Source organism: Chanodichthys erythropterus, chromosome 22, assembly GCF_024489055.1.
Source record: "Chanodichthys erythropterus isolate Z2021 chromosome 22, ASM2448905v1, whole genome shotgun sequence".
Classification (NCBI taxonomy): Eukaryota; Metazoa; Chordata; class Actinopteri; order Cypriniformes; family Xenocyprididae; genus Chanodichthys; species Chanodichthys erythropterus.
The window spans coordinates 21,747,189-21,891,367 of record NC_090242.1 but is presented as its reverse complement, the minus strand read 5'-3'; the positions used below and the strand labels follow the sequence as shown (position 1 = coordinate 21,891,367).

Below are 144,179 nucleotides of genomic sequence, written 5' to 3'. Positions count from 1 at the left end.
AGTTTTGACAAAGTTATTTTTTGTAAAATTAGGATTTTTTTTTTAAAGTGCACTTCACAACCGGTCAGACTACAAAAAGCAAGTCTCGCTGATTTGTCTAAAATGCATGAGCCATAATGACATGCAGAAGAAGAAACCTTTTTTATTGTTGTTTGTCAGCACAAACACAGGTAGTGAGCACATTTAGTTAACATTTATAATTAATATAAATAAATCTTAATAGATATATAAAGATATATAAAAGAACAATGTGTTTAAACAGCATAAAAATAATAATAATAAAAAAGATACGAGTCCTGCCTGTTGTTGATTAATGTTCTACAACGAGGGAATGCAGAACTCTTATACATAGTCTTGTCACCGGAAATTGATCAATTGTTCAATCAGTGTCCTAATGTGTAGTGAGCCAAGGTCTTTGCAAGTGCCTGAATTCATGTACACGATATACTGATTTGTGAGCTATAGGGAGATGATTGAGACACACCCGTACTTTACTAATGGTATCATCTTTGGTGACTATAGGGGGCTGCCAAAAAATAAAAGTAACCTCCGATTACTGCTTTTTTTATGACATCTGGTATCAGGCTCAAGTCCTCATGATAGACTTTTAGTGAAAAGTTTTATGCTCCCCTTTTTACAAACAAAACAAACCTATATTAAATCTGAGATATTTGGGGTTAAATTATCAATACTTCATGTCACCTCTCAATACTACTGATGATGTATTGAGAGGTGACATGATATTTAACAGATTTGTGTGCTGTAGCCTAAGTAAAATTTTAAAAAGGTGAAATTAATAATACCTTAATAATTAGTACCTTTCTGGATCTTGAGAGATGAAATGTTATTGCTCCCTATGAAGGCCTCATGGAGCCATCGGATATCAACTAAAATATCTTAATTTGTGTTCCGAAGATTAACAAAGGTCTTACGGGTGTGAAACAGCATGAGGGTGAGTAATAAATGACAGAATTTTCATTTTTGTGTGAATTAAGCCTTTAAGTCCACCTGTGCATATAAGTCATGTCAATCAGTATGTTTGTATATAATATAGCAAACAGGACAATGTATAATTCTTTATTTAATGATATTTATACATGATTTTACACTTCTTTTACGAACTTCTTTGAGTTTTAAGACATAGATTAAAGGATTGAATAGAGGTGGCACAATAATCATCAGTAAGCCAAAAACAACATACATGTTCTCTGGGGCATCGCTTGAGCCATATCTGCTAAACATAGCATCAAAAAAGACAGTAAAACTACAATTTATCAATGAAAATATATGTGGAACACATGTCTGCCAAAATTTCCTTCTGTTTTCTAATGATGATTTACATGCTACAATAAGTTTAATATAAGACACAATAATTAAAGCAGTAAGAAAAATATAAAATAATAAGACAACCAGTGCCATTGTGTTATTAATAAAAACTGATTCACATGAGAGCTTTACCATTGACCAGCTGTCGCAGTATAATTTGTCAATATGATATTTACACACTGCCAACCTGTTTAACAACATGACTCCGATGAACATAGAAATAAATGGTACAGTCCAACAGAATAAGAGTAACATGCCACATGTATTTTTGTTCATCTTTGAGTGATAGTCTAAAGGTCGACATATGGCCACATGTCTGTCATATGCCATCACTGCTAATGTAGTACACTCACACATAGCTGAACTGTAGATCACGAAAGCTTGGAGCATGCACATAAAAGAAGGAATCACATATGAATCCAGTATTAAGTCATGCAGGAATTTAGGATAAAATCCTGTTGCTCCATACAAATAATTTACACATAGATTGCACAGAAAAATGTACATTGGTTCATGAAGGGCTCTCTCCAAAATAATGACCACACTGAGCCAAATGTTCAAAAACAGTATCAAAGAATAAATAACCAAAAAGCATGTGAAATATATATGCCGATATGATTTGGAGCCTTTTGGTTCCATCAGGGTGTAGACTGTGGTCTTGTTGTCCATTTATGTTAATCCAAAAATTTGTCCCTATACAAAAATCATGGTGATTTGATGTGACCACAAGTCACTGAACAACACTAACAGCAATGATCTAGTTAAAAATATGACATCAAAAATGACATACATTCTCTTTGAACACAATTAGTCCTAACACTAATTATTTGCTCATTGCTGTTGAGTTGTTACCTTGCATGTTGAAAATCATGAAATGGAGGCGTTAAAGATCATTGATGTGCATATAAATAACTTTTGTGATTTGGAAAAATTCTCTGAGGCTCTTGGAAAGAAACCCCATGGGTTCAGTATACATTGGTAGTCTTTGTGCTCTGTGCTTTTCATAAAATATTCTTTCAATAAAAATGTATTTATATATGTACAATATAAAGTATATAAAGTTGAGATATAAAGTTTTAATGGCTTCACTTTTTGCAGTGAAGCCATTAAAAAAAAAAAAAAAAAAAAAAAAAATGGTTCCCCAAGGAACCATTTTTGCCTTAGTGTGAAGAACATTTTAAAAATCTAAAGGCCCTTTTCCACTATAAAAAAGTGTGTAGAGTGTAGTGCTTTGTTCAGCTGTTTAAGGGGCCGTTCACATATCACGTCTAAAAACGTGTGGAAAGCATGGCCACGCCGGTTTTTTCCTACTTTCCACAAGCGATTGCACTCAAATGGCATCTGTCGTTGCTATGCAACCATGAACTGAGCTCTCCACGATGACGATTAAGTATCAGCAAAGGATTAATTGATTTCTAGCCCTTATGTTAGCTTTACTACTACATATATTTATGGAGATGAGATATAAAAACCACCCTGTACAGCTATGATCAGCTGTTTGGCTGAGCTTTCGATGTTGTTACAGAAAGGTCGAAGCTGATCGGTTGATTCTTGTCACATGCTCTGTGGTGCGCTTGCGGCATTCTGAAAAGTTGAGATGTTTTCATCTCACCGTGGCATAGGCCTGCCTAAAAAAAATGAGCGCGCAGCACCACATGCGTGTCGCGGCCATGTCACTTCTACATTTGAAATAACAAACTTGCGTGCGTAAAAGACACGATATGTGTACAGCCCCTTAGAGGCAATTTCACTTTTGTCTCATTCGACAGCGAAACCCAGTGTAATAGGCACTTGTGAAATCTCGCCAATCTTTGGCCACAGTACGATGATGACACAAGGTGTGAACGAACGTATATGAAAAAACATGTCATCAAATTTGTATTGTCTAAAGCAGGTGTGCCCAAACACATTACTGGAGCCTCCCCAGCACTCCTTTCTCTGACATACCCATTTCAGGGCTGTGAACCACTCCAAATTTTTATACACTTCACTCGCTAACTTCCCTCTATCTCGTGGACTCAGATGTGCATCATTGCTTACGTTGCATGAGTGCCCCCTACTGGCAGAAGTCGTGCATAAGGTTTAAATGAAATGCACTAACTGTTGTGTTCACACCGCCACGTCAAAGTGACAGGAAGTCATTCATTTTCAATGTGAGTCGGCAGCGAGCTCCGGCGAGAGCAGCGCAGCACATCTTGGACGGTATGGCTGTCGAAGAGAGTTGAAGTGATCGCACCGGCGCCTCCATGTCATGCAGTGAGTAGCCTACTCTCTCCACACAAGCATGGATACGCGCCTAATAATAGCGCACTTTTATCTATCCCTGCGTCTCAATCAGCTCCTTAGGTCGTGAATCAGTATAGAATAATAGCCTTATCTAACCGCAGCCCAAGAATAGACTAGTCATCAAATATAAAGCTAATGATTGACTACATATATACATGTTATAGACAACAAAATAATGTCTAAAGGATACTTTTCACTTAACAGGTTCTCATAAATGACAATCCATTCATGAATGGCTTGGGTATGCAGAGCATTCGCAGCTTATATGGACCACACACCACTGATTACGCCACTGTTTATTTCTTTTAATTTTGATGATTATAACTGACAACTAAGGAAAATCCCAAATTCAGTATCTCAGAAAATTAGAATATTGTGAAAAGGTTCAATATTGAAGACACCTGGTGCCACACTCTAATCAGCTAATTAACTCAAAATACCTGCAAAGGCCTTTAAATGGTCTCTCAGTCTAGTTCTGTAGGCTACACAATCATGGGGAAGATTGCTGACTTGACAGTTGTCCAAAAGACGACCATTGACACCTTGCCCAAGGAGGGCAAGACACAAAAGGTCATTGCAAAAGAGGATGGCTGTTCACAGAGCTCTGTGTCCAAGCGCATTAATAGAGTGGCGAAGGGAAGGAAAATATGTGGTAGAAAAAAGTGTACAAGCAATAGGGATAACCGCACCCTGGAGAGGATTGTGAAACAAAACCCATTCAAAAATTCAACTGAACAATACACTTTTCACTCATACACATGCACACACATTAATTTATTTTTTATATTTAGGATTTTGTTGTATTGGCAGCTCAGCTGTATGTGGACACCTTTTGAGTAGAAATGCATATTGCAATTTTTTTGTTGCAAATAAAACTCCCATAGTCCATAACTACTGTAGTTTTAACTTATTTTAATATAAATTCAGTCAAATCATCAAACATTTGTATGACTTGCCAGTGACTTGTTTGACCCAGGCTATGACTTGACTTGAATTGCTTGACATAAAGCAGCGACTTGACTTGACTTGACTTGATTCTCACAAAAGTTGACTTGGACTTGCTTGAGACTTGAAGGCTATGACTTGAGACTTACTTGCGACTTGCACATGTGTGACTTACTCCCACCTCTGGGGTATTGTGAAGAGGAAGATGCGATATGCCAGACCCAACAATGCAGAAGAGCTGAAGGCCACTATCAGAGCAACCTGGGCTCTCACAACACCTGAGCAGTGCCACAGACTGATCGAATCCATGCCACGCCGCAATGCTGCAATGATTCAGGGAAAAGGAGCCCCAACTAAGTATTGAGTGCTGTACATGCTCATACTTTTCATGTTCATTCTTTTCAGTTGGCCAAGATTTCTAAAAATCCTTTCTTTGTATTGGTCTTAAGTAATATTCTAATTTTCTGAAATACTGAATTTGGGATTTTCCTTAGTTGTAAGTTATAATCATCAAAATTAAAAGAAATAAACATTTTAAATATATCAGTCTGTGTGTAATGAATGAATATAATATACAAGTTTCACTTTTTGAATGGAATTAGTGAAATAAATCAACTTTTTGATGATATTCTTTTATTATTTGACCAGCACCTGTGTGTGTGTGTGTGTGTGTGTGTGTGTGTGTGTGTATATATATATATATATATATGTGTGTATATATATATATATATATATGTGTGTATATATATATATATAATGTATATATATATATATATATATATGTGTGTATATATATATATATATATATGTGTGTATATATATATATATAATGTATATATATATGACAAAGAAAAAAAAGTTAAATAAAAAAGGTTAACAATGTTTTTTGGTTTGTTTTATTTCCATAGCATTCTTTAACTCAAAATGCATGAGAAAAGCATTGTTGATATCAGGGAGTCATTTTCCATTGTTTGGATGCACCCTAGGGCTGGACAGTATAGTTTTTAGGAATATATGGATATATTTTTCAAAGCAATATAGATTGATAGCCTATATCATTTAATATAGCCTGATGTCACATTAAAATAATTTATTGAACCAGTTCTTAAAAAAAGATAAACATTGTGTATCACCATTCAGCCTAAAAACAGAGATAAGTTGACTGGTCAATGTTTGCACGCACACACATACCTCTAATGACCGAAAACAATGCAGCGTTCTCAAAAGCCTCCTTCTGCAGCAGACCACCCCCCTTCATATTGCATTTTGACATGAAGGAATTTTTTGAAACCCTAAAATATAATACAATTTAAGGTGGTTAACAGTTGCAGACAAAGACTGACATTTAAAAAAAAATCACTGGTAAAGGAATTTTTTTTTAAAATTTCTGATTTGCGTTGGTATATTTCTGATCTTTTGCTACGTTATGAACCATCCAGACCTCTCAGGTCATCTGGGGCAGGTCTGCTTTCTATCCCTAGAGTCAAAACTATGGTGAAGCAGCATTCAGTCTGTATGTACCATATATCTGGAACAAACTCCCAGAAATCTGCAGGTCTGTTGCAACTAGGGCTGTAGTCAAGTCCACCTTTGTTGAGTTCAAGACAAGTCCAAGTCCAGGACTAGTCGAGACAGAGTCAAGTCCAAGTCCAAAGAGGTTCAAGTCCAAATGAGACAGTCAAGACAGAGACAGAAAAAAAAGAATCCTCTTTAAGACCACGTATATAACTATTGATAATTCATGTGATGCGAGAGACAGCATATCTTCAAAGATAATCATTTTACATTATTATTTGTAATGATCAAAAAGCATGTTCAGAGTAGCAACACTGTAAGATCAAAGTCAATTAAGTCACATAAAGCTGAAGTGCAACTTCACATTTTCAGTCTTTTTTTATTATAGGGTAACAATTATATTTAGGGCTATATGGAAAATGTAAAAAAAAAAAAAAACAAGCAACACAGGTGTCACTAAAAAAAAAAAAAAAATTACATGTTCCCATTCTTTTCCTAAAGAATCCATAGGCCTACAAAGTAACTAAAACAATAAACCAGTGGGGTTTTTTGCAATGACGACGACTTGCGATAAATAAACTAATAATTAAGTGTGCATATTACCTGCCTGCTTGTTTTTAAATGCACTTCAGCTGTGGTTCCCAAACATTTTACAGTCGCGTACCCCCTGAGGTATTTAACATTCTTCTGCATACCCCCTCTCTTCCACTTAGACTGCTGCAGTCACACTTTTTCCATAAATGGACAATATTTTCCCCCTTAAACTGACTGTGCATTAAAGTGCTTTTTATTTACTTTTATATATACCTTTATAAAATAAATAATATAAATTAAATAAGAATTAAATATATTTAAATAATAATATTTTAAATTAAAAATGTCCAAAAGAGAAATAAGCAATGATGTGATAAACGAGTGATACTTTTAAATATTAAACTAAAACCACCAGTAGGTGGCGGTAAGTCACTGTCTTAATGAGTGAGTCATCGAGTAATTCAGTAATTCGAGTCATTCAGTAATGAAGCAAGTGGCGGTATTTTTGAAAGGGTAATTGAATAATTGACTCTCATGTTTTTTTTCACAGCCACAAATTCGTTCACAAAACATTGATATGAGTCGCAGCTCCGATTTTTTGATAGTGTGATCTGCCGATACCTATTTTTACTGATTCCGATTTTCTTTCTTAGAACTATAATTGACAGCATATACAAACAAAAATCTACTTTTCTTCAACGCAAAGGTTTTATTTTCATACAAAAAAAAAGTAAAACTCAGTAATAAAATAAGAACAAATAAAAAAAATGCAGACAGCACAAATGCAATAGAATAGAGAGCTATGAAACTAAGTTTTTCAGGTTAAGTAGGTTTTTATTCAGGTAAGAAATCCAGTGTTATTTTACACTGGTTACCTTAATTTCTGTATTCTTTATTGTAAATATTAAATACAGATTTATTCTTACCATAAAGTAATAAAATGTGTTCAGTCAAGAGCAGGAATTTTCTTTGTCTTTTGTTCTTTAAATAACATGACAGACAGCAGCAGGAATATTAGACAGAGTTTTTGAGTTTTTGAATGGACCCAATGCTGTTACACAACATGCATTCTCTTTCTTAGCTATTTAATGATCCAAAACTGACTGTGTTTATCTGAATAATTGCCAAGACAGGCATTTTGACATAATTTTGTATGTATTTGACCTTTTAAACACAGTAAGTCACTCTTTTTGGTACTTGTGTGACTCTGTTTGACTTCTGTCTCTGTTTGAGACTGAGTGTGGCTTGTTCGCTCCACTAATTTAGGCCATGTTCACGCAGCTGCAGAATATGGTTGTCAGTTCTGTATTTGAGTCCTTAAGGGATTCTCCACCATTTTTTCATATTAAACTATGTTATTCTCTTAAAGGGATAGTTCACCCAAAAATGAAAATTTTATGTTTATCTGCTTACCCCCAGGGCATCCAAGATGTAGATGACTTTTTTTCTTCAGTGGAACGCAAATTATGATTTTTAACTGCAACCGCTGCCGTCTGTCAGTCAAATAATAGCAGTGATTGGGAACTTGAACAATAAGAGTCGAAAAAACTTCCATAGACAAATCAAAATTAAACCCTGCGGCTCGTTACGGCACATTGATGTCCTAAGACACGAAACGATCGGTTTGTGCGAGAAACCGAACAGTATTTATATCATTTTTTACCTCTAATACACCATTATGTCCAACTCCGTTCAGCTTCCGGCTATCAACTGATATTCTTTCATCCTCCAAAATAACAACACAAAAGCAATGTAATGAAAGAAAAATACAAAGTTCTGTCATGAAACTCTAAATGGGCAGTCTAATTGGTACTCAACTGCTCATAATCACATCATTATCTATAGGACACAGATGATTGGTCCCTGCTGTATTAGTAGCCAATGAGCTTACATGCTCAGTCTTCAAATACATGAGTAGCATTTGCCTTAGCAGTGTAGTATGCTTTCATAAATATTTTGACATCAAATTGAGTCAGTTTTTTGACATCAATTTGACGTCCACACACTGGTCCAATTGATGTCGAAAGGAAAAAAAAAGTCAAATTGACGTGAAAAACTTGACATCCATTTGACGTCCACACACTGATGTCCAATTGATATTGAAAAAAATATCAAATTGACATAAAAAAACAGGTCAAATATGCAAATCAAACTGATATGCAAATCCCGTACCCTGCTCTGCAGCAGCAGCAATAATCAACAGCAGCAGCAGCAGCAATAAAAGCAGCAGCAGCATAGCAGATGTATTCCGCCAAGGCCAAACATATCAACATTGTCATACCCATTATCATGCTGAACACTCAGAGAGTTGTCATGACAGAACTTTTATTCAGCAAACTTCAAATTAATAATACAAATGTAAATTAAAAACAAAACTGCGCCTATCCTGATTGAGAACAAAGAGTCGCGTGCTGATCGGAGATAGTTCTTTATGTATTTGATGATGTCAGATTATGATGTCATATCATGTAAAGATTATTTTGGCTAAAAGTGGGTTACTCATAGCCTGACTATATCGGGTCTATAGTTAACTGAGACGGTGAAATGACGGCTATTGCTTGCTGGGAGGGTGTTACGGTGCTGTATGCAATAGAGATGAGGCAGATACGGAAATCCACAATGATGGGTATTTTAATGATCCAACACGGAGCCGAAGCATAAACACACATTACAACATTAAGAACAGACAAGGAGTGAAGGGAGTGAGTGCCATATAAAGGGAGTGCTAACAATAGAGTCCAGGTGCAGGTGATCCGTGATGATGGGGAGATGACGAGGGAAGTGAGTGCAGGTGTGGAGAACAGGAGGATTTTGGGATATGGAGTCCAGGGGAACAAGGGATCCGTAACAGAGGGAGCTGATTGAAACGCACCCTAGGACTAGGCTAACATTAGTGGACTTGTAAAGTTGCTATTACTTAACGTACATGTTTCAAGTGATAATCCATATTTAAGGTTGATTAATGATAGGCGAATGTTTGGATTTCCTTCCGTTAACGATCTCTCCTTCACGAAATGCGTGACTTGTATCCAATGGTTTGAAGTATCAAGCCAATTTGGGATTTTTTTTCATTATATCTTGTTCACGTTGTTCTTTTAACCTTCTTTTAACCACTATCGTAATTTCTTTCAGACATTTGCCTCAATGCCGTCTAGCAATAGCAGTGACGTAAATTAAAATTATTGACATGATTTGATCAGCAGCTGATTGGACAGATTTGACCCAAATGTCACATCTGATCTAACCAATCACCTGCTTATTTTCTTGTGGGCCAATGAGATTTTTTTGTTCACACTGAAGTAAATTTAAAATAATAAAAAAAAATAGGCCAATCTGGGCCCCTGCAAACGTGGCGCCCCTAGGCTGCAGCCTAGGCAAGCCTGTACGTTAATCCACGCCTGAACATAAGGTAGCTACAAGTATTATGCAATTGAATCTCAATATAATTAATATATTATAGATTATTATGTGATTAATTCTCAAAATAATTGATATATAATACACTTCAGTTACATGCGATCTGCTGTGATGTCACATTAAAGTTGAATTGTGGGATGTAGAGCTGCTTGAAATGTACATCAGAGTCACAGCCCCTTCACATTTGAATAACTCAAAGTTGAATGAATCACACAAGCAGAGTACCTATGTCTCCGGAAAAACCTGACACCACAGTGTGTAGGTCCGAGTAAGGAAGGTTTGGTAACACTTTAGTTTAGGGTCCAGTTCTCACTATAACCCTTAAATGCATACCTCGGGTCTTTATCGACCCGGGACATCATTCACTACCTTCCTCCTCATTCATTTTTTTAAAGTTGGACATCAACCTTTTTAGTATTCCCGAATCAATTCATTACAAACAATATAACAAGAAAAACATAAAAGTAAATAAAATTATGACTACTTAAAAGAATGCCGTTTTCCGATTCATTTTTTGTAAAAAAAAAAAAAAAACAAATTGTACAGGGTCGCTAATGACCTGAGGTGTGTATCAATGTACTCTACCAATCTTTGATGGTGGAATAAGTGCTATTCACATTTATTCCACAAGGTGGCAATGTCTGAATTCACAAGTGGCATTTCATTCTGACAGAAAACAAAAGAATAGGAAGTATTCATCAGCAAACCTTTAAATGGCTCAGCAATTTACTGCAGAGCAAGAAGCTACTGAACGCAATCAAATGTGAGTGTCACTGTCAATTGATGAGGGATCTGGTGAAGCTGTCATCAATCAAAATACTGATTTTGAAGATGCTGAAAATTATAGTTTTTAGCTTTAAGAATTTGTTTGAGATTGCGAATGGGCTCATATTCACAATCTCAAACATAGGCCTATTCTCAAAACTATCATTTGCTGAATGTATGTTACTAGGAAAGTGATGATGGCATAAAACATCTGCTCAAAATAGTACTTAAAGGGACTTTGCTATTAACTAGTTGCTTATTAGCATGCATATACTATAATATTGGCTGCTTATTAGTAGTTATAAAGCATTGTCCATATCCCTTAATCCCACCCAATTCCTGCCCAATACCAACAACTACCTTATTAATTATTAATAAGCAGTAATTATGAGTTTATTGAGGCAAAAGTCATAGTTAATAGTGAGAAATGAACCCTAATCTAAAGTGTGACCTAATTTTCCATTAGCTGACATGCATACATACATACTTTGTAAAGAGGGATTTTACAAACATTACAAGTTGTTTGTATCACAGCATTAGACACTGTTTACCAGGTATTGAACTGGCCTGAGAGGAGAATACAGAGATCCAGAGGTCATTAACTATAATGGTTTGGATAATTGTCCCCCTTGAGCCATTATTTTTCCAACTAGTCCCAGATGTGAAAGCCATGTCACAGGACATACCATAGTCCTCTTCATAGTGATGACAGCAAGTCACAATCTCTGGCCATCCTTATAATTTTGCTAGTATTTTGCTAATTTTGGATTTAAGGGCAATATGGTATTTTTCTTCAATTTTTCTTCACATTTGCTTTCAGAAACCGCACTTCTCTTAATTTCTCTCAAAAACCAATATACTGCAGAATCTGACATTAAAGGATTTGTTCACTTTCAAATGAAAATTACCCCAAGCTTTACTCACCCTCAAGCCATTCTAGGTGTATACCTTCTTGTTTCTGACAAAGACAATCAGAGAAATATTAATAAATATCCTAACCCATCCAAGCTTTACAATGGCAGTTCCATGCGGCTTCCGCCAGACTGCTTTCCGTATTCTTCAAAAAGCTTACGCTGTACATCCTACACCTTCCATATTCAACTTACAGAATTGATGCGATGCCAGTTCCATTCCGTAATTTGAATTCGGAAGGCAGTCTGGCGGAAGCTATACATAATATGTAGCTTCATAACTTGTTAAATGTGGATATTTTTTAAAACAAACGCATCACTTTGCTTCAGAAGGCCTTTATTAACTGCCCGGAGCATCCGTGTGGATTACGTTTATGATGGATGGATGTGGATGGAGACACTTTCTTCAGCTCATACTCATTTGGTAGCGCATTACTGCTATTATAAAGCTCGGATGCGTCAGGTATTAATATTTCTCAGATTGTCTTCATCAGAAACGAGAAAGTCGTATATATACATAGGATGGCTTGAGGGTGAGTAAAACTTGGAGTAATTTTCATCTTTAAGAGTTCTTTAAAACCATATGCAGCATTCATAACTTCATAATTTGATGAAGTAGCTATATGAAATGGAGAGCATATGGAGACTTTTGCTGCTGTGCAGATTTTTATCCTGAGAAAAAAGTCCACGGTAATCTTGTGTCTCATTCTGTAATCAAACTAAAATAGAAAAAAATCAACATTTCTAATTAAATTTTCTTTAAGACCAAATTTTCTGAGCTGTTATCCACATTCATTTCATAGTTTTACATAATGTCAATAGTTGTCACGAATACGGCTCCTGAAGTCTTGATTTGCCGAGGTCATCATTTCTAAGCGTTCTTTGTGGATTGTTAGTTTGTTACCGACTGGACTGTTTATTCTCCTGTGATTCTCCGCAGCCTACCCTGACCCTAGCCTGTTTCCTGGACTCTGCTCTCTGCTTGCTGCCAGCCTCAATCACTGCCTGTTGTAAGACCCTGTCTCATTGCCACCTGCCTCGACCATTGCCTGTCCCTGTTTATGATTCTGCCTTATCCTTGTCTGTACGTTGCTCGTTTTAATAAAAGCTGCAAATGGATCCTCACTCTGTTGACCCATCATTACAATAGTCAAGTCAAGTCACCTTTATTTATGTGACACTTTACACAATACACAATGTTTCAGCAGCTTCAGTGATAAACAGGAAAATAATAATCACTGATGAAAACTTCATCAAATGAGACAAATTCAAACAAAGCAGCTCTATAGAAGACTATGTCATCATTCAACTTGTCAGTTCGGTGTTGATTCAGTTCAGTTTGTGTCACTGTTGAAAATTAAGTCAATTATGAAATAAAGTTGAATCAGCTTTAAAGCAGTTCTGCAGAAAACAGTGGTGTCATCATCCAGCTTAATTCAGTTCAAGTTTTTGTTCTCATCCAATAGTGTCAGCGCAGTCAAATTGATAATATTACTTAATATTAAGTGTCTTTAAAACTCAAATGATATTTCAATTAAGCCTCCCAAGCAATGAAGCAACATATTTGCAAAACTTACTTTTTCTCATGTCTTTTTTTATTTCTTTTTATGACTGTCCTCATAGTTTAATGAGAACTCAGCAAAATTGTAAATCACTGTACATTGGCAAAAGTACTGAACTTATCAGATCACATAAATTTCATCACACATTTGCACTCACAGGCCTTGATGGCAAGAAGTGAGGTCAGGAAACCAGCTGAATGAGAACTGATGCTCTTCTGTCAGAGGCAGACTCAGTCAGGCAGTGCATGCAGCAGCATATTACGGCTCACTGGGTATAATTACAGTATAAAAAGATCATTGCTGTGATATATTCTCTGACTAGGTTTTTAATAAACTTTTGTGAACAGAAGAAGCCACTAATTCACACAATAAACAAAGCTTCAAATTTGATGTAGTTGGGGAGTTCCTTTTGTCCAGTCAAGTTCTGATTAAGAGTCAATCATTTAAGATTGGGATTGGGATAATAATTTGATAAGCAGGACATATGATTTTCTATGAATATTCTTGGAATAGCTGAAAAAAAAATGCAATATTACTAAATATTATTAAAGACATACAGCTGATATTACAAGGCTAAAGAGGATTCCAGTATGTGTTATACATAAGGGAATGTATGAATGTATGTTATACAGTAGAAAATGTTTTGATGACTGATTAAAGACTTAAAATGGCCAGCAACAGTTGCTCACAAACATCTGTGGTCACGTTTAATGCCTTTGAGAAAACAAAGATGATTTTGAAACTAGATAAACATGTTAATTAGGGGTCATTATTTCTCAAAACACATAAATTCCCAGGGAGGCAATTTAAAGAAACCACTGATGAGTCTGAAGTACAAGGTCAACAAACTGAGCCCAATGGACAGTGCAAGCGACAAAAACCACACTGTAAGACCATAATGACCTCCCTAAAGAGGGTCGGTTACTGTAATACTATATGCAAATAATGCATGCAAACACTGATGCAATCAAAACAACATTATTTTTAACATTTTGAATTGTTCACAATAAGATCTACAGCATGCATTCAGAAAATAGGTGAATTTTCATTTCATGTTGACATTAAAATGCACTTGCAAGGTTACCAGAATATTATACATCCACCATGATGTGATAAGTGGACAAACAAATATGAATGTATAAAATGATGTGTGTATATATATATATATGAATGTCTATATTATCTATTATCTATACATCATTTTTTTTAAAGAAAAATTGTGTTAAAATGTGAGTATATACATATATGCGTGCGTGTGTGTGTGTGTGTGTGTGTGTGTGTGTGTGTGTGTGTGTGTGTGTGTGTGTGTGTGTGTGTGTGTGTTGTGCATTTTACGTAACTAGAAATGTACTGTTATAAAGATCTCACTGATTTACATTAGAAGATATCAGAATTTCATCTTACTTTTTGGCCATATAAATATCAGCAACTGCAGCAATTTGCACATTTTTGATCAGTTTGAGCCTCTGAATAAAATGCAGGTGTTTTTTCCTCTTTGAGTATGAGCTCTATATTCTCCAGTATATTTCTGACTATTATTTCTTATGTCGTGCAGGCTTTACATGATTAATAGGCATTCTTTTCAAAATCAGAAAAAAATTCTGGTTCACATATTGTATTTAAAACGCATATAACTTTGTTTTAAGTCAAAAAAGACCTGTCATATTGCACTTAATCAATAAAGATTGATGAAATTTCTATTATTTGTAAGTATTGTATGAAATCTTTTTAAGAAAATGATGAACATATGAACATATCTAATGCAACACGGGTTGCTTTCTGTAATGCAGCACCATACAGTATCTTACTTAGATAACAGACATGCTGTTTACAGGCCTCCATGACCTAAAAAAAAAAAAAACATTTGAACAATTCAGACCCCAGTTCAGAACACACATACCCCCGGTTTAAGTCTTGTCCCAGACTAAAATGGATGTTACAGTGTTACAGCTACATTACAATGTTAATTATAACCATTTGAGAAAACTAACAAGATGCCATTTCTGTTATTAGATATCCATCACAAATGCATTGATGTGCATTATGTATTCTCTGCAGTAGCCTATTTTTCAGACTAAAAATGATGGCTATTTCAAAATATATAAATGATATTATAAGGTAAACACATCAGTTTTTAATTAATTAAATCAAGTTTAATTCAACAAATAATTATTACAATGATTATTTATGCTAAATAATATTTATTTATTTATTGTTAATATTCATTTACCTTCAAAATGTATTCAGTGTATACAGTATCTTGTGTTTTAAAGGGGGAACATTTTTCAATGTGTTTTCAAGTTGTGTTGACTAGATAAGAATGCAGTGAACAGCATAATATATAGGGATTTCAGGGTCCAGTTTTATGGTGGGGTGACTGCAACAGTTAGGAAAGGTTTACTACATTTTGACTGGATTTTGGTGGAATAACAAGCAAATGTACAATGCAATATAAGACTGCTAGACAACCAAACTATATCAAATCAACAACTACACAATATACAATATCTAAAATTTGCTTTGTGAGGTGGCACTTACAAAGAGCAATTTCAACAAAGAACTGAGTATAACTACAAAACTGTATAATGACTACAGAAATTGATGTTCTATTACAACAACACTCCTACTCCTTGTAAAAAAATGACTCTATATAATTAAAATAATTATGCAGCCTTTTTATATATTTCATAAATGACCAGCACTTTGCAATATGGATTATTCTGCTACTGGTAGAAATTACAATTGACCCTATGGTAGGTCGGTGGAAGGGACAGTGTAAAGTTTAGACGACAAGCACATCATTAAGGTTTCCATTATAAGTGCTCTAATGCGACACTAGCTGCGACGCAAGTGTTTTCTCCTAGTTTCAGCCCGACGCAGTTATCATTTTCATGTCCAGCGCCCACATAGTTTAAATAGCAAATGCACTTGCACCCATGGGCATGCTGGTCTAAAAAATGTGGTGTGTACAGGTGCATTGTTGGCGTGTTGCTATTTTGAGGCAACTGAAAACAGCTGTGCCACTGACTAACTAAAACCTAGTTTAAAGTCAATGTGTAATCTAAAATCAATAGTGCACTATTTTTGTTGTTGTTGTTGTTGTTGTTGTTATTTAAAGTGCGCGTTAGTAATATGCGCCTATAGGCAGGTACACAACGCGCGTGCACTCTGCTTGTTAAGAACCGTTCAGTCTTTCTGCTTGAAATTCTACCATGTAAATTGCTAATCCACCATGGTGTAAGCGCAACTGTCTTTTAAAGGGAATGGGACTTGACACTCTGATTGTTTTAATCATCTAAAACACACCCATGACTCATTAAGAGACTAGGTACAACCCTTTTGGACCATGCACGTGGAGCGACGACCATTTTTTCCGTCGTTAAACTAGCAAAAGTGGATTCGGACAAGCCCTAAGTGCACCTTCAGACCATGCTCTCAAATCATTAAAATGGGGCCCCTCAAGTCTGTTTGCTCAATCACTATAGCAAATTACACATAAAACAGAGAACATAAAACAGAGCCCTGCCCATTCATGGTTTTCCTTGTGTAACCTGATGGATTTGTTGTCCATGCCCGGTTTCACAGACAGGGCTTAAGCTAGTCCCAGACTAAAATGAATGTTTGAGCTGCTTTAACTGAAATCAACTTACACTGACATATCTTAAAATATGTCAGTGCCATTGTTTTGTCCCAAGATGCACACCAGTAATGTTCTTTCTAAGGCATGTTTATAACTATAATAAGCTACTTAAATGTCCTAATTGAACTAATGCCTAATCCTGGCTTAATCTAAGCCCTGTCTGTGAAACCAGGCCCCAGTATTTCAAAACTTTAAAATAAATCTCTCTCCTTGTCCATGTCCTTGTCCATGTTTGATATGAGTGGTACGAGTGCCAGATGTGGGCAGGGCTGCGACCAGTCTCAGATGGTTAGAATAAAAATTAATGTACCTACTAAAGAGTAGGCTAGTTTTTATTGTTTCATTGCTATTGTCAGATTTTTAATAATGCTGCTGTGGTAGCCTATATAACTGTACAACTGTCTAACTAATTTCCCCGTAATATATTAATAAAACAAATTCATTAGGCTGCATTGTTTACACTTTGCATTAGCATACAATCACCATGATCCGATCAAATGAGAGGATCATCAGCCAATCAGTACAGGATCAAGTGGATTCTGTATAGCCTCTGGATGTCTGATAGGCCTACAGGTCACATCTAACAAATCTGCATAGCCTATTTGTAGTAATGGCATCCAGGAAGGAAACAATTTTCTAATCAACATTTTATACTGCAATATATGTAATTTTACTTTATTATTCTAACATATTTAAACTGTTGATTTATCTATGGTGCTTTCCCTGATGAAATAATCAAGCAAGCTATTTGAATTTTAATGCCATTTAGCAGTTATACCAACAAATTCTAATCTGTATACACACATAATAGTTTTACCATTGATTTATACATTTAGTATTAATTCAAACATCCATAAGATTAGGCTATTTACATAATCACAATGAAAAGATCATGTGATCTGAATACACTGGGCAATTTTTCCGGTTACACGTACAGTACCCTTAATATAAACAGAGAAGGAGAGGAGGAGAGTCAGTCCTTCATTCACCTGTTATCCAGCTAACCTGAAAAATCTGGGATATTTGTTTTGAAATGAATTATGAATATTTTTCCTCTGATATTTACAGTAGCCACATACAAGGAGGGCCTGTTCATCTGCTTAAAACTTGTTTCTAATTTATACAACTGATTTAAACTACTTGGCAAGAATGTAATTTACCTTTTTTTTTTACTACAGTGTGCTGAACAATTTAAAGAAGATGACAAACTCATCGATTGTGTCATCAGTCATGCTGGAGGTCCTTTACAGAATGGATGATCATAAATACCTTTACTTCTTGATCTTTTTTGTCTTGTACATGTTTGTACTCTTTGCTAACACTACTCTGATTTTTATCATAATTACTGACAAGGCTCTTCATAAACCTATGTATGTCTTTCTATGTAACTTGGCTGTAAATGGCATCTATGGTGGCACAGCTTTGCTTCCATCCTTGATGGTTACTTTAATGTCTCCTTCTCATGAGGTATCTTTGGCATGTTGTAAGGCTCAAACATATTTCCTGCACACATATGCTACCATAGAATTCACCATTCTGTCAGTGATGAGCTATGATCGCTATGTGGCCATCTGCTACCCGCTACAGTATCACAGTATTATGACAATCACAAGGGTGTATAAACTAATTGCTTTCTCGTGGGGTTATCCTTTAGTGGCATTCGCTTTGTTTTTTATTCTGACTCTGCGCTTGACAATCTGTAGAAACATAATTAGGCGAGTGTACTGTTCCAACTATTCTCTTGTCAAACTGTCCTGTGATGACACACATGTTGTGAGTGCTATTGGATTGTTTTCTGTTGTTATAAACTCTTTTCCTCAGCTTGCGATGACCCTCTACTCATATGGACATATTCTAAAAATATGCTTTACTGCCACTAAAAAGTCTAAAATAAAAGCACTGAAGACCTGCACACCACACTTATTTGCAATATTGAACTACAGTGTGGGCTGTTTTTATGAAATTGTACAAAGTCGCTTTGACACAAGTTATCTTCCCTTTGAAACACAAATAGCTATGTCACTTTATTTCTTGATATTTCCTCCTATTCTGAATCCAGCCATTTATGGGCTGAGTGTTCAGGCTCTGAGAGCCAATATTTTTAGACTTTTTAGCTCTAAGAACAAGTTATTGCCTTTGAAATAGGATCTTTGTTATTTTCTAGATGAAAAATGTGCATGTTTTCAAATATTACATTATGTCAATAAACAGCTGACGTTCCCAACATTTGTGAACAATATCTGACTATAAGTCATAAATGCAAGATGATGTGTTGCCCTCTGAAATGCAGTAGTCAGTTACTGTCACCATTCATCATAACAAGCAAATAGTTTTACTTTGTGTTCTGTTACTCACTTTACTGAGAAATGTGGGGAAAACAGGGGGAAGTTGGATATGAATTGATAGATTTTAATATTAAAACCAAAGCATCAACACACATTAGGTCTTAAACTTCTTTTTCTCAGGCACAAATTCCAAAAGAATTATTTTAAAGAATATATTTCAAATGTAAGCCTGTATCATATTTGATTTCTGGTCTTTAAATGATCAAAATATGTTGTACACAATCTACGTTTCCTGTTCCTGATTGATAGTTTATATATTTTTTTTTTTTTAGTAAGTAAAAGGCTTTTTAGTATAATTTGAAAAATTTCAACCTTCAGTTTGTGCCTTTGAACAAAAATGAGGTGTTTTTTTTACTGTGAAAAATTAACATTCTTTATATTCTCGTATATCATACTATATGAGCCATAAAATCCTGATGTAGCCTATCAAATATGATATTCAACAAAAACACATACGCAAATGTTTATTTATTTATTTAGCTTATTTAGGTGTGTTTTGTCTAAAGGTTCAAGCTGTTCCATAAAAAACTTTCTTTTTTTTCTGACTAAAATTTCATGTGTCAGGCCTCATATAGGGTTAAAATAACAACTGTGGATTACTGGGCTGGCTGATGAATTGTGTTTCATTGCATCATCCTGTAACTTATTACTTGTTACAGCCTGATTTTATAGTATTTCTTGATAAGCTAAAAGTTGATAGAATCTTGCGCCTATAGGCAGGTACACAACGCGCCTGCAATCTGCTTGTTACAACACAGTTCCTCTCTGGAGAAATGTTCAGCCTTTCCGCTTCCCATATGGAAAAGTTTTGTTAAAAACATATGTGATTCTTATATGTTCTAACAGAATATTATAAGGGACATATATGCTGCAAAAAACACATATACAAATTGCATAATATTTATGTATTTTCAATATCAAATGTCATATATGTCCAAGATATAACTAAAGTCTTACAGATTTTCATGATGTAAATAATACAAATTTAATAGGCCTATGAATGTCCAGCATATCTCGTAAGATGTGTATAAAACATAGTGCATCAGTATAAGGCTGTACTTCACTTCCCTCACTCTTATCTTGTCCTAAGTGGAGTCCTACGCCTGTCAATCACAGTCATATAATGTATAATCATAGACTTTCAATCTCAGATGAAACACATATAAACTACATGCAAGCACATATATTAATTACAAAATTATAATTTTAATTACAAGACTTAATTAAATTAACATTTTAATGTGAGATGACACTTGGTGACTTTAGTCGCATTAGCTAGCCTATGTGAACACAAAAATCATGGACATGATTCAGATATGTTAAAGGGTCAGGGGAAAAAGTCACACTTGGCTCCTTTGTGGTTAAAAATGACCACCATAGGAAATTAATGGAAATACGAAAACACACAAAAACTCTGAGAATCTTTTGGTGGTACAAACTACAAATCAACCATTGTGCAGAAAAAGTGCACAGCAATGAAGGGGTCACGCTCAAAAATATCAAGAGTGCAAAACAAACACATTACACTAGTGTGACTATAAAACAGAGCAAGTTTTTGCAAATGTGAAATATCAAGAAAATCAAGAATTCAGCCACTATGCAGAAAAAACAGCAAGGAAGAAGTTTACAAGCACAAATGAACTACACTCTAAAAAATGCTGGGTTAAAAACAACCCAAGTTGAGTTGAAAATGGACAAACCCAGCAATTGGGTTGTTTTAACCCAGCGGTAGGGTTAAATGTTTGCCCAGCCTGCTGGGTAGTTTTATTTAACTCAACTATGGTTTAAAAATTACTGTATTGCTTAATTAAAATTAACCTAAAGTATGTTGGAAATGAACATTTATTAATGATCAATTAATAATTATTAAACAATAAACATTTAAACATTAAATTGCTTATTAATACATTTATATTAATAAACTATTAAACTATTACATTTATATTAATAAAATATTAAAGCTTATTAATAAACATTCACCTTTTGTCTATTATTGTTGTCTCTAATTGCATCTGGTTTTTAATTTCCCAACTATTTTGGGCTCATTTTAAGCTAAAGTTAGCCATATAGCAATTTTTAAATAATAGTTGGTTAATTGATGTAACCCGGGTAACCTATGCTACCAGTAAAGAGAAAAAAGTTAAGAAAAGGAGAAAAAAAAAAAGAGATTCATCCAATCACTGATCGTGCTGCAGTGAGAGACACCCCTAAGAGCCAATAGTAGCGGCGCATTCATAAGTTCCGCCCACTGGTCGCGCCGGCGCTGCTTTCAGCGTGAGCAGATGAGAGCGACTCAGAGCAGATCAGCGTAGACGGACCAGACAGACCAGACAGTTTCTCCAGAACATCCATTGATCTAACTGGAAATGTGAATGAGTGCACTGAAAGTGAAGCTTTTGAAGTCGACGCGTCAGCCTGAAGTGTTGTCGCCGGAGACAGAGAAGAGAGACGGAGCGGATCCAGCGTGTTGAAGCACTGTGAGTAACTTAATCTTCCTTGTGTGAATAAATATATGATTCTGTTCTGCTTTAGGGAGTTGAATTCCAGATATTAATCCGAATATAATGTAAATAACATGTCGAAATTTCTAAAATGATTAATTCTGAGCCATTTTGAGTACGGTAAGCCGCGTGCACACAGCGCGAGCTGAACTGATTAGCACATGGGCTAAAGCTAACACGAGTAAACATGATAATTGTGTCGTGATGAAATGAGATAAAGAGTGATATACGAGTGTCGGTGTGTTTAATAACTGCCTATTCATGTTTAATTTGATTGTGTCAATTTGAGATATTCATATGATTTATGGTAATGTCTTAATCAAAAATAATATATGGTTTGTACATCCAGTTAATCATTAATTACTAGCTTATTTTTGTTTGTTTTTGCATGAAGGTGGATCCTTCAAATGTTTATTAAATCTTAAATAATGGCTAATATGCCCTTACTAGCCTGTATGTTAAGTTAATCATTACTAGTGTGTATGTGCATAACACATGCATAATTGTGGACCCTTAAAAAAATCTCCTTTGAGATCTGCCTCCCTCCCCTTCAGGTACAGACATTTTATATATTCATCTGTTTACATTTATTGAGGTAAGAAGACAAATATCTAAGAAAATTAATGCGTATAATTTCCATTTCTTGTTTCTTGACAGACTCAGAAGAGGCTGAAATAATGGAGGAAACGAAAAAATTGAGAAATGACAACAAAAAAGTAAGAAAAATGCACGTATTAGTTATTTTACTGTTTGGTGAATCAGCAGCCAGCTATCAAACTGTTTGGTGGTTTATTTTAGTAGTTTTTTTTCTGTCTTTATACTTAAAACTTTTAAATTATTGTAGAACTGCTATTGTTTCAATATTATTATTCAACTTGCTATGTTAAGTTAAGACAAAGAACTTAATAATTATTGGTAATTAATTACATTATCAAATATATGACAAGAAATCTGAAAGTTATCCAACCTCTAACATCTGGCATGATGGCTTTGCAAAATGCATCATTAACATTAAATTCATCAGCTTAGATGACCATATGTACACATAGGAGGCAGTCGAGTTGGTAAATAGGTTTAAGAGATTGCTTTATCATTTATTTTGCTATATTTTTGTTGCTAGAGCTACCAAATCTGATGAATGAAGTGAAGATGGCCCTGAAGTCTCAGTGTTCATCAGCATCAGTCAGCTCTGACTTGGAAAATGAGGCAGGATTTGCCACAGAGTAATTACAGAGCCCTTCCAACAGAACAGGTAGTGTACTAGTTTATCTAGTCAATGAAGTGCTGAAACCCTGTTGTTAATACTATATTCAAAGTGATCCAGTTGGAGTTAAGTTTAGGTTAAAGGATTAGTTGTTTGAAATGAAAATTAGCCCAAGCTTTACTCACCCTCAAGCTGTCCTAGGTGTATATGACTTTCTTCCTTCTGATGAACACAATCAGAGAAATATTAATAAATATCCTGACGCATCGAAGCTTTATAATGGCAGTGAATGGGATCAATGAGTATAAGGCTGAAGAAAGTGTCTCCATCCATCATAAACGTACTCCACACGGCTCCAGGGAGCTTAATAAAGGCCTTCTGAATCGAAGCGATGCATTTGTGTAAGAAAAATATATTTAACAAGTTATGAAGTAAAATATTTAGCTTCCGCCAGACCACAATTCATATTCAAGTTATGAAGAAAGTGTAAATTGTAATCATGTCAGTTACAATTTTTCCGTAAGTTTAATAGGGAAGGTGTAGGATGTAGCGTAAGCTTTGTGAGCTGCAAGAGTTTTACACTTTCTTTGTACGTTGAATATGGAAGGGGGAAGCTAGATATTTTACTTCATAACTTGTTAAATATGGATATTTCTTTTACACAAATGCAGACACTCTCTTCAGCTCATACTCATTGATGACTATCACAACTTTCTGGCTCCATTTGGAAGTCCAGTAGCCTACAACATTTTTTGGACGGGAAGTTCGGTCTGGACTCGATCCATTGTGGAGTAATTATGCTCGGCTCCCAGACGGCCAAGCCAATCAAATTGCCAGGGCGGGCTTTAATCGATGATGGACAGGCTATCTGCTGTTACGTAACCACCTACATCATCAAAGAGCGCTTGGGTTGAATCGGTTTTCACCAACGATGACTGCAGCTGGAGAAGCAAAATGTTTAGATTCCGCTATCACGTCTGTAATAAAAGAAATTGACAGCACATTAATTTTAAAAGACGAACAAAGAACCACAATCAAGGCATTTGTCGATGGGAAAGATGTGTTTGCCGTCCTTCCAACGGGATTCGGTTCAACATACACTTACTGCGTTGCTCTGATTGGTTGTAGGTCTATCCAATTGAGTGCAGTTTTTTTTTACTAGTTCGGTTAAGACACGCCCCATAATTCAAGTGCAATGGAGCAGTATCAGACTCACATTCTGCCTAGAATATGAGTATGACGAAGTCAGGCTAGAAGTCCTGGGGCCGTATTCACAAAACATCTTAAGGCTAAAAGTAGCTCCTAACTTGCCGATTTAGGAGAAACTCTTAAAAATAATGGGCGTGTCAGTCCTAATTTTAGGACTCCTAAATTTTTGCTCTAAGAGTATTTCACAAAGCATTTTAGTGCTAAAACTAGCTCCTAAATCTGTGAAACGTTAGGAGTAGTCAAGAGGACTCCTAAGTCACTACCCCGCTAGAAATTGTACGTTCCCAGAACATTCTCAGAACGTCCCCACTGGTGTTGAGTAATGTTCCCATTATGTTCACAGACGGTCACGATGTGGAGTTCTTTTAAGGTTTGGGGGACGTTATTTGGTGGACCTTCAGGGAACATTCAGGACGTTCTCTGAACGTTTAGGGAACCATACTTTATTTGGAAATGTTCTCAGAACGTCCCCGCTGCCCTTGTCAAAAACTTGACTAATAAAAGTGGCTGTTCAAACAAAAACTATTTTCACTTAAAGCTCTCTACAGATATTTCCTGGATTAATATTATGAAACCTTTTCTTTAAATTGCAAATCTCTTGCATTAAATCATTAGCTGACAAAAACACACACATGAACTAATGTAACTGCTGTATCACTGCATCAGTAACTACACAGTTACTGTCTTTAAATAAAGCAATATGCAGCAGAACATCAGTGTTTCTGGATCATCACTGACTGAAGCACAGGAGCTACCCTTCAGCACAATGGTGACACATAAAACTCAGATAACACAAACAACATTAAACAATAACAGGGGCCGTATTCACAAAACATTTTATCTTACCACTAAGAGTTCTCCTAAAAGTTCTTAGCTAAGAGTTTTCTCTTAAAACCTATTCACAAAGCTGCTGAGACAAACTTTTACTAAGGAATAGACTGAAATCTTAAGCTAAGAGTAAGGGTGGGGTTGACCTCGTTGCTATGGACTAAACACACAGTGATTGGCTGATGGGGGAGGAGTCAGCGATTTAATCATAGAAATATTGTAGAATGAGGTGTTATGTTTCAATATTAAAATAAAGGTTTTAAAATATCAAATGTTGCCCTATTCAAAAGTGTTCAAATGTTCCACAGTCAAAATAAAATGTTGACATATTTTTGCCATAAAGGTTTTAAAATGTAGGCTAAGTGTCACTAATTAAACTATAGAGTTAATTGTCCACTTCTTGGATGTTTTTATCTCAAGAGAATGCAGAATTGAACCGACAAATTATGTTTTATAAACAAAGTTTGGGAGAAACACATTCAAACGGTCTTTCTAATCAGCACGAGGAGAGGAATAAATACACAGGATATATATATACATATATACATTTTTTTTTTACTCTATTAAATTATTTGTAAGTGTGAACCCATGAAAACCATTGCCACAGGTAATCAGACAATATTTATTTATTTGTTAAAGATTAATTTTTGGCATCTCATCATAGATTCAAATCTATAAATCAATTTTTTTTTTTTTTTTTGCATTTATGAAGAAAAGGTTCAGCACCTAAGGCTCTATCGCTATTCCCTCAATGGTATTCAGTGTCTTTGGGTGGATTAGGACTGTTTGTGATTTGGTCTTAGTGACTTAGGAGTCCTCTTGACGACTACTAATGTTTCACAGATTTAGGAGCTAGTTTTAGCGCTAAAATGCTTTGTGAAATACTCTTAGAGCAAAAATGTAGGAGTCCTAAAATTGGGACTGACACGCCCATTATTTTTAAGAGTTTCTCCTAAATCGGCAAGTTAGGAGCTACTTTTAGCCTTAAGATGTTTTGTGAATACGGCCCCTGATCTCTCTAGATCTCTGCATCTTCACTTATTACAAACCACTCTGGCTTTGTTTCTTTCATACACATCTTCTTAATGAGGTGTTGATGTTTTATCAAAATTTATAGATATCATTGTTACAGAGGTAAGCGCTTGCTTTAGTTGGGCTCCTGACCCTTGACAATTTGACTTTTATTTTTTCTCCAATTGTTGTAACTGTTTTTCTAAAGCATTTGTTACTAAAAAAAATTGTGAGAAAATAAATGTGATCAATTGGGTTTGGATGCTTAGTCATTGTTGTTGATTTGATCATCAAACAGTGACCTTATTCACTGATCTTTAAATATTGTGTAAATATTGTGTTTTCTCATATCGGGAACATTATTAAATGACCAACAGAAGACCATGTAGCAACGTTCAGTTTGATGTCCTAAATATCCTCATTGTAACGTTCTTGTGTGAGCATAAAATTAACCAAATTGGAATGTCCCCCTAAAATCATATAAGGAACCTTAAACTGCAGCACTTTCATTACCAAAAGAGGATGTTTTATGTCCCAAATGTTCTGTAAAGTTTTAGAATTTTTGTCACTTTTAGAGAACTTTTAGACAAAGTTGCACAAGGTCACGAGAATGTCGCCTCCTGTGTGGGTATTTTATAGAAAATAATAAAGTTTGAAGTCACCGTTATAGAGGTGAGCGTTTGCTTTAGATGGGCTCTTGATTCTTGCCTTTTTTAACATTTGATTTTCTCTGGCTGCTTTAACTATGTTTTCAAAACACATTAGTTATAGCAAAAAAAGCAGGAGATAGTCTGATCAGATGAATTTGGTTGTTTTGTGCTGGTGATTCAATCATCATGGAGTGTCCTGATACATTGATCATCACCAAAATCTAAACTGAGTGTGTTAAATGTTATTTTTGTACTAATTGAAGGTTTTTTTACCCCCTTTTTTATTAGTTTTTTTATACATTCTTTTAGACTCACACAGACATCATGAATCAGCGTATGATCCTCAGCGATGGTGACACTAAAATATCTTTTTTGTGACTTTAGTAGCTTGTTTTGTGATGTTCAGAGTTTATCTGAAAATTTTGTCACCATTGTTGAGGATCATATGCAGAATCTTGATATCTGTGTGAATCTACATGATTCTATCTGAATAATTTCTGCATAAGGATAAACACTTTCATAATTTCAAAGTAGAACAGGTTCTCCAGCATTATGTCTAGGTGAATGAAAACAAGATTCAAAGATCTGTGAATAAGACCACTGTATGACTCTTTATCATCATCATGCATCCGAACCCATTGACATTTTAATTTTCTCACAATTTTTTATTGTACCAAATGCTTTAGAAAAACACAGTTATAACAATTGGAGAAAAACTAAAGTCAAATTGTCAAGGGTCAGGAGCCCAACTAAAGCAAGCGCTTACCTCCATAACGGTGAAATTTATAAATTTTGATAAAACATCAACACCTCATAAAGAAGATTTGTATGAAAGAAACAAAGTCAGAGTGGTTTGTAATAAGTGAAGATGCAGAGATCTAGAGAGATCTGTTAGTGTTTAATGTTCTGTTTCTGTTATCTGAGATTTCTGTGTCACCATTGTGCTGGAGAGTAGATCCTGGGCTTCAGTCAGTGATGATCCAGAAACATTAATGTTTTGCTGCATGTTGATTTATTTAAAGACAGAAACTGTGTAGTTGCTGATGCAGTGATACAGCAGTTTCATTAGATCATGCATGTGCTGAAGCTAATGACTTACTGCAAGAGATTTGAAATTTAAAGAAACGGTTTCATAATATTAATCAAAGAATAACCTATAAAGACCTTTAAAAAAATAGTTTTCATTTGAACAGCCACTTTTATTAGTCAATTTAGCTCTAATTTTCAGTTCAAGCGCAGCAGGGATGTTCTGAGAACATTTCAAAATAAAGTATGGTTCCCTAAATGTTCAGAGAAGGTCTTGAATGTTCCCTGAAGGTCCACCAAATAACGTCCCCCAAACCTTAAAAGAACTCCACATCGTGACCGTCTGTGAACATAATGGGAACATTACTCAACACCAGTGGGGACGTTCTGAGAATGTTCTGGGAACGTAAAATTTCTAGCAAGGTTGTCACCTAACCTAATGGAACGTTCCCCTAAACTCATATCGGGAACGTTATTAAATGATCAACAGAGGACCGTGTGGGAACGTTCTGTTAATGTTCCAAACATCCTCTTTGTAACATTCTTTTTTTGACCATAAAATAACCAAAATGGAACGTCCCCCTAAAGTCATATAAGGAACCTTGAACTGCAGCACTTTCATTACCAAAAGAGGATGTTTAAGGAACGTCCCGAATGTTCTGTAAAGGTTCAGAAATTTCATCACCTTTTGAGAACTTTTAGGGAACGTTGCGTAAGGTCCTGAGAACGTTGCCTTCTACGTGGGTAAGACCAAATCACAAACAGTCCTAATCCACCCAAAGACACTGAACACCATTGAGACAATAGTGACAGAGCCTTGGGTGCTGAACCTTTTCTTCATAAATGCAATACATTTTGATTTATAGATTTGAATCTACGATGAGACACCAAAAAAAACCTTTAACAAATAAATCAAGATTGTCTGATTACCTGTGCCAGTGGTTTTCATGAGTTCACACTTACAAATGATCGAATAGAGTAAAAAAAAAAAAAAAACACACACACACACACACACACACACACACACACACACACACACACACATATATATATATATTGATATATATATAATTAACTGTATATACTAGTTTAATAAGTGATATTTTATAACCTTTATGGCAACAATATGGCAACATTTTATTTTGAATAGGGCAACATTTGTATTTTTAAACCTTTATTTTAATAAGGAAACACAACACTTCATTCTACAATATTTCTATGATTAAATCACTGACTCCTCCCCCATCAGCCAATCACTGTGTGTTTAGTCCATAGCAACGAGGTCAACCCCGCCCTTACTTTTAGCTTAAGACTTCAGTCTATTCCTTAGTAAAAGTTTGTCTCAGCAGCTTTGTAAATAGGTTTTAAGAGAAAACTCTTAGCTAAGAACTTTTACTGCTATTTAGGAGAACTCTTAGTGGTAAGATAAAATGTTTTGTGAATTCGGCCCCAGATCCCCAAACATGTTGCTGTTGATTTGTCTAACTTGATATGTAGTCATGGACTGTGGGCCACTTTGCTTCCTAACAATTGTGTGTGTGTTGTCTTCACAAAGTTCAGTTCGATATCAAGTTTTAATTTTAAATTACTCTTGTGGAGTATAATTTGATTGTCTTGTTGATTGTGTTGAAATAAAAGTATTTCTAATGTAAATTAAAGTAATTGACTGAAATCATATATGATTTGTAGATGCAGAGATATTGTAATATTTATTAAAATCATGTAAGATAATTATATGTAGAGATATGAGGAATTAGGTGGAAACCTATAAAATCTGTATAAAATTCATATGAACAAATGATGCAAAATTTAAATGAATCCTATATGACTCGCATATGATCCAATCAAGAATTTTAAATGATTTGTATAGCAAATTTATAGCAAATTTTCTACTAAAATCATATACTATTACATACTGTTGTCATGTAAAACTTGTATAAGAATTTTGCAGTATTCATATATGACCTAAAAATCCCATATAAGTTTTATGTGTGCTTTTTAGTATGAAAGTGGCCATAATCGGTCTGATTTTGTATATGACATGTATTGGACTTAAATGAAACGCATAAGGAAATGCTGGCTGATTTGAGTAAGGAAGATGTATGGTTGCTGTATATGGAACATACAGGTTTTTTTCATATGGGTTGATAGTCCACCATATAAATGGCGAATCCACCATGGTGTAAGCGCAACTGGCTTTTAAAGGGAATGGGACTTGAGACTCTGATTGGTTTAATGCATGTTATGCATCCAAAACACACCCATGACTCATTAAGAGACTAGGTACAACCCTTTTGGACCATGCACTTGGCGCGACAACCATTTTTTTCTGTCGTTAAACTAGCAAAAGTGGATTTGAACAAGCCCTAAGTGCACCTGTGCCGCGCGCTTCAGACCATGCTCTCAGATCATTAAAATGAGGCCCCTCAAGTCTGTTTGCTCAATCACTATGGTAAATGACACTGAGAACATAAAACAGAGTCTGCCCTGTTATTTTTTCATGACTTCCATGATGCTTCCCCAAACAGAATCCATTCATGATGGATTTGTTGTGTAATATCCATGCCTGGTTTCGCAGACAAGGCTTAAGCTAGTCCCAGACTAAAATGCATGTTTGAGCTGCTTTAACTGAAATCAACTTACACTGACATATCTTAAAATATGTCAGTGCCGTTGTTTTGTCTCAAGATGTTTTTTTTCTAAGGCATTTTTATAACTATAATAAGCTACTTAAATGCCCTAATTGAACTGAAGCCTAATCCTGGCTTAATCTAAGCCCTGTCTGTGAAACCAGGCCCCAGTATTTCAGAACTTTTAAAATAAATCTTCATGCTTCATGTTCATGTTTGAGATGAGGAGTGGTACGAGTGCCAAATGTGGGCAGGGCTGTGACCAGTCGCAGATGGTTAGAATAAAAATTAATGTACCTACTAAAGAGTAGGCTACTTTTTATTGTTTCATTGCTATTGTCAGATTTGTAATAGTGCTGCTGTGGTAGCCTATATAACTGTACAACTGTCTAACTAATTTCCCCGCAATATATTAATAAAACAAATTCATTAGGCTGCTTTGTTTACACTTGGCGTTAGCATGCGATCACCATGATCCGATCAAATGAGAGGATCATCAGCCAATCAGTACAGGATCAAGTGGATACTGTATAGCCTCTGGATGACTGATAGGCCTACAGGTCACATCTAACAAATCTGCATAGCCTATTTGTGGTAACGGCATCCAGGAAGGAAACAATTTTCTAATCAACATTTTATACTGCTATATATGTCATTTTACTTTATTATTCCAACATATTTAAACTGTTGATTTATCTATGGTGATTTCCCTGATGAAATAATCAAGCAAGCTATTTGAATTTTAATGCCATTTAGCAGTTATACCAACAAATTCTAATCTGTATACACACAATAGTTTTACTATTGATTTATACATTTAGTATTAACTCAAACGTCCATAAGATTAGGCTATTTACATAATCACAATGAAAAGATCATGTGATCTGAATACACCAGGCAATTTTCCAGTTACACGTACAGTACCCTTAAAATAAACAGAGAAGGAAAGGAGAGTCAGTCCTTCATTCACCTGTTATCCAGCTAACCTGAAAATCTGGGATATTTATGTAATGAATTATGAATATTTTTCCTGTCTCTGATATTTACAGTAGCCACATACAAGGAGAGCCTGTTCATCTGCTTAAAACTTGTTTCCATTTTATACAACTGATTTAAACTACTTGGCAAGAATGTAATTTACCATTTTTTACTACAGTGTGCTGAACAATTTAAAGAAGATGACAAACTCATCGATTGTGTCATCAGTCATGCTGGAGGTCCTTTACAGAATGGATGATCTTAAATACCTTTACTTCATGATCTTTTTTGTCTTGTACATGTTTGTACTCTTTGCTAACACTACTCTGATTTTTATCATAATTACTGACAAGGCTCTTCATAAACCTATGTATGTCTTTCTATGTAACTTGGCTGTAAATGGCATCTATGGTGGCACAGCTTTGCTTCCATCCTTGATGGTTACTTTAATGTCTCCTTCTCATGAGGTATCTTTGGCATGTTGTAAGGCTCAAACATATTTCCTGCACACATATGCTATCATAGAATTCACCATTCTGTCAGTGATGAGCTATGATCGCTATGTGGCCATCTGCTACCCGCTACAGTATCACAGTATTATGACAATCACAAGGGTGTATAAACTAATTGCTTTCTCGTGGGGTTATCCTTTAGTGGCATTCGCTTTGTTTTTTATTCTGACTCTGCGCTTGACAATCTGTAGAAACATAATTAGGCGAGTGTACTGTTCCAACTATTTTCTTGTCAAACTGTCCTGTGATGACACACATGTTGTGAGTGCTATTGGATTGTTTTCTGTTGTTGTATACACGTTTCCTCAGCTTGCGATGACCCTCTACTCATATGGACATATTCTAAAAATATGCTTTACTTCCACTAAAAAGTCTAAAATAAAAGCACTGAAGACCTGCACACCACACTTATTTGCAATATTGAACTACAGTGTGGGCTGTTTTTTTGAAATTGTACAAAGTCGCTTTGACACAAGTTATCTTCCCTTTGAAACACAAATAGTTATGTCACTTTATTTCTTGATATTTCCTCCTATTCTGAATCCAGCCATTTATGGGCTGAGTGTTCAGGCTCTGAGAGCCAATATTTTTAGACTTTTTAGCTCTAAGAACAAGTTATTGCCTTTGAAATAGGATCTTTGTTATTTTCTAGATGAAAAATGTGCATGTTTTCAAATATTACATTGTCAATAAACAGCTGACGTTCCCAACATTTGTGAACAATATCTGACTATAAGTCATAAATGCAAGATGATGTGTTGCCCTCTGAAATGCAGTAGTCAGTTACTGTCACCATTCATCATAACAAGCACATAGTTTTACTTTGTGTTCTGTTACTTTACTGAGAAATGTGGGGAAAACAGGGGGAAATTGGATATGGATTGATAGATTTTAATATTAAAACCAAAGCATCAACACACATTAGGTCTTAAACTTCTTTTTCTCAGGCACAAATTCCAAAAGAATATATTTAAAATGTAAGCCTGTATCATATTTGATTTCTGGTCTTTAAATGATCAAAATATGTTGTACACAATCTACGTTTCCTGTTCCTTTTTTTTGTAAGTAAAAGGCTTTTTAGTATAATTTAAAAGATTTTCAACCTTCAGTTTGTGCCTTTAAATAAAACTGAGGTGTTTTTTCCAACATTCTTTATATTCTCGTATATCATACTATATGAGCCATAAAATCCTGTTGTAGCCTATCAAATATGATATTCAATTAAAAAAACATACGCAAATGTTTATTTATTTATTTAGCTTTTTTTTTTTGCTTTTTTTTTTTGCTTTTTTGGTGTGTTTTGTAACTGTTCCATAAAAAACATTTTTTTTTTTCTGACTAAAATTTCATGTGTCAGGCCTCATATAGGGTTAAAATAACAACTGTGGATTACTGGGCTGGCTGATGAATTGTGTTTCATTGCATCATCCTGTAACTTATTACTTGTTACAGCCTGATTTTATAGTATTTCTTGATAAGCTAAAAGTTGATAGAATCTTGCGCCTATAGGCAGGTACACAACGCGCCTGCAATCTGCTTGTTACAACACAGTTCCTCTCTGGAGAAATGTTCAGCCTTTCCGCTTCCCATATGGAAAAGTTTTGTTAAAAACATATGTGATTCTTATATGTTCTAACAGAATATTATAAGGGACATATATGCTGCAAAAAACACATATACAAATTGCATAATATTTATGTATTTTCAATATCAAATGTCATATATGTCCAAGATATAACTAAAGTCTTACAGATTTTCATGATGTAAATAATACAAATTTAATAGGCCTATGAATGTCCAGCATATCTCGTAAGATGTGTATAAAACATAGTGCATCAGTATAAGGCTGTACTTCACTTCCCTCACTCTTATCTTGTCCTAAGTGGAGTCCTACGCCTGTCAATCACAGTCATATAATGTATAATCATAGACTTTCAATCTCAGATGAAACACATATAAACTACATGCAAGCACATATATTAATTACAAAATTATCATTTTAATTACAAGACTTAATTAAATTAACATTTTAATGTGGGATGACACTTGGTGACTTTAGTCGCATTAGCTAGCCTATGTGAACACAAAAATCATGGACATGATTCAGATATGTTAAAGGGTCAGGGGAAAAAGTCACACTTGGCTCCTTTGTGGTTAAAAATGACCACCATAGGAAATTAATGGAAATACAAAAACACACAAAAACTCTGAGAATCTTTTGGTGGTACAAACTACAAATCAACCATTGTGCAGAAAAAGTGCACAGCAATGAAGGGGTCACGCTCAAAAATATCAAGAGTGCAAAACAAACACATTACACTAGTGTGACTATAAAACAGAGCAAGTTTTTGCAAATGTGAAATATCAAGAAAATCAAGAATTCAGCCACTATGCAGAAAAAACAGCAAGGAAGAAGTTTACAAGCACAAATGAACTACACTCTAAAAAATGCTGGGTTAAAAACAACCCAAGTTGAGTTGAAAATGGACAAACCCAGCAATTGGGTTGTTTTAACCCAGCGGTAGGGTTAAATGTTTGCCCAGCCTGCTGGGTAGTTTTATTTAACTCAACTATGGTTTAAAAATTACTGTATTGCTTAATTAAAATTAACCTAAAGTATGTTGGAAATGAACATTTATTAATGATCAATTAATAATTATTAAACAATAAACATTTAAACATTAAATTGCTTATTAATACATTTATATTAATAAACTATTAAACTATTACATTTATATTAATAAAATATTAAAGCTTATTAATAAACATTCACCTTTTGTCTATTATTGTTGTCTCTAATTGCATCTGGTTTTTAATTTCCCAACTATTTTGGGCTCATTTTAAGCTAAAGTTAGCCATATAGCAATTTTTAAATAATAGTTGGTTAATTGATGTAACCCGGGTAACCTATGCTACCAGTAAAGAGAAAAAAGTTAAGAAAAGGAGAAAAAAAAAAGAGATTCATCCAATCACTGATCGTGCTGCAGTGAGAGACACCCCTAAGAGCCAATAGTAGCGGCGCATTCATAAGTTCCGCCCACTGGTCGCGCCGGCGCTGCTTTCAGCGTGAGCAGATGAGAGCGACTCAGAGCAGATCAGCGTAGACGGACCAGACAGACCAGACAGTTTCTCCAGAACATCCATTGATCTAACTGGAAATGTGAATGAGTGCACTGAAAGTGAAGCTTTTGAAGTCGACGCGTCAGCCTGAAGTGTTGTCGCCGGAGACAGAGAAGAGAGACGGAGCGGATCCAGCGTGTTGAAGCACTGTGAGTAACTTAATCTTCCTTGTGTGAATAAATATATGATTCTGTTCTGCTTTAGGGAGTTGAATTCCAGATATTAATCCGAATATAATGTAAATAACATGTCGAAATTTCTAAAATGATTAATTCTGAGCCATTTTGAGTACGGTAAGCCGCGTGCACACAGCGCGAGCTGAACTGATTAGCACATGGGCTAAAGCTAACACGAGTAAACATGATAATTGTGTCGTGATGAAATGAGATAAAGAGTGATATACGAGTGTCGGTGTGTTTAATAACTGCCTATTCATGTTTAATTTGATTGTGTCAATTTGAGATATTCATATGATTTATGGTAATGTCTTAATCAAAAATAATATATGGTTTGTACATCCAGTTAATCATTAATTACTAGCTTATTTTTGTTTGTTTTTGCATGAAGGTGGATCCTTCAAATGTTTATTAAATCTTAAATAATGGCTAATATGCCCTTACTAGCCTGTATGTTAAGTTAATCATTACTAGTGTGTATGTATGGAAGTAAATTAATGCCAAATGTTTTTGAAATAAAAAGCTTGTTGAATTGCTCTAACTGAAAAAAAAAAATGCATTAAATTAGCTGTACTTGCATTTAGATGCACTGTATTTTTAAGGCTTGCATTTTTATGGGATGAAATTCAACACAGTCGTATATTTAAGCTGTGAATATTTCAATTAAAAATATTTCACACACATTTTCATTATCAAAAATTAAATAATTCATATTCACATTTCAAATTTCACTTCCAAGATATTTATTCTGTTTAAAAATACAACCTATAAAATTCGACTAGCAATTTTCAGTCCATTTTATTTCACTTTACTAATTCGCTTCCACAAATTCAGTGGCTCAAATTCGGCAGAAAATTCAACATTTCACATCCGGGAACTGCAGGAAGAGCAGTAGAGTGCCGATGCATCATCTCTATCTGCTGTTAGTCTTCTTCACCAGCAGGTGCCGCTAGCGGCTGTTTAGGAAGACCAAAGCAACGCTAGTAAGTCATCATTCATTCATAAAAACGGATTTACAGAAATGGAGCAAGCGGTAAGTGAATGTGTGATGATTATCAGGGCCAGTATAAATGCAGAAAAGCTGATAAAGACACAAAAGCTGCATTTATGTTTAATTCAGTGTATTTACGCTTACTTTCCCAGTGTAGCTACAGCTTTCTCTCCAGTGAACAAGATAACGTTATTGCCCGATGCTGGTGTATAGATCAAACGTTAAATCTGAGATAGACATATATTTCTCTCTGTTGTTTAGTTTCCTTAACTTTCTATCGCAGCGCTGTGTTGTAATACTAGGGCTTCCCTCATCCGTCATAGCTGCCATCAGGACATATAAACTCTTAACACAGCTTAATGGACTCGTACAGTGATATAAAAGACCAAACTCGCACCTCATTTGTGATGTAGGTTAGACTATATAGGCTCCAAGAAAGCAGATACTGGCATTAAGTTGATTTGACGCTGAACGTTTGATTATAATATTCGCAAATTTAGGGACTGTCTCTAAAGTTACGACATTCTGTATTCACGTTTCTACCTTCTACCAAACTCTTGTAGACACACATGCACATATACATATTCAAACACACCTCACTCAAAGTACATGCATATTTCTTTTTTTTTTTTTTTACACGTTCATCACACAATATTTATTTTACTTTGTTCATTTTTTATTTTACCTGATCATAGATTATCCTGCTTATACAAATTTTAAATTAAATTTAGAAATAAAATTAACTAAGTAGAACTAATTGTGTGATGAATGTGTAAGAAAAAGTATATGTGCATGTACTTTGAGTTGAGTGTGTTTGAATATGTGTGTGTGTGTGTGTGTGTGTGTGTGTGTGTGTGTGTGTGTGTGTGTGTGTGTGTGTGTGTGAGAGAGAGAGAGAGAAGGGTGCATCACTCTTCGACCTGGCACCTATAGATGAACACTTCACAGGTAGTTTTGGTGACTAAATCATTCTCATCAAATGCTATTGAGCTTTAAATTATGGCATTTTTTTGTATGATCCAATACAGTAGTGAAATACATAGCAATCTTTACATATTACTTGACAGTTTATTTGGAAACACTTTACAGTAAGGTTCATAATGTATTAACTAATGTGAACTATCCATGAGCAACACATTTGTTGTTGTATTTGTTAATCTTTGTTAACGTTAATAAAAATACAGCAGTTCATTGTTCATGTTACTTCACTGTGCATTAACTAAAGTTGACAAATACAACTCTTGATTTTAGTAATGTATTAGTAAATGCTGGAATTAACTTTAACAAAGATTAGTAAGTGCTGTAGAAGTGCAGTTCATTGTTCGTTCATATCAACTATTTAATATAAAGTGTTACCTTTTATTTTAATAAACATCAAAAATCTAAAAGGTTTGCATTATACCTGACAGCTAGATGAACAATTTACAGTTGGTTTTGTGACTAAGTCATTCTCTTTAAATGCAATTGAAGGTAGAAACGTGAATACATAATGTTGTAACTTTAGAGACAGTCCCTAAATTTGCGAATATCATAATCAAACGTTCAGCGTCAAATCAACTTAATGCCAGTATCTGCTTTCTTGGAGCCTATATGGTCTAACCTACATCACAAATGAGGTGCGAGTTTGGTCTTTTATATCACTGTACGAGTCCATTAAGCTGTGTTAAGAGTTTATATGTCCTGATGGCAGCTATGACGGATGAGGGAAGCCCTAGTATTACAACACAGCGCCGCGATATAAAGTTAAGGAAACTAAACAACAGAGAGAAATATATGTCTATCTCAGATTTAACGTTTGATCTATACACCAGCATCGGGCAATAACGTTATCTTGTTCACTGGAGAGAAAGCTGTAGCTACACAGGGAAAGTAAGCGCAAATACACTGAATTAAACATAAATGCAGCTTTTGTGTCTTTATCAGCTTTTCTGCATTTATACTGGCCCTGATAATCATCACACATTCACTTACGCTTGCTCCATTTCTGTAAATCCGTTTTTATGAATGAATGATGACTTACTAGCCGTGATCTCGTCTTAAACAGCCGCTAGCGGCACCTGCTGGTGAAGAAGACCAACAGCAGATAGAGATGATGCATCGGCACTCTACTGCTCTTCCTGCAGTTCCCGGATGTGAAATGTTGAATTTTCTGCCGAATTTGAGCCACTGAATTTGTGGAAGCGAATTTGTAAAGCGAAATAAAATGGACTGAAAATTGCTAGTTGAATTTTATAGGTTGTATTTTTAAACAGAATGAATATTTTGGAAGTGAAATCTAAAAGGTAAATATGAATTATTGAATTTTTAATAATGAAAATGTGTGTGAAATATTTTTAATTGAAATATTCACAGCCTAAATATACGACCATGTTGAATTTCAGCCCATAAAAATGCAAGCCTTAAAAATACAGTGCATCTAAATGCAAGTACAGCTAATGTAATGCATATTTTTTTCAAATAGTGCAATTCAACAAGCTTTTTATTTCAAAAACATTTGGCATTATTTTACTTCCATATGTATGTGCATAACACATGCATAATTGTGGACCCTTAAAAAAATCTCCTTTGAGATCTGCCTCCCTCCCCTTCAGGTACAGACATTTTATATATTCATCTGTTTACATTTATTGAGGTAAGAAGACAAATATCTAAGAAAATTAATGCGTATAATTTCCATTTCTTGTTTCTTGACAGACTCAGAAGAGGCTGAAATAATGGAGGAAACGAAAAAATTGAGAAATGACAACAAAAAAGTAAGAAAAATGCACGTATTAGTTATTTTACTGTTTGGTGAATCAGCAGCCAGCTATCAAACTGTTTGGTGGTTTATTTTAGTAGTTTTTTTTCTGTCTTTATACTTAAAACTTTTAAATTATTGTAGAACTGCTATTGTTTCAATATTATTATTCAACTTGCTATGTTAAGTTAAGACAAAGAACTTAATAATTATTGGTAATTAATTACATTATCAAATATATGACAAGAAATCTGAAAGTTATCCAACCTCTAACATCTGGCATGATGGCTTTGCAAAATGCATCATTAACATTAAATTCATCAGCTTAGATGACCATATGTACACATAGGAGGCAGTCGAGTTGGTAAATAGGTTTAAGAGATTGCTTTATCATTTATTTTGCTATATTTTTGTTGCTAGAGCTACCAAATCTGATGAATGAAGTGAAGATGGCCCTGAAGTCTCAGTGTTCATCAGCATCAGTCAGCTCTGACTTGGAAAATGAGGCAGGATTTGCCACAGAGTAATTACAGAGCCCTTCCAACAGAACAGGTAGTGTACTAGTTTATCTAGTCAATGAAGTGCTGAAACCCTGTTGTTAATACTATATTCAAAGTGATCCAGTTGGAGTTAAGTTTAGGTTAAAGGATTAGTTGTTTGAAATGAAAATTAGCCCAAGCTTTACTCACCCTCAAGCTGTCCTAGGTGTATATGACTTTCTTCCTTCTGATGAACACAATCAGAGAAATATTAATAAATATCCTGACGCATCGAAGCTTTATAATGGCAGTGAATGGGATCAATGAGTATAAGGCTGAAGAAAGTGTCTCCATCCATCATAAACGTACTCCACACGGCTCCAGGGAGCTTAATAAAGGCCTTCTGAATCGAAGCGATGCATTTGTGTAAGAAAAATATATTTAACAAGTTATGAAGTAAAATATTTAGCTTCCGCCAGACCACAATTCATATTCAAGTTATGAAGAAAGTGTAAATTGTAATCATGTCAGTTACAATTTTTCCGTAAGTTTAATAGGGAAGGTGTAGGATGTAGCGTAAGCTTTGTGAGCTGCAAGAGTTTTACACTTTCTTTGTACGTTGAATATGGAAGGGGGAAGCTAGATATTTTACTTCATAACTTGTTAAATATGGATATTTCTTTTACACAAATGCAGACACTCTCTTCAGCTCATACTCATTGATGACTATCACAACTTTCTGGCTCCATTTGGAAGTCCAGTAGCCTACAACATTTTTTGGACGGGAAGTTCGGTCTGGACTCGATCCATTGTGGAGTAATTATGCTCGGCTCCCAGACGGCCAAGCCAATCAAATTGCCAGGGCGGGCTTTAATCGATGATGGACAGGCTATCTGCTGTTACGTAACCACCTACATCATCAAAGAGCGCTTGGGTTGAATCGGTTTTCACCAACGATGACTGCAGCTGGAGAAGCAAAATGTTTAGATTCCGCTATCACGTCTGTAATAAAAGAAATTGACAGCACATTAATTTTAAAAGACGAACAAAGAACCACAATCAAGGCATTTGTCGATGGGAAAGATGTGTTTGCCGTCCTTCCAACGGGATTCGGTTCAACATACACTTACTGCGTTGCTCTGATTGGTTGTAGGTCTATCCAATTGAGTGCAGTTTTTTTTTACTAGTTCGGTTAAGACGCGCCCCATAATTCAAGTGCAATGGAGCAGTATCAGACTCACATTCTGCCTAGAATATGAGTATGACGAAGTCAGGCTAGAAGTCCTGGGGCCGTATTCACAAAACATCTTAAGGCTAAAAGTAGCTCCTAACTTGCCGATTTAGGAGAAACTCTTAAAAATAATGGGCGTGTCAGTCCTAATTTTAGGACTCCTAAATTTTTGCTCTAAGAGTATTTCACAAAGCATTTTAGTGCTAAAACTAGCTCCTAAATCTGTGAAACGTTAGGAGTAGTCAAGAGGACTCCTAAGTCACTACCCCGCTAGAAATTGTACGTTCCCAGAACATTCTCAGAACGTCCCCACTGGTGTTGAGTAATGTTCCCATTATGTTCACAGACGGTCACGATGTGGAGTTCTTTTAAGGTTTGGGGGACGTTATTTGGTGGACCTTCAGGGAACATTCAGGACGTTCTCTGAACGTTTAGGGAACCATACTTTATTTGGAAATGTTCTCAGAACGTCCCCGCTGCCCTTGTCAAAAACTTGACTAATAAAAGTGGCTGTTCAAACAAAAACTATTTTCACTTAAAGCTCTCTACAGATATTTCCTGGATTAATATTATGAAACCTTTTCTTTAAATTGCAAATCTCTTGCATTAAATCATTAGCTGACAAAAACACACACATGAACTAATGTAACTGCTGTATCACTGCATCAGTAACTACACAGTTACTGTCTTTAAATAAAGCAATATGCAGCAGAACATCAGTGTTTCTGGATCATCACTGACTGAAGCACAGGAGCTACCCTTCAGCACAATGGTGACACATAAAACTCAGATAACACAAACAACATTAAACAATAACAGGGGCCGTATTCACAAAACATTTTATCTTACCACTAAGAGTTCTCCTAAAAGTTCTTAGCTAAGAGTTTTCTCTTAAAACCTATTCACAAAGCTGCTGAGACAAACTTTTACTAAGGAATAGACTGAAATCTTAAGCTAAGAGTAAGGGTGGGGTTGACCTCGTTGCTATGGACTAAACACACAGTGATTGGCTGATGGGGGAGGAGTCAGCGATTTAATCATAGAAATATTGTAGAATGAGGTGTTATGTTTCAATATTAAAATAAAGGTTTTAAAATATCAAATGTTGCCCTATTCAAAAGTGTTCAAATGTTCCACAGTCAAAATAAAATGTTGACATATTTTTGCCATAAAGGTTTTAAAATGTAGGCTAAGTGTCACTAATTAAACTATAGAGTTAATTGTCCACTTCTTGGATGTTTTTATCTCAAGAGAATGCAGAATTGAACCGACAAATTATGTTTTATAAACAAAGTTTGGGAGAAACACATTCAAACGGTCTTTCTAATCAGCACGAGGAGAGGAATAAATACACAGGATATATATATATATATATATATATATATATATACATATATACATTTTTTTTTTTACTCTATTAAATTATTTGTAAGTGTGAACCCATGAAAACCATTGCCACAGGTAATCAGACAATATTTATTTATTTGTTAAAGATTAATTTTTGGCATCTCATCATAGATTCAAATCTATAAACCTTTTTTTTTTAAATGCAAAAAAAAAAAAAAGGTTCAGCACCTAAGGCTATATCGCTATTCCCTCAATGGTGTTCAGTGTCTTTGGGTGGATTAGGACTGTTTGTGATTTGGTCTTAGTGACTTAGGAGTCCTCTTGACGACTACTAATGTTTCACAGATTTAGGAGCTAGTTTTAGCGCTAAAATGCTTTGTGAAATACTCTTAGAGCAAAAATGTAGGAGTCCTAAAATTGGGACTGACACGCCCATTATTTTTAAGAGTTTCTCCTAAATCGGCAAGTTAGGAGCTACTTTTAGCCTTAAGATGTTTTGTGAATACGGCCCCTGATCTCTCTAGATCTCTGCATCTTCACTTATTACAAACCACTCTGGCTTTGTTTCTTTCATACACATCTTCTTAATGAGGTGTTGATGTTTTATCAAAATTTATAGATATCATTGTTACAGAGGTAAGCGCTTGCTTTAGTTGGGCTCCTGACCCTTGACAATTTGACTTTTATTTTTTCTCCAATTGTTGTAACTGTTTTTCTAAAGCATTTGTTACTAAAAAAAATTGTGAGAAAATAAATGTGATCAATTGGGTTTGGATGCTTAGTCATTGTTGTTGATTTGATCATCAAACAGTGACCTTATTCACTGATCTTTAAATATTGTGTAAATATTGTGTTTTCTCATATCGGGAACATTATTAAATGACCAACAGAAGACCATGTAGCAACGTTCAGTTTGATGTCCTAAATATCCTCATTGTAACGTTCTTGTGTGAGCATAAAATTAACCAAATTGGAATGTCCCCCTAAAATCATATAAGGAACCTTAAACTGCAGCACTTTCATTACCAAAAGAGGATGTTTTATGTCCCAAATGTTCTGTAAAGTTTTAGAATTTTTGTCACTTTTAGAGAACTTTTAGACAAAGTTGCACAAGGTCACGAGAATGTCGCCTCCTGTGTGGGTATTTTATAGAAAATAATAAAGTTTGAAGTCACCGTTATAGAGGTGAGCGTTTGCTTTAGATGGGCTCTTGATTCTTGCCTTTTTTAACATTTGATTTTCTCTGGCTGCTTTAACTATGTTTTCAAAACACATTAGTTATAGCAAAAAAAGCAGGAGATAGTCTGATCAGATGAATTTGGTTGTTTTGTGCTGGTGATTCAATCATCATGGAGTGTCCTGATACATTGATCATCACCAAAATCTAAACTGAGTGTGTTAAATGTTATTTTTGTACTAATTGAAGGTTTTTTTACCCCCTTTTTTATTAGTTTTTTTATACATTCTTTTAGACTCACACAGACATCATGAATCAGCGTATGATCCTCAGCGATGGTGACACTAAAATATCTTTTTTGTGACTTTAGTAGCTTGTTTTGTGATGTTCAGAGTTTATCTGAAAATTTTGTCACCATTGTTGAGGATCATATGCAGAATCTTGATATCTGTGTGAATCTACATGATTCTATCTGAATAATTTCTGCATAAGGATAAACACTTTCATAATTTCAAAGTAGAACAGGTTCTCCAGCATTATGTCTAGGTGAATGAAAACAAGATTCAAAGATCTGTGAATAAGACCACTGTATGACTCTTTATCATCATCATGCATCCGAACCCATTGACATTTTAATTTTCTCACAATTTTTTATTGTACCAAATGCTTTAGAAAAACACAGTTATAACAATTGGAGAAAAACTAAAGTCAAATTGTCAAGGGTCAGGAGCCCAACTAAAGCAAGCGCTTACCTCCATAACGGTGAAATTTATAAATTTTGATAAAACATCAACACCTCATAAAGAAGATTTGTATGAAAGAAACAAAGTCAGAGTGGTTTGTAATAAGTGAAGATGCAGAGATCTAGAGAGATCTGTTAGTGTTTAATGTTCTGTTTCTGTTATCTGAGATTTCTGTGTCACCATTGTGCTGGAGAGTAGATCCTGGGCTTCAGTCAGTGATGATCCAGAAACATTAATGTTTTGCTGCATGTTGATTTATTTAAAGACAGAAACTGTGTAGTTGCTGATGCAGTGATACAGCAGTTTCATTAGATCATGCATGTGCTGAAGCTAATGACTTACTGCAAGAGATTTGAAATTTAAAGAAACGGTTTCATAATATTAATCAAAGAATAACCTATAAAGACCTTTAAAAAAATAGTTTTCATTTGAACAGCCACTTTTATTAGTCAATTTAGCTCTAATTTTCAGTTCAAGCGCAGCAGGGATGTTCTGAGAACATTTCAAAATAAAGTATGGTTCCCTAAATGTTCAGAGAAGGTCTTGAATGTTCCCTGAAGGTCCACCAAATAACGTCCCCCAAACCTTAAAAGAACTCCACATCGTGACCGTCTGTGAACATAATGGGAACATTACTCAACACCAGTGGGGACGTTCTGAGAATGTTCTGGGAACGTAAAATTTCTAGCAAGGTTGTCACCTAACCTAATGGAACGTTCCCCTAAACTCATATCGGGAACGTTATTAAATGATCAACAGAGGACCGTGTGGGAACGTTCTGTTAATGTTCCAAACATCCTCTTTGTAACATTCTTTTTTTGACCATAAAATAACCAAAATGGAACGTCCCCCTAAAGTCATATAAGGAACCTTGAACTGCAGCACTTTCATTACCAAAAGAGGATGTTTAAGGAACGTCCCGAATGTTCTGTAAAGGTTCAGAAATTTCATCACCTTTTGAGAACTTTTAGGGAACGTTGCGTAAGGTCCTGAGAACGTTGCCTTCTACGTGGGTAAGACCAAATCACAAACAGTCCTAATCCACCCAAAGACACTGAACACCATTGAGACAATAGTGACAGAGCCTTGGGTGCTGAACCTTTTCTTCATAAATGCAATACATTTTGATTTATAGATTTGAATCTACGATGAGACACCAAAAAAAACCTTTAACAAATAAATCAAGATTGTCTGATTACCTGTGCCAGTGGTTTTCATGAGTTCACACTTACAAATGATCGAATAGAGTAAAAAAAAAAAAAAAAAACACACACACACACACACACACACACACACACACACACACACACACACACATATATATATATATTGATATATATATAATTAACTGTATATACTAGTTTAATAAGTGATATTTTATAACCTTTATGGCAACAATATGGCAACATTTTATTTTGAATAGGGCAACATTTGTATTTTTAAACCTTTATTTTAATAAGGAAACACAACACTTCATTCTACAATATTTCTATGATTAAATCACTGACTCCTCCCCCATCAGCCAATCACTGTGTGTTTAGTCCATAGCAACGAGGTCAACCCCGCCCTTACTTTTAGCTTAAGACTTCAGTCTATTCCTTAGTAAAAGTTTGTCTCAGCAGCTTTGTAAATAGGTTTTAAGAGAAAACTCTTAGCTAAGAACTTTTACTGCTATTTAGGAGAACTCTTAGTGGTAAGATAAAATGTTTTGTGAATTCGGCCCCAGATCCCCAAACATGTTGCTGTTGATTTGTCTAACTTGATATGTAGTCATGGACTGTGGGCCACTTTGCTTCCTAACAATTGTGTGTGTGTTGTCTTCACAAAGTTCAGTTCGATATCAAGTTTTAATTTTAAATTACTCTTGTGGAGTATAATTTGATTGTCTTGTTGATTGTGTTGAAATAAAAGTATTTCTAATGTAAATTAAAGTAATTGACTGAAATCATATATGATTTGTAGATGCAGAGATATTGTAATATTTATTAAAATCATGTAAGATAATTATATGTAGAGATATGAGGAATTAGGTGGAAACCTATAAAATCTGTATAAAATTCATATGAACAAATGATGCAAAATTTAAATGAATCCTATATGACTCGCATATGATCCAATCAAGAATTTTAAATGATTTGTATAGCAAATTTATAGCAAATTTTCTACTAAAATCATATACTATTACATACTGTTGTCATGTAAAACTTGTATAAGAATTTTGCAGTATTCATATATGACCTAAAAATCCCATATAAGTTTTATGTGTGCTTTTTAGTATGAAAGTGGCCATAATCGGTCTGATTTTGTATATGACATGTATTGGACTTAAATGAAACGCATAAGGAAATGCTGGCTGATTTGAGTAAGGAAGATGTATGGTTGCTGTATATGGAACATACAGGTTTTTTTCATATGGGTTGATAGTCCACCATATAAATGGCGAATCCACCATGGTGTAAGCGCAACTGGCTTTTAAAGGGAATGGGACTTGAGACTGATTGGTTTAATGCATGTTATGCATCCAAAACACACCCATGACTCATTAAGAGACTAGGTACAACCCTTTTGGACCATGCACTTGGCGCGACAACCATTTTTTTCTGTCGTTAAACTAGCAAAAGTGGATTTGAACAAGCCCTAAGTGCACCTGTGCCGCGCGCTTCAGACCATGCTCTCAGATCATTAAAATGAGGCCCCTCAAGTCTGTTTGCTCAATCACTATGGTAAATGACACTGAGAACATAAAACAGAGTCTGCCCTGTTATTTTTTCATGACTTCCATGATGCTTCCCCAAACAGAATCCATTCATGATGGATTTGTTGTGTAATATCCATGCCTGGTTTCGCAGACAAGGCTTAAGCTAGTCCCAGACTAAAATGCATGTTTGAGCTGCTTTAACTGAAATCAACTTACACTGACATATCTTAAAATATGTCAGTGCCGTTGTTTTGTCTCAAGATGTTTTTTTTCTAAGGCATTTTTATAACTATAATAAGCTACTTAAATGCCCTAATTGAACTGAAGCCTAATCCTGGCTTAATCTAAGCCCTGTCTGTGAAACCAGGCCCCAGTATTTCAGAACTTTTAAAATAAATCTTCATGCTTCATGTTCATGTTTGAGATGAGGAGTGGTACGAGTGCCAAATGTGGGCAGGGCTGTGACCAGTCGCAGATGGTTAGAATAAAAATTAATGTACCTACTAAAGAGTAGGCTACTTTTTATTGTTTCATTGCTATTGTCAGATTTGTAATAGTGCTGCTGTGTTAGCCTATATAACTGTACAACTGTCTAACTAATTTCCCCGCAATATATTAATAAAACAAATTCATTAGGCTGCTTTGTTTACACTTGGCGTTAGCATGCGATCACCATGATCCGATCAAACGAGAGGATCATCAGCCAATCAGTACAGGATCAAGTGGATACTGTATAGCCTCTGGATGACTGATAGGCCTACAGGTCACATCTAACAAATCTGCATAGCCTATTTGTGGTAACGGCATCCAGGAAGGAAACAATTTTCTAATCAACATTTTATACTGCTATATATGTCATTTTACTTTATTATTCCAACATATTTAAACTGTTGATTTATCTATGGTGATTTCCCTGATGAAATAATCAAGCAAGCTATTTGAATTTTAATGCCATTTAGCAGTTATACCAACAAATTCTAATCTGTATACACACAATAGTTTTACTATTGATTTATACATTTAGTATTAACTCAAACGTCCATAAGATTAGGCTATTTACATAATCACAATGAAAAGATCATGTGATCTGAATACACCAGGCAATTTTCCAGTTACACGTACAGTACCCTTAAAATAAACAGAGAAGGAAAGGAGAGTCAGTCCTTCATTCACCTGTTATCCAGCTAACCTGAAAATCTGGGATATTTATGTAATGAATTATGAATATTTTTCCTGTCTCTGATATTTACAGTAGCCACATACAAGGAGGGCCTGTTCATCTGCTTAAAACTTGTTTCCATTTTATACAACTGATTTAAACTACTTGGCAAGAATGTAATTTACCATTTTTTACTACAGTGTGCTGAACAATTTAAAGAAGATGACAAACTCATCGATTGTGTCATCAGTCATGCTGGAGGTCCTTTACAGAATGGATGATCTTAAATACCTTTACTTCATGATCTTTTTTGTCTTGTACATGTTTGTACTCTTTGCTAACACTACTCTGATTTTTATCATAATTACTGACAAGGCTCTTCATAAACCTATGTATGTCTTTCTATGTAACTTGGCTGTAAATGGCATCTATGGTGGCACAGCTTTGCTTCCATCCTTGATGGGTACTTTAATGTCTCCTTCTCATGAGGTATCTTTGGCATGTTGTAAGGCTCAAACATATTTCCTGCACACATATGCTATCATAGAATTCACCATTCTGTCAGTGATGAGCTATGATCGCTATGTGGCCATCTGCTACCCGCTACAGTATCACAGTATTATGACAATCACAAGGGTGTATAAACTAATTGCTTTCTCGTGGGGTTATCCTTTAGTGGCATTCGCTTTGTTTTTTATTCTGACTCTGCGCTTGACAATCTGTAGAAACATAATTGGGCGAGTGTACTGTTCCAACTATTTTCTTGTCAAACTGTCCTGTGATGACACAAATGTTGTGAGTGCTATTGGATTGTTTTCTGTTGTTGTATACACGTTTCCTCAGCTTGCGATGACCCTCTACTCATATGGACATATTCTAAAAATATGCTTTACTTCCACTAAAAAGTCTAAAATAAAAGCACTGAAGACCTGCACACCACACTTATTTGCAATATTGAACTACAGTGTGGGCTGTTTTTTTGAAATTGTACAAAGTCGCTTTGACACAAGTTATCTTCCCTTTGAAACACAAATAGTTATGTCACTTTATTTCTTGATATTTCCTCCTATTCTGAATCCAGCCATTTATGGGCTGAGTGTTCAGGCTCTGAGAGCCAATATTTTTAGACTTTTTAGCTCTAAGAACAAGTTATTGCCTTTGAAATAGGATCTTTGTTATTTTCTAGATGAAAAATGTGCATGTTTTCAAATATTACATTGTCAATAAACAGCTGACGTTCCCAACATTTGTGAACAATATCTGACTATAAGTCATAAATGCAAGATGATGTGTTGCCCTCTGAAATGCAGTAGTCAGTTACTGTCACCATTCATCATAACAAGCAAATAGTTTTACTTTGTGTTCTGTTACTTTACTGAGAAATGTGGGGAAAACAGGGGGAAATTGGATATGGATTGATAGATTTTAATATTAAAACCAAAGCATCAACACACATTAGGTCTTAAACTTCTTTTTCTCAGGCACAAATTCCAAAAGAATATATTTAAAATGTAAGCCTGTATCATTTTTGATTTCTGGTCTTTAAATGATCAAAATATGTTGTACACAATCTACGTTTCCTGTTCCTTTTTTTTGTAAGTAAAAGGCTTTTTAGTATAATTTAAAAGATTTTCAACCTTCAGTTTGTGCCTTTAAATAAAACTGAGGTGTTTTTTCCAACATTCTTTATATTCTCGTATATCATACTATATGAGCCATAAAATCCTGTTGTAGCCTATCAAATATGATATTCAATTAAAAAAACATACGCAAATGTTTATTTATTTAGCTTTTTTTTTTTGCTTTTTTTTTTGCTTTTTTGGTGTGTTTTGCAACTGTTCCATAAACATTTTTTTTTTTCTGACTAAAATTTCATGTGTCAGGCCTCATATAGGGTTAAAATAACAACTGTGGATTACTGTGCTGGCTGATGAATTGTTTCATTGCATCATCCTGTAACTTATTACTTGTTACAGCCTGATTTTATACTATTTCTTGATAAGCTAAAAGCTGATAGAATCTTGCGCCTATAGGCAGGTACACAACGCACCTGCAATCTGCTTGTTACAACACAGTTCCTCTCTGGAGAAACGTTCAGTCTTTCTGCTTGATATTCCACCATGTAAATAGCGAATCCGCCATGGTGTAAGCGCAACTGACTTTTAAAGGGAATGGGACTTGAGACGCTGATTGATTTAATGCATGTTATGCCTCCAAAACACACCCATGACTCATTAAGAGACTAGGTACAACCCTTTTGGACCATGCACTTGGCACGACAACCATTTTTTCCGTCGTTAAACAAGCAAAAGTGGATTCGAACAAGCCCTAAGTGCACCTGTGCCGCGCGCTTCAGACCATGCTCTCAAATCATTAAAATGAGGCCCCTCAAGTCTGTTTACTCAATCACTATAGTAAATGACACTGAGAACATAAAAAAGAGCCTGCCCTGTTATTTTTTCATGACTTCCATGATGCTTCCCCAAACAGAATCCATTCATGATTGATTTGTCGTGTAATATCCATGCCCGGTTTAACAGACAAGGCTTAAGCTAGTCCCAGACTAAAATGCATGTTTGAGCTGCTTTAACTGAAATCAACTTACACTGACATATCTTAAAATATGTCAGTGCCGTTGTTTTGTCTCAAGATGTTTTTTCTAAGGCATGTTTATAACTATAATAAGCTACTTAAATGCCCTAATTGAACTGAAGCCTAATCCTGGCTTAATCTAAGCCCTGTCTGTGAAACTAGGCCCCAGTATTTCAGAACTTTAAAATAAATCTCTCTCCTCATTCATGTTTGAGATGAGGAGTGGTACGGGTGCCAAATGTGGGCAGGGCTGTGACCAGTCGCAGATGGTTAGAATAAAAATTAATGTACCTACTAAAGAATAGGCTACTTTTTATTGTTTCATTGCTATTGTCAGATTTGTAATAGTGCTGCTATGGTAGCCTATTGTCACAGACACGCCAGGCTCCACCTTCACTCAGTCTCAGCGCACTCAATCACCCGAATACTAATCACCGCCACCTGCACCTCATCATCACTGCAATCACCAGCACTATAAGAAGCCAACACTCACACACACTCACTGTCCGGCCTTGTTGTATCATACGTACCTGTATGCTTACCTTAAGGACTCCAGACGTCCTACTTACCTGTCTCCAACGGCTCCTGTTTCCCTTGTGTGCTTCTCCTCCTGTGTGTGAGTGTTCCAAGTCTCCAGTGTTCAAAGTCTCCAGCACCATCCTGGTTCTTCTATCCTACGACCACATAAAGTACAGTATCACCATTCTGAATTGCTATATCCATCTCTACATCACGTATTACTCACCTGCACTTCTGTCAACCTCTGCTGGTATCAATAAACCATACTGTTTGTTTTACATCTGCCTCCGTCCCTTCTGTACTCGTAACAGAAGACCCGACCAACAACAGCCGATACCAGCATGAGTCACCGGGACCCATTTCAAGAGCTCGTGGATGCTCTCTGTCAAGCCTTCACTCCTCAACCACTGTCGCCGTCACCACCCGTTGCTTCCGCAACCCCTGCTTCCAATCCTTCACCTGCGGTGCACTCCAGTCCCATGGCTAAACCAGCGCACTGCTCAGGATCGGCGAGGATAGCAGCAGATTCCTACTGCAATGTGAGCTGGTCCTGGAGATGCAACCGCCCCTCTACCCTGACGATATCTCGAAAATTGCATTCATCATCTCTCAACTACAAGGTAAAGTGTTACAATGGGCAGACTCCCTGTGGTCACAAAAGGGTCCGGCAGTGCAATCATACTCTTCCTTCGTCTCGCACTTCCATGAAGTTTTCGGCAAACCTGTCTCCGACTCGTCTGCTGGTGAGAAGCTTTACAATTTAAAACAATGATCTATGTCTGTCAATGAGTATGCTTTGCAATTTAGAACGCTGGCTGCTGCAAGCGGATGGAACAAACAAGCCCTCATCACCTCTTATCGTCAGGGTCTGGAACTGAGTGTGCGGTTGCATCTCGCTGCATACGAAGATTCCATAGGCCTCAAACGCTTCATCCAACTCTCCATCCGCGTAGGCTCTCGTATGCAGTCATGTATCGAAGAACACCAGGGCCAGCCACTCTCCAACATCCTCCTCCGTCGATCTGAACCGGTCAGCCCTCCAGAACCAGCCAGCGAACCCATGCAAGTGGATTCATCCTGACTCCCTTCCACTAAACGTCAACGCCGGCTGACCCTGAATCTCTGCTTTTATTGTGGTGCTCCTGGGCATGTCATATCTGCATGCCCCATCCATCCTCCTTGTCCCATGGTGAGGGAATTTAATCTACGGCTCCCTCTGTAGACAGCTCCAGCTCAAAACCACGCCCTCTCCGATCATCTACCAAGTCCACTCATTCTGCCTGTTACGCCCCCTTCAGCGACGACTTCTGCCCCCAAAGAGCCCTCCAAGCTGCCTCCACACCGGCCATGGGACTGTGCCATCGATCTGTTACCGGGTGAGCCAGTGCCCAGGGGAAGGATTTACCCCCTGTCTGTACCGGAGGAGAACGCCATGGAGGATTACATCAAAGAGGCACTTAACCAGGGTTACATCTGCCCGTCTACTTCCCCTGCTGCTTTGAGTTTCTTCTTCGTGGCTAAAAATGACGGAGGCTTGCGGCCCTGTATTGATTATCGTGCGCTGAACAAGATAAGTCAAGTTCCGGTACCCCCTTCCTCTCGTCCCAGCTGTTCTAGAACATCTCCGTGGTGCCACTGTGTTCACCAAGCTGGACCTCAGCAGAGCGTACAACTTCATCCGGATACGCGAGGGGGAAGAGTGGAAGACCGCCTTCGTCACGCCCACCGGCCACTATGAATATCTCGTCATGCCATATGGCCTGGTCCACGCCCCCTCCGTATTCCAGGATTTCATCCATGAGGTACTCTGCGAGTTTCTCCATCGGTTTGTCCTGGTCTACATAGATGACATCTACTCATCTACTCCCGGAGCCTGGCCGAACATCGCCACCACGTTGCGGAGGTCCTCCAACACCTGCAACAGTTCCATCTCTTCCTAAAAGCAGAAAAATGTTCATTCCACCAACCCTCAGTACACTTCCTCGGATACATCATTGATCACAGTGGCATCCAGATGGACGAGGGGAAGGTGGAAGCTATCAAATCCTGGCCCACTCCATCCACCATAAAAGAACTCCAACACTTCCTTGGCTTTGCAAACTTCTACCGCCGCTTCATAAAGAACTACAGCTCCGTCGTTCATCCACTCACCAACCTACTTCGCAACCTACTCCGCAACCAGCCCAAGTCTCTGTCCTGGGATCAAACAGCCAACAACACCTTCGAAGCCCTCAAGAATGCCTTTACCACTGCTCCCCTCCTCGTCCACCCTAACCCAGAGCTGCCCTTCGTCGTAGAGGTGGACGCTTCCACCACAGGAGTGGGAGCGGTACTATCTCAGCAGCAGGGGACGCCAAGTAGACTGCACCCATGCGCCTTCTACTCCCGCAAACTCAACCCGACGGAGGTCAACTACGACATCAGTGACCGAGAGCTCCTGGCCATCAAGCTTGCCTTGGAAGAGTGGAGGCATTGGTTGGAGGGAGCCAAGCACCCGTCAAGCACGGTGGGCCATGTTTTTCTCCAGATTCGACTTCTCAATTTCCTATCGTCCTAGCTCCAAAAATGTAAAGGCTGACGGCTTGTCCCGTCTCCATACTCCCAAAGAAAAGAACAAGTCCATCCCTGAGTCCATCTTTGTGAGCCCCATCTCCTGGTCAGAAGAAACCTTACCCTCCTCCACCGCTTCCACCAAAGCTCCGCCGGGTTGCCCCCAAAGCTTGCAGTACATCACCAGGACACGATGCACTCCACTGAGCCACTCTGTGCACACGTCACTTGGTACTGGCCACCCGGGGGTCAATGAGACCCTCTCACTGCTGAAAGAGCGCTTCTGGTGGCCCAGTATGGCCAACGATGTCAGAAGGTATGTGCAGGGCTGCAGGGAGTGCGCCATCTCAAAGAGCCCTCATCATCTCCCAGCCGGCAAGCTGAATCCTCTGCCCGTTCCTGAGCGAGCCTGGTCACACCAGGGAGTGGACTTCATCACAGACCTCCCAGCCTCTGATGGTCACACATGCATCCTGGTAGTAGTAGACCGCTTTTCCAAGTCCTGTCATCTGATTCCCCTGAGAGGTCAACCTACCGCCATGGAAATGGCTGAACTCATGTTTAACTATGTATTCCGATACTTTGGTATCCCTGAAGACATTGTCTCAGACAGAGGACCCCAATTAATCTCTTGTGTATGGAAGGCGTTCCTATCCTGGGTGTGACCGTCAGTCTGTCATTTGGTTACCACCCTCAGTCGAACGGGCAGACGGAAAGGAAGATTCAGGAGATTGGCCGCTTCCTACGTACCTTCTGCCACAGCCACCAGGACACCTGGAGCCAGTACTTTGGTTGGGCAGAGTACGCACAGAACTCCCTACGACAGTCAACCACTGGACTCACTCCATTCCAGTGCGTGCTCGGTTTCCAACCCCCTCTGTTCCCCTGGGATGGGGAACCATCCAACGTTCCTGCGGTCGGCTACTGGTTCCGGGAGAGCGAGAGGGTTTGGGACTCAGCTCATCACCACCTGCAGAGGGCCCTGCGCAGACGCAGAACGACAGCAGACCTTCGACGTTCCAATGCTCCCTCCTACCAACCGGGACAGAAGGTCTGGCTGTCAACCAGGTACATCAGGCTGCGTCTGCCCTGCAAGAAGCTGAGTCCCAGGTTCATTGGCCCATTCACCATCACCCGACAGATCAACCCGGTCACTAACCAACTACAACTCCCTCCACAGTACAGAATTCACCCCACTTTCCATGTGTATTTACTCAAGCCTCACCACCCTTCTGTTTCTCCTTCCACAGAGCCTGATGTTGCAGCCACAGAGCCCCCCCCTTCCACTCATCCTAGACAACGGCGCAGCCTACAAGGTTCGTGAAATCCTGGACTCCCGGCGCTGTGATGGTCAGCTAGAATACCTAGTGGACTGGGAAGGCTACGGTCCCTAGAAATGATATCCTCGATCCCAATCTTCTTGAAACATTCCACGCCAGCCACCCTGACAGACCTTCCCAACATGGAAGAGGACGACCACCACAACGTCGGGGTCCTCGGCCCTCAGGAGCGGGCTGTGGGAGGGGGGGTACTGTCACAGACACGCCAGGCTCCACCCTCACTCAGTCTCAGCGCACTCAATCACCCGAATATTAATCACCGCCACCTGCACCTCATCATCACCACAATCACCAGCACTATAAGAAGCCAACACTCACACACACTCACTGTCTGGTCTCGTTGTATCATACGTACCTGTATGCTTACCTTAAGGACTCCAGACGTTCTACTTACCTGTCTCCAACGGCTCCTGTTTCCCTCGTGTGCTTCTCCTCCTGTGTGTGAGTGTTCCAATCTCCAGTGTTCCAAGTCTCCAGCGCCATCCTGGTTCTTCTATCCTACAACCACATAAAGGACAGTATCACCATTCTGTGTGTGCTACATCACGTATTACTCACCTGCACTTCTGTCAACCTCTGCTGGTATCAATAAACCATACTGTTTGTTTTACATCTGCCTCCGTCCCTTCTGTACTGTAACACCTATATAACTGCACAACTGTCCAATTAATTTTCCCTGCAATATATTAATAAAGCAAATTAATTAGGCTGCATTGTTTACACTTGGCATTAGCATGCGATCACCATGATCCGATCAAACGAGAGGATCATCAGCCAATCAGTACAGGATCAAGTTGATTCTGTATAGCCTCTGGATGACTTATAGGCCTTCAGGTCACATCTAACACATCTGCATAGCCTATTTGTGGTAACGGCATCCAGGAAGGAAACAATTTTCTAATCAACATTTTATACTACTATATATGTAATTTTACTTTATTATTCTAACATATTTAAACTGTTGATTTATCTATGGTGCTTTCCCTGATGAAATAATCAAGCAAGCTATTTGAATTTTAATGCCATTTAGCAGTTATACCAGCAAATTTTAATCTGTATACACACATAATAGTTTTACTATTGATTTATACATTTAGTATTAACTCAAACGTCCATAAGATTAGGCTATTTACATAATCACAATGAAAAGATCATGTGATCTGAATACACTGGTCAATTTTCCAGTTACACGTACAGTACCCTTAATATAAACAGAGAAGGAGAGGAGGAGAGTCAGTCCTTCATTCAGTCCTTCATTATCCAGCTAACCTGAAAAATCTGGGATATTTATGTAATGAATTATGAATATTTTTCCTGTCTCTGATATTTACAGTAGCCACATACAAGGAGGGCCTGTTCATCTGCTTAAAACTTGTTTCTAATTTATACAACTGATTTAAACTACTTGGCAATAATGTAATTTACCATTTTTATTACAGTGTGCTGAACAATTTAAAGAAGATGACAAACTCATCGATTGTGTCATCAGTCATGCTGGAGGTCCTTTACAGAATGGATGATCTTAAATACCTTTACTTCATGATCTTTTTTGTCTTGTACATGTTTGTACTCTTTGCTAACACTACTCTGATTTTTATCATAATTACTGACAAGGCTCTTCATAAACCTATGTATGTCTTTCTATGTAACTTGGCTGTAAATGGCATCTATGGTGGCACAGCTTTGCTTCCATCCTTGATGGTTACTTTAATGTCTCCTTCTCATGAGGTATCTTTGGCATGTTGTAAGGCTCAAACGTATTTCCTGCACACATATGCTACCATAGAATTCACCATTCTGTCAGTGATGAGCTATGATCGCTATGTGGCCATCTGCTACCCGCTACAGTATCACAGTATTATGACAATCACAAGGGTGTATAAACTAATTGCTTTCTCGTGGGGTTATCCTTTAGTGGCATTCACTTTGTTTTTTATTCTGACTCTGCGCTTGACAATCTGTAGAAACATAATTGGGCGAGTGTACTGTTCCAACTATTCTCTTGTCAAACTGTCCTGTGATGACACACATGTTGTGAGTGCTATTGGATTGTTTTTTGTTGTTGTATACACTTTTCCTCAGCTTGCGATGATCCTCTACTCATATGGACATATTCTAAAAATATGCTTTACTGCCACTAAAAAGTCTAAAATAAAAGCACTGAAGACCTGCACACCACACTTATTTGCAATATTGAACTACAGTGTGGGCTGTTTTTATGAAATTGTACAAAGTCGCTTTGACACAAGTTATCTTCCCTTTGAAACACAAATAGTTATGTCACTTTATTTCTTAATATTTCCTCCTATTCTGAATCCAGCCATTTATGGGCTGAGTGTTCAGGCTCTGAGAGCCAATATTTTTAGACTTTTTAGCTCTAAGAACAAGTTATTGCCTTTGAAATAGGATCTTTGTTATTTTCTAGATGAGAAATGTGCATTTTTTCAAATATTTCATTATGTCAATAAACAGCTGACGTTCCCAACATTTGTGAACAATATCTGACTGTAAGTCAAATGCAAGACTATGTGTTGCCCTCTGAAATGCAGTAGTCAGTTACTGTCACCATTCATCATAACAAGCAAATAGTTTTACTTTGTGTTCTGTTACTTTACTGAGAAATGTGGGGAAAACTGGGTATGGATTGATAGATTTTAATATTAAAACCAAAGCATCAACACACATTAGGTCTTAAACTTATTTTTCTCAGGCACAAATTCCAAAAATATTTTAAAGAATATATTTAAAATGTAAGCCTGTATCATATTTGATTTCTGGTCTTTAAATTATCAAAATATGTTGTACACAATCTACGTTTCCTGTTCCTGATTGATAGTTTATATATATATATATATATATATATTTTTTTTTTTTTTTTTTTGGATGAAAAAGGCTTTTTGGTATAATTTAAAAAATTTCAACCTTCAGTTTGTGCCTTTGAATAAAACTGAGGTGTTTTTTTTCCTGTGAAAAATTAACATTCTTTATATTCTCATATATCATACTATATGAGCCATAAAATCCTGTTGTAGCCTATCAAATATGATATTCAACAAAAACACATACGCAAATGTTTATTTATTTAGCTTTTTTTTTTTTTTTTTGGTGTGTTTTGTCTAAAGGTTCAAACTGTTTGAATTGTGTTTCATTGCATCATCCTGTAACTTATTACTTGTTACAGCCTGATTTTATACTATTTCTTGATAAGCTAAAAGCTGATAGAATCTTGCGCCTATAGGCAGGTACACAACGCGCCTGCACTCTGCTTGTTACAACACAGTTCCTCTCTGGAGAAACGTTCAGTCTTTCCGCTTGAAATTCCACCATGTAAATAGCGAATCCACCATGGTGTAAGCGCAACTGACTTTTAAAGGGAATAGGACTTGAGACTCTGATTGGTTTAATGCATGTTATGCATCCAAAACACACCCATGACTCATTAAGAGACTAGGTACAACCCTTTTGGACCATGCACTTGGCACGACAACCATTTTTTCCGTCGTTAAACTAGCAAAAGTGGATTCGAACAAGCCCTAAGTGCACCTGTGCCACGCGCTTCAGACCATGCTCTCAAATCATTAAAATGGGGACCTTCAAGTCTGTTTGCTCAATCACTATAGTAAATGACACTGAGAACATAAAACAGAGCCTGCCCTGTTATTTTTTCATGACTTCCATGATGCTTCCCCAAACAGAATCCATTCATGATGGATTTGTTGTGTAATATCAATGCCCGGTTTCACAGACAAAGCTTAAGCTAGTCCCAGACTAAAATGCATGTTTGAGCTGCTTTAACTGAAATCAACTTACACTGACATATCTTAAAATATGTCAGTGCCGTTGTTTTGTCTCAAGATGTTTTTTCTAAGGCATGTTTATAACTATAATAAGCTACTTGTTACGGATAAGGGTAACATCTGTTCCCGAAACGGAACCTAGTCGCCTTTAGGTGGCGTTCTAGATTCTGTTGTGTCTGTTTGTTTGTTTGTGTTTTGCAGGGTGGAATCAAGCGACAGGTGTAACAGGTTGCCTATAATGAGTGCTGATACTGATGACTGATAAAAGGATCTGTCTTTCTAGAGAGCGGCCCTCTGCGCTTGGGTTCCTGATATCATTTGGACTTGATCTCTCTCCTGCACCAGTTTGTGTTATTGTTATTTTTGTTTGTTAGTTTATTATGTGTTTCTTCTTTAAATAAATATATTTTTGAGTCAATTTGAGTTGAGCGTGGCCTCCCCGTTTTGTTACGCTGCCATGAGCCAGGTAGCATGTAACATGTGGGGGCTCGTCTCGGAGTAACTGAAAGAAATAATCAGTATTTTTGATCGGCCTTGATTTTGAGCCGATTTCAAAGCCGTGGGGAGAGCCGTGCTTTTTTTCTTTTTCTTTTCTGGTGTTGGAGATGAGAGATCAAGTAAGTAAATTTATTATTTAATATTTGGTCTGGGGTAAGTTGGCATGGTGTTGCTTGTGCTTTATTGAAATGTGATTAATGGGTTTACTTTGTAAGAGCCAAGTTAGCCTCGTGTTAGTTAAAGGGCGGTTAACGCCGTTTTTTATTTTAATTTTTTATTTTAGTTTTTTGTGTTTGATGTGTCGGACGCGGGTAGACTGCTTGTGGTGGCAGTTGAGCTGCATGTGGGCACATTGAAGAGGTTAGGGTTTGAGTTTGTTTTGTTAATTTTACGAGGCAAGTTTACGTAAACCTACCTTTTCTAATAATAATAATTAAAAAACGCTTTATCTTGTACTTTGCAACCCCTGCCACTATCCCATGAACCAAAAAGAAAATGAAGAAAATCGGGTGATTCGGTCGTTTTCATTAATTTCTAACACTTTTGTTGAAATCGAAAATATTTTATAATGGATAAGTTGGAGAGTTTTTTAGCGGCGCCGACGGAGGAAAAATTGGAAGGTCTCACGAAAGATCAATTGCGTAAAGCTGGTGAGCATTTTAATATTGAATTGGCTTTGCCTAAAACTGCTAACCTACAACAAATTCGTAAAACTGTTAAAGAAAAATTAGTGGAAAGGTTAGTTTTAACGTTAGATACGCAATCTGATGTGGAAAATGTATCCCCAAAGGGCGCTTCGACTCCACATTTAGCCGAACTGAAGAGTGATGTGGAGAGTTATGTCTTAACATTCGAGCAACAAAAAGAATTATTAGAATTTAAAAGCAAGGAACGCGCATTAGATCGTCAACTGGAATGGGAAAGGGAAAAGAGTAGGGAGCGAGAGTGTGAACGAGAATTTGAAAAGTTTAAAGCTCGACATAGGTTGGAGGAGTTGAAATTGGAGCAAGAAAGGGAACGGCTTAGATTAATTTCTGAGGGTAGAATGCCTAATGTTGATTCGGAAAGTTTAACAAATGATCAACCGGATGTAAAAAATAAATTTTCCAATATCATAAACATGGTCAAAATTTTGCCCAAATTCAATGAGAAAGATCCAGATGTATTTTTCTCACTATTTGAAAATGTCGCTGAAGATAGAGGGTGGGATGATATAGAGCGCACCTTTCTGCTACAGAGTGTTTTAGTGGGCAAAGCACAAGAGGCTTATATTGCTTTATCAAAATCACAACGGAAAATATATGATGTTGTTAAAGAAGCTGTACTCAAAGCGTATGAGCTTGTTCCAGAAGCATATAGATGGCGTTTTAGAGGTTGGAAGAAGGGAGACAAGCAAACTCATGTAGAAGTTGCGAGGGAGTTAATGGGTCATTTTAGTCGTTGGTGTGTCTCTACAGGAGTGGACACTTTTGAAAGTTTGAGCGATTTAATGGTGTTGGAACAATTTAAAAACATAGTTCCTGATCGGGTAGCTACTTATATAAATGAACATAAAGTAAAGTCCGCTGCTGAAGCTGCCGTTCTTGCAGATGAGTTTGTTCTAACACATCGTTCTAACTTGGGTCCAAATCATGATGGTAATCGCAGAGAGTTTCGAAGTACGGATGTATTTCGTTCTGTTAATTTGAAAGTCGATTCAAATAAAAAAATAGATCTGAATTCTACGTGTAATTATTGTCTAGAAAAGGGACACTGGAAGAGGGAGTGCCCTGTATTACGAGGCAAGTATAATAAGTCCATTCCGTAGCCTGTTGCTTTAGCTTTTGGACAAATATGCTGCAACTCGAATACATGTATTGACTCTAATATTAAATCTATAGAAGTTAATAAGGATTTTGATTTGACGTCTGATTTTGGACCTTTTATCACAAATGGTTTCGTTTCTTAAACGAATGATTCCGTTAAAGTGCCTGTGAGAGTGTTGCGTGACACAGGTTCATTGGAATCCTTTATATTGGAGTCTACTTTACCTTTTTCTTCCGAGTCTAATACGGGCAGCACAGTGTTAATTCAAGGAATTGGATTACAGACTTTTTCAGCGCCTTTGCACAAAATCCAGTTATATTCAGATCTTGTGCAAGGTGAGGTTGTGATGGCCTTGCGTCCTTCTTTGCCGGTGGAGGGTGTAGATATCATCTTGGGTAACAATTTGGCAGGGGGACAGGTGTGGCATGGTGTCTCGCCACCTGTTGTCAAGATGATCCCTTCTCTCCAAGTTCAAGATGATGAAAGTGCTCAAGATTTTCCTAGTGTGTTTCCAGCGTGTGCTGTGACAAGGGCAAAAGCTCTCACCTTGGAAAATTCCGATGTTGCGCACGAAAATTCTTCGTCTGTACGGGTGGATTTACCTGTTCTTCCTCCGTTTATTTCTGCTAATGATTTAATTTCGGCTCAGCAACACGATTCTACTTTGGCACATTTATTTGCTGATGCGAAGAGTGCTGAAGAAATGCAAAGTATTGCTAACGGTTACTTTATACAGGATGGGGTGTTGGTTCGTAAATGGACCTCGTGTAATGATAAAGGGGTGGGTGAATCGTTGTTTCAAATTGTAATACCCTCTAGTTTACGTGATGTAGTATTACAAACGGCTCATGGTGATATTGCAGGACATTTTGGAGTAAGAAAAACGTATGATAGAGTGCTGCGTCACTTTTTCTGGCCGCGTCTCAAGAAAGATATCGCCAAGTTTATCAAGACCTGTCATGTTTGTCAAGTAACACTTAAACCGAACCAGAGTATTTCACCTGCTCCTTTATGTCCTATTCCTGTGGTAAGTAACCCCTTTGAGCATATCATTATTGATTGTGTGGGGCCGTTGAATCCATCTAAATCTGGCTCGAAATATTTGTTAACGGTTATGTGTCAAGCTACGCGTTATCCAGCTGCGTATCCGTTGAGATCTATTCATACGAAGTCTATTGTAAAAGCTTTGACGCAGTTTATTTCTATCTTTGGCATCCCAAAGATAATTCAGACTGATAGAGGGACTAATTTTTCATCTCGCATGTTTGCAGAAGTTTTGCAACAGTTGCGTATTAAACCTCATAAAAGTACTGCACGACATCCACAGAGTTAATTGCCATCAAGTAAACTATTCAACTATTGAAAAAGAAGCACTTTCCTTGATATGGGCCTTGCAGCATTTTGATGTGTATGTGGGTGGGGGAACAGTGCCCATTGTGGTATTTTCGGATCATAACGCCCTTACCTTTTTGCGCTCTTTGCGTTCTCAGAATCAGCGCCTAATACGCTGGGCCTTGTTTCTGCAGCCGTATTGCTTGGATATCAGACATGTTCTTGGAGTGGACAACATTGGGGCGGATGCGTTGTCTCGTTCGTTTAGAGAAATGTAAATTACCTTGCTGCTGTTTCTCTTTCCTTTTTTTCCAGGTGTCCTGCTCTCGTTGGTCAACGTGCTTGATGTTGAAGAGGGCCGGGTGGTTTGGAGAAATTGGGGGTAATATTTTAACGAGTGGTAGAGAAAAAAGAAAAGATGATTGTATAGTTGGATTTATTTTAGATTTATTGGTTATTTGGAGAATTATTTTTGGTTATTGAATCTTTTGGATTTGGTTTATTTAATTTATATTTGGATAATTTATATTTGGTTGTATTTGGAGAGAATAATTTTGGGTTTGGACCAGAGACTTTAAGTAGTCTCTGTCTTGAGGGGGGAGGTGTTACGGATAAGGGTAACATCTGTTCCCGAAACGGAACCTAGTCGCCTTTAGGTGGCGTTCTAGATTCTGTTGTGTCTGTTTGTTTGTTTGTGTTTTGCAGGGTGGAATCAAGCGACAGGTGTAACAGGTTGCCTATAATGAGTGCTGATACTGATGACTGATAAAAGGATCTGTCTTTCTAGAGAGCGGCCCTCTGCGCTTGGGTTCCTGATATCATTTGGACTTGATCTCTCTCCTGCACCAGTTTTTTGTGTTATTGTTATTTTTGTTTGTTAGTTTATTATGTGTTTCTTCTTTAAATAAATATATTTTTGAGTCAATTTGAGTTGAGCGTGGCCTCCCCGTTTTGTTACGCTGCCATGAGCCAGGTAGCATGTAACATACTTAAATGTGCTAATTGAACTGAAGCCTAATCCTGGCTTAATCTAAGCCCTGTCTGGGAAACCAATTTCAGAACTTTAAAATAAATCCCTCTCCTCATTCATTTTTGAGATGAGGAGTGGTACGGGTGCCAAATGTGGGCAGGGCTGTGACCAGTCGCAGATGGTTAGAATAAAAATTAATGTACCTACTAAAGAGTAGGCTACTTTTTATTGTTTCATTGCTATTGTCAGATTTTTAATAATGCTGCTGTGGTAGCCTATATAACTGTACAACTGTCTAACTTTCTCTGCAATATATTAATAAAACAAATTCATTAGGCTGCATTGTTTACACTTGGCGTTAGCATACAATCACCATGATCCGATCAAATGAGAGGATCATCAGCCAATCAGTACAGGATCAAGTGGATTCTGTATAGCCTCTGGATGTCTGATAGGCCTACAGGTCACATCTAACAAATCTGCATAGCCTATTTGTGGTAACGGCATCCAGGAAGGAAACAATTTTCTAATCAACATTTTATACTGCTATATATGTCATTTTACTTTATTATTCCAACATATTTAAACTGTTGATTTATCTATGGTGCTTTCCCTGATGAAATAATCAAGCAAGCTATTTGAATTTTAATGCCATTTAGCAGTTATACCAACAAATTCTAATCTGTATACACACATGGGGGCAGTCGTGGCCTAATGGATAAAGAGTCGGATTTGTAACCCAAAGGTCATGGATTCGAGTCTCAGGTCCGGCAGTGATTGTCGGTGAGAGGAGTGAATATCCAGCGCTCTCCCCACCCTCAACACCACGACTGAGGTGAGACCATTGAGCATTGCTCCCCGGGCGCCACAACGATGGCTGCCCACTGCTCCAGTTTTGTGTTCACGGTGTGTGTTCACTGCTGTGTGTGTGCACTTGGATGGGTTAAATGCAGAACACAAATTCTGCAAGCAAGCTATTTGAATTTTAATGCCATTTAGCAGTTACACCAACAAATTCTCAAGTATGGGTTACCATACTTGGCCACATGTCACTTCACACATAATATTTTTACCATTGATTTATACATTTAGTATTAATTTAAACGTCCATAAGATTAGGCTATTTACATAATCACAATGAAAAGATCATGTGATCTGAATACACTAGGCAATTTTCCGGTTACACGTACAGTACCCTTAATATAAACAGAAGGAGAGGAGGAGAGTCAGTCCTTCATTCACCTGTTATTGAGCTAACCTGAAAAATCTGGGATATTTGTTTTGCAATGAATTATGAATATTTTTCCTGTGTCTGATATTTACAGTAGCCACATACAAGGTGGGCCTGTTCATCTGCTTAAAACTTGTTTCCATTTTAAACAACTGATTTAAACTACTTGGCAAGAATGTAATTTACCATTTTTTACTACAGTGTGCTGAACAATTTAAAGAAGATGACAAACTCATCGATTGTGTCATCAGTCATGCTGGAGGTCCTTTACAGAATGGATGATCTTAAATACCTTTACTTCATGATCTTTTTTGTCTTGTACATGTTTGTACTCTTTGCTAACACTACTCTGATTTTTATCATAATTACTGACAAGGCTCTTCATAAACCTATGTATGTCTTTCTATGTAACTTGGCTGTAAATGGCATCTATGGTGGCACAGCTTTGCTTCCATCCTTGATGGTTACTTTAATGTCTCCTTCTCATGAGGTATCTTTGGCATGTTGTAAGGCTCAAACGTATTTCCTGCACACATATGCTACCATAGAATTCACCATTCTGTCAGTGATGAGCTATGATCGCTATGTGGCCATCTGCTACCCGCTACAGTATCACAGTATTATGACAATCACAAGGGTGTATAAACTAATTGCTTTCTCGTGGGGTTATCCTTTAGTGGCATTCGCTTTGTTTTTTATTCTGACTCTGCGCTTGACAATCTGTAGAAACATAATTGGGCGAGTGTACTGTTCCAACTATTCTCTTGTCAAACTGTCCTGTGATGACACACATGTTGTGAGTGCTATTGGATTGTTTTCTGTTGTTATATACTCTGTTCCTCAGCTTGCGATGATCCTCTACTCATATGGACATATTCTAAAAATATGCTTTACTGCCACTAAAAAGTCTAAAATAAAAGCACTGAAGACCTGCACACCACACTTATTTGCAATATTGAACTACAGTGTGGGCTGTTTTTTTGAAATTGTACAAAGTCGCTTTGACACAAGTTATCTTCCCTTTGAAACACAAATAGTTATGTCTCTTTATTTCTTGATATTTCCTCCTATTCTGAATCCAGCCATTTATGGGCTGAGTGTTCAGGCTCTGAGAGCCAATATTTTTAGACTTTTTAGCTCTAAGAACAAGTTATTGCCTTTGAAATAGGATATCTTTGTTATTTTCTAGATGAAAAATGTGCATGTTTTCAAATATTTCATTATGTCAATAAACAGCTGACGTTCCCAACATTTGTGAACAATATCTGACTATAAGTCATATGCAAGATGATGTGTTGCCCTCTGAAATGCAGTAGTCAGTTACTGTCATCATTCATCATAACAAGCACATAGTTTTACTTTGTTCTGTTACTCACTTTACTGAGAAATGTGGGGAAAACAGGGGGAAATTGGGTATGGTTTGACAGATTTTAATATTAAAACCAAAGCATCAACACACATTAGGTCTTAAACTTCTTTTTCTCAGGCACAAATTCCAAAAGAATATATTTAAAATGTAAGCCTGTATCATATTTGATTTCTGGTCTTTAAATTATCAAAATATGTTGTACACAATCTACGTTTCCTGTTCCTGATTGATATTTTATATTTTTTTTAGTAAAAGGCTTTTTTAGTAAAATTTGAAAAATTTCAACCTTCAGTTGCCTTTGAATAAAACTGAGGTGTTTTTTTCCTGTGAAAAATTTACATTCTTTATATTCTCGTATATCATACTATATGAGCCATAAAATCCTGATGTAGCCTATCAAATATGATATTCAACAAAAACACATACGCAAATGTTTATTTATTTATTTAGCTTTTTTTTTTTTTTTTTGGCGTGTTTCGTCTAAAGGTTCCCTTTCGATACTTCACTCGTACTGCGTATGAGGAAAAGTCTCCCTTTTTCCCCGTCACTGAAGCCTTTTTTCAATAACGCAGTGTAACTGCACCGTCATTGGTTCACTCATGAGAAGTTGTTGAACCAATGGCGGCGCGGCATAGCTGCGCGGCCTATGGCGACAAAGCGCGTGAATATTCCCGCCGAAAGGGGCGGGGTTTAGTGCTATATAAGCCGGCGTTTCGCCATAGGATTTCAGTCCTTTCTCCTTCAGCGACGACTACACAGCTCTTCGCTGATCTCGCCGCCTGGAAAAAGCAGCTCTCGCCGCCGTCGAAGAGGCCCCGCAGCGGACCCAGCTGAGCCGCCGGACGACAACAGCGCCTTCTCAGCCGTCTCCTGCCGCCATCCGGCGCATCTTAAAGAGCGTTTCCTCACAGTTTATACCGCTCTAAGAGCAAATTTCCAGCGGATTCGTCTGCACCTAAAAGATCTTCCACAGCCCTCGCCGCTCTAAAAGAGCCCCCCAATCGCCGTTTTTACGGCGGCGGCGTTGCTTCAAATGCCGCGCCACGGCTGTGGCATCTGCAGAGCCCCTCTGCAGGACAACGATGGGCATGATGAGTGCGTCGGATGTCTGGGTAAACCCCATGCAGAAGCTGTGCTGACCGAAGCTTCGTGCCCACACTGCGAGTGTATGAGTGTGGCCTCTCTGTGCTCCCGGCTTGCCTTCTTCATCGAAGACAGCCCCGCCGCTCGCGCCCTCCCGTCTCCTTCTCACCGCGAACCGGCCAGGAAGAGACAGCGGGGCAGAGCGACCCAGCGCCCGGAGTCGAGCGAGCTCACGTCGGCTCAGCCCCTGCGTGTCTCGCCTTCTCCCGCTCGAGAACACTCGCCCGTCAGATTCTCCCGCCCTGAGCAGCGTCCCTCCGCTGATGCGAGCGACCTAGTCTCATTTGGCGGATCGGATGAAGAGCCGCTCGATGACTCAATGTCCCTCGCGGCTTCGGAGGCAGAAGGATGGGTCGGTGAGTCGGACGACCCCGCCCCCTCTGGAGCCCATTGGACACGGCTCGGGTATGGACGCCAAACTTTTCCGCATCCTCTTAAAACCTGTAGAGGAGCTGGAGTTAGACTGGGCTCCGCCGGAGGAACCGTCGCGGAGTCGTCTGGATGAGTGGTTCCTGCCGGGAAGACGCCAGGCCCCTCGCCAACGTGCTGCTCCGTTCTTTCCAGAGGTCCACGAAGAGCTGACGAAGTCATGGCGCGCCCCTTACTCTGCCCGCCTGCACACCACGCACCGTTCGGCTTTTACGACTGTAGACGGCGCCGAAGAAAAGGGTTATGAGCACCTTCAACTCCTGGATGAAGCAGTGGCTGCTCACCTTTGTCCCCCCGCAGCTGTGGGCTGGAAGACAAAAAGAGCCCTTCCTTCTAAGCCCTGCAGAACGACCTCCACCTTGGCTACCCGAGCCTACACCTCTGCGGGCCAAGCTGCCTCAGCGCTCCACACCATGGCCATATTCCAGGTGTTTCAAGCTAAACTTCTCTGCTCCCTGGACGAGTACGGCTTCGATGCACCTGCCTTCAGAGACCTCCGCAGCGCCACGGACCTAGCCCTGCAAGCCACGAAGGCCACCGCCCAGGCCATTGGCAGATCAATGGCCAGCCTGGTTTTGCTGGAACGCCATTTATGGCTCAACTTAACTAAGATTAAGGACGCGGACAAGATGGCCTTTTTAGATGCCCCTGTCTTGCCTTCCGGTCTCTTTGGGCCAGCGGTAGAGGGTTTCACCGAGCGATTCATCGCAGCACAGAAGTCTTCTCAAGCCATGAGACACTTCCTACCGAAACGCTCCAGCTCCGCATCTGCTTCAAGCCGGCCCAGGCCTGCGCCGGCTCAGCAGAGCAAGCCTGCCCCCTCTGCCTCCCAGGCAGCACCGCCAAAGGAGCACCGCCAGCACTCTCGCTCTGCTAAACGCTCCTTCCCGAGACGACAGGGACCTCGGCCCAAGATTGCGCTGGACCCTGTAACGCCTAAGTCATCCTGATCTAAGAGGAAGGAAGAGGACAGGGGAATGTCTCGCCGCGGCCGGACCACCCCCAAAGCTTCTTTGTGCAGTTTCCCCTCCGCCTCGTTCACATCCGGGCGTGGGAAAGATGCTCAGTGTTGCAGACGGGCCCACATATGTTGCGCCCACACAAACCGCCGTTCTCACGGCGATCACATTTTTACCTTTTCAAATAAAGGGCAAATTTCCTCTTCCACTCCCCTCGGTGTGCGGCCCCCCCTCGGGCGGGCCGCCAGCCGATGTCATTCAACCCCTCGCAACCCGGGTCGAGGCTTGGCGGGCCATCCCCGGGCTGTCGAAGTGGGTTCTAGGGATCGTAAGTCAGGGCTACTCGCTCCAGTTCGCCCGAAGACCCCCACACTTCAGTGGGATCCTTCAGACTTCGGTGAATTCGGACGACGCTCACGTTCTCCGAACTGAGGTCTTGGCGTTACTCAGGCTGAGTCACCGGGCAAACCCCTAAGCCGAAGAAAGATCAGTCAGTGCGTGGGTCCTCTTCAGTTACGTGTGGGAATCTTTCATGTGGAGGAAATTCATCTGCTGGTTCTGGAGGAATCCACCTGACGTGGTTCTATGGCGCCCGTGGCTAGAGCAGCACAACCAAACCATTTCATGGCATACGGGCGAAATCCTGAAGTGAGGCGATACCTGTTTCTCAGAGTTTCCTGTTCCCAAGTCTGCTCGTGTGAATGATCTCTCCCTCTGTACCACCTCCATCAAGAGCCTGATTGAGAAACGCTCCGTGGATATTCCTGCCTGTTACGCCCCCTTCAGCGACGTCTTCTGCCCTCAAAGAGCCTCCAAGCTGCCTCCACACCGGCCATGGGGCTGTGCCATCAATCTGTTACCGGGTGAGCCAGTGCCCAGGGGAAGGATTTACCCCCTGTCTGTACCGGAGGAGAAGGCCATGGAGGATTACATCAAAGAGGCACTTAACCAGGGTTACATCCGCCCGTCTACTTCCCCTGCTGCTTTGAGTTTCTTCTTCATGGCTAAAAAGGACGGAGGCTTGCGGCACAGTTACAGTCATGTTCCGGTACCCCCTTCCTCTCATCCCAGCTGCTCTAGAACATCTCTGTCGTGCCACTGTGTTCACCAAGCTGGACCTCCACAGCGCATACAACCTCATCCGGATACGCGAAGGGGACGAGTGGAAGACCGTCTTCGTCACGCCCACCGGCCACTATGAATATCTCGTCATGCCATATGGCCTGGTCAACGCCCCCTCCGTATTCCAGGATTTCATCCATGAAGTGCTCCGGGAGTTTCTTCATCGGTTTGTCCTGGTCTACATAGATGACATACTCATCTACTCCCGTAGCCTGGCCGAACATCGCCACCACGTTGCGGAGGTCCTCCAACGCCTGCGACAGTTCCATCTCTTCCTAAAAGCAGAAAAATGTTCATTCCACCAACCCTCAGTACACTTCCTCGGATACATCACTGATCACAGTGGCATCCGGATGGATGAGGGGAGGGTGGAAGCTATCAAATCCTGGCCCACTTTATCCACCATAAAAGAACTCAAATGCTTTCTTGGCTTTGCAAACTTCTACCGCCGCTTCATAAAGAACTACAGCTCCATCGTTCATCCACTCACCAACCTACTCCGCAACCAGCCCAAGTCTCTGTCCTGGGATCAAACAGCCACCAACGCCTTCGAAGCCCTCAAGAATGCCTTTACCACCGCTCCCCTCCACGTCCACCCTAACCCAGAGCTGCCCTTCGTCATAGAGGTGGACGCTTCAGGAGCGGGCCGTGGGAGGGGGGGTACTGTCACAGACACACCAGGTTCCGCCTTCACTCAGTCTCAGCGCACTCAATCACCCGAATATTAATCACCGCCACCTGCACCTCATCATCACCGCAATCACCAGCACTATAAGAAGCCAACACTCACACACACACTCACTGTCTGGTCTCGTTGTATCATCCGTACCTGTATGCTTACCTTAAGGAATCCAGACGTACTACTTACCTGTCTCCAACGGCTCCTGTTTCCCTCGTGTGCTTCTCCTCCTGTGTGTGATTGTTCCAAGTCTCCAGAGTTCCAAGTCTCCAGCGCCATCCTGGTTCTTCTATCCTACGACCACATAAAGGACAGTATCACCATTCTGAATTGCTATATCCATCTCTACATCACGTATTACTCACCTGCACTTCTGTCAACCTCTGCTGGTATCAATAAACCATACTGTTTGTTTTACATCTGCCTCCGTCCCTTCTGTACTGTAACACCTATATAACTGTACAACTGTCCAACTAATTTTCCCTGCAATATATTAATAAAACAAATTAATTAGGCTGCATTGTTTACAATTGGCGTTAGCATACAATCACCATGATCCGATCAAACGAGAGGATCATCAGCCAATCAGTACAGGATCAAGTGGATTCTGTATAGCCTCTGGATGACTGATAGGCCTACAGGTCACATCTAACACATCTGCATAGGCTATTTGTGGTAACGGCATCCAGGAAGGAAACAATTTTCTAATCAACATTTTATACTGCTATATACAGTGGGTACGGAAAGTATTCAGACCCCCTTAAATTTTTCACTCTTTGTTATATTGCAGTCATTTGCTAAAATCATTTAAGTTCATTTTTTCCTCATTAATGTACACACAACCCCCCATATTGACAGAAAACCACAGAATTGTTGACATTTTTGCAATTTATTAAAGAAAAACTGAAGTATCACATGTTCCTAAGTATTCAGACCCTTTGCTGTGACACTCATATATTTAACTCAGGTGCTGTCCATTTCTTCTGATCATCCTTGAGATGGTTCTACACCTTCATTTGAGTCCAGCTGTGATTGATTATACTGATTGGACTTGATTAGGAAAGCCACACACTATACTATATAAGACCTTACAGCTCACAGTGCATGTCAAAGCAAATGAGAATCATGAGGTCAAAGGAACTGCCTGAAGAGCTCAGAGACAGAATTGTGGCAAGGCACAGATCTGGCCAAGGTTACAAAAAAAAAAAATCTGCTGCACTTAAGGTTCCTAAGAGCACAGTGGCCTCCATAATCCTTAAATGAAAGACATTTGGGACGACCAGAACCCTTCCTAGAGCTGGCCGTCCAGCCAAACTGAGCTATCGGTGGAGAAGAGCCTTGGTGAGAGAGGTAAAGAAGAACCCAAAGATCACTGTGGTTGAGCTCCAGAGATGCAGTCGGGAGATGGGAGAAAGTTGTAGAAAGTCAACCATCACTGCAGCCCTCCACCAGTCGGGGCTTTATGGCAGAGTGGCCTGACGGAAGCCTCTCCTCACTACAAGACACATGAAAGCCCGCATGGAGTTTGTTAAGATGGTGAGAAATAAGATTCTCTGGTCTGATGAGACCAAGATAGAACTTTTTGACCTTAATTCTAAGCGGTATGTGTGAAGAAAACCAGGCACTGCTCATCACCTGTCCAATACAGTCCCAACAGTGAAGCATGGTGGTGGCAGCATCATGCTGTGGGGGTGTTTTTCAGCTGCAGGGACAGGACGACTGGTTGCAATCGAGGGAAAGATGAATGCGGCCAAGTACAGGGATATCCTGGACGAAAACCTTCTCCAGAGTGCTCAGGACCTCAGACTGGGCCGAAGGTTTACCTTCCAACAAGACAATGACCCTAAGCACACAGCTAAAATAATGGAGTGGCTTCACAACAACTCTGTGACTGTTCTTGAATGGCCCAGCCAGAGCCCTGACTTAAACCCAATTGAGCATCTCTGGAGAGACCTAAAAATGGCTGTCCACCAACGTTTACTATCCAACCTGACAGAACTGGAGAGGATCTGCAAGGAGGAATGGCAGAGGATCCCCAAATCCAGGTGTGAAAAACTTGTTGCATCTTTCCCAAAAAGACTCATGGCTGTATTAGATCAAAAGGGTGCTTCTACTAAATACTGAGCAAAGGGTCTGAATACTTAAGCGCATGTGATATTTCAGTTTTTCTTTTTTAATAAATCTGCAAAAATGTCAACAATTCTGTGTTTTTCTGTCAATTAACTTAAAATGAAAATTTCATTCTGTCAATGAAAAAAATGAACTTAAATGATTTTAGCAAATGGCTGCAATATAACAAAGAGTGAAAAATTTATGGGGGTCTGAATACTTTCCGTACCCACTGTATGTAATTTTACTTTATTATTCTAACATATTTAAACTGTTGATTTATCTATGGTGCTTTCCCTGTTGAAATAATCAAGCAAGCTATTTGAATTTTAATGCCATTTAGCAGTTATACCAACAAATTCTAATCTGTATACACACATAATAGTTTTACCATTGATTTATACATTTAGTATTAATTCAAACGTCCATAAGATTAGGCTATTTACATAATCACAACGAAAAGATCATGTGATCTGATTACACTGGGCAATTTTCCGGTTACACGTACAGTACCCTTAATATAAACAGAGAAGGAGAGGAGGAGAGTCAGTCTTTCATTCACCTGTTATCCAGCTAACCTGAAAAATCTGGGATATTTGTTATGTAATGAATTATAAATATTTTTCCTGTCTCTGATATTTGCAGTAGCCACATACAAGGAGGGCCTGTTCATCTGCTTAAAACTTGTTTCTGTTTTATACAACTGATTTAAACTACTTGGCAAGAATGTAATTTACCTTTTTTTTTTACTACAGTGTGCTGAACAATTTAAAGAAGATGACAAACTCATCGATTGTGTCATCAGTCATGCTGGAGGTCCTTTACAGAATGGATGATCTTAAATACCTTTACTTCATGATCTTTTTTGTCTTGTACATGTTTGTACTCTTTGCTAACACTACTCTGATTTTTATCATAATTACTGACAAGGCTCTTCATAAACCTATGTATGTCTTTCTATGTAACTTGGCTGTAAATGGCATCTATGGTGGCACGGTTTTGCTTCCATCCTTGATGGTTACTTTAATGTCTCCTTCTCATGAGGTATCTTTGGCATGTTGTAAGGCTCAAACATATTTCCTGCACACATATGCTGTCATAGAATTCACCATTCTGTCAGTGATGAGCTATGATCGCTATGTGGCCATCTGCTACCCGCTACAGTATCACAGTATTATGACAATCACAAGGGTGTATAAACTAATTGCTTTCTCGTGGGGTTATCCTTTAGTGGCATTCGCTTTGTTTTTTATTCTGACTCTGCGCTTGACAATCTGTAGAAACATAATTGGGCGAGTGTACTGTTCCAACTATTCTCTTGTCAAACTGTCCTGTGATGACACACATGTTGTGAGTGCTATTGGATTGTTTTTTGTTGTTGTATACTCTTTTCCTCAGCTTGCGATGATCCTCTACTCCTATGGACATATTCTAAAAATATGCTTTACTTCCACTAAAAAGTCTAAAATAAAAGCACTGAAGACCTGCACACCACACTTATTTGCAATATTGAACTACAGTGTGGGCTGTTTTTTTGAAATTGTACAAAGTCGCTTTGACACAAGTTATCTTCCCTTTGAAACACAAATAGTTATGTCACTTTATTTCTTGATATTTCCTCCTATTCTGAATCCAGCCATTTATGGGCTGAGTGTTCAGGCTCTGAGAGCCAATATTTGTAGACTTTTTTTTTAAGAACAAGTTATTGCCTTTGAAATAGGATCTTTATTTTCTAGACGAAAAATGTGCATGTTTTCAAATATTTAATTATGTCAATAAACATCTGACGTTCCCAACATTTGTGAACAATATCTGACTATAAGTCATATGCAAGATGATGTGTTGCCCTCTGAAATGCAGTAGTCTGTCATCATTCATGATATTATTTTAAAGAATATTTTAAATGCAAGCCTGTATCATATTTGATTTCTGGTCTTTAAATTATCAAAATATGTTGTACACAATCTACGTTTCCTGTTCCTGATTGATATTTTATATATATATTTTTTTTTAGTAAAAGGCTTTTTAGTATAATTTTAAAAATTTCAACCTTCAGTTTGGGCCTTTGAATAAAACTGAGGTGTTTTTTTTTCCTTTGAAAAATTAACGTTCTTTATATTCTCATATATCATATGAGCCATAAAATCCTGATGTAGCCTATCAAATATGATATTCAACAAAAAACGCAAATGTTTATTTATTTATTTAGCTTCTTTTGTGTGTGTGTGTGTGTGTGTGTGTGTGTTTTGTCTAAAGGTTCAATAAACTGTTCCATAAAAAAGTATATTTTTTCTGACTAATATTTCATGTGTCAGGCCTCATATAGGTTTAAAATAACAACTGTTGATTACTGGGCTGGGTGATGAGTTGTGTTTCATTGCATCATCCTATATTACTTGTTACAGCCTGGTTTTATAGCATTTCTTGCCAGGTTAAAAGCTGATAGAATCTTTTATGTTCCAGAGCACTCTATCAACCGCACATCAATGAACTTAATCATATTTAATCTGGCAAGATCTGGTTTATTTAATGTCCCCATGCATTTAAATTACACAACATGCAAATAAGCAACAAAGACAGACAACAGAAATAGAACAAAATGCAAATATCCTAATATGACCGTCCTTTGAGCGTTAAATAAATTACGAATTAAATGCTTTTACAGCACCTGCTGTCCTGAGATGCCACGTGCAAAATAAAATTGCTTTATTTAAACAGCAGATGGCAGCAAATGAACAAAAACAAGACTTCTCTAGCCTACATGTGCTTTTGACCCACACTCAATGATACTATCAAGATTGCCCCATCCAGGCACTAGGCTACTTACAATATATACTTTCATTGCAATATATTCATGAAATATTTGGCAATGATTCATCTGAATGTTCGTTTCTTGGTTTTGCATTTATTTTACATAGGCTATATAAGTACTTTGTGTAACTTTTGGCGCTCTAGCGGTTAATAAACAAAATTGCAAGCTTCTTGCTGAAGAACATTGTAGCCGAATCTACCTCTCTGTTGTTTATGTATGACGCAGGTTACGTTGCTGGGTTACTCCGCAGCGGTTGGCGTCCCACTCGGTCTAAAATAGTCCGTCGTACACTGATTCAGGATAAGACAAAAGCACAGCTTGGAAGACGGATTCATGATGTGTTTGCTCATTATATACATTTTGTACATTTTAAAGAAAAACGTTACATAATGTTTTAATCAGTCTTCTGACATTTGTACATATTATATTGTATAACATTGTATAACATGTTGTATTTAAGTTACCCGTGGGCAATAAAACATCGCTATCAATAAATGTTATAAACATGAAATAGCAACATAAGCATGACTTGCACTTTCTTTTGTTCTTGACGTTTTTAGAGGAGGAGCTGCGCGCGCTCTCTACAAGTGCGGAACATTAAACATTAAACAGAAGAGTGCAGATTCTTCATTTTCCTGACTTAATTTCTTTGCTTAACGGCAGACAACAGAAATCCACAATGTCCAAAAAAGTGGCTGTAGTTACGGGGGCAAATAAGGGCATCGGACTGGCGATTGTTAAAGGGCTGTGCAAGGCAGGTTTCAAAGGAGATATTCTCCTCACTGCACGGAATGAGAAACTGGGACAAGAGGCTCTTGCTGGACTGCATTCTGAGGGGTGCAAAAACGTAATCTTCCATCAACTTGATATTTGTGACCAGGGAAGCTCTCTAAAACTCAAGAAGTTTCTGGAGGAGAAGTACGGTGGCCTGGATGTTCTTATCAACAACGCGGGAATTGCTTTCAAACGTTAGTGGTTTTTTAACGCAGACCTGCGTAAATCTTTCATCCTTAAATTCCGTGTCAAAAGTGTCAAAGAACAATTAAAACATATTATATTATATTATATTATATTATATTATATTATATTATATTATATTATCAGTGTTGGGTAAGCTAATTACTACAACTAATTACATCCTCAACAGTGTAATTAGATCACGGTACTAACTAATTATTCTCTCTAAAAAGTACTGCATTACTTATTACTAATTACTTTCTAAATCCCATATCCACTTTCATATTATCCCATACTGACCAGTGGTAGACATGGAACTGCTCTTTTAATTCTTTCAAATAAATAATATAAAATATTCTTGAACTTAACAAAGTATTTAAAGGGAGGTTACATTAAAAACATACATTTAAACACTAGACATTACATTTTATGTTTAATCATCCGCTATTGTTTTATATAGAATTGTTCTAAAGAGTATTTAATGCAGCTACCTCAGTAGTAGCTGTAATTAAGATTACAGAAAAATTAAGAGTAATCCCTTACTTTACATACTCAAGGGGAAAGTAATTAAATTACAGTAATTAATTACTAGTAATGCATTACACCCAACACTGATTATTATATTATATTATGATTGGTCCATACAATGTTCTGTGCTAAAATCCTCACACTCACATCATTCTTTTTTATTTTATTTTTATTTTTTGCATTCCACAGTCTCTCTTTTCAATATATTTTCTATGTAAACATGCATTTCAATAAAAAAAAAAAATGCTTCTTTTTTTCATTCCCTTTTTTGTAACAAAAGAACATTCTGTGTCCATTTACATTCATCTGAAATTCTCTTCTTTTTCTAGATTCAGCACCAGAGCCATTTGGAGAACAGGCCGAGGTGACCATGCGCACCAACTTCTGGGGAATGCTGTGGGTGTGTCATGCTCTTCTGCCGATACTTCGACCCAATGCTCGAGTGGTCAATGTGTCCAGCTTTGTTAGCAAGAAATCGCTTGACCAGTGCAATGCTGAGCTAAAGGCAAAGTGTGTGAATCAATTTTTATAATAAGTGATAAAGTAAAGTAAACAGCATGTGTCAAGTGATTTTTTTGGTTTTATGTTTGCCTTTGGACAGATTCAGAAATAAAGATTTGTCAGAGGAGGAGTTGTGCCTGCTGATGGGAGAGTTTGTTCATGCTGCACAGACAGGGGATCATACGGCTCAGGGCTGGCCAAACACTGCCTATGGTACCACCAAGGTAACAAACATCCTTATTTGTCTGTGGATGTGTCCGAAAGTTGAAAAACAAAACAAACAAACAAAACAAAAAAACACCACCTCCGCAGGCAGCATACGGTGGTAGGAAGATAACAAGGCATGTCTGAATCCAATGATCTTGTCACATCCTGTCTACTGAGATAGCTTTATCTGATTGTTTTTTGAAGGCAGCATAAACATATCCTTTGCTGCCTTTAATATCCCACAATCCTGCATGTTCCATTCCATGACAGTTGAGTTAAAAAATAAAAATGGCATCTAAAAGTTGCAGTTGGTCGTCAGTTTTTGTATAAATGTATGTTTTTGACCAACTTTTCCCATATTTTTAACGAGAAATTGGTATTAAATTAAAATTAAATGAGGCCAGCAGGGGGTGTTCACCCTGTGGTCTGTTGGGGGTCTTGATCAAGCGTGCCACACGCGTCCTGTAAAATGAAGCTAAAGCCAGAGATTGTATATTATAGGGAGATGAGAGGATCTGTATCTCTCACCATTGGAGAAAATGTAACGGCTAACTTAATCACATGTGGCACCTCTCAGCCTATCGTGTAATGGCAGTGACATCAGTCGCAACATTCCCTAGTCTGCTTTCTCTAAAAAAAAAAATAATTTTTATCAAGCTAGAATCTACATATAGTTCCCAAAGAAAGTATATTGTTTAGTGTAAAACATTCTGAAGATTAGCAAATAGGCTGTCCATTAAATAAATGATTAGCTATTTTCCCACAAAAGCTGTTTAATCAGCATAGTGAAGCCTCTCATCCATTGACATCCATTCAAAAAGTGGCCTCTGGTCTCTTTACCAGCGTACCACCAGAGGTGGAGCGTTAGCATTAGCCGTTATGCTTTTTTGGCTAAAGGTTGCAGGGTTGCCTTCCAGTGGCTTTGCTAAAACATCTCAATCATCCCCCTCCAGGTGGCTGGATGCAGTATAGGTCATAAACCCCACCCTCTCCATGTAATGTCATGGGACGTGAGACAAACTAGTCAGATTTCACGTCTTTTTTTTTTTTTTTTTTTTTGGTCATTTTAGGTGGTTTTTATCACATTAATATCAATTAAAGTTTTCATTCTTTAAATAAGTTTGTTTTTAGTTAGTTATTTGATGGTATAAAAACTCAGGTTTTAACATCATGATTGACAGCTGAGATTGACAGCTTCTCTGAGCGAAGTAGTCACTAAAGCACCAACTGACTTTTTTCTGGATCTTTGGGAGGAGATTGGAGCTTTAACTTTAATATCTACATTTCCAGAACTGTTTATTTCACACCAACATAATGTGTTGTTCTGCAGTATTAACTGATTTTGCGGTAGTGTGGGCGGCTCCACTTCGTGCTCACTACTGCACAGACTCAGGCTCCAAGTTCACTATGCACAGACTCAAGATGTCAGCGTATCAGCAGGAGACACTATACTGTCAAAAAGCACTGTGCTTCTGATGAGACTTTAAAGGGTTAGTTCCATAGACTGTAAAAAAAGATGGACGACGCGACGTCGCTTCCTTCCATTGTAATGAACTGAAGCCAAAATGGCCGACCGAATGGGCGCTGACATGTTACGCAATACGTAAGTTTGGAGCCTGGGCATGCGCAGAAGGAACCGTCAGTGGAGCCGGAGGCGGAGTCGCGATATCAAACTTCCGCCCAGACGACTGCGTCATCATTCATGTATTTTAAATAGACTATAAAAATTATATACAATTTAAAATTCTACCTATAAAATAATAGGCTATTCTATTTCTAGAGCAATAATACTTTTAAAACAGCAAATTCAGTAGATAAAATCAATATAATATGCCACTAGAAACAACTCTAAATCGTCAGAAACGGTCCTGCCATTTTAAATCAAGTTCAACTAATGTTACAGGAGATCGATTGCTGTAATTAGAGTAAGCTATCATTAGTTTTGTCCTGCTAATTATTATTTTATACCCATAAAAATAATAAGTAACTGCCAGATAACGATCACCTGCTTTTTCCCGACATTGTTAACATTAGGTGTGTTATCTTAACTAATAACATTTATTAATTAGCTTATAACACCCATATTTAATGTTACAGAAAAAGGTTCAGTGATCCGTCAGATCCTGTAGGTCGGTTAGTACAGTTTACTGCTGAACAACTCATTTTGTTGGTGTTAAATAACAAAGAAATCGAAAATTAACAGTTAGTTAATACATCTTCAATCTCCCCTCGAAGCTCCGACAGTCCTCAGACAAGCTGAGCTGTCAATCAAGTTCGAATCATGACGACACGCCCCGTTTTTATAGCATCAAATTGCTAGCTAAAATCTAAATCATCACAAAAACGAACAATTGAATATATATCAGTGTGATAACAACTACCTTAAATGACCAAAACCATTTTTCATAAAGTTTTATTTGAAGCAGAATTTATTTTTAAGTTTTCACTGAAGTCTCATTCGACTGCATTGAGAGGGCGGGGTTTATGACCTGTACTGCATCCAGCCTCCAGGGGGCGATCAAAGAGCCCGTGGCTTCACTTTTCAGAACGTATGAGACACACCCGGTTAGTTCACCCAAAAATGAAAATTCTGTCATTTATTACTCACCCTCATGCCGTTCCACACCCATAAGACCTTCGTTAATCTTCGGAACACAAATTAAGATATTTTAGTTGAAATCCGATGGCTCCATGAGGCCTCCATAGGGAGCAATGACACTTCCTCTCTCAAGATCCATAAAGGTACTAAAAACATATTTAAATCGGTTCATGTGAGTACAGTGGTTCAATATTAATATTATAAAGTGACAAGAATATTTTTGGTGCGCCAAAAATAACAAAATAAGGACTTATTTAGTGATGGCCGATTTCAAAACACTGCTTCAGGAAGCATCGGAGCACAAATGAATCAGTGTATCGAATCTACTTTTCGGAGCGCCAAAGTCACGTGATTTCAGCCGTTGGCAGTTTGACACATGATCTGAATCATGATTCGATACACTGATTCATTTATGCTCCGATGCTTCCTGAAGCAGTGTTTTGAAATCAGCCATCACTAAATAAGTCGTTATTTTGTTTTTTTGGCGCACCAAAAATATTCTCGTCGCTTTATAATATTAATATTGAACAACTATACTCACATGAACTGATTTAAATATGTTTTTAGTACCTTTATGGATCTTGAGAGAGGAAATGTCATTGCTCCCTATGAAGGCCTCATGGAGCCATCGGATTTCAACTAAAATATCTTAATTTGTGTTATGAATGAAGATTAATGAAGGTCTTACGGGTGTGGAACGGCATGAGGGTAAGTAATAAATGACAGAATTTTCATTTTTGGGTGAACTAACCCTTTAAACCGAGGTCCTGACTCTCTGTGGTCATTAAAAAATCCCAGGATGTCCTTGGAAAAGAGTAGGGCTGTAAAGGCCAGTTCACACCAAGAACGATAACTATAAAGATAACGATAAATATGTATTTTGAAAAATCGTTCTAAATATAAATGAATAGCACTATCCACACCACAGCTATAATGATAACGATATTGGGATCACTTTCAGAATGATTTTTTTTCCCAGCTGTTGAATGAAAAAACACTGACAGCCAATCAGAATCCATTCTAATTTAAGGGCTCGCGCATTTAAAATGGCAGACGACATTGCAGAGAAGTTAATCGGCAAGGTCCAGAAAAAGCCACGTTTGTTTTACAAATCAAACCCAGGACTCAACGCTAAGGATTTTTTCTACTGGCCCCACAACAAAAAAATTAATAAAAGTAAAAGAGAAGAAAATGGGCCTATAAAATAAGCATAGTTTTTGTTTTCGTTGTCTTTGTTACATTTAACCTCAATAAATAGGTTTATGACACCAAAAGCTATTAGATTAACTCACTTATATTTTAAATATTGTTAAGCATTTTAATAGACTAAATCACGCAGTGAAAGCGTACACTCTAAATATGCACGCGCACTAGTCTAACCTACTAGACTACGCCACGTAGTGTATACGTGCACTCATTGAATGTTTTTTGTTTGTTTTTTGTAAAGTGAGGGACATACTCGATAATATCGGATCGTTAAATCAACAATTACGATATCATAGATGATATATATCGCACACCCCACAGCACTGACCGTTCAGTCTGCTGTCCCGAGCGTCATTCACACTGGCCCCGGGCCATCGGGCAGTCCTTATTGTCGAGCCCTGCAAACCCCTTTTTCAAGAATACTTTAAAGAAAATGGATTGAAAACAATCGGTCATACCCTCAGAATAAATGTTGTTAAAAGTGTTAACGATGAGATCATTATGCCAGGCTAGCAAACAGTGTAACATAAAGGCCTGCTGGTTTCACAGACAGGGCTTAGACTAAGCCAGGATTAGGCCTTAGTTCAATTAGGGCATTTAAGCAGCGCGTGAGTTTAGAATAAACAGACCATTATCGTTTGTTGGTGTGGACGCAAATGTAGTTATCATTATAGTTACCATTTTAGTTTTCATTCTTGGTGTGAACGGGCCTTATCCCTGACATCCTGGCCAAATTTGCCCATTAGCCTCTGTCCATCATCATGGCCTCTTAATCATCCCCACATACTGATTGGCTTCATCACTCTGTCTCCAAGAAATCACTATATAAATGTAACAAATTATATTTGTTAAATATTAACTCAGTTATCAGCAAAGCTCCCTTTATTATGTGGATCATTAAACAATTATGCTGCCCCAGAAGTCTGTCCAAAATCAGTTTTGTGTGGTCCCTTCATGCTCAGACGCAGCCTGTAAAGTCATTGCCTGATAGGGCAGAGTCATCGAGGCAACAAGTCAGCTGCCTAAACTTTCTAGGTTGTATATTTTAGCAAAAAGCAAGCCCAGACAAAAATCTGTCAGAAAAGGAATTGAACTGTATTTGTTTACTGTTTTTTTTTTTTTTTCAGATTGGTGTGACTGTGCTGTCAAAGATCCAGGCTCGAGCTATCAGCGAGACGAGGCCAGGTGATGGTATCCTCCTGAATGCTTGCTGTCCAGGATGGGTGCGGACTGACATGGCTGGATCAAATGCTACCAAGAGTCCAGAGGAAGGAGCAGAAACTCCTGTTTATCTGGCCATGCTGCCTGAAGGAGCCAAAGAGCCGCATGGACAGCTAGTGTGGGACAAGACTGTACAGGAATGGTAGAGTGCAGAAAACAGGCGCCATCAGTTCATCTGAAAATAATGATATGATCTGAAAGTAACTTTTCCAAAATATATGAGACATTATAAGAGGCATACTGTAAAATTTCTACTACATGAAATTACATTTTAAAAAGCTATGACGTGTACATGGCAGTTTTCGTGAAAGCAATTGTATCATCATTTATGAGTTCTTCATATCAGATTTTCAGTATCTGTTCAGTTTCTAAGGTCATTTTGTTTGTCACTAAGATAAACAGATTTTTACCTCAAATCGTTCCACAGAACAGAATTTTACTATCTGTATACATTCCAGCTTTATGAAGTTAAATAAATATTTAGCTTGCCAAAACATTTGTGAACTTTTGATCTTGAATTGTAACCATTAAAATGATTGGTTGTAAGCTTGACTGCAGTCACATTCTTCATGCTCAAAGGTTATTTCTGCTGAATTCGTGTGCTTATTTTAGGATACTCTGAGCATTAGTTAGAGAAATATTTACTGTATTATACAAGATGGACTTTTGTGCCCTGCAATTCAAACACAATCATACCCGCCTCGCCATACACGATTAAAGGAAGTAAAACAAAACTGATGTTATGTAGGCTTTTATTGGTGCAGTATCTGCTCTTGAGAAATCAAAGCCATCATATAACTATCTGTAAAACTTGTAATATTTGGCAGTATCTTAACCTTATTGGCCAACAGAAAGCAGTTATCATTGCAGAGAATTAGTTGTTTATCTGCCTGTTTCTCTGATAAAACACCAATAAACTCCCTACCCTCAGTGTCATTAAACAATAAACCCGCTTGTTTGGATCATAATCACAATTTTTCAACACTGAAGTCAAGCAAAAGCAAGAATATCTTATTTCACTCCATACTTTTGTTTTAAATAAATCGATAAATGTTTCCTTAAGTATTTACTTTGTGACTTTAAGATAACACCCCATAACTGAACAAAAGGCTAAGGCAAGCATTATCGAAACAGTTTTGAATCGTAGGGAAAGTATGGTAGATGTGTAACCGCTAGAGGGCGCCACAGATTTACTTTGTGTAAATGAATTAACATGAGGGCCGGAAAAGCCTGCAACACAAAAGTTGCCAGTGTAATAATTATTGAAGCTGAAATTTCATACTGAAAACTCAGAATGTCAAATCACTTTAGAAAAAAGTCGAAGTATCATTATTAATTTTTCATTTATTTGTGAAAAGCGTAAGTAAAAACCTACTAATTTATCTTCACCCAAGTTGTTTCACTAGATGGCAGCATAGGATAGAAATCTAAAGAATATCTTCAAGCTCAACTCATTCATTACCTCTCCTATATTAATTTGAATTAAAGTATGCTGTTACCATGTTAAAATCTTATATATATATATATATATATATATATATATATATATATATATATATATATATATATATATATATATATATATGAACTATGAACTCCAATGAGCTCCATGGAGAGATCATGGATAAATGATTACAATCATTATGTATGTATATACAGAGTAGTGGCCAAAAGTGATGTCCAGCCTAGGAAAATTGACATCTTCACCCTTTATTCAAACATGATTTTAATTCTATTGCTTAATTGTGCAGTATTAAAATAAATATATTACAGTACATGATATTTTGTAATCATATTGCTTAGCTGTGCTTGAAGTCAATTGCTTTATTTGTGATGATGCAATGAAACATTATAGAGAACTAACATTTTTCCCATATATTGATGGTTTAATCAAACTTGTAGGGTCATTAAAAATAAAAATTCCCTTCGCATATCCCTATTGGCTACTGCTGTATATCATTTTCTCAGCTAACAAACAGGTACATCAAGATAATTTATTGTGACTAACTGACTGTTATTCTATTATATTCTCAAGTAAGATCGTTAAATAAAATGCAGTGTACAAACATACCAGCATACATTCAGCATACAAACATTCCACTTTTAATTCACTTCCTTTATAAAATCAAACAACAAAAGCATTGCCAGCTCTGAAGCCACAACAAAATAGCTGGCAGGAAATTGCCTTTCCTGAACACCTGTAACAAATGTGGACACTGGGAAAACAGCTCAACACATTTAAAACATTGATTGCAATTATACAGAAATAAAATGACACCAACAGCTCTGACTTTAAAAAACCTGAACTAATTTATAGCTGCATTTTGGATATATTGTGCAAAAAGCAGTGGATTCTGGGTTTTAAGAAGGATTAAATACAAAACAAAAATTAAAAAAGTTTTAAAATAATTTAAAAAATAATTCACAAGTACATATATAAAAACCAAGTTTGTTGTTGTTGTTGTTGTTTGTTTTGTTTTAGTTTTTTGCTGCCAACAGCATATTTAAGCATAAATTAAGTTAAAGCAATGCTTATTGTTGACCTGGAAGTACAAACATCGACACTCTTCACTTTTTTCCTATTTAGTCTGTTCTGTAAACACATGTCCAACAGTTTTCATTTTTCATTTTTTTATTCAGATTTTCTGAATAATAAAAAAAAAAAATACACCTGAATTGTGGTGAAAATGTTCAGTCACAATATGATTTATTTCTGCTAAATAATATTAATAATATTAAACACTTTGGGCACCTTTATATCAAACAATGAATATGTCCACTTCTATGAAAACATGCACAGCATATGTAGAGTATTATTCACAACATAAATTTAGAGTACAAAAAGTACAAAACAAGCAATACTACAATCTAAATGTGATACAGTGGAGTCAAGTAAAACAAAAAGGACAAGTTGACAAAAAAAGGAATTAAATAGTTCCCCTCAGAAAATACTGGGCCTCAAGATGTTCCTCTCTTGATTGTGCTAATCAGGACCAAACGGAAACGCCACTTTCAGCAGCACTTGCAGGTCTTCACAATCATATTTGACAGCTGTTCTACCTGAGAAGTTACATTGAGCATTATTTAGATTCAATTTCTGTTGAGCGCTGATGAAAGTGATCAAATCAATTCTGACCTTATGTCTTCGCCCCACATAGTAAATGATGGTCAGTGGCTCTAGATCCTGAGGTACGCAGCAGGGTTGAGCGGATGCACCAGGATTATGATGCCTATACAGTGCAAGAACCTGTAGGCAAACAAAATTGGACAATATCAGAAACATCATTTTAAAACGGTCCATTTATGAAACATCTGTTAGTCTTGGTTAATACCTGTGAGTACTTATTTTCTGAAGACCAGACGTAAGAGCAAGAGCCAGTGCAATAGTTGGCATTGTAACCAGAAGGTTCATGTATCCACTTCCAGCCCAGGTCTTTGCGGAAATCAATGTACAGGCTCCTCACACAACAGCCCTCAGACTTTCTGCATTAATCATGAAGTTGACAAACTGTAAGGCTTTTGATATAGAACATAAACATCATATAAGGAATGTCAGCTGAATCATAAAAGGCTCACTCGTTACAAACTCCTTCAGTTTGTCGTTTTTTGCGAGATTTTGATGGGCTGTGGCCGTCAGCAGGAAGCGACATTACCAAAAGGTGGGGCTTTGGCTCTTGTCCTTCTAAGCTGGCTTTATCGCCTCTCATCGGTACAACTGAACCTGCATACACAAGTAGTCATTTTATCTTGTTCTATAGACCACAAGACATACAGGATTTTAATTTGAATTCACAAACCTGCTATTCTGAATTCGAAATCATCTTTCTTACATCCACAGGGCACTTTCAACTGAAATCCTTGCTCCACCTCTATGAATTAAATGGTAGAGAAAGTTTAATTTATTATCCATACATTTCATTAATGTAATTGTCACGATATGAGGGTTGCAGCAGATGAAATAAAGAGATGGTTTGAGGCACAGCAGTTCACATTTAAATATAGCTGCGGGCAGCAATGACGGGCCCAATCCCCGGCACCACCGCCACCCTGGTGGCTTTAGGACAACTGTGCACTGAGGGCAATTTGCATTTAAAGTGAGTACATGTAAAATGCTCATTGTGATAAAATGGGATTGTGATAAAGACTTGCACATATTTTTTGTTTAAGGCCAGTTTTGCACCTGCCAGCTGCCATTGACGAGTGGCAGTAACGTTTAGACTTTTTTAAGTTATATTCAACTGCCTAGAAACAAAACAGGTCTCAAAGCTGTCTAAATATGTTCACCACTGCCCATTTATGTAAATAATAAAAAGTTTAAACTATTTAAAATCGCATCTTGGTAAGTTAAGTCAACATTTGAACCGTTTATTTTTTGTTTGTATGTTTGTTTTTTTACATTTGATTATTAGAGTAATTAGAACCCAAGACTTACATTTAAAAGTGTAATCCGGCAATTTCTCTCTCAAAAAAAAATCCTGTCATCACCAGAGCGCAATGAATTCTGGGGTAGGCAAGACCGCGAAGGGTCCCCTAGGAGGAGGATATCAAATTCCAGAGCGTGCGTTTTTCAAATAACCCAAAATAGCTGACTTCCTGTTGAGCTGGCATATGGCTATGAGCATGAAAGTTTTTTTGGCACTATGAGATCCATAAGTGTACAAAGTTGGTTTAGGTGAAAAGAGGTGCGCAACAGAGCCACTCAAACACAACTATAGAAAAGGATGCACCACAGAGCCCCGGTTTTTGAGCATGTTAAGAGCCCCAAAAGTGCCTGAAAGGAAAACAAAAGGGCCCTTCACCCTTAGGCCCTAATAACTGAATTCAAGAAAACAAAATACTCAGGTTTTTAATGAATGACTTAAGAATAGGAACAGAACAACCATCAAAAACACAGATGACAACTTAACAAAATACAGGGCTTAAGTACACAGACCAAATTAATCAAAGAAATGTGAAAAACTTAAGACAACTTAAACGACTGGTAACCAAGAAAACTAAGAGAAACAACTGAAAACTAAGATGCAGAACTACACCTGAAAGGGTGACACGTTTACAATGTGACAGGATTTCTATAGCTTTCATTTATTTGTATTTCAGTTAGTTGCCATGGGCCATCATCTAATATTTCTATTTTTATATATCAGCTTTATTTCAATTACTGGAAACAATTTTTAATAAAATTTTTAGTTTTAGTTATCGATACCAATACTTTGTAGTTTTTAATAATCTTTACAATTTGTGTAAAAACTTGGGGATAGTTAAAGATAGTTTTGTTTTGTTTTGTTTTGTGTGTGTGTGTGTGGGGGGGTTAGAACATTTGGGACAGCTAACTTCTAATTAGATATTAAATTTAGTTAAAGCTGCTGTCCGCGATTTTTGGCCCTCTAACGGTTAATAAACAGAACTGCACGCATCTTGTGGAGGAACATTCTAGCCGGAGCTACTTTTCTCCGTGTATGTCTATGGCGAGTCACACAGTTACTGTGATACTCTGCGGCGAGTCCCACCAGTCTGGTCTGAAATAGTCTGAATATAAACACTTATTATAAGTGTACCATAACGATACAGGGTAAGACAAAAACACGGTTTGGAAAATGGATTCATGTTGTATATTCTCATTATATAATTTTTGTAAATTTTTAACACAAAAAAGTTGCGGACTGCAGCTTTAATTAAAATTTGTTTTTGTTTTTTTACAACATTTTTTAATGTTTTTAGTTTGTGACTGCCAATTTTGACATTGGGTATTTTAATAGATACATTCAAGAGGGTCTTATACACATAGGATTTATACCTCTAATTTATACAGCTAAAATACAGCATAGTGTACAACAGTACACTTTGCTGTATTTTAGAGTTATAAATCCTGTGTGTTTGTGAGAAACTATTATCTAACATCATAAAATTAACCTAGCTCTAAATGTGGCAAGCAGCACTCATTCTCACCCGTCTTCTGCAGCCAGTCTTTTAGGGTTGACGTCACATCAAATGAAATCCACTTGCCAAGCATTTGATTGGTAATGAAGCGTGAATTCAGGTAGCGCGCCTTGTCCCCAGTGTCCTGGTACAGCTCCAGTCTCTGCTCTGATTTAATTATTTTGGTCTCCTTGATGCGCATTCGGAGCTCCGCCTGGGAGAGCATGGGGTTTGAACCCAGTTTGTCCTTTATATCTGTGATGTTGAACCATAAGAGCATGTCTGGGTTTTCTTGCACTGGTGATAAGATAGAGAGACAACTGTTTGGAAACAGGTCTGGAAATAAGCATGTATGTGTTTTTATATTTTTTAATACATTGTATGAATGGAGCAACAAAAGAATGAATAAGTATAGAACAAAGGGTGTGTTTTGGATGAGAATAACAACAGGGCTCCGTATGTACCAATAATACAGTCATCCTGTACAAACAATATGTTGGTGCTTTATAAAAGTAATCAGTTTACAAAATACAGTCTAAAGGTAATACTTCAATGATGACTCAAGTTAATTAGAATCATTTGAACAAACTCATATATACATTTTTAAGAGACAACAACAGGTCAAGGGTTTTTGGAGTTGAGTGATACATAAACTAATATAAAAAGTATCACCTATATATATATATATATATATATATATATATATATATATATATATATATATATATATATATATATATATATATATATGGGGTGACTGTTATCATTGTCTTTGCAACCACCACCAAAACATCCCTGCAGCGTTGTCATATATTAGTCCATATATGGATTTAAGAGACAATAATAAATCAAGGGATGTTTGGAGCTGAGTTATACTGTAGTTTACCAAGAAACACTAATTCCAGGATCTGAGTCACTTCATTAACATTCTCTTAGCAGCCTTCCTTCCTGTTTGTGGTCAGATAATTTGCACACACCCTCAGTTCTCTGAGGAAATTGCAGGCACATGGCATCTTAGGCTCTAACACTAAGAAAGGCACTGTAATATTACAGTAATCAACAGGCAAGACAATAGAGAAAAGACAGACCCACTCACTTGGTCTTATTGTGAACTTGTGAACCTCTTTAGCATAGTAATCCTCCTCGGTAGGATCTTCTGCATGCTGGTGTACGGGATCCGCCAATTGCTCCTGGTTTAGTTCTACAGTGCTGTTGTACAATGAGATCAGTTCTGCTGGGATGTTTTCTAACTCCTTTTCATCATCTACTTCTGGTTCCTTAGGTAGTCGTAGCTTGCTGAGGATCTGTCCTCGAATGGCTTCAATGCGTTTTCTCTTTATCAGTTCCAGGTCTAAAGGATTGCATGTTGACAATGCTTTGCTATAGAGCACAAATCCCAACAGGCATTGCGATACCAGAAATAGACTCTCTGCCCTCATGGTCAGCGTTGCTGGAATTTATCTTCAGTCTTTGAGTGTGGCAGGTTACAAGATGGTTAAAGGGACTCAAGCACTTCTAGATACAATGCGTCACTTTAGCATTGCTACAGCATAAGCTGGTGTTGTCTTCTTCACTTCAAACCCAACGGCCTGAATTAGAAAGCAAACATCACAGATATATAGATGCTGGTACAACAGCCTCAATGGATCTGGAAAAAAAACAAAACTTACCAATCAATGAAGTCAGAGGTCCATCGAACGTACACAATAGATGTCCTCACAAGCCACCATGCTTCATTTACAATACATAGTTTCCACTCGATAACCTTAACGATTTCTTGCGTCCAGCTCAATAGTAAAAAACAAATACACGTATTTGAGGTTCAAAGTAATATTAGTTATTCTCGCGTGCCATCTTCTTGTTCTGAACAGTTTGCTCTCAACTTAAGGAATGACAAAAGAGGAAAAGGAAGCAGCACAGTTTAACCAAATGACACAACACTTCCTTTGCAGCAGAGTAGTTTCCCCCTGAAGATTTAACCCGCACTGTGGACAATATGTGAGGCAAAGGTTTTAGTTCAACTCATGATGGCTCATATGCCTGGAGTCAGCTGGTTTTTGCTATCCACTCAACAAATAATTAAACATTTAGAATGAAACAAGATGTTATGAATTCTTTTCCTAATTAAACAAGAATTCATGAAAGAATCCTTAACAACCTTCTTAACCTACATTAAAGCCTTTCTAGGCCTGTTCACTCCAGGAACGATAGCTATAAAGATACCTATAAATATATAAGCATCCACACCAATGCATGATAACTTTATATTTATTTAGTGCAGTGCAGTTATGGTGTCTGCAACTTTAAATGCTCAAGCTCTTTAAAGTTGGGTGGATTCTGATTGGCTGTCAATGTTTTCATTGTTCATCAGCTGAAAAACAAAATTCTAAACGTGATTCCAATGAAATCATTATTCTGTGACATTATCGTTATAGCTGTGGTGAGGACTTCCCTATTCTCATAGAATTAGAATGATTAATACTTTATGTACTTCAAGGCCTATTCACACCAAGAGTGATAACCATAAAGATAAGTATATTTGTGTCCATACCAACTCACAAGAACTTTCTTTATATATAGCGCATACTGTCATCACAGTTATCGGTCGTCTGCCATGTTAAATGCTCAAGTTCCTAAAAATCTTGTGGATTCTGATTGGTGCTCACTGTTTTTGCTGGAACATGCAACAGCTGGAAAAAAAAAAAAAAATCATTCTGGAAATGTGATTCCATTTCAGCGATATTGTTCCTCTGTGTTATTATCATTATAGTTGTGGTGTGGACTTTCCTATTCTCATAGAATTAGAATGATTAGTAATTTATTCACATTTGTATATATTAGTCGGGTTGGACTACTGACACCTAGTACTATGAGGGTAGCATCACAGCCGCCATTTTGAGATCACCTGACCAGTTAAAAATGTACTCACTTTATCCTGGTTACACAGGTTAGTATTACGGTAAACACTTTTGCTCACATAAATAATTGCTGACAGTGATTTGCTTTTTTGTCGCCACGTGAGGCGACCCTCTCCATATAAAGGTCCCGAAAACATATAAAGGTCCTGAAATAATTTGCGAAATCAAAGATCAAATGGGTATATGAGGGTTGTGGCCAGAAGTGATGCAAAATCTTGCCATAAAATAACAATAAATTAAATTTGCTACTTATCAGATTGTTTTATTAACGTCTACACCCACCCCAACCTTAAACCTACCCTTACAATAATGCAAATACAGTAATTAAGTGCTGTTCAGCGTGACAAAAAATTACACAATATTGATGTGCACATGCCCAGTAAGCCCTGATATGACTATAGGCTTGTTCGAGATACATCAGCGCAAAGTACCGCTAGAGCGATTCAAAAGCATAAGAAGTCGTATGCTCTCCAATCATTCTCACGATACTTTGATGTCATACGCCGATCAGTCTGTGCAGCGCCGATGCGTCTTGAACCAGCAGTGCTGCCAATTTAGCTATTTTGTCACTAGATTTAGCGACTTCCCTGCCCCTTTTGAAACTTTTTTCAAAAGCCTAGCGACAAATCTAGCAATTTCTTGGACAAACCTTTTTTAGATTTGTGACTCGCCCACTGATCTATATTTATATTAATATAGATCAGTGGACTCCCCAGTATGACGTCATCTAGCGACGAGTTTTAGCTACTTTCAACTGAAAGCATTTGACAACACTGCAAACAAGCCTAATCTGGCCGTAGCTGCATCCCTTCTAGCCCCAACTGGGTATGAGGTCATTTTGAACACAATTTGGCCAAACAAAGGTGCTCATCAAGTGCAAATTTCCAGAAAACTTTACGCTTTATGTTTACGTAAAAGGTGGGCGTGCGTTGGGGCTTCACTTTCTTTGACGTGTAAATTCCAGTGTTTTGCTGAACTTTGATGTCAGTTATCATGGCCTTTAGGCTACCGATATCTCATGTGTGAGTATACTTGTTTTGAAATACACTTTTCAAAAGTATTATTCATTTATTTGTATGTAAAACTTTTTTTTAAGAGAGAAGAAAAGAATGAGTGCACTTTTAAATAGGTCAGCTGGGTATGTTAAGGGAACAGTTAAAGCGCACAACACAACTCTGCTAGCAAAGCGGTTTATCTGTTGAAATATCTTCCACAGATTGTGTTTACAGAATGCAGATGCAACTTCCACAGAGGGTATCCTACTTTCAAACTTGAGAACTCGTAGAAGAAATCAGACAGATATTAACAGAGAATTAGCAGATCCACCAAATGATGACAACTGCACACTTGTCAATGTAAAAAGCAACCCTCCCCCAACTCTCTTTATGTCTAAAAAAAGAAACTGATTTTAGAGAGGAACTGATGAACTTCAGCTCAGGCAGGACGTGAAACAGTGCATTAAAATATTTCCAACGACCAGTGTTTCCATTTCTGAAATAGGTTGGTGTCAATTTTTTCATCGCCCATTCAGAGAACAGACAAAGTTGAGCCTTTGAAATATTGAGTTGTAAACTTCCTCAGTATTACATGAAACATACAGTATAAAATGAGCTTGATCTTACTTGCTCTTTTGTCTTTTTTAGTCTCACTAAAACAGTTAGAAACTCCACACAGGAAATGAGCAAAATGTGACAGAGTTGTTTCTCACTATCTACAAAACTCAGAGCCTGCTACAAAAAGCTTGTTACCTAAAGATTAAAAAACAAACAAAATAGAATTATGTACTCATACAACTGAACTGAACATCAGGCTTTTCTTTGAAAAGGTCCTTCCCATCAAACATTAACGATGAATGATTTAACAATGTTTGATTCAGAAATGATTCACCTCTGAAAACTGCCAAATTTAATTACATAAAAACAAAATACAATTCTATAAAAAGTGTACAAAAAATGTAGAAAAATTAAAGTATTGTTTGAGATACAAAGCACAAAAACACATTAAACGTACACATAAATCGGTCACTCGCTATTTCACTCAATAACATACTTTACTATACACCTTTACATTCACACACACCTTATATGAGAACCTCCTATCAAATATAACAAAATATTTTACCTTCGTTTCACTCCTCAAATGTCTGATCTGAAATGTGTGACAATCTGCAGTCCATTCTCAGCTCTCCACACCATATCTGTCAAAGTGGCGTAGAATGACGCACAGCTCTAGTTCAACTGTGCCCATGCCAACCGTGTGGAGTCTGTATCGGTCTGCGCCACTGTAAATGAGATCTGGCGAGCGCAGCTGTGGGCCTCCTCCGACAAACATCTCGGCAAGTTGATCCTGCCAGGATCCCAATGGTCGCCATGTTGCACACTGCAGACGATGCTGTCCTGGGCTCGATGGTATGTGGATATAACCATAACCATACAGCTGGCATCGCCCAAAAGAGTCCTGATGCCACACTTGTAGGTGAAGCTTTGGCCACCCTAGAAGTTGAAAACACATCCTATATATTAAACCATGTTTAAGTGGTTAGAAACTCTTTACAACACTAAAACATAATACAAATACCTTGTAGGCCCTTAGTAGTGTAGTGCAAATCAATGGGATGGCTCCAGTATGCCATGTCCCCTGTTTGAGGCATGTCCACTTGAGTTTGACCTTCCTTCAAACCAGAAAGAAGTCTCCATGCTCCTCCTGAATGGCATAAAGTGAAAAAGTTTTTGTAGTTAATATTTATGCAAACTTTGGCACATCAAGAATTAAAACAATCTTTACACTGTTAAAATGTAAAGAAAAAACAATAAAGTGTCTCTAAAATCTTTTTTTTTTTTTTTCGTAGTTAGTGTAAATTTTATTTTTTTAACACAGTATGAAATAGTTTAAAATAAAACAAAAAAAAGACACCTGTGTGTACACCCCATTTGCAGAAGAGGCTGTTCTGTGGAAAACCGGTGGCCCCAATGATCTGCCCAATTATATGCAATTCTGCCATGAGAGTCCTAGAATAACATTATGTAGTATGTTGGTTATCACATGCATCTGTTCAAATGGTCATATAACCAATTTCATGCACTGTATATGCATATTCCACTAATATATTTGTTTTTAGATTCAAGTATTTGCTGTTTAATTGTTCTTTTTTGCTCCAACAAATATTCACTATTTCTGTTGTGCTCATTTCATACTGTATCGTTGTTGTTTGCATTAATAAACTTCGTAAACTTCGCTTCATAAACATCTATAACAATGTCGCTTTAAATACACTTTCAGACTCGTTACGGGTTGTTTAGGTGCACTAAAACATATAACCGTTTTCGTTTTTAGCTAAGTCTTGATACAGATACAGTACCTAACTTCATCTTGTAAACGGAGTACATTAAAACTACTAGCAGAAGGCTAGCTAATTAGCGACCTGACTATCTAACGGTTTCACAACGCCGTAAACAAAGCAGAATGGTTACAAATTAGCACGCGTACCACGATTTACACAATCACCACAATCATTCATTGATCAGCAATGCTGGAAAAATTGTAAAGCGAGCAATAATGTTAATCCAGTAATAAGCGTTTGTTCACTGTTTACAGCGCCTTCATGTCGTCAAGGCTGATTTCCTTAGCAACCCACTTCCTCAGGTTTTCTTTGTTTTGGTTTAACAAGCTTAGTTACTGCCATCTGGTGGCAAGAGCTTGTTTTACATTGCAAGCAAAGAGGAGGGAGGACTGTATAGGTCAAAAATATTTCAAAAATAAAATAACAGCATTTATTTAAAGTAGAAATCTTTTTAAACAAAATACACTACCGTTCAAAATTTGGGGTCAGTAATTTTTTTCTTTGTTGTTTGAAATAAATTAATACTTTTATTTAGCAAGGATGTGTTAAATTTATTAAGTTAGTAAAGACTTGTATTGTTTCTATTTTGAATAAATGCTGTTATTTATTTATTTATTTATTTTTACTTTTTATTCATCAATGAATCTTGAAAAAAGTATCACAGGTTCCAAAAAATATTAAGCAGTACAACTGTTTCCAACATTGATAATAACTATTAACTATCAAATCAGCATATTATCACATCTGTGAAAGTTTCACAGAAATGCAGACCTTGTTATCCGCTAATGATATGGCTAATATATCAGATACAATTGGAGGGTTACGGAAGGAATTGAACAGCTGGAAATTTATGGTATGAGAGTGAATTTGAATAAAACAAAAGTTATGATTCTTTTCAGAAGAGGGGGCTCTTTAAAGGGTTAGTTCACCCAAAAATGAAATTTATGTAATTTATAACTCACCCTCATGCCATTCCACACCCGTAAGACCTTCGTTGATCTTCGGAACACAAATTAAGATATTTTTGTTGAAATCCGATGGCTCTGTGAGGGAGCAATGACACTTCATCTCTCAAGATCCATTAATGTACTAAAAACATATTTAAATCAGTTCATGTGAGTACAGTGGTTCAATATTAATATTATAAAGTGACGAGAATATTTTTGGTCCGCCAAAAAAACAAAATAACGACTAATATAGTGATGGCCGATTTCAAAACACTGCTTCTAAGCTTCAGAGTGTTATGAATCTTTTGTGTCGAATATGATTTGGAACGCGTGTCAAACCGCCAAATTGCTGAAATCACGTGACTTTGGTGCTCCGAACCGCGGATTCGACACAAAAGATTCATAACGCTCCGAAGCTTCATGAAGCAGTGTTTTGAAATCGGCCATCACTATAAAAGTCTTTTTTTTGGCGCTCCAAAAATATTCTTGACACTTTATTAATATTGAACCACTGTACTCACATGAACTGATTTAAATATGTTACCTTTATGGATCTTGAGAGAGGAAATGTCATTGCTGGCTATGGAGACCTCACTATATCTTAATTTGTGTTCTGAAGATTAACGAAGGTCTTACAGGTGTAGAACGACACAAGGGTGAGTAATAAATGACAGAATTTTCATTTTTGGGTGAACTAACCCTTTAAATAAGAATAAAAAATGGTATTTTGAGGGTGAGAAGATTGATGTGGTTAATTGTTATATCTGGGTACGTGGTTTACACCAAAACTGCCATGGTGGAAAGCCTGACAACATTTAGCAAGCCAAGGTAAGAAAGCAAGGCTTTCTGGTTTGTTCATAAGCATAAAACCACATGGTTGCACCATTATGGACCATTATGGATCCAAGATAGTGGCTTTGAGCCTGTGGAGTGTATTGAAAACATGCCTTTTCAGTTAGATGATGTAGGTAGAAAAACATGGGTTTCATGTATTAGAGTTCTGTTGTATTTTTTTGTTTTTTCAAGTGTCTGGGAGGCTCAAACTGTAGGTGATTTAAGAACGTTCACATCTATTCTGAATCAGCAATTGAGAGAAAAAGCACATAATGCATGGTGCACATCAGTTCTAAAATAATAAGTTGAATATATATTCTCAATGCAAGTGCTGGATGGTACAAGAAAGCTACATTGCATCTATAACATACTGCTGGTACAATCGTTGTTCCTGTTCAGATGCTCAGGTACACCAGTGACAGAGAGAATATCTGTAACTATTGTTAGTTAAGTTTGAAAACCTCTGTGATAGAAGATAAGAAGCATTTTTGTATGATTGTTCATAGTATGTGGATCTGCGTAAGAAATATTTGGGTGATCTCGCTCTTGTTGGTGACGTTTGTATTGATGTGTCACGTGTATATCGTGATTCCGAGTATTGATGGAGATTGGCACTGTATATATATGCCATGAATGAAGAAAAGAGCATCTGCAATGCTATTGTGATTGTGTGGAACTATGGGCTGAGGCCATGTATTCCTGAAATAAATAAACTTGAAACTTTAAAACCTGAAATCAGCATGATTTCTGAAGGATTATGTGACACTGAAGAGTTATGATGCTGAAAATTCAGCTTTGCATCACAGAAATAAATTAGATTTCGAAGTATATAAAAATAGAAAACCATTATTTTAAATTGCAATAATATTTCACAATCTTTCACAAATGTTTTTTTCTGTATTTTTGATCAAATAAATGCAGGCTTGATGAGCATAAGTGACTTAACTCAAAAACATTACAAATACTAATGTGTCCAAACTTTTGTCCGGTACTGTATTTATTTATGTAGCCTATTTATCTGTTTGTTTTGTTTGTTATTTTGTTGCTATATGGTAGTCACATTAAAACAGTATTTTTAACCATGCATTCATCGGTTGCTTTTGCTGCCTTTTAAAGTGCTTGTACATTTCGAATGTTATGATAATCAAAAAAAAAAAAAAAAAAAAAAAGGTAACCATTGTAACAATTTCTGAAAACATAAACCATTTTATGAACTGTGTGAAAATATTATTCAGTTGTGTGTAATAGGATACATAAAATGTAATAATATATGGCCTATATGACAGTTCCACTGAAGTTTTATTCTTGTTTTCATGAGCATGATTTGCAACATCATAACTGTGTATTTGTCTAAATTAAAATAAACATGTTTCCTTCTGTATGCTCAAGCAGTAACCCATTCATCAACATTCCCATGTTCATTGTTTATTTTTGTTAGTTCATTAGTTTATCATTTGTTAGTATCATTGTTAGTTTTTTTGGTAACACTTTACAATAAGGTTCATTAGTTAACATTAGTTAACTACATTAGTTAACATGAACTATTAATGAACTACACTTCTACAGCATTTATTAATCTTTGTTACTGTTCATTTCAACATTTACTAATACAGTATTAAAATCTTGTTAACATTAGTTAAAGCACTGTGAACTAACATGAACAAACAATGAACAACTGTATTTTCATTAACTAACATTAACGAAAATTCGCAAATACAGTAACAAATGTATTGCTCATGTTAGTTCATGTTAGTTAATGCATTAACTAATGTTTGACTAATTAACCTTATTGTAAAGTGTTACCGTTTCTTTATAGTGAAGAAGATTGGGATGATTTAAGTCTTTTAACTGATAGATTATAATTATGTTTTTGGAAAATTTGTAATTAGCTCCTCACGGTATGTTTCATGTTTCTGTCACTGCACGTCAACTTTTTAGAATGTCCCCTGAAGATTTCATGTTTATTTCATACTTTAATGTTTACACGGCACACTCAATAACAAGGGCACACATCTAGAGGACAGCATGTGCCAAACATAAGGTTTTCTTCTCCCTGTGGCCCAAAGCAACCACCTCAGGTAGACATCAACACCATATTTCATACCCTCAGAGACCACTTTGTACAAACACAGAGACAAATACTAAATATTTAATGTGATTAATAATGGAAACACAAGGGACTGTGTTCTGATGTAGATTCTGATGTAACCCTCAAGATTGAAATGATGTGGTTATGAGAGTTCAGATAAACAAGTGCATATCCTATTTTAATGCACATAATATAATAAAAATAATAGACTGTTTTTTTTTTGACATTTTTTTTTCTCTTTTACACAGCAGATGGAAATTCACACTTTGCTTCTACTACTACTACTACGACTACTACTACTACTACTACTAACTTTAATAGTAGGATATTAATTAGAATTTTTTTTCAAATGAAAGTAGGGCCTAAAATTTACTCTTGCCAAGCGACAAAAGCGAGTAAAAATGTATTTTGGTGAGCACAAGAAACTGTGTCAGTCACAAGATAGCCAGTAATATTTTTATGAATTCTAACAATGCAATGTTGTGAGAGCATGAACGTGAACAATGTTCTGTACAGCTGACAGTCAGTGCTGCATCATCACGAAAATTTAAGCCTTTCCACTGCAAATATTCAAGCACTAGAATACGTGAAATGGAATTTGCACTAACAAGCTATGTGGGAAACATCCGAAACTATACTGTTAGACATGAATGAAAAGCACTGTTTTTTTAATTTCTATCTTTGTTGCACTGTATTTATTTGTGCTATTGTTTGTAATTTGATTATTTGATCTTATTTTATTACTGACTGTTTACTTGTCTTTAAAAATGTATTGACTATTAAAATTATATTAATTAAGCTAGTAGTTTTAGCTGTGGTATCTAAATTGGAATAGAGGAATGTGAATTTTCACTTATAGTCTATCTAAAATATTGGTGCCATAATTGCCTGTTTTTGTTTCATGGCTGGTAAAAAAAATAGTTTTGTCCAGTACATTTTCTTAAGTTACCTGCCATTGGCAGGTGTGGCAAAAAGTTAGTTTTAGGCCCTTCATGAAAGTAAAGAAGTACCAAAAAAACTATATTTTTTTACCTGTATATACGCTGTAGCTATAAATATATATTTAAAAAAAAATTACAAAATATTCAGCCAAGCAACACGACTTGTACTGTAACAATTTTACGTAATATTAACAGTTGGGTACTTTGGTCCTCTGGGGTTATTTTCACTAGACAAGAGGGAATATATATATATATATATATATATATATATATATATATATATATATATATATATATATATATATATGTGTTGTTGTAACAGATCGTTGTAGCGTGTATTTATTTCTATATATATATGGTATTCAATGTTTGTCAACATTTGAAAGCTGAGACTTTGTTTCATGCCAAAAGTAACATGCTCTGTCTTGTCTTTTGCCGCATTGTCAGTGTCCTCTTTGCTCTGCAATGTACTTTTTTGCTGTGTGAGAACAATGACTACATTTACATGTGCACCGATAATGTGATTATTTCCAATAATCAGAGTAAGGACTTAATTGCAGTAACATGTAACAAACTCCTGTTTACATGCAATTTTCATTATTCTGATTATTCACTAAGAAGTGTGGTTATTTTTACTGCCATTATACAATTGAACAAGTCAGAAACAGTAGGTATGTTACTGCCCATTGTTTTAATCTACTTACATCAAATGCAAAACACATTTCTATGGACATACTGGAAGGTTGTAGGTGTTGTATGCGTTTACATACACTGCATTGCTTTCTTTATGCTTTCTCTGGATTAAGATACGGAGCGAGTTGTGTTGACAGAGTTTAGTAAGGAAGCTTGTTTCCACCACAGAATAAAAAAATGTAAAAGATAATTGTGAATTTTTATCTCACAAATCTGACTTTTTTTCTCACAATTGCAAGTTTGTACAGCCCATTTCTGAGGACAAAAAAGTCAGCTCACTTTTCTGTAATTTTCTTATAATTGCGAATTGTGAGCTAGCCTATATAAGCTCGTAATTGTGAGAAAGAAGTCAGAATTGTGGGATAAAAAGCCGCAATTACCTTTACAAAACATTTTTTTTATAATAGCATGCCATTCTTTTGCTATTTGAGCAAATGGGAACACAAAAATTAGGCTATATCTGCTCAGGGGAGTGTTTCCCATACAACGACGTGACTCGCTGCTTAACTACCATAGTACAATGCATTGTTGAAAAAATCAACTAGTCACGACTGTTTCCTGAAACCACATTTGTTGTTCAACCACAATGGTTAATGAACGCAGGTGGCAATTAATAAATTCTTTTAATTAAGAATTCCCCGGGCGCCACAGCAAAATGGCTGCCCACAGCATTGGGAGTGCCAATGGTTTGAAATGTGTGTGTTTACTACTCACTACTCCTAATGTGTGTGCACTAACTTGGATGGGTTAAATGCAGAGGACAAATTCCGAGTATGTGCCAACAGACTTTTTTCTGGATCTTCAGGAGGAGATTGGAGCTTTAACCTTAATTTCTACATTTCCAGAACTGTTTATTTCACACAGACATAAGTTGTTCTGCAGTATTAATCGATTTCGCGGAAGTGTGGGCGGGATATTGCGGCTCCACTTCGTGCTCACTACTGCGCAGACTCAGGATCCAAGTTCACTATGTGCAGACTCGAGACTTAAGATGTCAGCTATATTGGCACACTGGTGGTTTCATTTACTACAATGGAAAAGAGTGAAGGTGCGTCGTCCACCTTTTTTTCATTTTTATGGTCACATCACTTTACTTCACTTCTAGTTTTATTGACAAAAATTAAATCAAACACAAAGACCAGAGAACCAGGAACGGAATGTGTGCACCAAACATAACATCAATGTAGGAACTAAACTCGGCAAAGAACACAAGAAGGTTTAAATACACAAAAGCAAACAAGACATACCTGGGAATAATCACTGAACTAATCCACACAAAAAACTACAAAGGACTACAAAACATGGCACAGAACAGGAAATAACATAAGTCCACACAAGACCAGTGGAACACAGGCCGGGATCATGACAGAATTAATGCCTGTCATTCCAACCACACAACTTTGCGATGCTGTTGCGAATGTTTGTTGGATCTATAGTTTCAGGAAACACGACTCATTACACTATGCTGATAACAACTTGCGACCATAGTTGGCTAACACTCCATTAAAAACTCTTTAAACTCTATTAATACACAAATTGAAGGAGATATTAAATATATTAATTTCATTAACTGACCATCTGTTCACACAATTAGCTTTTCCCAACTGTGAGATCAGAGAAATGTTTTGCCTAACTGGTAGTACAGAGTCTGAGGTAAATGCACAGACTGTCTTATAACTTCATGAATTCAAGACATATTTCCACACAAATGCACAAGGAAACATAAACCAATGGGATTTGCTATAGGATACTTGATGCTGTTAGTTGGTGAAATACACACCAAGGGTTAATGTATTATTATTTTTTTTCCACAGTCATTTTGACACACACAAACCAGCCACTGGGATTCCATGCGTAGTTCATGACAGATGCTTTACAGATATTTAAAGTGTGATGCTCTCTGATCATTCTCTGTACCTTCAACAACAGAGGTGACACAAGCCTGGAGATTTGCAGTTACAAAGACTTTATAGATTGCAGTATTATATTCAGTGTTTTTTTATTGAATATGTCTAATTTTAATGATTCTAAATCTAACATCACTCAGACTATATCACAGGTGGATCGAGATTTGAAAACATTTTTGTCTGTGTCCTCATGTGTTATTTTCCTGTATGTCAATGGAGTCATGATCTTCACTTTGAGGAAAAAGACTGTTTTTCAGGAGGCATCTCGCTACATTTTGTTTGGTCACATGCTTTGGGTCGATACGCTCAATCTTGTTATGAGTGTAGTGTTGTTTGTGTTGGCTGTTTGTAGGGTTTTTGTTATGAAAATTTTTTGCCTTATCCTTCTTGTTGCTGCAACAGCTATCTATCAGGTCTCTACATTAAATCTGGCTTTGATGTCACTGGAGAGGTATGTGGCCATCTGCATCCCTCTCAGACATGCAGAAATCACCAGTTACAGAAAAACTAGCATGGCCATTGGTGTTGTTTGGATGTTAAGCTGGATTCAATCCCTGTTTGAGATTATTATCTTTTATTCCAGTGATACAAACACAGCAATGCATTTGTTCTGCTCAAGAACTACTCTCTTCAGGCTACAGGTCTATAAGCAACTTGATATAGGTTTTACTTGTGTATTTTTTGTATCTGTGTGTATTGTTATTATCTTTTCTTATGCTTCTATAGCAACTGTGGCTAAGTCAGCCTCCTCTGATAAAATGTCAGCCAAAAAAGCCAACAAGACTGTTCTGTTGCATCTAATACAGCTGGGTCTCTGTGCTGCATCCATTTTAGTTGGAGTTATCCAAGAAGTCATTTATGTTTATACTGACTATATGACTTCATTGAATGTGATGTATTTTTGCTTTGTAGTGTTTATGATTTTTCCAAGATGTCTAAGTCCTCTTATATATGGCATGAGAGACCAAGCCTTTAGCACTTTATTTAAATACTACTTTACATTTGGTCTCAAAAGAAAAAACAGGTAATACAAAGATACATTGATCAGGAGGTGGCTGAAAAATACTAGATACAATAAAAGTCATGGTAAAAACCTGTTGAAATATTATCTAAAAGGCATTAATAGATAATGTTTTATTTGTCCATGTTTTGCACTCTTTCCAGCCATATAACATTCAGTTACAGTTACTACTGAGTTATGGAACAAGTGACATCAAAATGTTTTGAAAGTAAAACAATGAGAAAAATAAAATGGTGTCAATTTCTACTGACTAATAAAACATTTCTTTGTTGCTAACATAATTACATATATAGGAATGAATTTTATATGCAATTCAGATTGCTGCAGATGAGTGAATCACTTTTCACTGATAGATTTTGAATTTTTTATCCATATATACTGACAAATGTTTCCATTACACTGTCAATCATTTTACATTAGCTTTACAAACTAGCTACTGCTGGAATCCTGTAAAGTTAAACAAATGTGCACTTTGTGCAGCAATTTTATATAACATATACAACATATTATATATCATTTGATCATAAAAAAGAAATGTAAACTGGTGCTTGTGTATGTGTGCATGATCTGGAGAGCAAACAACTTCTTTTTTACATTCAAGCCATGTCAAAGCACTTTCTGCGCAAAACTCAGTGGTCATCAACCTTTGAGTCCCTACTTGACTTTTTTTTCTTGAACCAGTAAAGCACAAAAGCAGCCACAGCTGGTTCAAAAGATTGCACTGGTCAAGTCAACTTCAGTGCCGACGGTGCTCCTTAAAGTCACCATGAAATCACAAATGACAATCCTCTGACATCATGTAGCAGCAATTATTATAAATGATTATATCTTAGTTATTTCTGTTTTAAATTCATGTGCCTTTGTAATCTGAATTCAAAAACATTAACGTCTCCCCCCCTCACAACATCTCTTCTCTGATGACATGTGCATTGAAATGAAGGAGGCAATAATCTCTCCCTCCCAGCAACCTGTCACTCACATGAAACACTTACAGCAGTTATCAAACAATAACAATCCAATCAATTCCAGATTGCCAAAATCATGTCCTATTTTTTTTTCTTCTTGTTCCAGAAGCGATTTCGGGGACATGGTTAGGCTTGCTGCAGTGGTTGGCTGCATTACAGTACATCAAGTTTCACTTATCATGTGAAGATAGTAAGGAGAGATGACTTATAGGATGATGTTGGAGGATTTGGTGCAGATCCTGAGCGTCATTTCCATCCAAAATTGCGAATTTAACTTATGCGCAAATTTGGAATATCACATAAAACATTTGCTAATAAAGCACTGTTTCCGTCCAGTGATTCGAAGAGAACTAAATGGTAATTTCCTGATAAAATGGTGCTAAATATCACTAAGAAAAATGAAAGTTGCTGCAGTAGAAGCCACTGCATGTAATAATTTTTGTATATAATAAATTACTTGCACCTCAGAGCACGCAGATGAAACCCAATAAACGGTGTCATGTTATCTTGCGTTTTCACATGCCTGGTGTTTGTGAACGTAATCGTGTGAGAGTTGTCACAGTTTTGGTTATTTATATTTAGAGACTCGTAGTTTGAAGTTTATTTATTTCATTAGGTTTTTCCCAGTTTCCATTTCCTGTTTTGTTCCTGTTTCCTTGGTTATCATGGTTTTTTTTTTGGTTTTTTTTATAATTATTTTCTCATTTGTTCCCTTGGTTACTGATTATATTCACCACCTGTTTCTTGTTCAGTTCTCATTATCTTGTGTATTTATATCCTCAGTTTGGTTCTGTCTTTGTTTGGTGTTGTCTTTGTCTAGTCTTACTGGTTGTGACACATGATTTATTGTATGTAAAGAATAACTTGGACAAAACGTTCTCGGTTACAAACGTAACCTCGGTTCCCTGAGATATGGGAACGAGTACTGCCTATGGGGAAAAGCTCCTTTTTCCTCCTCACTGAAGCCTTTTTTCAATAGCACAGTGTAACTGCACGTCTATTGGTTCAAAGAAGAAAACTTTTTGAACCAATGACGGTGCGGCGTAGCTGCGCGAGCCTATGGCGAAAAAGCGCGCAAACAAGCCCGCCAAAACGGGCGAGGCTTATGGCTATATAAGCGGGCGTTTCGCCATATGATTTCAGGTCATTTGACTGAAACAACAACACTGAGCCGCAGCCTCGTGGCATGGCATCAAACGCAGTACTCGTTCCCGTATCTTAGGGAACCAAGGTTTCATTCGTAACGGAGTATGTTCCCTTTCGATACTTTCACTCATACTGCGTAAAGGGGAACGAATATAATCGCGCCGTGCCACAGCAGGGAACAAATTAAGCATATCTTGAGCACCTAAGGGCCCAGAGGATACGTGAGGGGGACAGAGGCCGTCGAACCCTTTATGTTACACTGGTAAAGGGAGATACTCCCTGACAGTGGCGTGATGACGGATGTCAAGCCAGCTGCCTCACAGATGTCTTTGAGAGAAACACCGCTAGACCAGGCCCACGAAGAGGCCATACCTCTAGTGGAGTGAGCTCTTACTCTTATGGGGCAGTCAAGTAACACAGAGCGATACCGTCAACAATCCATCGCGAGAGACGTTGCTTTGAGACAGGAGACCCTTTGGTGCGGCCACCAAAGCAAACGAAGAGCTGGTTGCACTGCCGGAACGGCTCAGACCACTCAATGTAGGTCCTCAATGCCCTGACGGGGCAGAGTAATTCCACCTCTCGCTCGTCCGAAAAAGGAGGTAGTGCTGAGATGGAAATGACCTGTGCTCTGAACGGGGTTTAGAGCACTTTAGGGACGTAGCCATGCCATGGTGTCAAAACAACTTTGGAGTCGTTGGGCCCGAATTTGAGGCACGCAGGGCGCACAGAGAGGGCCTGCAGGTCGCCAACGTGCTTTACCGATGCTAGTGCCAGTAGCAAAGTGGTTTTAAGCGTCAAAGGCCGGAGGTCAGCTGACCGCAGCAATTCGAAGGGAGGACCCTTGAGGGACCCTGTGAGGACTGTAGAGAGGTCCCAAGTGGGAACAGTGAGTGGGCAAGGGGGATTTAACCGCCTAGCACCTCTCAAGAAACGCACAATGAGGCGGTTTCTTCCCATCGACTGGCCAGCGATGGAAGCGTGGAACGCTCCGATGGCTGCTACGTACACCTTGAGGGTGGAGGGCGTGAGGCTCCTGTCCAGCTGCTCTTGGAGGAAAGACACTCTCCACGTGGTCAACATCACGTGCTTTGCACCAGTCAAGGAAGACCGACCATTTCTGTGAACCGTCTGGGGATGGACCCTCCACTCGTCCGAGGGGACATTGCTCCAAGATAGCATATCTGCTCACAGGTTCGACTTTCCAGGTATGTGCGTCGCTCTGAGCGATCACAGCCTGGGTGCTGCCAATTCGATGAGGCGCTTTGCCAGGGTGCATAAGCGGCTGGATGACAGGCCTCCTTGATGATTTATTTAAGACACCACTGTCATGCTGTCTGACTGGACTAAGACATGGCATACTTCCAGGAACATCTGGAATGAGAGGGCTCCTTCCACTGCCAGCATCTCGAGGCAGTTGATAGGGAGATGGCTTTGCTCGTGAGACCACGAGTCAAAGGCTGGTCTGCCCTTGCATACAGCTCCCCAACCCAGGTTGGAGGCATCTGTTGAGAGCACCATTCTTCTGGTCACCGCCTGCAGGGGAACTCCACGACTGAACCAGCTGGGGTTCATCCAAGGTATCAGGGCTGAGATACAGGCCTGATTGACCCTGACTAGACTTGTCCAGAGAGTGGAGGAGTTTGGCCTGGAACACCTGGAGGTAGCCATGGTGTGGAGCGCCGATGCAGCTTGCCCAGCTAAAGAGTACGCTCGGCAGGCGATGGCGGAGGTAGTCCTACAGGGCTTGGAAGGAAGGGCCCTCTTGTTTTTCCAGTCCACAGCCGCGGAAGGACAGAGGTGAGCGGCCACGGCTTCGTCCAGCGGCGGCATGTGCTCATAGCCCTTTTCACGGGAGCCATCAACTGAGGTGAGAGCCGCAGGTGAGGAAGTGTGCCATTCGTCCAGCCTGCTGCGTGTCTGCGTGTTCTGGCGGGGCCCATTCCAGGTCGAGCTCCTCGACAGCTTTGGAAAGGACACGGAATAATTTGGCATCCATCCCTGGCCTTGCATCGATGGGCTCCAGCAATGGCAGGTGGGCAGGATCCTCTGAGTCACCGGCCTATTCCTCCATCTCAGATGCCGCAAGAGACATAGAGTCATCAAGCGGCTCGTCCTCTGAACCGCCAAAAGAGACGAGGTTGCTCGCTTCTGCCGAGGGACGCAGCTCTGGGAGTGAGAAGAGGACGGGGGACGGCTCTCTCATTGGAGAGGGCGAGGCACGAGGGCGCTAGGCCGACATGAGCTCTCCCAAGTCCGCGGGCTGAACCCCTCTACCCCGCTGTCTCTTCCTAGCCGGCTCACGGGAGGAAGAAGACGGAAGCATACAACTGTGGTGCGGAATTTGTTTTAATCACAATTCTGCCTTGAAAACATTTGTGTGGGCTCATTTAGAGCACTATAGACCGCAGGAAAGCTCTTTTAGCAGTGGCGTGTAAAACCGCGGAAATAAGCTGCTTTTAGAAGCGCCGGATGGCGACAGGAGATTCGGCTTGAGAGCGGTGCTCGAGGGCGGCAGTCTGCGAGGTCACCGGCGCTGTAGCATATGCAGAAGAGAAGTGCAGTCATCACTGAAAGAGAGAGAACTGAAATCCTACGGCGAAACACCCGCTTATATAGCCATAAGCCCCGCCCATTTTGCCGGGCTCGTTCATGCGCTTTTTCGCCATAGGCTCGCGCAGCTACGCCGCGCCGTCATTGGTTCAAAAAGTTTTCTTCTTTGAACCAATAGACGTGCAGTTACACTGCGCTATTGAAAAAAGGCTTCAGCGAGGAGGAAAAAGGAGCTTTTCCCCATACGCAGTATGAGTGAAAGTATCGAAAGGGAACAGTTTCTTACACTTTTTTTATGATCTGCATTTTTCTTTTTCTTTCTTTCTTTTTTTTTTTTGTATCAGAAACCTGGCAGAAAGAAAGTGTTTATCTTCTCCATAGAAACTCAGTAAGGTCAGTGTGAAGTGGAAATTGTAACTGACTAAGTATTTATCATATTTCCAAGTGAAACAGAATTTTCGTGCACAACTTCACCATTTCTAGCTCACAGGAGAGGTTAAATTTGGAATGAAACAGAAGTTGTGATAAGTCTTTTCTTCCCTATTGTGATGTACACTGTCACTGTGTATGAAATCAAATACTCCCCTACAATAGAGTATGAGAAAAACAGAATGTCAACAGAATAGTATGGCCTTATTCATAGTATTCACAAAAACAGTAGGTGAAAAGTACCCGGATGACTTACTACTTCGACCGTGTTACTGAAGTGTGGATTTGATGGACACTATACTATCCCATGAGGTCACGGGAGAGGATTTATGAATGGCAGTACATCAACGCAACTGATGCTGGTAGGTCACATGACAGTAACAACATGGCAGATGTATGTCTGAATTTAAGCTACATTCACGTCACCTTACCGGAATCTTGAAATGACAACACGTGACATTATATTCGGAGCTGTTCACATCCTTTTGGTCCGTGGAATGGGAATTATGCATTTCCATGGCACCACTATCAATGCCTAATAAATCAATCTACAGCGGTCAGGTGGTATAGCGGCCACGTGGTACATGTGGGAGCTTTCAGAAAACTCCCATCGTACAAGCTGTAATTAACGAGCTCTATGGGGACGTGAACGCTTTTTACAAGCAGGAATCTCGTAACAACAGGAATTACGAGGCCGCGTGAACGCAGCTTTAATTCATACTATATGGAACATACTTTTTTATCGGTCATGAAGTAAATTCAAATTCCACTTAGACAGTATGTGATTTCGGGCGCACCATGTATATCCGAGTGAAGCGGCTTCTCAAACAAGAAACAAATGTAGGGTGGGGCTTGATTTTGTTGCTGTGATCTCATGTTAGTGACAAAAAACATCAGAGAAGATATCACATGTCATTGTAAGGGGGAAGGGAAGTTATTTTGATTATGAAGGCATATGAATTTAAAAAAAATTATGTGCATGGAAAAAACATTTATAATAAATACATATTTAAAAAAAAAAAAAAAAAAAAATGTCAATATTGATTTCATGGTGACTTTAAGGTTGTTTTGCCCAAAGCCATCAAATTGACATCATCAGAGAAGGAGCACAATTTTACAGGGAAAGTAAATTTTGACTAAAGATTATGATTTTTTTTTTTCTTTTTTCGGTGGATTACTTTTGTTGTATTTATTATCCCCCCCCCAACCTCCAACTAGTCACACACACAATTCTACAATCCTTAACTTCATCATAAGATTTGGTCTTACCAAGGATTGAGAGCGTTGAATGACGATCAGAGGTTTCAAGGTGGAGTCCACAACTTGGGTGAAGACTTTACTTGTTTTTATGTTCTTTGTAATTTTTATTTTGTATCTTGTTATTAAACCAAAGCCATTGTATTTGCCGATTCGTAAACTTTTCTAACCAAGACTCAGAGTTAAATTACTATTTACATAAGACTATTATCTAAACCTGCAATTACTTTACTCCATCGAGCCTCAAGAGCACCAGACCCTGACTGAGCTGGTGTGGACTCCACCTTGAAACCTCTGATCGTCATTCAACGCTCTCAATCCTTGGTAAAACCAAATCTTAGGATGAAGTTAAGGATTGTAGAAATGTGTGTGTGTGTGTGTGTGACTAGTTGGAGGTTGGGGGGGATAATAAATACAACACTTTACAAAGATTAACTGTTCACCACTTAGTAGTGTGTGTTAACAATAGAAATATGGTCCATTTTGATTATACACAGACAGAAAAGTTGAATTAGCAGCAATTTGAGAGCTTAATGTATACAAGTGGACTTGGAAGACCAAAATTATAACACCTTGAGCATATTGTCTACACAGAAACTGATAGTAATTCCAATTAAGGGTGTCCACAAAAATCCCCAAAGGGAGGTTTTACCAGATAACAAGGTAAAGAAAGTAAACACACACAGACCTCCTCCCCCACACACGTACACAAAACTACCACTGGGATTCAACACATACGTAAAATAATAATGAGTTTAACAATATTTAAAGTGTGATGCTCTGACAGAGCTCTGATCTTTTTCACTCTGTGCCTTCAACAACATCTGGCAAGCCTGGAGATTTGTGCACAAGACAAGGACGTTGTAGATTGCAGTATTAGTCAGTGTGCTACACCAGCATCTGAGGTCAACATCTTCATGTTTTATTTTTCTGAATATGTCTGCTTTTAATGGTTCTACATCTAACCTCACTCAGATTAAGTCCCTGGTAGATCGAGATGCACCGGTGAAGACATTCTTGTGTGTGACGACATGTGTTATTTTCCTGTATGTCAATGGGGTCATGATCTTCACCTTGAGGAAAAAGACTGTTTTTCAGGAGGCATCACGCTACATTCTGTTTGGTCACATGCTTTGGCTTGACACACTCCATCTTTTTATGAGTGTAGTGTTATTTGTGTGTGCTGTTAGCAGGATTGTTATTTTGAAAAATGTCTGTATCTTCCTTCTTGCAGCTGCACAATCCCTCTATCAGGTTGCCTTACTAAATCTGGCTTTGATGTCACTGGAGAGGTATGTGGCCATCTGCTTCCCTCTCAGACATGCAGAAATCACCAGTTACAGAAGAACTAACATGGCCATTGGCACTGTTTGGATGATGGGTTTGATTCAGTGCTTGTCTGAGATGATTATCTTCTATGCCATTGATACTACAAACACAGTGATGAATTTGTTCTGCTCAAGAACTACTCTCTTCAGACTGCAGATATATAAGCAACTTGAAATAGCTTTCACATGTATATTTTTTGTGTTGGTGTGTTTTGTCATTATCTTTACTTATGCTTCTATAGCAGCTGTGGCTAAAACAGCCTCCTGTGATAAAATGTCAGCCAAAAAAGCCAACAAGACTGTTCTGTTGCATCTAATACAGCTGGGTCTCTGTGCTGCATCCATTTTAGTTGGAGTTATCCAAGAAGTCATTTATGTTTATACTGACTATATGACATCATTACATGTAATGTATTTTTGCTTTGTAATGTTTATGATTTTCCCCAAATGTCTAAGTTCTCTTATATATGGTCTGAGAGACCAGGCCTTTAGCACTTTATTTAAATACTACTTTACATTTGGTCTCAAAAAGCAAAACAGTTGTAATACAAAGATACATTTAGAGAGAGAAAAAATAGATACTATATAACTGATGGTAAAACCTATTTAAATGTTATCTAAAAGGCTTTAGCTGATAATGTTCTTTCATTATTAAGATACAAAAAATATATATATTTTTAACTAAAATTGTGAAATATGTGTTTGTGTCTGATGATGAGGTATTGGAGATGAACCACACAAAAATGACTGACTTGTTGAAAATCATTCAAGCATGTATTTAACAATCACACTAAACCACACTTGTCACAATTTTTCCAGTGCAGTAACCACAGATATGGGATGTAAAATGTTTTTTGTCCATTTAATATTATACAACTGCCTTTATCACACTGTCAATGAATAGTTACAGAAGAACTAACATGGCCATTGGCATTGTTTGGATTGATTCAGTGCTTGTCTGAGGTGATTATTTTCTATTCCATTGATACTACAAACACAGCAATGCCTTTGTTCTGCTCAAGAACTGCTCTCTTCAGACTGCGGATATATAAGAATCTGGATTTAGCCTTCACTGGTGTATTTTTTGTATCTGTGTGTTTTGTTATTATCTTTACTTATGCTTCTATAGCAGCTGTGGCTAAAACAGCCTCCTGTGATAATGCATCAGCCAAAAAAGCCAACAAGACTGTTACATCTAATACAGCTGGGTCTCTGTGCTGCATCCATTTTAATCAGTGTAAGATGCAATTTATTTGTATGTTGATTATCGTTAGCCTCATAGCAGAATTGCCCAATTCATTTTTTGGCCAAATTATTTTGGGCAATTATGCTATGAGGCTAACATTATATGACTTTGTTACCCATAATGTAGTTTTGTTTTTTAGTGTTTAAGATTTTACCAAGATGTCTAAGTTCTCTCATATATGGGCTTAGAGACCAGGCCTTTAGCTCTTAATTTAAATACTACATCACATTTGGTCTTAAAAGGCAAAACAGTTGTAAAACAGAGATTTATTAGTAGGAGGCATAAAACAGCATAAGTTGTCTTGAAATCTATAACCTTTTATTAGTTTTTATTACTGAGATAATAAAAATACTATTCTCTATAACTGAAAAATATAACTTGCTTATTGTCAGATTAATAAGAAGTATATACTAAGTGTAAACAGCAACAACAAGTATTTTCTTAGCATTAAGTGTAGATAGTTAGATGCAAATAGTGGCATATACTATTTGCATATATATTATAAAACAAATGAACCGATCAAGGACAATGTGGATGAAAAACCATCAAGTCACAAATAGCTCCATCTATATCGGTTTTAAAAAGATCAATAGTTACGTCTGCCTGGGCCAAGAAATTACAAACAGATGAAACTCACTGTAACTGAAAGAGCAATGGAGCGAAGAATGCTCAAAGTCACACGAAAGAGACAAGATCACAAATAAATGTCATGGGTGAAATATGCGATGGTACCCCTATGAGATAAAGCGACCACTTGGATGCCTGCCAAATTACTCGATGGTCAGATTCCCTAAAGAGGCATTTTGCAAAAATCTGGATCCGCACAGCCAGAGACAGATGCAAATGGGGGGAAAAAAGCTGTGACCTACATCATCCACCAGAATGATTGATTACAGACTGAATTAAAAAGAAAAAAAGAACAGAAACAAGAGCAAAATAAAAATTGGGGAAAAAAACTATGACTAGGAAAAAAATGCAAACAAACTCTATAATTGCAATAGAAAAGAAAAGAAATAGAAATTCAAAAAGTAACCTGAACTAGTAAACAACAGACAAGCAAAATAAATAAATTCTAGGAATAAATGACTAGACCAACAAAAAAAAAAAACAAAAAAAAGAAAGAAAAGAAAAAATAGACTGCAACTTTGCAGAAAACTAGAGAGAGAAAAATAGGAACTTAAGCTAGAGAAACAAAAGCAAAAACTAGAGAGAACCAAAAAATAAAGCTTGGTAAAAAAAAAAAAAAAAAAAAAATTCAACAAAAACCTGAAACTAGACTGGAGCAAAAACTATCAAGGGAATAAATTCAAGACTAGGCTTGGCAAAACACAAGGCACGCAAAGAACACACACAACAAACCAGCAACAATATGAGGGAAAGGAGCACATTATACAGGGAGCAAAGCACATGAGGAACAGGTGAACACACTCAAGCAAACAAAGACTAGACAAGGACTAAATAACCACCACCACTCACCTTACAAAAAGTAAATCTAGCATGTGTTTACATGGAAAACAATGGAAAAGTAGGGCGGTGGAATGGAAAAGTGTCTTCTTTGTGAATGGGGCCTTACTCTCCACAACACACTGATTCTGTTGCCAGCACAATTTCTTATGTAATTTTTGGTGCTTCTTAATTGTCAATTAAATAATCAAATGGAAGTCAGCAGCTTTTAGAAGATATAACCCTCTCCTTCCATTGGGGTCTCTGTTGGTGTTGGGAACCTCACTATACAGACCCTACATTATCATCCGTGGCCCCTTCCTGAGGGAGGATCTACATTGAACAAAATTATAAATGCAACACTTCTGTTTTTGCCCCCATTTTCATTGAGCTGATATTTCTCTCAAATATTGTTCACAAATCTGTCTAAATCTGTGTTAGTGAGCACTTCTCCTATGCCGAGATTATCCATCCACCTCACAGGTGTGGCATATCAAGATGCTGATTAGACAGCTTGATTATTGCACAGGTGTGCCTTAGGCTGGAGACAATAAAAGGCCACTCTAAAAAGTGCAGTTTTACAGTATTGGGGGGTTCTGAAAACCAGTCAGTATCTGGTGTGACCACCATTTGCCTCACATCTAGTGATGTTGTGTGTTGCACTACATCTACTTCGCATAGAGTTGATCAGGTTGTTGATTGTGGCCTGTGGAATGTTGGTCCACTCCTCTTCAATGACTGTGCGAAGTTGCTGGATATTGGCAGAAACTGGAACACGCTGCTGTATACACCGATCCAGAGCATCCCAAATGTGCTCAGTGGGTGACATGTCCGGAGAGTATGTTGGCTATGCAAGAACTGGGATGTTTTCAGCTTCCAGGAATTGTGTACAGATCCTTGCAACATGGGGCCGTGCATTATCATGCTGCAACATGAGGTGATGGTCGTGGATGAATGGCACAACAATGGGCCTCAGGATCTCGTTACGGTATCTCAGTGCATTCAAAATGCCATCAATAAAATGCACCTGTGTTCGTTGTCCATAACATACGCCTGCCCATACCATAACCCCACTACCACCATGGGCCACCTGATCCACAACGTTGACATCAGCAAACCGTTCACCCACACGACGCCATACACGCTGTCTGCCATCTGCCCTGTACAGTGAAAACGTACTCGGTTACTAACATAACCTCGGTTCCCTGAGATACGGAACGAGTACTGCGTATGGGGAAAGGTCTCCTTTTTCCCCGTTACTGAAGCCTTTTTCAATAACGCAGTGTAACTGCATCGTCATTGGTTCACTCATAGACAAGTTGTTGAACCAATGACGGCGCGGCACAGCCGCGCGGCCTATGGCGACAAAGCCCGCGAATATTCCCGCCGAAATGGGCGGGGTAGCTATATAAGCAGGCGCGTCGCCATAGGATTTCAGGTCATTCGACTGAAGCGACAACACTGAAGCCGCAGCCTCGTGGCACGGCATGTAACGCAGTACTCGTTCCGTATCTCAGGAAGCCGAGGTTACGTTAGTAACCGAGTACGTTCCCTTTCGATACTTCACTCGTACTGCGTATGGGGAACGAATTCAACCGCGCCGTGCCACGGCAGGGAACGACTGGACTTGTCTTGGACACCGCGAGGGAACCAGAGGACAAGTGAGAAGGCTGGAGCCGTCGAACCCTTGTTACACTACCAAGAGGGGAGTGAACTCCCAGAGTGGCATGAAGCGGTGCTCAATAGAGGCCGCTGGATCATACAGAGATGACCGAGCTTGTAAGGTCGGGACATCCAAATGATAAAATCTGACAAAAGTGGACGGCGAGGACCAGCCGGCTGCCTCACAGATGTCTTTAATCAAAACTCCACTAGACCGGGCCCAAGAGGAAGCCATTCCTCTAGTGGAGTGGGCTCTAACTCCTATGGGGCAGTTGAGGCCCATAGAGAAGTAACAAAGAGTAATAGCATCGACTATCCGACACGCAAGACGTTGCTTTGAGACTGAAGACCCTTTGGTGCGGCCACCAAAGCAGATAAAGAGCTGATCGGATTGCCGGAAAGGCTGTGATCGCTCAACGTAGGTCCTTAATGCCCTGACGGGGCAGGGCAATTCCAGCTCTCGCTTGTCCGACGAGGGAGGAAGCACTGAGAGGGAAATGACCTGTGCTCTGAATGGAGTCAAGACCACCTTAGGGACGTAGCCATGCCTAGGTTTCAAAACGACTTTGGAGTCGTTGGGCCCGAACTCAAGGTATGCAGGGCTCACGGAGAGGCCCTGCAAGTCACCAACTCGCTTAACCGATGCTAGTGCAAGTAGCAGAGCGGTTTTGAGCGTCAGGGGCCTGAGGTCAGCTGAACGCAGTGGCACAAAGGGAGGCCCTTTAAGAGCTCTGAGGACCAAAGAGAGGTCCCAGGTGGGAACAGTGAGAGGACGAGGATTTAATCGCCTAGAACCTCTCAAACGCACCAGGAGGTTGTTTCGTCCCACTGACTGGCCAGCAATAGGAGCGTGAACGCTGCAATGGCTGCTACGTAAACTTTGAGCGTTGAAGGTGTGCGACCCAGACTCAAAAGCTCCTGGAGAATAGACAGTATCGGAGATACGTCACACTCCACTGGGTCTATGTTGCGTGTAGAACACAAGTCAACAAAGACCGACCATTTCTGGCGTAGAGGCGTCTCGTGGACGGAGCTCTCGCCTGAGAAATGGTATTCAGCACGTCCCTGGGGAGGTTAGCAGGCTCCCGTCGAGGGACCAGAGGTGCAGAGCCCAGAGTTCTGGCTGGGGATGCCAAATCGTCCTGTTCGCCTGAGAGAGGAGGTCCCGTCTCAGGGGGATCGGCCACGGGGCTTTCGTGGAAAGCCTGAACAGCTCTGAGGAGCAAACTTGGCTCCTCTAGAGCAGGGCCACCAGGAGGACTCTGTGCTTGTCTTCCCTGATTCATCTGATGATCTGCAAGATCAGAGCAATCGGGGGGAAAGCGTAAAGGAGGGTGCTGGGCCAGACGTGAGCCAGCGCAATGTCCTCCTTCGAGAAATAAATTGGGCAGTGAGAGTGGTCTTCTGAGGCGAAGAGGTCTACCTCTGCCTTCCCGAAGAACTCCCAGATCGTGAGAACCATCTGGGGGTGGAGCATCCACTCTGGACATTGCTCCGGGATAGCATATCTGCTGCCAAGTTTGTTCTCCCGGTTGTCGGAGTCACTCTGAGCGACTGAAACCTCGGTAATGCCCATTCCAGAAGACGCTTCGCCAGAGCGCATAAGCGGCTGGACGAAAGACCACCCTGGTGATTTATGTATGACACCATTGTCATGCTGTCCGACTGGACTTAAGACTTTGCGTCCCATCAGGTGTGTCTAAATGGCGCGAAGGGCTCAAATCACTGCCAACATCGAGGCAGTTGATGTGCAGATGGCTTCATGAGACCACGAGCCGAAGGCCGGTCTGCCCTTGCAAAGAGCACCCCAACCCGTGTTGGGTGCATCTGTTGAGAGCACCGTTCTTCTGAACACCGCCTATAGGGGTACACCTTGACTGAACAATACAGGGTTCGTCCAGGGTTTCAGAGCTGTCTAACAGGCCTGATTGACCCCGAGACGCAGGCGGCCGTGCCGCCAGGCGTGAGGAGGGACCTGGAACTTCAACCAGTATTGCAAAGGCCGCATCCGAAGAAGGCCGAGCTGCAGAACTGGGAAGGCGGAAGCCATCAGCCCTAGCATCCTCTGAAAGTATTTCAGAGGGAGATAGGCTCTGTTCCTGACCAATGCCGCGAGCTGCTGAATGGCCAGAGCGCGCTCTGGCGATACTACAGCCGTCATACGGGCTGAGTCGAAGACTGCACCCAGGAACATTATACGTTAGCTGGGGAGCAGTGAGCTCTTGGCAAATATGACCCTGAGACCCAGACACTCCATGTGGCTGAGTAGCACAGATCTGTGATGCTCAGCTCGTGACTGGGCTAGGATGAGCCAGTCGTTGAGAAAATTGAGAACCCGGATTCCCAACTGTCTCAGTGGGGAAAGCGCCACGTTCATGCACTTGGTAAAAGTGCGAGGAGCTAGGGACAGCCCGAATGGAAGGACCATATATTGGCAAGCCACGGCTTCGAATGCGAATCTCAAGAATCGCCTGAGATGGGGGGCTATCTGGATGTGAAAGTATGCATTTTTCAGGTCCAGCAAGCAGAACCAGTCCCCGGGGCAAACCTGCGCGAGGATCTGCTTCAGCGTTAACATCTTGAACTTCCATCTCATGAGGGAAAGGTTCAGGAGTCTGAAGTCTAAGATGGATCTAAGACCGCCATCACTCTAGGGAATGAGGAAGTAATGGCTGTAAATCGCTCTCTGAGGGGAGACCATTTCTATAGGCCCCTTCTCGAACAGAGACATCACTTCAGCTCGGAGGACGTGAGCATCGTCCGTGTTTACTGAAGTGGGAAGCACCCTGCAAAAAGCAGGGGTCTGCAAGCAAACTGGAGCGAGTAGCCTTGAGATATTATCCCCAGAACCCACTTGATACTCCGGGGATGGCCTGCCAGGCCCGCGTGACAAGGGGTTGAATGGTGCCGGTTGGCGGGCCGCTGGAAGGGGGGCCTGCACACCGGCTAGTTTTTAGAAATGCTCATGCATCCTCATGAACGTGGCTTGCGGGTGAAACCGGCAAACGACACACTGAGAAACTCAGTAAACAGATATATGCTTCTTGGAAAATATGCATCTGTCCCACCTGAGTCAGGGGAGAGCATCAAGATATATTCCACAGAGCGGTGTCGGAAGTGAGACCGCTCTACCTCAATGAACATGGCTTGCAGGGCAGAGCCAGCAAGTCACATGAACAGAGGTCCAGCATAATGAGCATGTTAGTTCCACCAAGCACGAGTGAGCATTGAGCTCACTTTCAGTGAGCGCATACATACTCATGAATGTGGCTTGCAGGGGCAGGGCCGGCAAACGACACGCAGAGAGACTGGAATAAATATGCTACATCAACTGATATGCTGAATATAAATAACATAGGTCTCACCTGAGACAGGTGAGAGTGTCGTTATATTTCTCAAAGGACGCTTGCAGGGCAGAACCGGCAAGCAACGAGTTGAGAAATTCAGCAAACTCGGCACAAATACGCTGTATCAACTGTATATATATATATATATATATATATATATATATATATATATATATATATATACACATATGTATATAACATGTGTCTCACCCGAGGGGTGAGAGGCGACATGTTATATGTCTCAATGAATGCGGCTTGCGGGGCGGAATCGGCAAGCAACGCATAGAGAAACTCAGCGCAAACAGCAGAATCAGCTCTATTAATACAGTATAAAAACATGTTTCTCACCCGAGTCGGGGGAGAACGTCACATTATATTTCTCAACCGACGCGGCTTGCGGGGCAGAACCAGCAAGCAACGCATAGAAAAACTCAGCGCAAACAGCAGAATCAGCTCTATTAATACAGTATAAAAACATGTTTCTCGCCAGAGTCAGGGGAGAAGGTCACGTTATATTTCTCAATCGACGCGGCTTGCGGGGCGGAACCGGCGAGCAACGCGCATTCAGATAAGGAAAAATACACTCACACAAATAGAAAATGTATCATGAGTCTCGCCTAAGTCAAGAGCATCATGTCAAATTCAGCTGAGAGATTGTTAACTTCTGCAAAAATCTGCTATATAAACTGAATGTTTATGACATGGGTGTCACCCAAGAGGGGGGAGAGTGACATGTTATATTTCTCAATACACGCGGCTCGCGGGCAGAACCGGCGAACAACGCATAGAGAAGACTCAGTGAAAACAGCAGAAAGATGCTCCATTAAATTAAGCATATAACATGTTTCTCACCCAAGCTAGGGAAGAAAGACATGTCATATATCTGAATTAACGCGGCTCGGCGAGCGACGCACATAGAGATAAGGAGAAATAAACTCACTCAGATAGAAAATTTATCATGAGTCCCGCCTAAGTCAGGGGAGAGCATCATGTCAAATTCAGCTGAGAGAGCGAGAGCTCGCATCCTCAACGAGCGCGGTTTGCGGGGGAGGACCCGGCAAATAATGCGTTCGGAGACGGCATTTGAAGCAAACGCCAGCGAGAAAGTAGAAAAATAAGCTCTGTACTCACTTGACGGAAGACGGCAGGGAATAAGCTGAATGCTCTCAGATGCTGAAGGCGGCACGAGGGCGGCGCGGTGAACAGCTGCTAGAGAGCGAAGATCCGCGGAGCGAGGCTCTGCATGTGCCACAGTTGTTGCGCGGCATTGAGGCAACGCCGCCGCCGTGAAACGGCGATTGTAGCTCTTTTAGAGCGGCGAGAGCCGCCAGGAAAGCTCTTTTAGAAAGCGCCGTTAAGCCGTGGGAAAAGCTCCTTGAACGGCGCCAGATGGCGGCAGGAGACGCGCTGAGAGGCGGCCGGAAGCGGGAAGCGGGCGGCTCGAGAGCGGGGCTCGAAGCGGCAGTCTGCGAGGGCACCGGCGCTGTCTTCGTTCGGCGGTCTCAGCTCAGTCCGCTGTGGGAGCCTCTTCGACGGCGGCGAGAACTTCTCCCAGGCGAGCTTCTTCCAGGCGGCGAAGGCTTCAGCCGGAGATCAGCGAAGAGTGATATGAAGTCGTCGCTGAAGGAGAGAGAACTGAAATCCTATGGCGACGCGCCTGCTCATATAGCTACCCCGCCCATTTCGGCGGGAATATTTGCGAGCTTTGTCGCCATTGGTTCAACAACTTGTCTATGAGTGAACCAATGACGATGCAGTTACACTGCGTTATTGAAAAAGGCTTCAGTAACGGGGGGAAAAGGAGACCTTTCCCCATACGCAGTACGAGTGAAGTATCGAAAGGGAACCGGGATTCATCCATGAAGAGAACACCTCTCCAAAGTGCCAGACGCCATCGAATGTGAACATTTGCCCACTCAAGTAGGTTATGACAACGAACAGTCAGGTTGAGAACCCGATGAGGATGACGAGCATGCAGATGAGCTTCCCTGAGATGAGCTTCCCCGTTTCTGCAGAAATTCTTTGGTTATGCAAACCGATTGTTGCGGCAGCTGTCCGGGTGGCTGGTCTCAGGTGATCTTGGAGGTGAAGATGCTCGATGTGGAGGTCCTGGGCTGGGCTGGTGTGGTTACACGTGGTCTGTGGTTGTAAGACCGGTTGGATGTACTGTCAAATTCTCTGAAATGCCTTTGAAGACGGCTTATGGTAGAGAAATGAACATTCAATTCACGTGCAACAGCTCTGGTGGACATTCCTGCAGTCAGCATGTCAACTGCACACTCCCTCAAAACTTGTAACATCTGTGGCATTGTGCTGTGTGATAAAACTGCACATTTTAGAGTGGCCTTTTATTGTGGCCAGCCTAAGGCACACTTCAGTAATCAGCATCTTGATATGCCACACCTGTGTTACAATACAGACGGCACGGAGGCAGATGTAAAAGCAAGTATGGCAGTTTTATTGATATCAGCAGAGATCAGGTGAGTAAATGGTAAATGGAGAGTTTGATGAGATGATAGGAGAATGGAGAGTTTGGTGTGGAAGGCTTGTAGTAGGTTGGGATCAAGGATGTCGTTTCTCAGGACCCACGACCGCTCCTCTGGCCCGTAGCCCTCCCAGTCGACGAGGTATTCCAGGAGACCACCACGGCGCCGGGAGTCCAGAATCTCACGAACCTCGTATGCAGCTCCATCCTCCAGAAGAAGTGGAAGAGGGGGCTCGGCGGCTGCCACGTCAGGTTCTGTGGAAGGAGAGACAGAAGGGTGGTGAGGTTTTAGCAGGGAAACATGGAAAGTGGGATGAATTTTGTATTGTGGAGGGAGCTGAAGACGATACGTGACGGGGTTGATCTGCTTGATGATGGTGAATGGGCCAATGAAGCGGGGAATCAGCTTTCTGCATGGCAGACGCAGTCTGATGTCCCTGGTCGACAGCCAGACCTTCTGCCCCGGCTGGTAGTTGGGAGCATTGGAGCGATGAAGGTCGGCTGTCATCCTGCGTCTGCACAGGGCCCTCTGCAGCTGATGGTGGGCTGAGTCCCATACCCTCTCGCTCTCCCGGAACCAGTAGTCGACAGCCGGAACATTGGAGGTTTCCCCGTCCCAGGGGAACAGTGGGGGTTGGTAACCGAGTACGCATTGAAAGGGTGTTAATCCGGTGGAAGGTTGACGGAGGGAGTTCTGGGCGTACTCGGCCCAACCCAGGTACTGGTTCTAGGAGTCCTGGTGGCCATGGCAGAATCCCTGGCCAAGTTGGGCCACCAGAAGCGCTCTTTTAGCAGCGAGAGGGTCTCATTGACCCCCGGGTGACCAGTGCCAAGTGATGAGTGAGCTGTGTGGATTAGTGGAGTGCGTCGTGTTCGGGTGATGTATTGGAGTCCTTGAGGGCAACCCAGCGGAGTGTGGGTGGAGGCATTAGAGGAGGGCAGAGTTTCCTCGGACCACTGGATGGGACTCACGAAGAGGGATTCTGGAAGAATGGGTTCTGGAGTTTAATTTTTCTCGTCAGGAGCATAGAGACAGGATAAGGCATCAGCCTTGAGATTCTTGGAGCCAGGACAATAGGAGATAGTGAGGTCAAATCTTGAGATGAACATAGCCCAGCGAGCTTGACGACCAGGAGCTCACGGTCACAGATGTCGTAGTTGACCTCCGCCAGGTTGAGCTTACAGGAGAAGAAGGCGCATGGATGGAGTCTACTTGGCTGCCCCTGCTGCTGGGAGAGGACTGCTCCCACTCCTGTGGTGGAGGCGTCCACTTCCACGACGAAAGGAAGGTCAGGGTTAGGGTGGACGAGGGGAGCGGTGGTGAAGGCATGCTTGAGGGCTTCGAAGGCTTGTGTGGCATCTTCGGACCAGGACAGAGACTTGGGCTGATGACGAAGGAGGTTGGTTAATGGACAGACGATGGAACTGTAGCCTTTGATGAATAGGCAGTAGAAATTTGCAAAGCCTAGGAAGCGTTGGAGTTCTTTTATGGTTGTAGGTGTGGGCCAGGATCTGATGGCGTCTACCTTCCCCTTGTCCATCCGGATGCCACTGTGATCGATAAAGTATCCCAAGAAGTGGACAGATGACTGGTGGAAGGAGCATTTTTCCGCCTTGAGAAACAGTTGGAACTGCCGTAAGCGCTTGAGGACCTCCGCAACGTGGTGGCGATGTTCGGCCATGCTCCGGGAGTAAATGAGGATGTCGTCGATATACACCAACATGAACTTGTGGAGAAACTCCCGGAGCGCCTCATGAATGAAATCCTGGAATACGGAGGGGGCATTGACTAGTCCATAGGGCATGACCAGGTATTCGTAGTGGCCGGTGGGCGTGACAAAGGCGGTCTTCCACTCGTCCCCCTCGCGTATCCGGATGAGGTTATACGCGCTGCGGAGGTCCAGCTTAGTGAACACAGTGGCACCACAGAGATGTTCCAGGGCTGCTGGGACGAGGGGAAGTGGATAACGGAATTTAATGGTGATTTTGTTGAGAGACCAGTAATCTATACAGGGCCACAAGCCTCTGTCCTTTTTAGCCACGAAGAAGAAGCTGGAAGCAGCAGGGGAAGTAGACGGGCGGATGTATCCTTGATTAAGGGCCTCTTCAATATATTCCTCCATGGCCTTCTCCTCCGGCGCTGAAAGGGGGTAAATCCTTCCCCGTGGCACTGGCTCACCCGGTAGCAGATCGATGGCACAGTCCCATGGCCGGTGTGGAGGTAGTTTGGAGGCTCGTTGCAGGTTTTGAGCTTGAGTTGACGGCAGAGGGTACCGGAAATTAAGTTCCCGGCTGACCCTGAATCGAGGAGCGTGACAACTGGAACAGATACATTTACAGTAGTAAGGTTTACAACAGTGGAGAGTGGTTTCATCTTTTTTATGGAGGGAATGATGGCACTCACCAAAGGTCTTGGAGGGCGGATTGGGCATGCAGAGAGCACATGCCCCGGAGAACCACAGTAGAGGCATAAATTCAGGGTCAGCCTACGATGGCGTTCGGTAGAGGAGAGACGAGAGTTGTCACTTTGCATGGGTTCGCTGGATGGTTCTGGGGAGCTGACGGGTTCGGACCGACGGAGGAGGGAGTGAGGAAGTGGCTGGCCCTGGTGTTCTTCTAGACACGACTGCATACGAGTGCCTACGTGGATGCCGAGTTGGATGAAGTGTCCGAGGCCGATGGTGTCCTCGTATGCAGCGAGATGCAATCGCAACTTCAGCTCCAACCCCTGGCGGAAAGAGGTGATGAGGGCTTGTTCATTCCATCCGCTGCTGGAAGCCAGAGTACGGAACTGCAAGGCATAATCACTCACTGAGTTAGATCCTTGTTTCAAATTATAGAGTTTCTCTGATATCCTGTCGTTTTTGATGGTCCGGTCTTCTGTTACAATACAGACGGCACAGAGGTAGATGTAAAAGCAAGTATGGCAGTTTTATTGATATCAGCAGAGATCAGGTGAGTAAATGGTAAATGGAGAGTTTGATGAGATGATAGGAGAATGATACTGTCCTTTGTGGTTTGCAGATGGAGTTCTTGGAAGATGATCCAGATGACTGAAGACGGGGAACACTCACACACACGGAGAAGCACACAGGAGGAAGACTGGAGACACTGAAGACACTGGAGACACTGGAGACACTGGAGACACTGGAGACACTGGAGACGTTGGAAGCAGGTAAGTAGCAGATAGGAGTCCTTGAGGTAAGTATACATATGTTTGTGATACGTACGAGACCAGACAATGACTGTGTGTGTGAGTGTGGCAGATATAGTGTTGGTGATTGCTGTGATGATGACGTGCAGGTGGCGGTGATTAGAACTCCGGTGATTGAGTGCGTGGGTATTGCAGGGAGGTGGAACCTGACGTGTCTGTGACAACCTGTGAGTTGGATGGATTATCTCTGCAAAGGAGAAGTGCTCACTAACACAGATTTAGACAGATTTGTGAACAATATTTGAGAGAAATAGGCCTTTTGTATACATAGCGAAAAAGTCTTAGATCTTTGAGTTCAGCTCATGAAAAATGGGGCAAAAACAAAAGTCTTGCAGTTATAATTTTGTTCAGTGTAAATATAGCAACCAGCATCGAATTTTAAGCATGTGGATAGAAAAAAAAAAAAAAAACAGATATTGGAAACCGCTTTCTCTGTTGCCTGTTTCTTTGTGCGCTGTGAGCACTGCTTGATTATGCATGTCGGCACATTCATGTATTCGGCAGAATACTTTCAGGTAAGCCATTGGAGGGCAGCCATATTTGATTTGGAGATTTGGAGAAGCATTTCTCAGTGGGTCTGTGCACAGCTACAGCTGTGCAGAGCTAGATGGCCTTAGCATCTCTCTCTTGCTGCATAGGTCAGTCACCCTGCTTGGATCTTTTTCCCGGGTTACAGCTAACAAATAAGAGTTAGGATGGTAGATTGCGAGAGCATCCGATTCTCTCATTTTCTTATTCTCCCCCTTGGTAGAGTCTATAGTAGAATTGTACATTCCCCTGTGGGTGGATTGCTTGGTAGATTAGAGTTATGGGCAGAAAATGCTAAACGTTTTCCCCTAAACAGGTACCTCCTTAGGATTGATGCAGGGTAAACGAAATTATCGTGGTCAAGCATCTCTCTACTTAATTTATCTCCCTCCCCAACTATTTGTTGGATTTCAAAGGAGGGATATACACTGCCCTTTGGATGTGTACTCTAATAGGCCTCTTTTAGTATGATCCATTTTAGAAGTGCTGACAGTAGCAGTAGATTGCCTGTGGGCATCCCTCTTTATTTATTTATAACCTACTATGGTGTAACTGTAGCAGGGTAGAGATTAGAGCTGCATCATAGAGAAATGAGTAGCTGTCCACTTCTCATCCATGGTCTTTCTCAGTACTCTCAGGTGGAAATATTGAGTACTGAGATTTTTAGTACTCACATGCTCCCTTTGCTTGGCTGCTCCATAAGAGCATTTCAGGTAATATTGCAGATAGCGATGCATACCAGAGCATAGCCAAGACTGTGTTGTGTATCCCCCTTACAGCTCTGCTCTTGGGGTTCTCAGTTGAGGCCTGTCCCACAGAGACAGAAAGTAAGGTTTTGCCCTAATGCCTGTATATACTGGCTTTAGGGAGAGGTACCACTATGCAACTTTTTGCAGAAGTCACACAGGATGCACCATTGAGGTTGACATGCTCTTGACTCTGGCTTAGACTCATAGAGTCACTTAGTGATATGCCCATTCTGTTTGTGCATATTCGCAGCTTAGCAAGGCAGGCATTCCTTCAGCGTGGCTCAGTGAATATTGAGTTCCAGTAAACAAAAGACAGTCTAAAACCCGCGTTTGAAATTGTGGGTGTTTGTGACGTCACAGACTACCATGTAACCAATCACAACAACGTGCTGGCAGGCTTTAGCATATTATTAACTATGACTGCTCTGAAGCAGGAAAGTCTTGAGAGAAGCCAGGTTATTCCGGTATATTTTCTCTTGATATGAAAAATTGTGTAGATTTAGCAATATAGCGAGTCTATTATTATGAACTATATGCCTTTCTCCACTGACGTTCTGAGTTGTTCAAAGCGGATACTGATTGTTAGAAGGCAGCTGTCTGACTCGGAGATGAAGAACAGGAACATGGTTTGTGTAACATTAGCAACACATGTTTGATAACGTAGTCAAGCAAAAGGCTATATTATATTAATTCATATTAATTAATTACAGAACCGCCGCAAGGGCTGTACCAAGTGTTCGAGCGCATAGGAGCTTGTGCCAAAGTAAAGTGACAGCTGACTTGAAGTAAAGCCAATAAAGATCGTGTTTTCGTCCTTAGAAATATTCTAATACAAGGGCCTTCAACCGGGGGTCTGTGACCCCTAGGGGGTCCACAGCGTTACTGCAGGGGGTCCGTCAATTAATGTTTGATCACCATTTTTTGTTGATATGCCACACCTGTGACCCCCATATCAGATTTCAATATAAGCACTCTGAAACAAGCAAGAACACCCTCAGCTGACACTGTAATAATATAAGATGCACCACCGCATTTTCAGTTTGCGCTCTCGAGAACGTGAAATGGTCCGATTTAAAGCATATTTTTGCAGCAGTGAAAAATAGTAGCCAATCACAGACAAGTTTGTTGATGTCTTGTACGCAATGTTGGCCAATCAGGAGTGTTTAAATTATAATCCACTCACCGCTTAAAGACCCGGTTATACTTCACTTTCCGCGCCCGGACGCGTCACGCGCGCAGTCGTGTCCGTGAAACTTTCAAAGTATACTACACCACAGATGCGCACGGATGACTGCGTTCGACACATGCGCAATTATTTTCTATGCTCTACCAGACATCAGAGGGCAGCACTAAGTCGTGTCATCAATGGGACATTCCCTGGGCATGATCAGAGAAGAAAAGTACTGCATCCTTTCCCATATTTTTACTTATCTCCCTCCATGAATTTGCCGCCCTAAACACGTCTTTGTACTCTTTCAAACATTAATTGTACAAATGTGGGTACTTTCTAATCTCTTCGCACAAACACTCATCAAGATCACCGTCCACCGTCCGTTTTTCCTTTTTTTTTCCAAGCGTGTTGTTTTTAAACTGGTCTTTTACACTCTTCTTCGGCGGCTGAACACTGTGCTCAATACTGTGCATATTGCCACCTAGTGGACTCTTCTATATTGCTTGCGCATGCGCTGTTGCATGCGAACTGTCCGCACAGTCTCGAAATTTGGGCCGCACGCAGGGGCTAACCAGGGCTTTACATTCAAGCTATTTTAAGGCATGAAGAAATTCTTTTCACTTTTTTTCACTGATCAAAGATGAGTTTTAAGGGATAAAAATAATTGACTACAGGGGGACTTTAAACAAAAGAGCAATAATCACTGAACTAATCCACACAAAAAACTACAAAGGACTACAAAACATGGCACAGAACAGGAAATAACATAAGCCCACACAAGACCAGGGGAACACAGGCTGGGATCATGACAGAATTATTATTTACTGATTCAATCAGTCGTTCTTACGTACTAGAGCATGTACGCACATGTGCACTCTTGAAAACTTCACTTTAAATCTCTTGAAAAACTAAAAGACATAAATGGAATTTGTATGTATTATAAATTAACTGACCATCTGTCATTAACTGACCATCGTCCTAGCTGCGAGATCAGAGAAAAGTTTTGTCTTACTGTGTTTTTAAAAATAGGTAGTACAGAGTCTGAGGTAAATGCACAGACTGTCTTATTCAAGAATTATTCAAGAAAGACATTTCCACAGAAACTCGCAAGGAAACATAAACCACTGGGATTTGCTATACTTGATGCTGTTAGTCAGGCACTTATTGTGGAAAAACACACCAAGGGTTACTTTTTTTTCCACAGTCATTTTGACACACACAAACCAGCCACTGGGATTCAATACGTAGTTCATGACAGATGCTTTACATCGATATTTAAAGTGTGATGCTCTCTGATCATTCTCTGTACCTTCAACAACAGAGGTAACACAAGCCTGGAGATCTGCAGATACAAAGACTTTATAGATTTCAGTATTATTCAGTGTTTTATAACAGCATTTTTGTCTTTTTTATACTTCTGAATATGTCTAATTTTAATTATTCTAAATCTAACATCACTCAGATTATATCACCAGCGGATCGAGATTTGAAAACATTTTTGTCTGTGTCCTCATGTGTTATTTTCCTGTATGTCAATGGAGTCATGATCTTCACTTTGAGGAAAAAGACTATTTTTCAGGAGGCATCTCGTTACATTTTGTTTGGTCACATGCTTTGGGTTGATACGCTCAATCTTGTTATGAGTGTAGTGTTGTTTGTGTTGGCTGTTTGTAGGGTTTTTGTTATGAAAATTTTTTGCCTTATCCTTCTTGTTGCTGCAACAGCTATCTATCAGGTCTCTATATTAAATCTGGCTTTGATGTCACTGGAGAGGTATGTGGCCATCTGCATCCCTCTCAGACATGCAGAAATCACCACCTACGGAAGAACTAACATGGCCATTGGTGTTGTTTGGATGTTAGGCTGGATTAAATCCCTGTCTGAGATTATAATATTTTGTTCCATTGATACAAACACAGCAATGCATTTGTTCTGCTCAAAAACTACTCTCTTCAGGCTACCGGTCTATAAGCAACTTGATATAGGTTTCGCTTGTGTATTTTTTGTATCTGTGTGTTTTGTTATTATCTTTTCTTATGCTTCTATAGCAACTGTGGCTAAAACAGCCTCCTGTGATAAAATGTCAGCCAAAAAAGCCAACAAGACTGTTCTGTTGCATCTAATACAGCTGGGTCTCTGTGCTGCATCCATTTTAGTTGGAGTTATTCAAGAAGTCATTTATGTTAATACTGACTATATGACATCATTACATGTAATGTATTTTTGCTTTGTAGTGTTTATGATTTTCCCCAAATGTCTAAGTCCTCTTATATATGGTCTAAGAGACCAGGCCTTTAGCACTTTATTTAAATACTACTTTACATTTGGTCTCAAGAAGCAAAATAGTTGTAATACAGAGATGCATTTAGAGAGAGAAAAGTAGATACTATATAACTGATGGTAAAACCTATTTAAATGTCATCTAAAAGGCTTACGTTGATAATGTCCTTTCATTATTAAGATACAAAAATATATTTCTCTACAATTTTAAAATATGAACTTGTGTTTGATGATGAGGTATTGGAGATGAACCACAAAAAAAAAAGACTGACTTGTTGAAAATTATTCAAGTATGTATTTAATAATCACACTAAACCACACTTGTCACAAATTTTTCCAGCGCAGTAAACACAGATATGGGATGTAAAATGTTTGTTGTCCATTTAATCTTATACATTATGACAACTGCTTTTATCACACTGTCAATGAATTCACAGTAGCTGAAATGAGACTTTAAGACTCCAATCTTTCTGTAAATCTATGAGATCAGCCAAATAAATGTGCAACCGTTAAAGCATCTTCTAGCATTATGTCTGTCATTATGTCTAAATGCCTTTGTAGTGATTTAAGAGGTGGACTGTGAATTTTTCAAGACCCTGCATTTACACACATACTGATAAATGTATTAAGGCATTAACCTCAATGAATTTAATGTGTATGAGAAAAGAATTTATGATATTCTCTTATAATGCACAGCTGTGATGTAATTTGTTGTTGTTTACCAATGTACAGGAACTCATCTTCTGAATTTCTACTGTATATCGTTCTTTGACTACAAAATATATAGCCCTGCTATAGCTATAGACAGTCTATGTAAATACACTTAACTCACATACATGCAATGTTTCTACCATGGAATTAAAAAATAAAATAAAATGTGACTCTTATCTCACAATTCTGACTTTATTTTCTCACAATTCTGAGGTTATAACTTGCAAGACTTAGATATAAACTCGTAATTGCAAGGGAAAAAGTCAGAATTGTTAGATAAAAAGTCACAATTACTTTTTTATTATTATTATTTCATACTGGAAACAAGCTTCCATACTAAGGACATGATGTTAGTTGATTTACATCATTGAAATTTTGTGGTAAAATTTTAAATATAGAAATGCAGATTAGAAAAAAGGTACAAAGGCTGTCATTGGGGCAGTACCCTTTCAAAAAGTACACCTTTGTACCTTATTTAGGTGCATATTAGTACCTTAACAGTACATATAAGTACCTAAAATGTACATATTAGTACCTTTTGAAAGGATAACATCTGAGAGCATAAGCTCTTGATGCAGAGAGGAAATATACAGAATAAAAGGTCACATTTTGAACAGAATAATTTTCCTTAGATATCAAATTCATTCATATTAGATTCACTTTTATAAAGCTGTTTTTTAAAAACAATCACATTCTCAATCGGGATGTAATGCAAACTTCTGAGGACAAAGTAGACACACACAAAGTGGCCACTGGGTTTCAATACGTACATTGTGACATAATGATTAGCTTAACAATATTTAAAGTGTGAGGCTCTGACAGATCTCTGATCTTTCTCTCGCTGTGCCTTCAACAACACGCTAGCCTGGAGATTTGTGGTTACAAGGACATTGTAGATTGCAGTTTTGTTCTGAGTCAGTGTGCTATACCAGTGCTCCTGCGGTCAACGTCTTCATGTCTTACTTTTATGAATATGCCGTAATTTTACTGAATCTAAATCGAACCTGACTCAGATTGTACCGCTGGTGGATCGAGATGCACCAGTGAAGGCGGCCTTGTGTGTGACCCCATGTGTTATTTTCCTCTATGTCAAAGCCGTCATGATCTTCACCTTGAGAAAAAAGACTGTTTTTCAGGAGGCATCGCGCTATATTCTGTTTGGTCACATGCTTTGGCTTGATACACTTCATCACTTTATGAGTTAACTGTTGTTTGTATCTGCTGTTAGTATTACTATTATGAAAAATATCTGTCTCACGGCTGCACAAGCTCTCTATCAGGCTGCCTTACTAAATCTGGCTTTGATGTCACTGGAGAGGTTTGCGGCCATCTGCATCCCTCTTAGACATGCAGAAATCACCAGTTACAGAAGAACTAACATGGCCATTGGCATTGTTTGGATGATGGGTTTGATTCAGTGCTTGTCTGAGTTGATCATTTTCTATTCCATTGATACTACATATAGCAATGACTTTGTTCTGCTCAAGCACTGCTCTTTTCAGACTGCGGATATATAAGAATCTGGATTTAGCCTTCACTGGTGTATTTTTTTGTGTTAGTGTGTATTTTTGGTGTTAGTGTTCGCATTAAGTGTAGATAGTTAGATGCTATACATAGTGCAAAAAGTGGCATATACTATTTGCAATTATATTATAAAACAAATGAACCGATCAAAGACAATGTACATGAAAAACCATCAAGTCACGAATAGCTCCATCTATATCGGTTTTAAAAAGATCAATAGTTACGTCTGCCTGGGCCAAGAAATTACAATGAAGCACACACCATCAGCTGTGAGCTATCTCGCAGACAGAAAGCAGCACGGTAGAGCTTCAGTGACCCAACTCTGCAAGCCCATTTCTTCAATACCACTATACTAATAGCATTACAATACGGGAGTGAGAGATGGTCTCTAACTAAAACAGATGAAACTCGCTGTAACTGAAAGAGCTATGGCGAGAAGAATGCTCAAAGTCACACAAAAGAGACAAGATCACTAATAAATGTTTGAACAGTTTGAACAGTAGGGCAGACAGCACAATGACAGGCAGGAAGGATGACCACTGAGACCATCAGTAATTGGCGATGACTTGAGTACAGTATCGGCAGCTCCAAAGGAAGGCCCGGCAGGAACACAAGGAACTCGTAGCTTGATATAGATCTCATATATCTGTACCAGTCTTACTGCCAGGCAGTGGGAGTCAGTGGCCAGGAACTCAGGATACAGGGTAGGGCAGGAACCAACACAAGACAAGACTCAAGACATGTCAATAAGAGATAAACAGAAACAAGAGCTAAATAAAAATTGGAAAAAACTATGACTAGGAAAAAAATGCAAACAAACTCTATAACTGCAATAGAAAAGAAAAGAAATAAAAGAAATAGAAATTCAAAAAGTAACCTGAACTAGTAAACAAGAGACAAGCAAAAGAAATAAATTCTAGGAATAAATGACTAGACCTAAAACAAAAGAAAATAAAAAACAGACTGCAACTTTGCAGAAAACTAGAGAAAAATAGGAACTTAAGCTAGAGAAACAAAAGCAAAAACTAGAGAGAACAACCTGATCACCTCTATGTGAAGGAGATGTGTTGAACTGAGTGAGGCAAATGGTGGTCACACCAGATGCTGACTGGTTTTTTGGACCTTGCCTTAGCATCTCTCTCTTGCTGCATAGGTCAGTCACCCTACTTGGATCTTTTTCCGGGTTACAGCTAACAAATAAGAGTTAGGATGGTAGATTGCGAGAGCATCCGATTCTCTAATTTTCTTATTCTCCCCCATGGTAGAGTCTTGGTAGATTAGAGTTGTTATGGGCAGAAAATGCTAAACGTTTTCCCCTAGACAGGTACCTCTTTAGGGTTGATGCAGGGTAAACGAAATTATCGTGGTCAAGCATCTCTCTACTTCGTTTACCTCCCTCCCCAACTATTTGTTGGATTTCAAAGGAGGGATATACACTGCCCTTTGGATGTGTACTCTAATAGGCCTCTTTTAGTATGATCCATGTTAGAAGTGCTGACAGTAGCAGTAGGTTGCCTGTGGGCATCCCTCTTTATTTATTTGTCACCTACTATGGTGTAACTGTAGCAGGGTAGAGATTAGGGCTGCATCATAGAGAAATAGCTGTCCACTCCTCATACATGGTCTTTCTCAGTACTCTCAGGTGGAAATATTGAGTAATGAGATTTTTAGTACTCAAATGCTCCTTTTGCTTGGCTGCTCCCTAAGAGCATTTCAGGTAATATTGCAGAGACACTAGCGATGCATACCAGAGCATAGCCGAGGCTGTGTTGTGTATCCCCCTTACAGCTCTGCTCTTGGGGTTCTCGGTTGAAGCCTGTCCCACAGAGACAGGAAGTAAGGTTTTGCCCTAACGCCTGTACATACTGGCTTTAGGGAGAGGTACCATTATACAACTTTTTGCAAAAGTCACACAGGATGCACCCTTGAGTTTGATATGCTCTTGATTCCGGCCTAGACTCATAGAGTCACTTAGTGATATGCCCTTTTTGTCTGTGCATATACACAGCTTAGCGAGGCAGACATTCCTTCAGCATGGCGCAGTGAATATTGAGTTCCCCATAGTACCAACGCCAAGACACAGCGTTGAAATTATACTTTAAAAGGGAACGTCTCAGGTTATATATGCAACCTAGTTCCCTGAGAAAGGGAACAAGATGCTGTGTCTCATTGCCATGCCTCAGGCTTGCCTGCGCTTCTCCTTCAAACAAAAGAGTTGATGACGTGTAACTAAGGCCCCCTTTTTTATACTCATGGGCGTGTGACATCATGAACTGCCATCTGCCAATGAATAATGGCGTGTTTACTTGTGCGGCAGACACCGGTCATGCTGATGCCATTCCCCATAGCATCAACAGCAAGACGCAGCGTCTCCTACCCCTTCTCAGGTAAACGAGTTGCATACAGGTGGCAATAATCAATGAACTAATCCACACAGAAAACTATCAAGGACTACAAAACAATGCACAGAAGAAGAAATAACATAAGCCCACACAAGACCAGGGGAACACAGGCTGGGATCATGACAGAATTATTATTTACTGATTCAATCAGTCGTTCTTACGTATTAAATCTCTTGACAAAGTAAAAGAAGTAAATGTAATTTGTATGTATTAGAAATGAACTGACCATCTGTTATTAACTGACCATCGTCCCAGCTACGAGATCAGAGAAAAGTTTTGTCTTACTGTGTTTTTAAAAATAGGTATTACAGAGTCTGAGGTAAATGCACAGACTGTCTTATAAATTCAAGAATTAATTCAAGAAAGACATTTCCACAAAAACTCACAAGGAAACAAACTACTGGGATTTGCTATACTTGATGCTGTTAGTCAGGCACTTATTGTGGAAAAACACACCAAGGGTTACTTTTTTTTCCACAGTCATTTTGACACACACAAACCAGCCACTGGGATTCCTATACGTAGTTCATGACAGATGCTTTACATCGATATTTAAAGTGTGATGCTCTCTGATCATTCTCTGTACCTTCAACAACAGAGGTGACACAAGTCTGGAGATCCGCAGATACAAAGACTTTATAGATTTCAGTATTATTCAGTGTTTTATAACAGCATTTTTTGTCTTTTTTATACTTCTGAATATGTCTAATTTTAATGATTCTAAATCTAACATCACTCAGACTATATTACTGGCGGATCGAGATTTGAAAACATTTTTGTCTGTGTCCTCATGTGTTATTTTCCTGTATGTCAATGGAGTCATGATCTTCACTTTGAGGAAAAAGACTGTTTTTCAGGAGGCATCTCGTTACATTTTGTTTGGTCACATGCTTTGGGTCGATACACTCAATCTTGTTATGAGTGTAGTGTTGTTTGTGTTGGCTTTTTGTAGGGTTTTTGTTATGAAAATTTTTTGCCTTATCCTTCTTGTTGCTGCAACAGCTATCTATCAGGTCTCTATATTAAATCTGGCTTTGATGTCACTGGAGAGGTATGTGGCCATCTGCATCCCTCTCAGACATGCAGAAATCACCACCTACGGAAGAACTAACATGGCCATTGGTGTTGTTTGGATGTTAAGCTGGATTAAATCCCTGTCTGAGATTATTATATTTTGTTCCATTGATACAAACACAGCAATGCATTTGTTCTGCTCAAAAACTACTCTCTTCAGGCTACCGGTCTATAAGCAACTTGATATAGGTTTCACTTGTGTATTTTTTGTATCTGTGTGTTTTGTTATTATCTTTTCTTATGCTTCTATAGCAGCTGTGGCTAAAACAGCCTCCTCTGATAAAATGTCAGCCAAAAAAGCCAACAAGACTGTTCTGTTGCATCTAATACAGCTGGGTCTCTGTGCTGCATCCATTTTAGTCGGAGTTATCCAAGAAGTCATATATGTTTATACTGACTATATGACCTCAATAAATGTAATGTATTTTTGCTTTGTAGCACTTATGATTTTCCCCAAATGTCTAAGTCCTCTTATATATGGCATGAGAGACCAAGCCTTTAGCACTTTATTTAAATACTACTTTACATTTGGTCTCAAAAAGCAAAATAGTTGTAATACAGAGATGCATTTAGGGAGAGAAAAGTAGATACTATATAACTGATGGTAAAACCTATTTAAATGTTATCTAAAAGGCTTACGTTGATAATGTCCTTTCATTATTAAGGAACAAAAATATATTTCTCTACAATTTTAAAATATGAACTTGTGTTTGACGATGAGATATTGGAGATGAACCACACAAAATAACTGACTTGTTGAAAATTATTCAAGCATGTATTTAACAATCACACTAAACCACACTTGTCACAATTTTTCCAGTGCAGTAAACACAGATATTGGATGTAAAATGTTTGTTGTCCATTTAATCTTATACATTATGACAACTGCTTTTATCACACTGTCAATGAATTCACAGTAGCTGAAATGAGACTTTAAGACTCCAATCTTTCTGTAAATCTATGAGATCAGACAAATAAATTTGCAACCGTTAAAGCATCTTCTAGCTTTATGTCTGTCATTTGTTCATAAACATAAACTCATATGATGTGTTTGTGCAATCAGCTCTTCCTTTTACTTATACAAAATACTAGAGTTGATTATTGCTCAGTGGTTTGTAACAATACATGCAGTTTTTGATTTCCTCTTTTAACTCAGTTTTGCTTTTTTTTTCTTGTCCACATGTCTTAATAAGAGTTTATCCATATACTGTTTGACATGACTGCTCTGCTGTACCTCCTTTCCAATGCAATCTGCACAATCTATTCATCTATCAATCATTTTTAATTGGCCCTATGATTGGTTTTGATTAAATTTGTAGAGCTGGACATACTGTACTGTGAATTCATCAAGACCCTGCATATACGCACGATAACACATGATACATACTGATAAAAAGTATTAAAGTCATATATTTAACCTCATTGAATGTGATGTGTATGAGAAAAGATGTTTCTTCCATGGAAATTTTTATTTTTATTTTTTTAATTCTCACAATTCTGACTTTATTTCTCGCAATTTTGAGTTTTTAACTTTCAAGTCTGGGGAATAGTCAGAATTGTGATTTTTTTATTTTTTTTAATTCCATTGTTGAATCAAGCTTCCATAATAAGGACATGATGTTATTTGATTTACATCATTCGGATTTTGTGGCAACATTGAAAATATGCAGATCTTTCAGAAAAAAAGCTACAAAGGCTGTCATTGGGGCAGTAACCCAGTACACCTTTGTGGAAGGTGGATATTAGTACCTTAAAGGTACATATAAGTACCTAATATATATATATATATATATATATATATATATATATATATATATATATATATATATATATATTTCAAGGTTTCTAGGTTATAGTTCTCGCCCTGTAGCATCAGTCAAAACGCAGGGCAGGAGGCAGGAATCAGTTTGAACAGTTTACTGAACTTTTCTTCAGCAGCATAGACATACATTAGACAGCAATGTTGCCACACTTTTACATTATAGGTGCAGGTTTGGATGCAGTAGTTGCCTCTCAATTTACATTGATGGAGATGGTAGGTTTACATAATATTAATGAGCATGTTGTGTGTGTGGTTGCAAATAAACAAAACAGTAATAAATATTACGTAAAGCACCATTATTGATGTCTATCAGCTTAACATCATGTCTAGCACAATACAACAGCTTAATCAGGCTAATCATAACATGTCACCATTACTTAATCTATTAATTTGTACAGAACAATTAATATCTCTTTAAATAATACAAAAGCAACACTTAACATCTCTTACAAACAACGTGCATAAGCATTCTACAATGACGTTCATCCTTTGCTAATGACATGGCATGACTCATCATTTCTATCGAGTGGATTTATGACCCAAATACTCGATTATTTCTAGATATTTGCATATATAATCAATCTTAAACAAGTAATTGAAAAATATAAGACTCACTTTTCTCAAATGGACGCACACAGTTATTAATAATCAACCTAAACAATGCATCGAGAATGTGATGTAGTCTTCCCGTTGCCAGCGCAGCTGTTTTTGTCATGCGCATTTCTCGTGCGCAATCTCTTCCGGCACATCTACCAATGGCCATTAGATGGTGCCTTCGCGCCACTTTTGTAACAAATACTTTTTAAAAAGGTACGTCCCAGTGATAGCGTTTTTTTTTTTACGTCTTCAGACTGGATTTATGCGTTTCTCTGGCAACACTATCAATGGCGAAATGAATATACAGCAGTCAGGTGGTACAAGTCCGAGCTATATAAGTTGTTTACGTTTATTATTATTGTAATGTTATGTGCTTTGAAACATGAGGTAATTTAACACAGTCTCTCTTTGCAGACTCTGCTCTGGCTGTGTGCGGTCATGTGTTTTGGAGGAGGCGTGGCTTTGGAGAGCACTAGAGGGAGGCCAAAGCTACTGGAAGGCAAGCCTGCAACCTTTACCCAAAAAAGCGTAACGGCAAAAGCTAATGCTCCGCCCCCCGCGGTACGCAATGAAGGAGACCAGAGGCTGTTTTTTGAATGGATGTCAATGGATGAGAGACTTCACTATGCTGTTTAAACAGCTTTTGTGGGCAAATAGTTAATCATTTAATTAATGGACAGCATGTTTGCCAATCTTCAGAATGTTTTACACTAAACAATACTTTCGTTGGGAACTATATGCAGATTTTAGCTTGATAAAAATGTATTTTTTTAAGAGAAGGCAGACTAGGGAATGTTGCGACTGACGCCACTGCCATTACACGATAGGCTGTGAGCACGTGATTAAGTTAGCCGTTACGCTTTCTCCAATGGTAAGAGATACAGACCCTCTTATCCCCCCATTATATACAATCTCTGGGGAGGCAGAATGCACAATTTTTAGCCCCGATTTTCACTCGTTGGCATGTTTAGCAAAAACGCCGTCACATGCCCGAAATTGGAGACAAAATCTGTGCTCGTTCATGCAAGGGTAAATTAGTAAATTATGAATTATCGGTAATCAATTATGCAGTGTAAATGATCAAAGACGGCATCTGAGAAAATCAACGATGCGTCACCGACGTCTGTGAGATATTTGGCATGCTAAATATCTGGACCTGTCTGCGATTCATAATCCTGCTGTGTGAAATGTGTTCTGACTGAAAATGACACTGGCGATGACCTACAGCCAATGAGAGAGCAAGATACAGGGGAGTAAGTTCGGGGAGGAGTTATAGACCCGCCTCTCCCCAGACATTACCGCCTCCAAAATCTTTTTTTTCTTTTTTTCTCCTTCACTGCAAGTTAGCTATGGAGGACCAGGGGTGCCACTTAAAAATAAAAAGAAGAATCAATTAATTAATTTAATAATTCAAACATAAAAATGTATATAAATGAATCACTTTTTATATGGGCAAATTAATAGACATATTTAAAGTTGTTTATTTAATTCCTGTTTTTAAATGTAGTTTAATAAAACAATAAATTTTAAAAATCTTTTTTGAATGTATAAATAAATAGACACATTTGAAATGGGATATTTAATTAATTTTTTAAAACGCAAATCAATAAAACAATAAAAAGTTCATTAGTAAATCATTTTAAATGCACATTTAAATCGCTTTTTTAAAAAGAATTTGGCAAATGCTTTTCTTTCTCTGTTTACCAATTGCTTTTCTTTGTCGGTTTGCCAAATGCTTTTCTTTATCCATTTGTCAATCGAGTGGTAAAATGCCATTGGACAGTAAACACGTGGGAGCAACCAATCAACTTTCCCCTCAATTTGAAGAGCCAATCCTCTCTCACTTGTAACACTCACTGTCATTGGACAGTTAGTACGGTGACCTGGAGGGGACATGTTCGGTTCACTTCAAGTTTTGTCATGGCCACAACATATAAACTCGTGGCCACAAGATATTAATTCGTGGGAATGTGATAATAAGTTGCGGCCACAAGATCGTTTTGTCGAGGTAACGACATCCTTATGTCGTGGCCTCGAAATCATATGTTGAGGGAACTATATATTTTTCTCATGGCCACGAGTTAAATGTGTAAACAACCTGCGCAACCATAGCAACCAGGAACACAGGCACGAGGGGCTACAAGAGAAAACAGACACCCATTTACAGAAATAGGCTACAGAAATACAGTCATAAAGTAAAGAATATTAATTAGATAAAGAAATATGGGAAATGAAGGGGAAAATAAAGCAAATAAATATACACAGGGTGCAATTTGTAGGGGGGACGGGGGGGGGATTTCCCTTCTGGTCTATGTATCCCTGCCTCTGCTGAATTATTTTTAAAACTCAGAAAAATGAACATGACTGTCCAATCAACCGTTAGACTGTGCTCGTGGCGCGCACTCAAGAATTGCATGCCGGCGCGCGCTGCATAATTACTTTATTATAGCTTAAATAAAGCGCAAAAGAAACTACGAGCAATGACCGTCGGTGTTCTGTTAAGTCATGAAATGACCAAACATGCGATTAAAGCTGCCTCAAAACTGTGCATGCATGTACTTGTTGACATGGTTTTAAAGCTATTGTTATCCCATTTGTTGGCCGTAAAACGTCCTAAAAAGTACACCAGGGAAATCTAAATTTTCTCGGTGGAGCATGCCCCCATACTCCCCTAGTAAACTACATTTTCTGACCTCGGTAATTATGAGACCCTGCGTACAGCACAGCTTATATTCTATCTAATGAAATCTGAGGTAAACGTGTATAAATAAATGGGACCAAACACGATTGAATGTAGAGGTTTGTGTCTCGTTATTCTATTAATAACTACCGATTGATTTTGCATTTCTATCAGAAATTAAGAATTATTAGTGTCATTGTAGTGCTGCAAATATCTAAGCTATATCTAATACTTCAAATCTCAAAGTTAAATCAGAATTTTTTTGTAAAAATGTTTCTGTAACTGCTGCCAAAAATAGTATAGCTCCACTGTGGTTTTTAACAAAAAAAAAAATAAAAAACTTTTAAAAACATCCCCCCTGTGTTTTTTTTCACAAATCGCACTCTGAATATACAGATGTAACTAATAATATAAAAATATTAAATAAAAAATAAACGATAAGTGAATTGATTTAAAAGACTGTTCGGTGGGATTAAAATGTACAACATTTAAACATTGATTTATAAATTTAATTCGAATGCTGTCTGCAACATCGCGCGCAATACAATATAATATGCACTATGTTAACATAAAAATTTCTTAATTCCGTTCTTTTTCTTAATTAAAAATATTATTATGGTATTGTCCATTTATGATCATTCCAGGTTGCTATGGTTGCGCAGGTTGTTTACTCATTTAACTCGTGGCCATGAGAAAAATATATCGTTCCCTCAACTTATGATCTCGAGGCCACGACATAAGGATGTTGTTTCCTCGACAAAACGATCTCGTGGCCGTTCCCACAAATTAATATCTTTGGCCACGACACATTATCACGTTCCCACGAGTTTAGTGTTGTGGCCACGACAAAACTAAGTGAACCGAACATGTCCCCTCCAGGTCACCGTACGAACTGTCCAATGACAGTGAGTGTTACAAGTGAGAGAGGATTGGCTCTTCAAATTGAGGGGAAAGTTGATTGGTTGCTCCCACGTGTATACTGTCCAATGGCATTTTACCACTCGATTGACAAATGGATAAAGCAAAGCATTTGGCAAACCGACAAAGAAAAGCAATTGGTAAATAGAGAAAGAAAAGCATTTGCCAAATTCTTTTTAAAAAAAGCGATTTAAATGCACATTTAAAATGATTTACTAATGAACTTTTTATTGTTTTATTGATCTACGTTTTAAAAAATTAATTAAATATCCCATTTCAAATTTGTCTATTTATTTAAACATTCAAAAAAGATTTTTTAAAATGTATTGTTTTATTGTTTTATTAAACTACATTTAAAAACAGGAATTAAATAAACAACTTTAAATATGTCTATTAATTTGCCCATATAAAAAGTGATTCATTTATATACATTTTTATGTTTGAATTATTAAATTAATTAATTGATCCTTCTTTTTATTTTTAAGTGGCACCCCTGGTCCTCCATAGTTAGCGCACAGACAATTTGGATCGCAAGCTTCTTGCAGGCTAAAATTTTTACTAACAATTCCAGTCTCGCTTAAGACCTCCGGTCTCATGTGTGTCCTTGCGTTATTTCTCACAAGTGTTTGGTTGTGAAACATAGGTTGCAGACCAGACAGAGTTGTCTGCCAATCTTCCTTTTGTTAAGTCATGTGATGTGTAACCCTCTGTCGCCGATTCATCGTGGAATGTGCACACAGCAGTTATGCTGCCCCAGATAGTCATGCAGTGTGAAAAAAAAAAAAACAGTGATATGATGACTTTGGAAATTGTGCAGTGTAAACCCGGCATTACGTGAAGTGATCATCTCTTCTGCTTTACAGTTACAGCGTGAAATAAACATGAACATCAGAAGATATGTTGAAAGATACAGTATAACTTGCCGAAATCAGAAATATGTCAAAATGATTAAAACTAGTTTAATCATCAAGTGATTTGTAGTTTGTAAACAAGAGGTATGTGTCGAATTGAAAGGCTTCTAGATGTTGCAACACGGTTTAATAATGGTGACCGGAAATAAATGCAGCTCCTTTAAGCGGGGTAAAGTTAGTTTTAGGTTTGATATTCGCCGCATATCCGCCTAAGCTGCTTTAGGGACCATCTGCAAATTCACGACACAATTCCGTCTGAATTAATGTTTACAGGGCTACAGTAATCTAGTGGGCAAACTGACTTAATATATTTTGCCAATATCTCGCTTTAGACAATACCTCCCCTAATGTATATATACAGTACACAGATATTTAAAAAAAAAAAAAAAAATCACCTAAAGGTTTTTTTTTTTTTTTTTTTTTTATGTTCCAAAGCTTGTAGTACCTTCATAGTGACCTGACTGACTTACTACAGGTGAAATATTATCAATTTACCCCTTACTGTATGTACAGTACTCAAATATTATTAGAAAAATCACTACAGTAATTCACCAAAAGGGTTTTTTCAAGTTCTAAAGCTTGTAGTACCTTCCTAGTGACCTGACTGACTTACTACAGGTGATATCTGACCAATTTACCCTTTACTGTATGTACAGTACACAAATATTTCTAGAAAAATCACTACAGTAATTCACCAAAAGGGTTTTTTCACGTTCCAAAGCTTATAGTACCTTCCTAGTGACTAGACTCAGTGCCGCGTTAAGCCTTCGCGGGGCCCTGGGCTAACGAACCCAAAGGGCCCCCCCCCCCCCCTCTCCCCCCCCCTCCCCCTCGACATCCATAATCGCGCGACTTATGCGAATGAAGATTTTAATATGAATAAGATATCAATTTAAAACATGCAGACAAAAATGGTAAAAACATTTCTAGGATGGATTGACAACAACAATATAGGCTCATATGCGCTCCTCCATCATTATGACTTTGCATTGCTGATCTAAAAATGTAAAAAATAAAATTTAAATAAAAAAAAAAAGGCTTTTTAACAAGTCCAAGTTTAAATTCGACCGATTCGACTCTGGCTTTGGAATTTCAGAACGGTCATATCATCATTTCAGATGCGATATGTCTGAAGATTATTCTAGTTAATTATTCTGTCACAGACTTTTTTAATGCACGTTTTATACCTAATAAATGTACTATTAGTTTCTTCTCTAAATATGTTTCCATCACGTTTTATGTGCATATTATTTCGTTCAATAAAAAGTATCCACCCCAACGAGTGTACGAGTTACATTTATTGCAGTATCTTAAAATGTGCAGATGTGGCCGTTTTTTTTTTTTTTTTTTCAGAAAACCAATAAGACTCATTTAAAATTCTGTACTAACATTACTGCATGCATAAGTTTCAGAAACCCACCTTAAAAATGACGGTCAAATGCAATAGATCATCGTTAAGACATTGTATGGACCCTTTCTTTGTCCATTTATTCAGCTCCTTAATGATTTTAGTAGTAACAGCGTAGATAACCTTTAGCAAGTTATTGACAACATTATTTCTATTATGCTTCATTTTTATGAACATGCACACGGCTTCTGTCTCGCGCACAGACGCGCGTGCTAAAAGTCTTTGGCTGCGGAAAGATGCGTTCGGCGTGTGCACTGCGCACTATATAGTGGACTTTTGTTGTCAAGCACTCAATTCACTTTCGCATGGGCTGTTGTACAGTACACACACGGTCCGTGCCATCACAAAAATTGGGCTGCACGCGGACGGGGAGCGCGGACGTCTGCGAACCCTCTTGATGACGAAAATTACGCGATGCGAACGCCCGAAGTATACCTTGGTATTAATCCTGTAATAGCGGGCCACCAATCCAGCCATATGCACGTGCATACCCAGACGCTACGCACACTGTCCTGGTTGTATTCCTGCGTGCGTGTCCGCTGCGCGCCTGTGACTCTTGATTCGGGTGTGACAAAGATGCGTTTTAAAACGCAAAAGAGGATTGTCTCGCGGGCCCCCCCAAGTGTTAGGGGCCCTGGGCTGCAGCCCATGTTGCCCATTAGGATAACGCGGCCCTGACTAGACTGACTTACTACAGGTGATATCTGACCAATTTACCCCTTACTGTATGTACAGTACACAAATATTTCTAGAAAAATCACTACAGTAATTCACCAAAAGGGTTTTTTCAAGTTCCAAAGCTTGTAGTACCTTCCTAGTGACTAGACTGACTTACTACAGGTGATATCTGACCAATTTACCCTTTACTGTATGTACAGTACACAAATATTTCTAGAAAAATCACTACAGTAATTCACCAAAAGGGTTTTTTCACGTTCCAAAGCTTATAGTACCTTCCTAGTGACTAGACTGACTTACTACAGGTGATATCTGACCAATTTACCCCTTACTGTATGTACAGTACACAAATATTTCTAGAAAAATCACTACAGTAATTCACCAAAAGGGTTTTTTCAAGTTCCAAAGCTTGTAGTACCTTCCTGGTGACCTGACTGACTTACTACAGGTGAAATATTACCAATTTACCCCTTACTGTATGTACAGTACACAAATATTTCTAGAAAAATCATTACAGTAATTCACCAAAAGGGTTTTTTCAAGTTCCAAAGCTTGTAGTACCTTCCTAGTGACTAGACTGACTTACTACAGGTGATATTTGACCAATTTACCCTTTACTGTATGTACAGTACACAAATATTTCTAGAAAAATCACTACAGTAATTCACCAAAAGGGTTTTTTCAAGTTCCAAAGCGTGTAGTACCTTCCTGGTGACTAGACTGACTTACTACAGGTGAAATATTATCAATTTATACCCTACTGTATATACAGTACACAAATATTTCTAGAAAAATCATTACAGTAATTCACCAAAAGGGTTTTTTTCAAGTTCCAAAGCCTGTAGTACCTTCCTAGTGACTAGACTGACTTACTACAGGTGAAATATTATCAATTTATACCCTACTGTATATACAG

At 38.7% G+C, this 144,179-nt stretch overlaps 12 protein-coding genes and 2 pseudogenes across 14 annotated transcripts; 12 read left to right on the top strand and 2 right to left on the bottom strand.

The window, feature by feature from the left end:
- Window positions 1–1,077: 1,077 nt before the first annotated feature.
- On the bottom strand, window positions 1,078–1,995 carry LOC137012801 (olfactory receptor 2A12-like). The gene has a single exon (XM_067376264.1). It carries the CDS (start codon window positions 1,993–1,995, stop codon window positions 1,078–1,080), a length of 918 nt encoding a protein of 305 aa, XP_067232365.1.
- Window positions 1,996–31,483: 29,488 nt separating this feature from the next.
- LOC137012257 (olfactory receptor 52Z1P-like) lies at window positions 31,484–32,428 on the top strand. Its single transcript, XM_067375391.1, has one exon. The coding sequence runs from the start codon at window positions 31,484–31,486 to the stop codon at window positions 32,426–32,428; it is 945 nt and encodes a 314-aa protein (XP_067231492.1).
- Window positions 32,429–47,875: 15,447 nt separating this feature from the next.
- On the top strand, window positions 47,876–48,820 carry LOC137012256 (olfactory receptor 52Z1P-like). The gene has a single exon (XM_067375390.1). It carries the CDS (start codon window positions 47,876–47,878, stop codon window positions 48,818–48,820), a length of 945 nt encoding a protein of 314 aa, XP_067231491.1.
- A 7,295-nt stretch (window positions 48,821–56,115) lies between these two features.
- On the top strand, window positions 56,116–57,060 carry LOC137012255 (olfactory receptor 52Z1P-like). Its single transcript, XM_067375388.1, has one exon. The coding sequence runs from the start codon at window positions 56,116–56,118 to the stop codon at window positions 57,058–57,060; it is 945 nt and encodes a 314-aa protein (XP_067231489.1).
- Window positions 57,061–64,511: 7,451 nt separating this feature from the next.
- On the top strand, window positions 64,512–65,456 carry LOC137012254 (olfactory receptor 52Z1P-like). Its single transcript, XM_067375387.1, has one exon. The coding sequence runs from the start codon at window positions 64,512–64,514 to the stop codon at window positions 65,454–65,456; it is 945 nt and encodes a 314-aa protein (XP_067231488.1).
- A 7,419-nt stretch (window positions 65,457–72,875) lies between these two features.
- LOC137012253 (olfactory receptor 52Z1P-like) lies at window positions 72,876–73,793 on the top strand. The gene has a single exon (XM_067375386.1). It carries the CDS (start codon window positions 72,876–72,878, stop codon window positions 73,791–73,793), a length of 918 nt encoding a protein of 305 aa, XP_067231487.1.
- Window positions 73,794–75,272: 1,479 nt separating this feature from the next.
- Window positions 75,273–83,506, top strand: cbr1l (carbonyl reductase 1-like). Its single transcript, XM_067375491.1, has 4 exons — window positions 75,273–75,878; window positions 76,725–76,905; window positions 76,997–77,120; window positions 82,036–83,506. The coding sequence occupies exons 1-4, from the start codon at window positions 75,590–75,592 to the stop codon at window positions 82,273–82,275; spliced, it is 834 nt and encodes a 277-aa protein (XP_067231592.1). The 5' UTR covers window positions 75,273–75,589; the 3' UTR covers window positions 82,276–83,506.
- Window positions 83,507–83,814: 308 nt separating this feature from the next.
- tgfb1b (transforming growth factor, beta 1b) lies at window positions 83,815–94,581 on the bottom strand. 3 transcript variants are annotated; one of them, XM_067375807.1, is made up of 8 exons: window positions 89,716–90,012; window positions 89,142–89,634; window positions 88,076–88,342; window positions 85,927–85,998; window positions 85,706–85,850; window positions 85,462–85,612; window positions 85,266–85,376; window positions 83,815–85,189 (listed from the first exon to the last, which is right to left on the bottom strand). In XM_067375807.1, the coding sequence occupies exons 2-8, from the start codon at window positions 89,482–89,484 to the stop codon at window positions 85,142–85,144; spliced, it is 1,137 nt and encodes a 378-aa protein (XP_067231908.1). In that variant the 5' UTR covers window positions 89,485–89,634; window positions 89,716–90,012; the 3' UTR covers window positions 83,815–85,141. The 3 variants fall into 3 exon arrangements, 1 of the variants encoding a protein (XP_067231908.1); XR_010893577.1 differs by lacking the exons at window positions 83,815–85,189; window positions 85,266–85,376; window positions 85,462–85,612; ... (1 more) ...; window positions 85,927–85,998; window positions 88,076–88,342 and adding exons at window positions 93,541–93,666; window positions 93,877–93,971; window positions 94,450–94,581 and having other exon boundaries at window positions 89,484–89,634; window positions 89,716–93,455; XR_010893578.1 differs by lacking the exons at window positions 83,815–85,189; window positions 85,266–85,376; window positions 85,462–85,612; ... (2 more) ...; window positions 88,076–88,342; window positions 89,716–90,012 and adding exons at window positions 93,085–93,455; window positions 93,541–93,666; window positions 93,877–93,971; window positions 94,450–94,581 and having other exon boundaries at window positions 89,484–89,693.
- Window positions 94,582–101,815: 7,234 nt separating this feature from the next.
- Window positions 101,816–102,742, top strand: LOC137013292 (odorant receptor 131-2-like). The gene has a single exon (XM_067376976.1). The coding sequence runs from the start codon at window positions 101,816–101,818 to the stop codon at window positions 102,740–102,742; it is 927 nt and encodes a 308-aa protein (XP_067233077.1).
- A 7,279-nt stretch (window positions 102,743–110,021) lies between these two features.
- Window positions 110,022–111,002, top strand: LOC137012251 (odorant receptor 131-2-like). Its single transcript, XM_067375385.1, has one exon. It carries the CDS (start codon window positions 110,022–110,024, stop codon window positions 111,000–111,002), a length of 981 nt encoding a protein of 326 aa, XP_067231486.1.
- Window positions 111,003–111,309: 307 nt separating this feature from the next.
- LOC137012250 (odorant receptor 131-2-like) lies at window positions 111,310–111,932 on the top strand (annotated as a pseudogene).
- Window positions 111,933–127,681: 15,749 nt separating this feature from the next.
- Window positions 127,682–128,641, top strand: LOC137012249 (odorant receptor 131-2-like). The gene has a single exon (XM_067375384.1). It carries the CDS (start codon window positions 127,682–127,684, stop codon window positions 128,639–128,641), a length of 960 nt encoding a protein of 319 aa, XP_067231485.1.
- Window positions 128,642–130,232: 1,591 nt separating this feature from the next.
- On the top strand, window positions 130,233–130,827 carry LOC137012248 (odorant receptor 131-2-like; annotated as a pseudogene).
- Window positions 130,828–133,876: 3,049 nt separating this feature from the next.
- On the top strand, window positions 133,877–134,836 carry LOC137012247 (odorant receptor 131-2-like). The gene has a single exon (XM_067375383.1). The coding sequence runs from the start codon at window positions 133,877–133,879 to the stop codon at window positions 134,834–134,836; it is 960 nt and encodes a 319-aa protein (XP_067231484.1).
- Window positions 134,837–144,179: the final 9,343 nt, after the last annotated feature.

Excerpts from the sequence above, each read along its gene's own strand:
- LOC137012801 (XM_067376264.1), bottom strand. The coding sequence starts at position 1,995 with ATGGACAACAAGACCACAGTCTACACCCTGATGGAACCAAAAGGCTCC.
- LOC137012257 (XM_067375391.1), top strand. The coding sequence starts at position 31,484 with ATGACAAACTCATCGATTGTGTCATCAGTCATGCTGGAGGTCCTTTAC.
- LOC137012256 (XM_067375390.1), top strand. The coding sequence starts at position 47,876 with ATGACAAACTCATCGATTGTGTCATCAGTCATGCTGGAGGTCCTTTAC.
- LOC137012255 (XM_067375388.1), top strand. The coding sequence starts at position 56,116 with ATGACAAACTCATCGATTGTGTCATCAGTCATGCTGGAGGTCCTTTAC.
- LOC137012254 (XM_067375387.1), top strand. The coding sequence starts at position 64,512 with ATGACAAACTCATCGATTGTGTCATCAGTCATGCTGGAGGTCCTTTAC.
- LOC137012253 (XM_067375386.1), top strand. The coding sequence starts at position 72,876 with ATGACAAACTCATCGATTGTGTCATCAGTCATGCTGGAGGTCCTTTAC.
- cbr1l (XM_067375491.1), top strand. The coding sequence starts at position 75,590 with ATGTCCAAAAAAGTGGCTGTAGTTACGGGGGCAAATAAGGGCATCGGA. Across the intron at positions 75,879-76,724 it reads CGCGGGAATTGCTTTCAAAC|ATTCAGCACCAGAGCCATTT; the intron begins GTTAGTGGTTTT and ends TTCTTTTTCTAG. Across the intron at positions 76,906-76,996 it reads AATGCTGAGCTAAAGGCAAA|ATTCAGAAATAAAGATTTGT; the intron begins GTGTGTGAATCA and ends GCCTTTGGACAG.
- tgfb1b (XM_067375807.1), bottom strand. The coding sequence starts at position 89,484 with ATGAGGGCAGAGAGTCTATTTCTGGTATCGCAATGCCTGTTGGGATTT. Across the intron at positions 88,343-89,141 it reads CAAGTTCACAATAAGACCAA|TGCAAGAAAACCCAGACATG; the intron begins GTGAGTGGGTCT and ends TCTTATCACCAG. Across the intron at positions 85,999-88,075 it reads AGACTGGCTGCAGAAGACGG|AGGTGGAGCAAGGATTTCAG; the intron begins GTGAGAATGAGT and ends TTTAATTCATAG.
- LOC137013292 (XM_067376976.1), top strand. The coding sequence starts at position 101,816 with ATGTCTAATTTTAATGATTCTAAATCTAACATCACTCAGACTATATCA.
- LOC137012251 (XM_067375385.1), top strand. The coding sequence starts at position 110,022 with ATGTCTGCTTTTAATGGTTCTACATCTAACCTCACTCAGATTAAGTCC.
- LOC137012249 (XM_067375384.1), top strand. The coding sequence starts at position 127,682 with ATGTCTAATTTTAATTATTCTAAATCTAACATCACTCAGATTATATCA.
- LOC137012247 (XM_067375383.1), top strand. The coding sequence starts at position 133,877 with ATGTCTAATTTTAATGATTCTAAATCTAACATCACTCAGACTATATTA.